The sequence below is a fragment of the Fringilla coelebs genome (assembly GCF_963513975.1).
Source record: "Fringilla coelebs genome assembly, chromosome: 5".
Lineage (NCBI taxonomy): Eukaryota > Metazoa > Chordata > Aves > Passeriformes > Fringillidae > Fringilla > Fringilla coelebs.
The window spans coordinates 23,846,256-23,990,434 of NC_140033.1; the positions used below are offsets into that span (position 1 = coordinate 23,846,256).

Consider the following 144,179-nt stretch of genomic DNA (forward strand, 5'->3'; position numbering starts at 1 on the left):
AGCAAGGGTTTTCATAAAAGAAGACCTGTGTTGATTGTTTTACGTGAACAAAGGTTTTGGATTATTTTTTTTCCTCTTCTTTCACTTAAGCTTCAAAGTAGCCAGTAGCTTTGCAATACATGTCTGTAATGTTTCAGATGTATGAACATTCTGTAATTACAGTATGAAAATCTGTGGAAGGATATTGTTGTCACTTCCTAGTCCCAAAGCTGTTACAAGTGACCAAAATTGCTTGTTTTGTAACTAAAAGTGTTTAATATTAAAACTAGTTTATTCTAAATCTGTTAACTTCAAAACAGTCCCATTTGTACATAACTTGTTGATCCAGTTTCATTCAGTTGCCTGTTTCGGTGTATTACTCTGTCTGATTCAGCTGTAGGAATCAGCAAAAGTAAAATCACTAGTGAATTGATCTGCTTCAAGCTCATGCAAGTCACCAACATCAAATTTCTCAGTGGCCTAATTTGTGAATCAGCAAGTTTTACTGAACATAGCAACTGCCACTGATGTCTGATAGCATATTAAAGTACTTGCTTTCCTAATTTTTATCACTTTTGAAAGATAATAGCTTTAAAATTTTCCCATCCCCACCACTATAGTTTCTTCATTAACAGCAGCCTACCACCTTAAATATACTGTATATAATTGTACAGTGTTTAATATTCCCTGACTACTTTCAATTTACAGTATCTCCTTTCCTCCCCCCTCTCACAGAAGAATTTTATATTTTGACCCCTTTCTCCCATTTATATCTCCTAAACCGCAGTAGTGTTGCCTTTTCCCTGATGTTTAAAATGTCTTCCAAGCCATCTATCAATTTATGTCAGAGTGGCGCAGTAAGGGAAATGCAGCGGGGCTCTGCACCTGCACCAAATCTAGAGTTATGCTGGGCTAGTGAATAAAAGCAGCAAACAAGCTGCAGAATAACAAAAAACAACCCAGCAGATTAATTACAGCAATGGATAATACTAATGTCTTAAATTAAATATGTCTGACAGTATCCTCATCTATTTCTCACACTTGATGCCAGGATGCACTTAACTTCAGCACAGGCCACGGCAGCCTGCAGCATTATCACAAAGAAAGAAAGGGTCCTGATCCAAACAGGGGGAGAGATAGGGGAGGGGGCAGCCATGCAGCTGTACAGCACAGACATCAATGGAAAAATATGTTTTGAGTCAGCTGATCCTAATGGAAAGAATAAAGCCTCATCCCTGCTGCTATACCTACATCTGGTTATTACTTGGATTTCCACAAAAATACCAACATTCCACAAATATCAACTGCAGGGCAATGAATTCATCTGCCCTGTAGTTCATGTACATCTCATGCAATTAACTTGTCATGACTAAGAGGTATGGGTTCTTGCAATATTTACCCATCTTCCAAAAGTTGGTACAATACAATGTATTTGAAGTCGTGACATAAGACAACTGAAATGAGAACTGCATTTCTGAAATGTACAGACTTTTTTACAATGCTTATTTGTATTTACTTAACCCCCAAGCTACTTTTGCTCTAATATGATCTCTACACAGCATTTCCATGACACTGCCCCAAGCAAAAGAGTGGTGGCAGCACAGAGCCAAACCACGCAGAGCATAAGCCCCAGTGGAGTGACACTAGTGCTGGAGGCAGCTGCTCAGAACAGTCTGAGGCTGCAGCGTGGCACAGTGCAGATGATCTAGTTTCTGAGGGGGTTTGTTTTGTTTGCCCTAGATCTCCATTGCTTTGTCAGACAGGGCAGTAGGAGCATTAAGCCATGGAAGCTCTCATTAGCCATATTGCTCCTGTCTTCCCAAATACCATGTGGCCCCAGTTGCCATATTGCCTTCATCTGGGAAACCACACAGGGCACTACCTTAGGGAAGTGCTCTTGTTTGCTTGGTGGTTAATATCCTTTTGTGGGTAAAACACTCTGTCTCTTTTGTAAACTTTTGGTTCCTAACATTGTTGTGGCTATTGCAATTGCTATTCCAATTCATAATGTGTCCTAGTGTTCCTCCATTATCAGAAGGCAAATGGGAAAGGAAGAAGCTTGAGTGTGTTTAATTTTCCAGCTAGGTTTTAAACCACTACATCATCCTTCTTTAATAAAGTGTATCAATCCTGCAACCCTCCCCAAGTACCCATCTCCTGCACTGCACATGGTCCCTTCCCCACTTTCACTGGAATGCAAGGATAGAAGCCGACCCAGCAAAAGAGGGCCATGCCATCCACTTGCATATTGACATAAGAGAAGCTAAAGAAAAGGCTCACCCTGAGGGGCAGCAAAGGTTGGATCAGCTGTCAGCACTGCAAAGGAAAACCAGAAAAAGAGGACCGAGGGCTAGTAAGAGAGCTAAAAATTCTTTCTGCACCACAGTGAAGCACATCTAGACCATATTTTCTTTAAGATTTCCTGGCTTCAGTGAGTTCCTTCATAATCCCATGAAATACAGAAGATGATGCAACAAAAGATTTTAATAGAGAAGCACTATCCCAATATAATACTAATCTCAACCATACAGCACACAAAATGCATACATTTGGAAGGAGTGATACCAGACTTCGTCTTGATTACTATTATTTCCAGGCTGCAACTGACTAACAATTAAATGTAAAAAATCTGCCTTTGTATATTGCTAGGGTTAATGGTTTACATACAGCACGAGTAAAGAAGGAATAGATTTATATTATTTGTCTGCCAAATCAGACAAAATTGATCTGTGCAGAAGATTTTACATGTAAAGAAAAACCCATTGCTCACTAGAAGGTAACAATAAGACATGTCATTAGAGTATTACAAATAATTTAATTTGTATCATAGATCACATCACTACAGAATTTTGAAGGGTGCATAATATAGTCTTGTTCTCCATCTTAGGAAGATGGGCACATGTGCCATGTTATGCTATTGTAGCTTGAAATAAAAGAGATAGCTAATACCGAGTAGGGATATTTAACAAGACATTTAACTGCATCAATGTAAGAAGCAGTCTGAATAGAAAAATTTATTGTAAAATTAACCACTCCTAATATTAGCAAATCCTAAAATGTGTCCATTCTCAAGTAAATTACTCTGTCACCTTAAAAAAATCACTTTCTGGAGGGAAACTTCCTAAAGTCTCAGATCCTGGTCTTGCCTACCCCAACTATCTTCCCATGTGCATTTTCCTGACCTCTTTTAAAGCCTTCCTTGAGTCCTCTATCCTTCAATTTTTGTGTAAGACATTACAATGCTCTCAGGAGTCATTTGCAAGTTATTGAACAGGTAATCTGAGAACTTCCACTCATATGCCTTCTAAAAAAAGTACTGAAAATCTGAAGAACTCAATTCTGATTAGAATCCTCCTACATTAGCAAAGAACTTGGCGTTGCCTTTATTATGCAACCAAATTGCTTACAGCATGAGAAATATCAACATCAAGGTCTTTGTTTTTATCTTACCTGCTTTTCATCACCTGAGATAATGAAAACGCAACTGAAAAAACTACAGTGGAGCAAACCAAGAGGAAGAGAAAGAAAGCATAAAATTTTGCTTATTATAGATTAGTAGCTGATATCCAACTGCCCAAAAGAGAGATGGAGAAAGATGTTATGCTTATCTTCTGTTTTCCTCTCTGTCCCAAAACCCACCTATCACCTGTGATCAAGTTATAAAACTTCTCTTCTTAATGACTTAAAAGCCAGAAAAAATTCCACTCCCATACACATCATCTATGGTAAAAAGTCTGCATGACTTGTGTCATTTTGTTTTGGCATAAAAAGAAATCATTATGATGAATCATTATGATGAATGCTGGCTTCTGGGTATTTTGATTATATGTTTCTATAAAAGAAGAGTTTCAGTATAGCTGAAAATATCCTGTACTAGTTCACCAATTATAAATATTTTAAATCTCTCACTGACATTCTGGAACAGCCCCACCTCATTAATTAACACAAATAATTAGGAGGATTAAATTACTGCACTAATGGATGAATACATAACAAAGCAAGGCAATGTAGCAACAAAAGTCTGTTAATATGTTTGTTCAGAACAGTTTCATTCATTTTAATGCAATGATTTATGATGAGAGAAATTAGAACTCTTTCTTTTTTATAATTATTTTTATTTATTTGAAAAAATACTTTCCCTGTGGCAAATGCCATCTTGTTCAATCTGAGATCTAGTAACATCTGAATGCAAGAAAAAAATTTACAGAGAAAAGGTGTAAACCTCCCTATCTCTCTGTCGTCCTACCAGAGGTTACACTGCTTTGTTCAAAGTAGTGTCAGGCAGAAACACTGAGTCTATCTCCAGATAAACTGGTGCTCCCACAGAGCAGAGGTCAGTGTTACCCAGATTTTTGCTTGGGTCCCATATGCAGTACACAGCCCGTATTTACATGAACCTCTGCTCATGCACATAAACCTGAACAATGCTGAGTGCCTTAGAGTGTCAGGTTTCCACCCTGGCTGGTTCAAAAAAGCCTTGTGCCATACATTCTCATGCCAAGAGACAATCAGCAGCCTGGCAGCTCTTAATCGAGTCACCAGTAGAGATTAGGGAAGGCCTGCAAGCATCTCCTGCATCCTCTTATGTAAGTATGTATGTATAGTGATGGCAGGATTTCCTCTAATCTATTTTGGCCCCATGTACTGTCCATAGGGCTGATCAGGACTCTCATCCACTCAAAAATTAATAGAATAGCTAATTATCATTTTTCTAAACTGAAAAATTCTAATCTAATTCTTTTTCCATAGAAATTGTTTAAAATCCACTCCTTTTTGGTTTAATTCATTAAATGATAGAATTTCAGGAATTCCAGTACATGATGTAATAATGGTACACTTAAGCCCTAAAATTCAAACTAAAAGTTCAAATTATAGAAAACCTGAATTTTCTTAATGCGGCTGTGTTCTACATTTCTCCCTTAGGAGTATCTCTAACATTACCAGCTGGATAGTGAAGGATATATTGGAGCAGGCAACAGCTCCCATCTGGCATCAGGTATCTGTATTACCTTTCAGATACTGTATTTACTGTAAATATACCTTCCAGAGGGACTTGAATGTGAAAGAAAATCTAGAAGAAAACTCATTTTTATATAAAAAATGCAAAATGTTAATAAAATGCAAGTTTGTAAAATTTTGCTTTTACACTTCTTCCCAAAAAATGATTGATAATCTGCCACGATAGCAAAAAGGCAGAAAAGAGACTATACATATAAAATAGGAAGCTAAAAACTGCTAATTAAATGAGAATGTTGAGCTCCAATGATCACTGCATAACTCCCTGTAAAGGAAATGCACCACTGAATTTGCCTGCTCTTCTAGCAGCTATATTTTATAGAAGCACTCCAAAGAAAAAGGGAAATTCAGTAGAAGTTGGGCCCATGGAAGTCAAGTGGGGGATGTCTACACAGACGGACTTGTCTTGAGCTTCTTTCCCCTATGCCCTATCAATCAGCCATGGACATGTTCATTCCAGGAACCGCACAACCGTATTTGTTAAATGTAGACCTGTGGGCAGTGGGAACAAACATGGCTGCGTCACTCTACACAGAAATGACGCCCCAGCCTGGTTGGCTGACACCTTCTGCCAGGGATTTCTCTGCTGGGTGACAGCACTGTGTTAGCAAACATTGTGGTGTTTTTCCCAGGCTCACAGGTTACCCATTGGTGCTCCCCAGCCTGAGAAAAGAGTCCTATGGACAGCAAGGCTTCACACTGCTCACGCTGAGACAAAGCAGTGCCCCTGAGCCTCACCCCTCTCTCTTCATTACAGAGTATATGCATGGAGTGTAAATAAACTAATTCACCAGGGAAATTATTTTCTGTGTCACTTAATTTTCTACAGCCTCTCTTTCCAGAGGCCTGAAAAGGCTGGTATTGAGCAAACAGGCAAAAATAATTAACCTCTCTCACCTTCCAACTGATCAGCTGTGGCCATCCTCCCTTTTATCTGGCTACCAGGAATAGGTTTGTGGAACAACTTTTTTATAGTTTACCACTGGTCGCTGCAAGAGACATTATGAGATCTACTGATGCAGAAAAACTTATAATTAACTATCTGAGATCTTCAAAAAACTGAGCTAAAGGGTCAGAGATGAGATCTCAGCCCTTATCACATTTTTGGGGAAAATTACCAGCTCAGTGACAGAGCCCAACCTCCTGCTAGCAACAGTCTACTTGAGAAGGATTTAACTTTTGGTCATTATTTTTCACATGGAAATTCTGTTTCCATGCTGCTCCAATGAAACACCTTGAATGAATGCTCAGGTTTGCCTTTCTAGTAACCCAGTTGCAGAGATTTCTAAATATTCACAGGTAATGGGTGACGCAGATCTCAGAATAGCTGTCTGCCTCCAAGCACCTTTTAACATTACTCAATAAAGCAGCTGTGAAAATGGTTCCAAACTTGTGTTACAAATAATCTTCTCAAGATAAGACAGTTCTCTCCATAAATGAAAAAAGGCATGGATCTTTATGTTCTGGACAAAATCTTCTCCAGATTTTGACCAATGACTTGTGGAAATGGTCAGAAAGTGTCTTACAATAACTGTTTTGTTAGAAAGTCAGTGCTCTTCCATGGACTGTTCTGTGTTATAAACAAGACCCCTTTTAGCAATGCTGATATAGGAGTTCTTGTAACTCCTCTGCCCCGTTTTTAGACAGAGAAAAGGCAGAAGAGATTGGAGAAGAGATTGGATTGAAACTGCTGTGTTTTGAGTGGTGTTTTGTTCTGTGATGTCATACATCTTACAGTCAGTGAAAGCCCTGAAGGGACTTTGAGGAAGAGAAGTGAAGGGGGAAGTGGAGCCTTGCAGGGCTTCACAGTGGCACTGCTTTCTGGAAGCAAAAAGCATGACCACAGCAAGTGAGAAGCTTAGTCATCACCAGGTGACCAAGGAGATTGTCTTCCTGTGGTTGTATCCAAGGTCTGCAGATCTTAGGCCATCTTGGAGAAAGAGAGGATGCTAGTGCTGATTTGGAGGATTTAATATTTAGGCCAACATAGGTCAACCAACACAGACCTGTTACCCCAATTATCCCAGTGAAACCTGGATGGGTAGCCTGTCTCTTAGATCTCGGGGACCAGAGCAGCAGCACTGGTTATCCCTGCTGTCTATGGACAATGACTTTTTACTCTGCTATGGACTGACCTAGACATTTATGGTCCTTGAGTCCACTGAGTCAAGAACTTTTGAAGCCTACATTCAGCCTGCATCCAATTGTTGTGCGTCTGAGGTGCCTGAGGTTTCACTTCAAACAGCAGTGAACCTTGAAGAAGAAGTTTGGCTGCTGTTCCCTTAAAATTCAGAACAGTTCTGCTCTGTATGGAAACACGATACACTGTTCCTCATCTTTACAGTTAAGAATGATCTAAATTACAAACATTTTACAGGCTGTACGTACTGGTCTCTTTTAAATATTTTTCTCTTGAGTGTCCCCATATGTAATTTCCTCTCTTACATTCTTTACCCCTGTTTTTGTCTGCTCTCTTCATATCAGTGCACCTGCTAATTCATTTGTGTTGCCACTAAACTGAACATACAAGGAACAAGAGAGGTATTGTTAATCTTAAATAATCCACTGTACAGCTTGCTATCTTTCATAAACCATTACTCCCAAAATGTTTGACAGACACAGCACAGCTAGTAGTTCAGCAGTAGATCACAGACCCTGGGGACCTGTGCAAAAAAATTAGTCAGGAAGAAATAATTAAATTTGTATACTCTACTGAGGCCTACATGTTGTACTTTTGTAAGAGAGAAGTGGCCAGCCGAGTAAAACCCCAGGGAACACAAAGATGCATTAAGATAATGCCAAATAATATGGAAATCTAGTGGTTCTTCAGTAAACATTCATGTTCATCCATACCTGGAGCTCACCAAGACTTCCAAAAACAATGGAATGCACAATATACAAATAAAAATCTCCAGTGGGGACTGAAGGAATTCAGCTACCTAGCTAGCATTCTGATTGCTAGGGTGGGACACAACTAAGCCAAAGCCTCTTGCAGACAAAGTACTAAACAGACAGGTAAAATGTCCCTAGAGGACAGTGACAGTAATAATGACACTCTTTTTTTTTTTTTTTCATTGTGGTCAAGCCTAGAGATATATTACTGACATTAAGTAGAATCAAAATCTCCATAACATCCTTCCCTGAAAACAAACAAAAGCAGCCTGGTAAAGAGGTTAGCAATAGCCATCAGGTATCTCTGGGAACAGCACAAGTATTCACTACTGACCCACTCACTCTATGTTGCACATAGTTACTAGGTGCAGAGAAGAGCCTTCTGACATGTGATATTACACATATGACAAATGAGGCGCTTCAAATATATCTCTCTGGCTTTTATATAAGAAAATGGACTTCTTTCTATCCTTCTTTATCCCCTCTTGGAACAAGGAGAAAAATATTCTTTTCTGAATTTGATCCCTGATGAATTGGAACTAATTATCACAACACTGAATTTCATTTTTTGGGTTTTTTTTGTTTGCTTGTATCCTGTATAAACAAAACAAAGGAGATTTTCCCCAAGCAGCCTAACACCACAATTCCTCTGAAAACAACAAGGTTTGTATTCCAAAGTCTCCCTGCTGTTTCCTTTACTCTAGGCTAAACAAACCCAGTTCCCTCAGTCATTCCTTGTAAGACTTGTTACTTCCGGGATACAGGCCTAAATCAGCAACCAGGCTTCCATATGATCATATAATGAGCATTTGGTTAATTAACTCACAACTCCATTAAGCTTCAGAAAAGCACCGATTTTGAGGACTCTTGTGATTTTACTTGATACTTCACCCAACCTGACCATTGCATCGAGTCTGCTGATCCTTCACCACAGCAGTACAGTAAGTAGCATGGATGGAGAGTTGCACCTTGCTGCTTGATGGAGGAGACGTTCAACAAACAAGTTTTGTATCGAACAAGAAAGTAAAATTGTGAAGCAAACAGTACACGACGACATACGGGCTGCCACTAGATGGCATAAAGTGCCCATGAATAGCAATAAGGCGTTTCTGAGAGCACAACTAACGGTCTCTTCACTTAGAGTCTACTCCGTCATAGGGAAACAGACGTAGGAAGGCAACAGGGCAGCACAAAAGCCCTGCCTGAGTATATACTGCTCCTTTCGAAAAGCTGTATTGTATCCCAACGCTGTCTAATTCTTCACCTCCCATTGCATCAAGCTGTGTTTTAAAGCTAGCTAACAACCACAACAACAAATACAACAACAAATACAATAACAAAGTTGCATCTGAAGCCCCAAAGGCTGTTCAGGGAAGCTTTAAAGACAGTGCGCAATAGAGTTCAGAATTCTGTGTGCAAGAGACTATGAAGCTGTGAGGATAGTGAAAGAGGAGGGAACAAGGAAATTCCTGAGCCATTGGAAAGGATTTACTCCAGAAGTCTTGTTGTTGACTTGTGGAGTGATTATGGGACATGCCACATTATATGAACAGAGACTTAAATAACACAAAATGACCTCATCTACACTAGGCCTGGGGAGAGGCAACACTGTGGCAGTCACTTGAGAAAACACTGGCAGCAAACACTTCCACAATGATGGTGGTGTAAGTTTTCTTTTCCAAACATACCAGGGAACAGATCTCCCAACATACTTCCCTCATCTATACAGCATCATCTCCTTTTAACACTAGACTGGGAAGTGACTCTTACTCTCATTGCATCTCTGTGAACACAAACTGAGATGTCCCTGAGGGCTGCATGACTGCAAGGGTCACAGGTTAATAAGGCAGCAAAGTTTTGTGCCATACATCCTGGCAGGTCTGCTACAAAGGACCATATTACTGGCAAGTTTCATTTATTCTGGCACAGTGCTACAGACAAGTCCATTCATCCCCTTTTTGCATCTACTAACCTTCTTCACATCAAAATCGCCTTTCCAGCACTTCTTCAGTTTAAAAGACTTCACAACACCTTGCCAAGCCAAATGACTCAAGAAAGAGCAAACTGAATGCACTCAGAAAGCAAGTGCAGAACCTCTGGGCCTTCACACTCTCTTGTGACTGAGACCAACGGGGATGTGCTTCCAAGCGTGTTTGCAGCGGGCCGCGTGCTTCACTTGGCTGGTGCAGCGGTGGAACAAAAATTCTGCGTTGGCAGCCGGCATGGCAGCAAGGGCCAGCAGTTACCATGTTGCAGAGGGATAAAGGAGGGTCTGTCTGGTCTTCAACAGGGACAAGACAGAGTAGTTGGGGAATTGTTCTGGAACTCCGGCATTGCAGCCTCGGAGCCATCACCTCCGAGATGACTGAGAGCTCTGCTGGCCCCCGCCCGCTCAGACTGGGATCCGACCCCACTGTGAGCTTCATTTCGGGGACGTGAGCCCAGCGGCACACCGGCAATGCGCTGAGGGAAGAGCCCAGAGCGGATGAGGCAAGAGTGACTCGAGTACCTGCCGCAGCCTCCGACCCGGCCAGAGCAGCCCGCGTCGAGCCCAAGGCGAGCCTCACAAGCCGCGGGCCGCCTCTTTCCCATCGAGGCCGCCCGCACGGCCTCGCCTCACCCGCCCGGCGCCTCCTCCGCCTGCGGCGCGGCCTCTGTGACGCGCCCGGTGAATGCCCGCGCGTGCCCCGGCCGTTGGGCCGCCGCAGGTTCTGTTGGTGCCCGGAGCCGGCGCTCAGAGCTGCCCAACCCGCTCCGGGAGCAGCAGCGCGTCCCTGCCGCCCTCTCAGAGGATCCAGACCGCCGGCACTGCGCGGGGCGACCTTGTCTGCCTTGTACTGAGCGCCTCTTCTGTTCCTTTTCGCTTCCCTGTCCTTCATCGTCGCCCTGTCCCTCATCCTCGTCCTGTCCTTCATCCCCCATCCACACCCGGGGCAAGCAGCCCACTGGGTGCTTCCTGCTGCTTATCGCCCCCAGCAGGGCCATGTCGTCGCACGCCCCGCCGAAGAGAGTCGGGTGGCTGTTCGGCAGTAGGCGACAGCAGCGCCCATCCAGCAGCCCGTCTGGGCAGCCCCGTGCCGCCGCCGCCGGTGCCTCCGAGTTCAGTGACCGGGTGCAGAGCAGGCTGCACCGCCCGGCAGCCCGCCGTGGCCTGGCATGGCTGAGGCTGCGGCTCTGGCCTTTCAGGAGAGTCGGCACCGACCCGCGAGACCAGCTGAGGCGGTCAGTTCTGTGGGCCACTGATGGGACACCTTGGCTGCCTCTGGCAGACGCGGCCGCGGCACTTTCTGAGCCAAGCTCCACTAGTCCTCAGCAGGCACCTCTTCAGGAAAAGGCAGAACGAGAGTATCAGCACGGTGCGATCAGCTCCCGGCCACCAGAAGCTTTAGATGCCACGTGGAAGCCCCCGCCCTTAAGGCCGTGTGTGGGATCGCGTTCAAGCTAATGGCTTGAAAAGCGAGATTTGTCCTGTCAGCTGGGAGAGTGAACTCTAGAGTTTTTCGTGTCTTGGAGCGGCCTGGTTGGCTCGAGCACTGTTGGAAGTGCATGCTGCCGGCCTGCCGCTTTGCCGTTGTCTCTCTGCAGGGCTGTTTCACAGCTGCTTAGACTTCACCCATTCTCTTCTGCCCTGTGTGACTGGTAAATGCAGGTCTGCTCTTGGCTGCTCTCAGACCTTAGGTACTCTTGTATTTTGTCTGCTGAGGACTGCCAGAATGTGTTGTCTGTGGTGCACTCTCCTCACACAGACCTAGACTCACTGGGAAACTTGCCATTAGATCAGTAGCAAGGTTGCCCTGCAGGAGAGGGGGTTTTAAGCAAAGGACCTAAGTGCTATGAATGGGAGCATTGGGAGAAAGAGAAGAAGAAAGTCCATGGGGACTTGATGGATTCCAACCACACATGAAGAGAAAACATCTTGCCATGTAGATGGTCAGGCAGTTGAACAGCTTGCCCCAGGAGTTCATGCAGCTACACCCAGGGGGATTTTGAAGAGTAGTTGAAGGAGCACTAAACAGCATGGCCTTACCCCATAGTCAAGGCTGCACTGCAGAGGCGGTGGGACTGGAGACATCCTGAGGTTCCTTCTAAGCTGCATTCTCCAAGCTTCCATGTACTTGGCTGTCATTCCACTGTTCTTGTAGGAAAGGGGGAAAGAGTAGACTTAGGAGCAAGCAGGGAAAAAATTATGCTGAATTGGACATGTTTCCTATCAAATTTTGGATGCTTTAGGACTGCTCTTGCGGTTACTACAAGCCACGTAGCTGATGTGGATGAAGAAAATCTGCGCTTGCAGGAGGAGTTGGAGAGGGTTGAAGCAGAGGTATGGAAAGCCTGTTCCTACAGGAATAAACCATGGGGTCCTTGATGCTTTCCTGTCCGTCATGAAAAAGGACAAAAGAGTATCCTGTGGGCCAGAAGAAGAGAGACCTAAGGAAGTGGAAATTACATTGGGTTTTGATCTTCTTCCTGCCCCTCCTGCCTTTGTGCCCCACCATGCTGAGGTAGAGCTGCCTCTTTTCAGGGTTTCTCCACTTCCTTGTCAGAGGCATTGGATTCCTCTCTCTGCTCTACATTCAAGGTCTTCCTGGTTTAAGAACACTCCCCAAGCACACGGCATGATTCCCAGCTCCAGAGCAGGTCTGATGGCATAGTTCACCTGGAGCCTTTGTGAAATGGTGCTCACCAGGATATAACTGCTGCCATCCCTCCTGGCCCCACCACGCTGAGGCAGAGCTGCCATTCATCAGGAATCCACTGCTTCCTGCTCAGCAGGAGCTGGGCATCTCTCTCAGTGCTGCAGATGAGGACTCTGTCACATCAGAAAACTATCCCTGGTGCCATGCTGTGCTCCAGAGCAGGTCCACTGGTGCAGTTTTCATCTGACACTTCCAAGACTCCTTCCTTCTTTAGGACTAAAAGCGTTTCAGTTCATGCTTTCCTGCAGTAGCAAATAAAGTGAATACAAAGAGCATCATCACAGGTCCCCAGAAGGGTCAGAGCAGCAGTGTCAGTGCTTAGAAGCATGCTCTAGGAAATCTGTGGAGGGATGAAGGAGGCCACTGTAGAAGATTAGGAAGTAACACAGCTTGTGTTCATTTGCTAGTAGAAGCAAAGCTTTGAAGGAACTTGAGATGATTACAGTTCTTTGGGCAGTGGGTATGGGCAGATATCTGCAGCATGTGAATTCCCTGGACAGAAGCTGAATCGTCTGTATAAGAGCTCACCTGAAGACTGTGGACTCTTTCTGTCATTTTACAGTTATGGGAGGTGAAAGAAAACTATCTTAAGTCTATGCATTTCACTCATGACTTGAAGATTGCATTGGATGATGAGGATAGAGAAGAGCTGGCTGCTGTCCAGGAACTGCAAGACCAGTTGTTGGCATATTTGGAGAACCTGGCTACTGTGAAAGGACTGGAAGAACACGTGCAATGGTAAGAGAACAATACAGTGGGATGAGGTGTGTGTTGTTTGCAGGGGCTGGGAGGAAACCACAGGACACATACTCTGATGTTGAAGGACACTCTTTCTTTTGATTCTGTTACTTCACACTGTTCATCTGGAATTTGAGCTCTTCTTGTAGAATTTTCCTCAATAAGACCTCTATTTCTCTTAAAGCCTTGAAATTCAAAATACCAAATTGGAAGCCACTGTCCAGCAACAAAGCAACAGGATTGAAGCCCTGCAGAGAGACCTGCAAGCCGCTGCTTCAGTAAGCTGCTCATAAATTTTTCTCTTGGAGACTCCTGAGCCTGGTTACCTATTTCTGTGGGGAAATTGTATTGTGGACTTCTCCTGAAGACCTGAGGGGAACTCAGTGCCTGCATTCCCCTGAATACAAGCTTCTCAGAAAGCAGCTGAGGACCTGACATTCATACCAAGTGGCCTTTGAGTGGCCTTTCTAGTCTTGAATAGAAGCAGTGAAGTTTTCCCTATTTCCCCCTGCAGCATTGGGCTGCTTGGCTGGAAAAGGAGGAGAGAGAGTTCATTGGTTTTTTGGCTACCTGCTGTGGCCAGCAGCATCTCTTAGTTTGAATTCACTCTGAAGACAGGTGTTAATTCTGCAACTGAAGAAGTAAAATCACCCATAATATGTTCAACGAAAACTTCATGCTTGTGGAAAATCATTTCCCTAGGACTCAATGCCACACCTGCAGCAGAAGGTTGCCAATGCAGTTCTAGAGCAATCTTCATCCAAAGCTTCACTGTCAGTTACAATGAGCCTTGAGGCTGACTTGGAGAAGGGCAGCCTGTACTTGCACAAGGAATTGGCTGTGATTTGAGCAGAGTTATGGAAAGTCTGTGCCTTTACAATCAAGCTGTGCATGCCTGTCTCTTCCAATACATCTTGAAAAAGAGCAAGACAGTATTCCAGTGGGAAGGAGAGAGACCCAGGAAGTGGTAGTTACACTGGGCTTTGATATGCCTCAATCCTTCCCACCTCCTCCTCTAACCATGCTGAGGTAGAGTCCTCTCCTCATGCTTTCTGCATTCCTCAGTCAGGCGTGTTGGATTCCTCTCTCTGCTCTAGATTCAAGGTCTTCTTGTTTAAGAACACTCCCCAAGCACACGGCATGATTCCCAGCTCCAGAGCAGGTCTGATGGCATAGTTCACCTGGAGCCTTTGTGAAATGGTGCTCACCAGGATATAACTGCTGCCATCCCTCCTGGCCCCACCACGCTGAGGCAGAGCTGCCATTCGTCAGGAATCCACTGCTTCCTGCTCAGCAGGAGCTGGGCATCTCTCTCAGTGCTGCAGATGAGGACTCTGTCACATCAGAAAACTATCCCTGGTGCCATGCTGTGCTCCAGAGCAGGTCCACTGGTGCAGTTTTCATCTGACACTTCCAAGACTCCTTCCTTCTTTAGGACTAAAAGCGTTTCAGTTCATGCTTTCCTGCAGTAGCAAATAAAGTGAATACAAAGAGCATCATCACAGGTCCCCAGAAGGGTCAGAGCAGCAGTGTCAGTGCTTAGAAGCATGCTCTTGGAAATCTGTGGAGGGATGGAAGAGGCCAGTGTAGAAGATTAGGAAGTAACACAGCTTGTGTTCATTTGCTAGTAGAAGCAAAGCTTTGAAGGAACTTGAGATGATTACAGTTCTTTGGGCAGTGGATATGGGCAGATATCTGCAGCATGTGAATCCTTGGGGAGCAAAAAGTTCACCTGACACCTGTGGACTCTTTCTGTGATTTTACAGTTGCGGGAGGTGGAAGAAAAGTACCAAAATTCCGAGTGTTGTGTTCAGAACCTGATGGCTACCTCAGATGACAAGGATGGAGAAGAGCTGGCTGCTGTCCAGGAACTGCAAGACCAGTTGTTGGCATATTTGGAGAACCTGGCTACTGTGAAAGGACTGGAAGAACACGTGCAAGGGTAAGAGAATACAGTGGGATGAGGTGTGTGTTGCTTGCAGGGGCTGGGAGGAAACCACAGGACACATACTCTGATGTTGAAGGGGACTTTTGTTTTCAGTTCTGTGACTTCATGCTGGGACTCGTGCTTGTACTGGTGCATTTTCAGGCAATAAGACCTATGTTTATTTTTAAGCCTTGAAATTCAAAATACCAAATTAGAAGCCACTGTCCAGCAACAAAGCAACAGGATTGAAGCCCTGCAGAGAGACCTGCAAGCCGCTGCCTCAGTAAGCTGCTCATAAATTTTTCTCTTGGAGACTCCTGAGCCTGGTTACCTATTTCTGTGGGGAAATTGTATTGTGGACTTCTCCTGAAGACCTGAGGGGAACTCAGTGCCTGCATTCCCCTGAATACAAGCTTCTCAGAAAGCAGCTGAGGACCTGACATTCATACCAAGTGGCCTTTGAGTGGCCTTTTTAGTCTTGAATAGAAGCAGTGAAGTTTTCCCTATTTCCCCCTGCAGCATTGGGCTGCTTGGCTGGAAAAGGAGGAGAGAGAGTTCATTGGTTTTTTGGCTACCTGCTGTGGCCAGCAGCATCTCTTAGTTTGAATTCACTCTGAAGACAGGTGTTAATTCTGCAACTGAAGAAGTAAAATCACCCATAATATGTTCAACGAAAACTTCATGCTTGTGGAAAATCATTTCCCTAGGACTCAATGCCACACCTGCAGCAGAAGGTTGCCAATGCAACCAAGAATCCTTCCTTCTTTAGGACTAAAAGCGTTTCAGTTCATGCTTTCCTGCAGTAGCAAATAAAGTGAATACAAAGAGCATCATCACAGGTCCCCAGAAGGGTCAGAGCAGCAGTGTCAGTGCTTAGAAGCATGCTCTTGGAAATCTGTGGAGGGATGGAAGAGGCCAGTGTAGAAGATTAGGAAGTAACACAGCTTGTGTTCATTAGCTAGTAGAAGATTTGAAGGAACTTGAGATGATTACAGTTCTTTGGGCAGTGGGTATGGGCAGATATCCCATGTGAATCCTTGAGGAGCAGCTGACTGCCCTGGATAAAAGCTCACCTGACAACTGTGGACTCTTTCTGTGATATACAGTTGCGGGAGGTGGAAGAAAAATACCGAAATTCCAAGTGTTGTGTTCAGAATCTGATGGCTACCTCAGATGAGAAGGAAAGAGAAACAACAGCTCCTGTCCAGGAACTGCAGGACCAGCTGTCGGCATATTGGGAGTCTGTAAAACAACTTGAAGAACATGTGCAACGGTAAGGGAACAGCAGGGGAACAAAGTGTCTGGTGCTTGCAGAAGCTGTGTGGAAACCACAGAATAGAGTTCTTGTTGCATCAGAGCAAATCAGTATGGTTTTGAATGATGCTCTTGATTTTCAATATTTTACTCTGTTCTTTTGGAATTGGTGCTCTGGCAGATTTTTATAGTAACACCTATATTTCTTTTTAAGCCTTGAATTTGAAAATACCAGATTGGAAGCCACTGTCCAGCAGCAAAGCAACAAAATTGACAACCTGCAGAGAAACCTGCAAGCCACTACCTCTGTAAGCTGCTTATACATTTCCCTACTGATGAATCCTGAGGCTAGTTACTTATTTCTATAGAAAAATTTTGTCGTGTGGTTTTCCCAGAGAGCCAAGAGGAGCTCAGTTCCTACATTCTGCTGAATAGAGGCTCCTCAGAAAGCAGCTGAGGACATACCTGGCTTTCATAGCAAGTGGCCTTTGAGTGTTCTCTATGCCCTGTCCTACATTATGCTCTTTCATTAGTAAATTTGAATAGCAGTACTAATTTGGGCTTTGTCCTGAGTGAAAAGACTTACGGTAGTAGCTCCAGGGTTCTGCCTTAACTGCTGATGGTAGTGAGAAGGCACAGCTGCCTCTATGACCCAGGCTGGGCCCATGAACTTGGATACATGCAACTGACAGGTGGGGAGGGTTCTCTTTTTCTTTGTGGTGGTTGAATGTGCACTGTCTCTTTCAGGCACAGGCAGCCATTCAGGAGTTCATAAAACAAAGCAGAGCCAGTCATCATGACTTACTGACCAACCAGCTAAAAGACAGAATTAGAGGTCTTGAATGTCAATTGGACAGGATAAAAGATACTGAACAAGAGAGTACTTTTCAAAAACAATGTGTACAGGCAGAAGTGGAAAAGTACAAGGAGCTGTATCTGAAGGAAGTGCATATTAGCAAATGGCAAGCAAAGGAACTGGAAAGGCAAGTGCATATTGTTTTGAGTGGTAATAAAAGTGACTCTTGTTTCCTCATGCATCTTCCTTCCAAATCACTCTTCTCCACCTGCTTAGCATGATGTGTGGAAGCATGAGATGGCATAATTCTGGTGAAAGACCTTCTCCTTCATCAGCCTTCTCTTCATTTCTCTTTAATGTTCCAACAGCAACACCAAAGCAGCAACATTATGGCATTAACAGGATACTTTTCAAGTTGATGATTTTTTAACTGGCAGCTTTGTTTGCCAGTCTCTATAATCTCTTCATCCTGCAGACCAGGATGAAGATGATTAAAAGATTAATTTCATGTCCATTACTCTTTGAGTATGAATAGGCTTCTTAGAGAACAGAATTGGATTCTGTGAAGGGAATATAGAAATTATCTTTTTTGGCTTCTGTTTAAGCAGTGGCTCTGAGCTTTGGGCTTTCCTTGGGAAAGGAGACCAGCCCAGAGTTGTTACAGAGTGATGTGCCTTCCAGAAGAAGCTCTGTAAACACATGGCTTTCACAGAAGGCTTCGAAGCCCTCATGCTGAGCACTCCTAAGCGTTGGTAACGCTGCTCCTTGCACCTTGTGTGACGTCCTAGAAACAGGCCCTCCAAACAAGCTCAGGTCAAATGATGTACTACTTTTGGAGGTTCTTCATCTCAGAAGTCAAATAATAATCAAGGACCTGGAGAGTAACTTTGGGACAGTGTTGCTACCGAAGGTAACTGTTTGTGTCCTTCCAAATGTTTCAGAGCTAATGAGAGACTTGAAGAAGCCAATGCTAAGCTCCTCCGGGAGCGCCATAAAAGCAAATCATTAATCACAAGCAGCATCGTCAGCGGAGGTCTGGCTGCAACTCCAGTTCTGTATTCAACTGCACTGGGACATCTTGACAACAGTTTAGGACTGGACAGAAATCTTAGTCTAAGGGGAAGCTTCCTAAGCCAATGTGAGATGATCTTATCATCAAGAAAGAGATTTGTGGCCTCTGTGGCCAAGGTAAGTATTTTGAAATACCATTCTCAACTCCTGTTGAAGAGTAGACATATGAAAGGTTCTCCCTTTTAGCCTGAAGTTAGAATTCATTTATTGTTCCATGCCGTATGTCTAATAGCCCAAAGCAACTGCTAATCCTCAGAACAGCGCACAGCTGTACATTGTAAGGCTGAAGAACTTTGGTCATCAGGGTTGTAAAAATTTTAAACTCTTAAAACCTCTCTGAGTCATAAATAGGAAGTACTGTTAGTGGTCTGTGTACCAGAATTTGGAAGATGGGGCCTTAGGCAGAGAATGTCTCTGCTGCAAGTATTGCAAGAAGATTTTGGCACTCAAAGCCACTTGTTATACTTACAAACTGTCAAGCTTCCATCTCAACAGCTGTGCCAAAGGCTGCTGCAAATGAATGTGGGCATGCTGATGTAGAAAAGAACAGTGAACTCTGTTAGCTGCAACCAGTGTGAATTGGTGGATTTATGAAACCAGTTTCCCTAATGTGAGAAAGGGAATATCAGCTCCCTACGCTCTCTCTCTCAACTTCTGTTCCTTTTCTGGCTTCATTTTCCAACTGCCTTCTAGTGGTCTTTCTACTGTGAGCTTTTTTCTTTGTCTCATTACATGTAGGCCATGTTCTTATCTCACTGAAGACCTTTGAACTTAAGGCTGTTTTTCTTTCTTCAGATCCTTAATCAAAAATCTTCTCTCTCTTCTCTGCAGCCAGATATATGACAAGGTTTGTAGCCCATACTGTTCAACCTTGGGTGCTATTGCAAATGTTTTGTCTATTTATGCTGCTAGGTTTGATCCAGACTTACTGATGCATTCATGTTGGCCTAAAGCTGGAGACACTTTGAAGTTGCTGGTTTCTCTTAAGTAAAAGAGTGACTTGCTGCTGAGTAGTTCTGTGCTTTATGTCTCTGTCAAGTTATGGCTTCTGTGGTAGTTCAGCTTCTGTAAGATGGCACTGTATGTATGGATTTCACCTCTTCTGATGGTTAAACTAGAGGAGAAGGCTCTTTACTGCCCTTGCCTGTTCTGACAGTCAAGAAGTTCTGGGTAGCAACAGCAGTTGTGTGTGCAGTAGCAGTACTGCTCTGGAGTTGAGTTCCTAGACCCTGAGTATCATCTCATGGAGTCTTGGAGGATCCAACTTACTCTGTGCTCAAGAAGCCCCGTGGGTAAGTAGTAAGTCAACATCAGCTCCTGAAACAGAATTACTGAGATGGTGACTGCTGCAAGTGACCCAGTATGGTACTGCCTGAGAGCTAAGCAGTGAGAGGTACCTGCTCAGGTACCTGCTCAGACCTCTGATGCCTTCTCCAGAGGGCTTGGGGACCAGGAGAACAGTGGAGACACTGTCAGAATCCTCAAAGATGTATTTTCATTCAAAGGCCTTCTCATTCCTTTTCAGAGAAATCCGTGTGTTAGCTTTATTTCCATCTATTTCTATTTCCTTGGGAAGGGATGAGAATCACAAAAAGGTTACTAAAATAAATAAGAGGCAAACAGGACCTTTTTCTTCTCTTGATTCATCTGCACATGTAGCAGAGGGTCCTGTGGACCTTCTGGTCCTTGTGAAGGCTTCATAAACTGGGGAGAGTGCTTTCTTCCAACAGCTCAACTACTATGGCTTTGCTTAGGATTAGTCCTGCTTTAGGTCTTGTTTTGGTCTAGGCCTGAGATTTTCTGCTTCCTTCCGCTACCCATGTCTTATTTCGTGTTCTGGAGGGATCCCTCTTCCCCAGGATTTTACTGTCCACGCTTGAAAAAAACTTGCAGCTTGGGGGCAGTTGTTTTTTTGGCACCACTGAGAAGAGTTTGGCTCCATCTCTGTTACTCCACCCCCTGGTAGTTAATACACACAGGCAAGGTCGCCTGAGCTTTGTCTACTCCAGGAAAGAAACAGTCACAGCTCTCTCAGCCTTTCCACATAGCTCATGTGGTGCAGGGCCTTCGACATCTTCTTGGTCATCACAGCCCATCATCTCCATTTGGTATGATATGTTTAGGTTTTGTCACATTGTCCATAGGGTGTAAGAATGTTTTAGGAGTTTTAGCAGTTGTATTTGGGTCATATTATGTATATTATGTCTTAACTGTATATTTGATGCATAATTGTAGGCACAACAGGAACTGGATGAAAAAATCACTAAGGAACTGAAAGAAGGTAATGTGTCATTACATTTGTGCTATTAAGGAAAAAGGTGTCTCTTTCTAAGTCTTGACATCTTTCAAGCCATTATTTTAAACTTCCTCTGCTAAGCTCAGAGATTTTTTTCTGCAAGCTCTCCAGTTTAGACTTGAATGTGAAAAATTCCTGCTTCCCAAAATACTGCATAGAATGTTATGCACTTGCCTAGAAAAAAACAAGCAAAAAGAAAATTCATCCACTGCTCCACTCAGAAACACTCAGTTTAGGATGAAGCTGCTATTTACTAGAGTTAATCTCCAGCAAAAGCATCAAAGAAGCCCCCAGATTTTTTAGAGATCTTTATAGACTTCAGCCATCCCTTTCTTCCCTGTACATGGATTGCATTCAAAACTAAACCATACCGTACATATTCTCTGCTCTTAGATCTTGATTTTTCTTGCTATGATTCATGGCTTGTCTTTGTAGCTTAGGTGTTGCAGTCAGTCTTGTTTTGAATAATTAACAAGAGCATGATCAGGGATAAAAGATACATTTCTTTAGGAAGAGATGGTTCAGTGGTATTTAGGCAAACATGAGTTCAATGCTTGCAACATGGAGCATAAAACACTCTCTGTAATTTGAGGCCAGGTGTCCAAAGAGGAAATCCACTTGCTTCATGTAGCAGGTCCTCCAGAGTCACTGCTTTGCAGGGACTGCAGCTGTGTAGTTGTAGTGCTGCAATAAAGCACAGCTTTGAATGTTTGAGGAAAGAAAAGACTTGAGGTTGAAGATCTCTTCAGGGGCTACATTAAGAAGCCCCGTTAAGGGCCACTGGAGTCATGTGGAGTCCCACAAGATGTTCAGTGTGTAACTGTAGGCACAGTTTGTGGTGATTGGGAATGAGGATGCGGCCGAGCCTCATCCCTAATGGAAACAACTGTGTAGGACAGGTGAGCAGTATTGAAGGCAAAGAAACATGGAATGCTGAGGTGTAGTGACCGATCACAAAAGGGGAGAGAGCACACAAGTGTAATGCATGAAAGATGAAGGGTATAAAAGATTTTACTGAAATAAAGTGCTGGTGCTTAGAACCTTCTTCAGAGTCAGTTGTACCTCTACCGTCATGTAGCCTGTCACCAGCTTTAGAAATGCTGTTGACTGATAAGTACATATGCACAAAATGTGGCTCTTCCTATTTGCCCAGCTTGTCTCTTGTTAGGTGTCTTTGGAAATTTTAAAGTCTTGTTCAGATTTGCAGACTCTCAAGTTGTGTAAAATCTTCTTACAGTGCCTTATTTCTCCATGTCTGCTGTAGAAGTAACATAAGGAATCTTGTGTCATTTCCCCCCAGCCACTGCTGAATTTGAAACTGGATGTACTGGATCTTCCAAAAACCTTCATGTGGACCAGAAACCCCTTTGCAGAGCTATAGAGGAGTACCATGATGTTTTAACCAAAAATTACCTAATTCAATGAAATGCTGTGGAAGGGCTCTGGAAACTTTTTGCTTTTATAGAGCATCTATGGTTTCCCTTCTCCCCAGTTCAGATGTGAAAACTTGTTCATTGCAGACTGAATATAAACTCTATTAAATGGATGTCAAGCACAGTGCACCCATCTGTTGGGTTTTTTTCTGCATAGCTGGTTTCTTTTGCACTCACAATAAGAACCACATCTGTTTTTTCTGACCAGCAGATTGACTGATCTGGATTCTTGAGCTTGACAAAACTGTCAGAAATATTTCCTCTTACAGTAGCTTCATTATGTTGCATTTTTCATGTTCTATTTTTTTAAAAGTTAAACGAAAGTTTCCCTTTGTTCTTTCTCATCCTTTCCCTTAATGTGTTTGGAATGTTTCCAGTGTTATTTTCATGCTTAGAGACATGTTCAAGACCTGGAAGTCAAGAAGAAAAACCATTCCCAGGTCTTGCTGGGAAGTAGACATCTATGGAAGTTCACCTCACCAGTCCTCATTTCCTCAAATTCATGAAGGCAGGCATTAGAACTCTGAGACATCACTCTCCACACATACACCAAAGTACAGTTGGCAAAAAATGCATTAAAATAATGTTCCACCTCCTCTCCAGGTGATCCCCATGAAAGTTACATTTATTAGTGAATGTATGGGTTGTAAATCCCAAATGCCCTTTGGAGGCTAACAATTTTAATTAAACAGTGCATTGCATAAGTTCTTCACATAATTGAGAACGAGACTTCTGTTTGGAGGAGGAAAGGAGCAACAGTACTGTAAACTCTAAGTAAAGGCAAATGATGTAAGAAGCAGCAGTAACTCTGTGATGCCATGTGAGCTGATGAAATCTGGCTGCTTAGCAGTTTGATCAAGGACTATGCGGTATAAGCAAATCACTGCATCTGTGTTTTGATTTAACACTATTTTCTTTTTGTCTGATGCTGGTTTGATTTTAAACACCAAGTATGCATAATTATTTCAGAAAGTCTTGGTCTTGCAAGAAATTGAAACTAACTTAAACTTGAAAAAAAGGCTAATGATCAGTATGTGAGGGTCACAGAAAAACCATTTACCAACTGAAACATTCAGGGGACTTTTCTGGTAACAATCATGGTTCTCTCCCTCAGTGTCTGTTGAAAACCATGTCTGAGCCTATTCTAAACTCAAATTTATCAGTATCTGAAACACAGCTGGCACAAACTGTAAGCACAAGAAAACATTTCATCGGACAAGAAAGTGAATAATGTCATCATTAACTTTCTGCCTACTCTCATATTTGTATAGCTGTTCACTGCTGGAAGGATGAAGGCTCCCATATGTCTCCATCAGAATGTTTCTCACATGTTCTCTGTACTCAAGCACAACTCTGGGCAGGGCTGATATCTGCACTGCAGACTCAGAATAATTGATGGGTTAAGTTCACTGTTCAGATGCACCAAACCCAAACATAGGTCTAACCCTACAAAGCATTTTAGCTCAAATTATTTCATTGTCATTACTGGAATCACTGATAGACTCTACATTGGAGAGGAATGTACAGCCTTAATGCAGTTGGATTCTGAACATTCAGCACTTTTCAGAATGAGTAAGATTGGAAATTAAGATGGGTTCTGCCATCATTGCTGCCATGAATAAAACTTTCTACTTGATTGTTTGGCACTGTTCTGCCTAATTTAGCCCAGGGGTATCCCAAATATCATCTGCCTGGGTAGGCAGTCCAGGACTATGTTCTCAGGACCTGACATTTTGTGGGCTATCCCAGAGCAGGTGGCCCAGGACTGCACTCTTGGGACCCAACAGCACTGCTCAACAATAGCAAAAACACCTCTACACTATCATCACTGTGTTCAGAACAAATCCAAACACAGCCCCATACCAGTCACCATGAAAAAAATTAACTCTACCACAGCCCAGACCAGCACAATAACACACTGATGTTTTGGCTGTTGCTGAGCACTGCTTATCAGAAGTCAGGGAGTTTCCAATGTCTCATGTGTCAACCAGTGGGGAGATGCACAAAAAGCTCGGAGGAGTAAGCTAGGACAGCTTACCCAAACTGGCCAAAAGCATATTCCACACCATAGAAACTGGGTCAAGTTAGACAGGATGGGCATCAATCAGTGGGTGGTGAGCAACTCTACTGTGGATCATTTGTTTCTTACGGGTTTAATTTTTCCTTGTTTAGAAATTACAATGTTTACCTTTTTGTTTGTATCAGTTATTAAACTGTTCTTATCTGAACCCACAAGTCAGGGGGTTTTTCTAATTCTCTTCCTTATCCCACTGGGCTGGGGAGGAGTGGTGGTGTGTATGCAGGGGGGAGTGATCATGCAGCTGTGTGGTACCTCAGTTTGGGTCTGGGATTAAGCCACAGCATTTAGGAATTGAAGTTCTCACTGCATTGCAGTCCTACTGTCAGCAGACATTTCTCCCTTTCTTATGGTTTATCATTTCCAGGTAGTTTAATAAAAAGAAGGAAGACAAAGGTCTTATTTTGCATTTTTCTCAACTAAAATGAACCAAACCTAACAAATCCAATTGCGACCTACCTGACAATAACACAGAATTCATTTCCATAACTGTATATTGGTAGCCCAGAAAGTGTGAGCCAGTGAATTTGTGTGGTTCTAGTGAATATGCTAGTAAGCCTCTTCTGAATCATAGTATCACAGAAGATTCTGAGTTGGAAGGGACCCACAAGGATGGATCATCAAGTACAACTTTTAAGTGAATGGCCCATAAAAGGACTGAACCCATAACCTTAGTGGTGTTAGCACCATTCTCTGACCAACTGAGCCAATCTCATACAGTAACTGTTTTACTGTATGGAAAAGAAAATAAAATTTCTTGTTCATCACTTAGAGGAAGCCAAAAGAAATCCCTTCTACATTCTAAATGGAAAGCTAGCTGTTAATCCTACCACGTGCATGGGATATGGTGTATGGGGCTGGACTCTGGGAACAAGTAAACTGCCCCCACTGGACTCAGCAACTATCCAATGACTCTGGAAGTCTCCAGAGTTGGCACACCAGAAGCACCCCCACAGCTGCAGCTCTGCCCTTGGAGTGCTGAAGCCACTGTCTGCAGGATGTGTTCTAACTATCCTGTCCCCTTCAAAGCCTCAGAGTCAGTATTACTGAGACATGCAATCCTCCCAGGCAGCTTGTCTAAGCTGTACCACTTCTATAAATACAGCAGTTGCAAAGCAGGTGTGCTAAACCAGATTCTTAGCAGCACATTGTTATCAGCCCAAGTCTTTACTGACACTTGTCCTTCCTGGTAGACAAAATACACCAGGTGGTCTGATAGGGGAATTAGCCATATTGGCAAAGGGGAATTTCAGACTGTCATTTTGTTCCTCAGTACAAAGACTGCGAGCTAAATTATCCAGCTACAGTGAATCATGTTGAAGAAAAGGTGTACCTATAGCAGACTAATCCAAATACCAGTGCTTATGCAACACTTAAGTCCCACTTAAGCCCTATTTGGAAATCTCCCTGTGGTACACAAGTCTTGTAATGAAACAAGAATTCAGGAACAGGAATGAAACAGTTCATGCAGACAGGAAAAGAAACAGCTGCTATTAGATGATACTGAGAAAACTACAGATAAGCATAGAGAACACTGAACAGAATAGGAATTACCAAAACTTAAAAAAAAAACCCCAAACCTAAATGCAAAAAGGAACTATAAAAAAGATATTTAAAATAGAAATGGATCAAAACTAAAAACATACACTTTGGTATCTTCAACTGCACCCTGAGCCAACACCATTAAAGAAGTAGTATCGATAAAACAGCTGACAGTTGCTTTAGTGACAGAGACTAGCTATTTCTTTTGCATCTTTTTTTGCTAGTAAGGAATTAACAGTTTCTGTTGTACTCATATCACTCTATGACCCCATCAGCATCTCCTTATCTTCAAAAGCATGAAACTAGATTTTAGCCCATTCAGCTATCAAAGTCACCAACTGAAACTGACATTGTAATCACAGGGTTTTTTTATTGATACCATTCTGAAATATTTGACATACAATTAGGATTTCCTGGTCTTAGCTGGGGAGTAACCTGTAAAAATAAAACTATTTATGGCTGAGCATGTGTCCACTTGAAAAGTTGAGTTTAAATACTTCCTCCTGAAGAGCATAGAGATGACTCATGTTTATCCCATGTTGCCATCTTGTAAATAAAAACTTGCTTTTCTTCTAAGATGGCTGGAAGAAAACAAATATATCCAGTTAAAAAATGCATTTTGCTCTCCATTTTTCCATTAAATGGTCAGACTGACTATAGAGACATTCAAAATGGTTACTGGTAGTTATTTCCGAATACTCACAGAAATTTAGGTTTTGCAACCTGAATCTACTTAGCTGCAGTTTCAGCAAAAGGGTATTTTTGCATCTTTTTAAAATTATTGTTATTATTATTTTGGCTCTTCTTTCTAGAGTCAGGTCTGAAAAAACAGAACGCTGCTAATGCACAGAGAATCAGCTAATGAAAGTGTCTGTACATCAGTCACCGCAGTACAAGAGAATATTGCCAGAAGCCAACATTTGATAAAGCAGTGAAGATTCATTCTGGAAAGGAAAATTAAGATTTTAATATATATACCATTCTTAGAGATGAAGGAAAAAAAAATATTTCAAAAGGCTGAATTACCTCCCTACAAAGTGGTACTATATTCCTCTCCAGTTACAAGAAATATTTTTACTACTTATCATAGTGAAATGCATTCCTCTGTTTGAATTAGGTTTTGTTTGCCATCTGTTTTTCAGAAATTCATATGCAAAAAGTAGTTTCTAAAGATAGGAAGAATTGTTTTGGCAAGGTGTTCCATTAGACAAATACCCTAGGGTATACTGTGCCATGGCATTGCCCCCAAATTATATGGTATCTGAACTACCCAGTGGCATCACTGTAGCAGTACAATATTAATAATTATTTCAAACTTACCAAATATTTTGCTTTCTCTGCTACAATTTCATACAGGCCGTCTGCATGCATGTTTGTATTCCTCTGTGTCGGTGCCAACTTAGTTCCACTTACCAGAAAGTAACTTTCTGAGTCTGTCATGGACGTTAGGGAAACGTCCCAGTCTGACCATTCACAAAACTCTGGCAGTCACACAGCCCAAAGGTGTCACAGGGCCAAAGGCTTCCCCTGCTGGAAGCGCAGCCCCGCACAGCGGGCAGCTCCAGCGAGGTGAGGGCGCCTCGCCTGACCCATCTCCCCACACCCCGACTCCCACACGGTCACACCAGGTTTCCTTACCGCTTCGACCCCGGTTTCCCATAGCAGAGTCTCAGATATCTCGTTCCATAAAGCAGTTTATTTCTGTGCAGTAACACAGGAACAGCTCGAGCTGGTGCCTCTGAGGAGAGCACCTACATAAAGAATCTCTGGGCTTCTACAGCCTCACAGTCTCCCCCTGAGCCAGTCTCGCTCTTCCGCCCGAGTCTTCGGCTCTTGTCCCACTCTCCAGGTTCAACGACTTCTCTGGCGTCACCGGTCTACGTGCCTTTTGCTACCCAAAAAGTCGGCAATTCCAGGCTCCTGCTGTCTCCCAGAGTCTGTTCACCTGAGTAGTGTCACCCATCTTCACGCTCTTGGACATCCCGAAGGTTGGCAGCTCCCGGCCTCTTGTCTCGGGCTCCCACCCAAAGCTTAACCGGCATCTCAGCGGGCAGCTTGCGATCCCAGCTACCTCGACCAGACGTCTTCCTCAGCATCTGGCCAGGCACGTAAATAGATGATGTCTGCAGCTCTGCTCCATCCCCTTTCCTCTTGTATTAATCCTTGCTGTCTGTTGTTGTCATCCATTCACCCAAGCCTGATAGCGGCACCCACGCAGCACTGAGTGCCCCGGGACATTAATTCCATCCTAGAACTATACCCTCCCTAACTCCCCGCCTCCCGCGACCGCGCCTGCGCGGGCCTGCCCGCGCCTGCGCGCAGCTCGCGGTGCGCGGGGCGGTGGGACGGGGTTGCCGGGGGCAGTGGGCTCGGGCTCTGCCCTGGGGCGCCCGCCGCGCCCGAGGTTCGCTCCGCAGGAGCCGCATCGAGACGAGCTCGCTGCCGGGAGCTCCCCTCCCCTGCCCCTGCTTGAGGCACGATACAGCCCGCCTTGCTTCCCGCCGTCGCTCTGCTTAGACGGGACTGTGCCTCCTCCGTTCCTGCTGCAGGATGAAGAGGATCTTCGGGTTCGGGAGGAAGAGGAAGGGGCAGCCGCCGGCCGGCAGCGTCCCCCTTCCCTGCTCCGCCGGTGCCTACGAGCTTCGTCCGAAGGACCTGGGCAAGCTACACCGCGCGGCCGCCAGCGGCGACCTGGCCCAGGTGCGGCAGGGACTGAGGAAATACGGCATCGACGGGCGGGACAAGGCGGAGCGGTAAGGGCGGGAGCCGCGGGGCGGTCTCGGGAGCCCCAGGTGCAGCTGTAGGAGCCCCCGGGAGCTCCCCGGCGCAGGAGCGGACCGGCAGCGGCGCTGTGAGGAGTGGGAGTGCGTGCGCCGCAGCCCGGCACAGCCCTTGGCTGGCCGTGGGAATCAGGCTTGGGCTGCCAAAAACCCCCTGAAGTCGGCCAACTGTCGCCTTACCATTTTTGACCCGGGACAGTGCTCTCACTCCCGGACTCCTGTGTCCTTGCCCGGGGGCGCGGGGGTGAAAGCGAGCTCTTAGCCTGGCAAAGAGGAGTTGCAAGGGGAGCCTTGTGGCCGTTCTCTAGCCGGGGTTTGAAGTCTGAGCGTAATCACACCCATCTCTATGCCCCTCTGAGGTCTCAGCCTGCAGGTTCAGTAGTTGAGCCCGAAGGATGTGCTACCTCATCTGGTAGCAACTTCAAGAAAGGTGGACGCTGCAGTCAGGAAGGATTTATAACGCAAAATAAACATGTTTATTGATGCTGCACGCATAGTTGCCTTTTTTGAGTGTGATGTGGCAGCCTAAGCAGCAGTGTGGTTTTAGGTGGCAGTTAGTTTTTTACTCTGAGGCTTTGGTACAGCTGATCAGTACCTTGGACTGGAATACCTGGTCAGGCACTTATAGGAGAAGCTGTTGCTTTCTGGCAGGTGTTGTGTGGGGGTTTGAGTCAAGCACAGAAAACACTTACAGTTATTCCTTAAGGAGAAGCCCTGGGCTGCAGCATAGTTCCTAGTGATCTATCATAAACAAAAGGGAATCACCTTTTCTGAAAAGGCTCAGAGTCAAATTCTTTGTGATATTCTGAAGAGGGGCTGGTTTTAGCAGAGTAGCTCAGCTTCCTAGGCTGGACTTCTGGCAGCAATAAAGCTCATCTAGATTTATTGCCCTAAAAATACCTACTAGATTCGTAGGAGGAAACACATGCAAGGATTTCCTCAGTGATTGTGTCTTTGTGTACAAGTAGACTGGTTAATTGACATCAGACCTAAGATGTTGTGATTTGAAGGACTGCTTTTACTTCTGGCAAGGCTTTAAATTGAAGAAGAAAGTTCAGTTTTCCTGTGCTGGTTATATATTGTGGAAACACAGTATTGCCTCCTTGGAGAGGCCTTAATCTGTAGTAGGCTTGACTACGATAGTTAAACATTACAGGAAAGTCAAAAACAACTTTCCTGTAGTCAGGATCAGAGTGTTTTGCTCTCTGGTTTGCTACATATTGTTAGAGGCACTTTAGTGCAAATGTGTTCTTAGTTTTGCTTCCGTAGTGAAAAAGCTAGAGAAAAAGGAAAAATTCTCAAAGTGAGGGGAAGCTCTAATCTTGCAATTCAGCCTATCTCTAACATCTCCCAATACACTTCTGGCCCATGAATGATCAAAGCAAAACTTAGAAGTTGACTTGCCATAGTCCTCAGATTTCCAGGCTTTGGTCTCTGTTGCTGTGCCACGTGTGTAGTCCCACACTACAGAGAACAATACCCAAATCTTGGGCACAAGAATCTCTGCAGATTCTGTTCTACAGTGAAGGAAATGTCCCCTTACTAAGCAGATACTATGGAGGGTTTTTGCTAGCAAGTCCCAAGCATTTGGTGGGCAGCTACTGTGCAGCTAATGGAGTGGGTTCTTAAGCTTGAGATTTGCTAAGTGAAACTTGTCATATCTGTTTATCAAAAAAGCCTGAAATTATCCCTGTCTGTGCTCATTCAATTTATTTCATTTTTAGGACACCTCTGCATCTTGCTTGTGCAAATGGCCATGTGGATGTAGTTACATTTCTAGTAGAAAACAAGTGTAAGCTAAATCTTTTTGACAATGATAACAGATCACCACTGATGAAGGTACGTGGATTATGGTATGTTCTTGCAAGTGAGACTTACTGATTTTGAACTAAATGATGTATTTTTCACTATTCTTTATGTAGACCTTTGTAAAATCATGCATATTGTGATTGTTGTGGAATGAGTATATGTTAGCTATCTTTGAAGGTGCTCTTAATTCCCAGTATGGGGAAAATAGAGGAATTGCAACAAAGTGAAACTGTAAATGCTGGAAGTTTTTTGTGTTTTGTTTCCAGGCAGTACAGTGCCAGCAAGAAAAATGTGTGGCTATTCTGCTAGAACATGGTGCTGACCCAAATCTGGCAGATGCTGATGGCAACACTGCCCTTCACCTGGCTGTCCTGTCTGGTAATACTAATGTAGCAGGGCTGTTACTTCAGCATAGTGCCAATATTGATGCCCAAAATAAGGTAAATTTTATGTTTGTTAATGAAGTGCTTTCCAAAAGTTACGTTTTTCCTCAAGTTTTGTTTAGTTGGTTTTTTCTGGGGTTTTTTTTTAGCTTTGATTTTTAACTTTATTTTTTATTTTTTACCTTCAGGAGGGATGTACCCCTCTTATTCTTGCTGTCTCCGAACACCACGAAGAAATAATGGAGTTTCTTCTTAAAAAAGGAGCTGATGTGCATGCTCGAGATCAGTGTGAAAGGTGAGTGGCTGTCAGAACTTTACATGGGCCTCTTTAATATTCTTCAGCTTGGATTGAGAGAGACGTGGGAGTGAGGTTTGTAAAAACACAAAACAAGGAGCCACTCAGAAGTGGTTGCTTCTGTGTGACTTGTGAAAGATGGTTGTACCTCAGTGCTTGCTGTCATATCTCATTCAATGCTTTCCACATTGAGGATTGCAAAATGTTATTCTCTGTGATGGCCTTTCCGGCAGGAAGCCTGCCACTCGCTCAGTGGCATTCCCTCAAATTGAAAAGCCATCAAAGCTTTGTGAAAGCTTTGTTTGAAGATTAAACATTTAATTGTTTTGAGACCCTATCCCATTTTATTGTTTATATTAATGAAAAATGCTTTTTCTTTTGTTCATTTTAAAGTAATGGAGAGTATGCTTTATTGAGGGTGAACAGAAAGAAAAAAATATGTATGGCAACTGTAAGGCAATCTTTTTCATATCATATTTCCTGGATCCTTCAGAACCCCACTTATGACTGCTGCTTCTGGTGGAGAGCTTAATGTGATAAAGATTCTTCTTCAGTATGGTGCTGATGTTTCCCAGAAAGACACTAATGGATGGACAGCTGAGGATTATGCTGTTATTCATGGATATTCTAGGTAAATTTTAAACTGTATCACTAAAGTAAGTTGCCAGTTATCAATGTGGTTTTTGATAATTTTTGATAACAGCACTAAAGTTTAATAGTGTGAGACTTGTGTTGAAGGTGTTCTCAGTGATGTCTTCATAGAATCATTTAAAATTGGAAAAGGCCTCTGAGAATCAACCTAACACTGCCAAGCCCACCACTAAACCACATCTCTAAGTGCCAATATACAACATCTTTCAAATACCTGCAGGGCTGGTGACTCAACAGCTTCACTGGTCAGTCTGTTCTAATGTATGACAACCCTTTCCCTGACGTAATTTTTCCTAATATCCAGTTTAATCTTCTCTGGCACAATTCATTGTCATGTCCTCCTGTCTTCTGATATGTATCATTCCAGTGTCTAGTGTTTACTAGGAAGTTGAGGAAAATTTTACCCAGAGTTCTCTGTTAGATTTCAAGTTTTATTGCTAAGCTCACGTTTGCTCAATATAAACTCTAAAATATATCTGTATCCTACAGTTATCCAGAGGTGAAACTTGACAGGTACCAAGCAGGAGTTAATACCTTCATAGGTTTGAATATGACTGTAGAGTGAATGTGACTGTAGTGAATATTGAAGTGTGTAATGGTCATGCAGTAAGTGCATATGAGTATATAAGTCTAAATGGCTATGGATGGGATACTAATAGGTTGGATAAGAAGTGGCTGTTAACTCTTCTATTAAGTGGTGTATGCAGGTATGGGATTCTCTTTTACCTAATGCATTTCCTCTCTTTTTCTGTACAGTCTTAGCAAACAACTGGCAGAATATGCAGACTGGGAAAACACAGGAGAAGCTTCTACAGGTGGTGGTGCACGAGGCATCACAGCACTTGGCACTCCACACAGGGCAGCAGCTGCTGGCTTTACATTGGGTGCACCTGCTGTGGACAGAGGAGGTAAGACCCTTCACCATGGAGTAGCTCATGAGGAGAATCAGTGTGGCTTTTTCTTAGTGGGCTTGTGTTGTTAGTGCTTACTGTGTTCACCATTGGCTTTAGTAGAGGCATCAGATGGAGTAGCAGAAGCTTTGTGAATGTGTTGATTATGGTTGGAAGTGCTGCTTGTCAGTGAAAACATTTGATTTGCATTCTTGTATTCACTTCTTAGGGTTGTTACTTTCTGTCTGTCAGACTGTCCACCTATTTGTGTTTTCCTTGAGAGAGAGAGGAGGACAGGGAAGGAACTAGGCAAAAGTGTTTACTTTTCAAGTGTGTACTTTTACCTAGAGATGGCAGCTCAGATTGTCAAAATCCAATTACAAAAGCAGTGGGTTCCACCTGAGTAGTTGTTCCTCTTTCTGTACTTGGGAAGCAGCAGAGAAATGAGCAGAAAGGTATGTGTATTGTTGATTTTCATGAAGTTCGTGTCTTCCTTTAATGTTAATAGTTCCATCTGCACTAAGGTCCTTTTTGCATGTCCTATTTCTCAAAATCAGTTATAGCTGTTTCCGTGTAGGTGCTGTAGAGACATACTTACCAAATATTATATTGGAAAAGTAACTTTGGCAATAACATTGCAGTGTCTGTGAATGCTGTACTGGCTAGAGCATACTTCGATTTACAATAAAAATAATGCTTTTCTTCTATTTTCAGTAATTTTTATTAATTTTTTAGAAAATAATTGTTACCTTGTGATTCAGAAAAAATAAATTGCCTTGTGATCAAAAAATTAACTCCTTCAGTGAGTTTTAAATCTCAGTCTATGGTTATGAGCTCAGAGTGCTAGAGGAATCTTAGAAAATTAATACCTTAGTATAAATGAAATAGTGTGTCTTGTTCTTTACATTTCTAGCCCTACAAGTGGGAGATTTTATTCTCTCCAAATTTTTAATGGCATTACTTTGGTACTCTGTTCCAAATGGGCAGCAGACACTGCTCAAAAACAATTCCTTATTCCTTTAAATACAGTTCCTTACTCCATTTTTAAATATGTCTAGAAAAATGTGTGAAATATGGGATATTTTTCCTCATTGACCTTTCCTAGATACAGGAATTTAATTTAGAGTCAGGCTTTGTTGCTTTGACTTAGGAACACTTCATTTGACCTAGTCAGAGATTTGGAAAGATTGGTAGATTGCAGGATTTTTGTCTTTTTTTAAAGATTTTGACACAGTTGGTTTAATCAGGAAAATGTTGCTTTTGCCCAAACAGTGCACACTGTTACTGTCTCTTAGAGATTAGTGGCATAAAGAGAATATTTACCTGCATTAATTCTTCAGTTTTTAACTTGCACACAAAAAATACAGGTCCTGTAGCATGAGAATCCTTCTAATATGCTGCAGTAACAGACTTTGAAGCCTCTGTTAGAGGAGAAGTTGGAATGATCTCAGGAAAACAGAGAAACCTATTTTGGAATTATTTTCATTATTATTGCTCTTCTGTAAAATTTTTCTGGGATCTTCAGTGTTGTCTGTGTTCCTTTTCCTGATTTTGCACTTGTTGAATATTTTTCAAAATATTCTTCTGTAATAAGCAATTCAGCCTACTTCAAAAGTTGGTTTTTGTTTATATGAATACTTACTGTGTGATGTGTTGTTCCTTTCGTGTTCCTGGGTCCCTTTGGAAACTGTTGGGTTTCCATCATAGAGCTCTTTGAAAAGAATTCAGTGATTTGTATCTCTCAAAATCAGTGAAAGGTGTCCTGTATTATCCCTTCAGAATGCTGAGAAATGTAGGAGATGAGAAACCATCAGGCAGTCCTTCCTTAACTCTTTAAATGTATCTTGTTTTGATACAAGTAATTTTGCCACATTCCTTCCCTGTGGTTAAAAATCAATAGAAGCCGGACTCCCTTCTGTTCTGAGGCAAATGTTGCATCATGAAGGAATTTGGTGTCAGCTGCAATAACAGGATGAATTCTTGCATTTTACAAAGTGGGATGGGTAGAGCAGAAGCTTAGTGATTTATATTCTGGACTTGTGCTCCACAGCACACAGACGTACACACACAAGCACATATGTGTGACATACCAGTCAGTGCACTCATTTTGGTCCAATTGTGGCCTGCTCTAGCCCTGGGGGAGCATGCTGCCCTTTTGTCACGTCTAAGTGGTTCAGCATGGTCAAATTAATATAAGCAGGACTCTTCAAACTGAGGTAGAAGTGGCCTATATTTGCATCAGGCACCAACTGACACAACTTTTAAGATGAGCTGGTTTAAGGCAACAAGTTACTGGGTTCCTTTTTTGGCCAGGGATAACAAACATGCCAAAACTGTAACTTAAGACGAGTGTGTGTAAATAACATAATGTCTCAAAGCTGCATGCTGGTCTGAGTATAGGGAGCCAAGATTTCCTTGAAACTTCTGGTTAGTCTCCAAAGTTTGGTTCTTGATACATATGGATTTTTGAGGTTCTTAGAATAAGGACTTTTGTGTGCTGTATGTGTAAAGCACTCTACAACCATGAAGGAATTTAATTAGCATCTCTGCTAGACAAGTAGTAGTCAAGTTGGGGGAAATAAAAAATTGTCAGGAGAGTATATTTCTGATAATATGTTTCAGTGTTTCAAAATACTGAAATATGGATGTTTTACATGGAGCAGGTACATTAGGTTACTGTTTGACACTGTCCTTTGAGAGCAGAGTTCTTTAGACTCTGGTTGGGTTGTTTCCAGCACTTCTAACTGTAGAATAGGCTGATAGTACGTTCTCCCATTGCTGTAGCTGTTTCGATGTACTGCTTATGTTTCCAAGTTTCTGGAAATTCAGTTTATTCTGATGTCATTGTTCCATCTGTCCTTTCCATGCCTTTTCCTAAATGGATATAGAAATGCAACAATCTCCTAACCAGACATCAAGAACAGGAAAATCAAGGAAAGGTATTTGACACAGTAGCATTTAAAATATGAAACATGTCGTACAGTATACAGATATCAACACATCTATAATGTTTATTATCCTGGAGGCTCCTATTTTGATGGTGCTGGTTTTATGAACTACATTTGAGAGCAGGCTTTGTGTGATTTTGGTTTGTTTGCATGTTTTGCCTTGGTTCTTTACTGTTGAATTTAGTGTTTGCTTTGTGTCATTGGTGATAGTAAATAATTTTTTAAATAAGCCCCTCTTTTACTCTGAAATGGAAATGGGCTTGAATTAAAGTGGAAACAAGCAATCCCCAGAGACTGCTTTTCTAGATCCCATTTCTACTGTAATCAGAGTTTTGTCTGAGGTAGCTCATGAACTTTCTCTCTTGCCTTCTAAAGGACAACATGACTTGTTCTTGATCACTGCTTAAAATCACTATTTACAGAATAACAGAATATTTGGAGTTAGAAGGGACCGACAAAGATCATCAAGTCCAGCTCTTAAGTGACTGGCCTATATAGGGATTCAACTCACAAACTTGGTATTATTGCACCATGCCCCAACTGACCTAATCTGTTCATTGGAAGCAAAATTTCAGAAAACTTATTCAGTTCTTTTGATTACTTGTAACTGTACTAATTGAAAATATAACTGAAGTCACCCTTCAGACGTGATAACTGACTGCTCCACACTGGTGGAGACATTTTTACTCAGCTTCGGAAATCAGCAGGTAGGTTAGCCTGCTGGTACTGGTTGAGTAACAGGAACTATGGTATGTACAAGTAATTAATATTAATTAAATATTGTGTCTTTGCAAAAGGAAACAGTAAAAATTAGAGATTGTGTTGTTATTTTTAACTGTTAGTTTGTCCTTGTTTCAGCTTCTAGGCTTTCTCCACATGACATGCACACTGTATTTCATTGTCCAAACGCCCAGTGCAGGTCAGGAGATGTACTCATAAACATTTCTACATGTATGCTGTCTCTAGAACAGGCAAAATTTCCATGCTATTTTTGTGTTTAATGCTAGTGGAGGAGATGTCTTCAGGCATATTATATGCCTTTGTTATCTTTTCCCTTTAATGGTTCTGCCAAAGACCTTGGATTGGTTGTTATGATAGTTGACAAGAATTAGTTATCAAGAACTTGAGGGATCCTGAAATAAACACAACTTCTAATAGTACCTATTTTCCCCTTCTCTTCTGGGAATTAAAGAGCCCTTTTATATGATCTTGGCGGTTGATAGTTGAGAAGGTTCTAGCACTCTTGAAGCTGGATTCCTAGAGGTCAGGTTTCTTTAGTGGATCAGTGATGTGCTGGAGTGCACTCTCAACAAGTTTGCAAATAGCCCTACGTTGGGAGGATCAGTGGATGCACTTCAGGGCAGTGCTGTCATTCAGAGGGATTTACTCTGACAGACTGTGTAAATGAAGTCTCAGGCCTGTCTAGCAAAATTCAACTTGGGCAAATGCAAAATCTGCACATGGAAAAGAACAACCCCTTGCTACAAAGCATGCTGGCACTGCCTGGCAGGAGAGATGCCTTGCTGAGAAAGCCTGATGGGTCTTGGCAGAGTGAGCTGAGAATGAACCAGCAGCAAGGTGCCCTGGCAGCATGTCCTGAGTTCTATTAAGAGCAGCCTAGCCAAGAGATTGAGGAAAGTGATTATCCACCTCTACTTGGCACTCTGGATTATGTCCAGTGCTCTGGGTGTAATTTGAGCCTCCAGTTCAAGAGAGATTTGTCTTTCAAAAGTGAGCAAGCTCAGTGGAAAGCCATCAGATTCATCAGGGACAGGGATATTTGCCCTTTGAGACAGGTTGAAGAAACTGGAATTTTTCAGCCTAGAGAAGTGAATTTGCAGGGGACCTAGCAGCAGCTTCTAGTGTACTTGAGAAGACAAAGCCAGGTGCTTCCCAGTGGTACTTTGACAGGAGGCAGAGATATACGAGGCATAAGTGGCAACAAAATAGTTTCAAATTGGATATGGGAACAGTAAAACAGAGAGGTTGTACAGTCTCCCTCCTTGGAAGTGTTTAAGACCAGACTGGATAAAGCCCTGAACAGCCTTATCTGACCCCATAACTGAGCCCACTTTGAGAAGGCTGGCTAAGAGACTTCCTGAGGTTCCTTCTGACCCGATTTATCCTGTTATCCTACGTGCGATAGGATAATAGGAGTTTGTAACACTGATGAAAGCTTGGAGTGAGCTATAGAGTGCCCTGGGTTTGCTACTTGTGTCTGCTGCATTCCCTTTTTGATGCAGTGTACAGAAGTGTTGGTAATCCTTCTACTTGAGCTTTAGAGCTTGATTATGCTTTTTGATTTTCATTACCTTTGCAAAACAATCTGTAACTGGGTAGAGCAGCAGATAGTGTAATATCTAGCATAATGTTATACATAATGCTGCATAAAATAATCTCTGCATCTGATATGTACTTGTGTGTAAGATGAGTGTTTTGGAAGTTCTTAATGTCTTGCTAAACCACCACCATTTTGTTAATTGTTTACTAATGTAGGATATTAATGTTATGCTTTTTTTTTTAAATTTATTTTTAGTTTAGATGTGTTTCTATGTTTTTTAAACTTCTAGGTATAAGACTCCAGAAGAGATATAGCTCTGGTCTTTTTATTTCCTTTTTTATTTTTTTTATTCAGTATTGTTTGAAGATTCAATTTTGTTTTGGAAACGCAGTCATTTATGCATTTACCTTGTACTGAATTTACTACCCAAAGCATTGTTCTGTTATGATGTGTGGAGTTGTCCATGTAAAATGTTTAATTTTTAAAGGGTTAATTTTTAGCATGCTAAATTTAATTTCAACATTTTGATTAATGTTTGAACAGCAATAGATGACTTCTCTCAAGGAGACTCAATAAGGTGAGACTTTAAAAATAATAACACTTACCTGAGGAATGACTTGAGAGACACAGTACTCATTTTGCTTTGCTTTTAAAGAAGCTCTGAGAAAGAGGGGAGCGATGACAGTTGGCATACCTCTGAGGAAGAGGAACTTGATTTTACCCCCAAGGTATGGTGCATTTACAGGAAAAATATCCTGTAAAAATAAGGGGTTTGAAGGCAAATTTTATTTGAAACTTAAAGAAACTGCAGCTCCAGCCAATACTGTTTTCTCTTTAAAGTAATCTCTGGCCTGGCAGCCTTCCTTCTGCTGTGAGTTTTTCCTAAAGGACCTGTAACTGTGACAGAGTATGAGGTAGATTTGTAATTTGAAGCCAAAAAGCAGTAGCTGACAGGATAACCACATAGTTTTATATTTTTCTTGTTCATATGAGTCAGATTTTCAGACTTCAAAAATTTGTAAGTTATTATTATAACCTATCCTGTTCTTGTCCAGTCATTGTTATTGTTTTCTGTAAATTTGGGGATAGATTCCTAAGTGATAAAGGACATTTATTTATGAAGATCTATAAAAATCCTCATCACCTAGTTCTCCTTTCCTCAGCAGGTTCCTCAAGAGTGCTCAATGAGCAGATGAGTTACTCAAATGGGTCATCTATTTTCTTCATAAGATGACATTCAGTACTTGCATGTGATCTCACACTGCATGTTTTTCCTCTTTTTTTTGTTTTAATGCTTGGGTAGTACTCTTTTTGTTAGTTACAAGCTCTTATGCCTACTGTTTTTACTAATAATCTGTCAAATTATGAACTTCTGAGTGATGTCTGGAGCATCATCTATTGCATTGGCATTGTGCTGTGATGTAGAACGTGAGTGTGGTAGTTCAACCCACTCTGTAATGCTGGAGATGCAAGCATGTTTAGTTTTAACTTGATTTTATTTTCTTGCACTGATTTAAATAGAAATGATACGTTTTTCTGCCATGATTTTGAAATTTAGGGGTATTTTTAAAGTGTACTTGCAGGGACTAAATTTATGCATTAAGTATGGGATATTAATAGTTACCTTGTGCACATTTGCAAGTAAGCATCCTGAAAATTCACTTTTAAATATAATTGAGTTTTACTTAAGTATTACACACATTAGAAACAGATTTTTAGAACAGTTATGCACATAAACATTTTTGGAAACAATTTGCAGAAGGGTGCCTGCACATGCTTACTGAATTGGATATGAGAGGAGTGTTTGTGTAGTTAGAAGTATAGGATGGAGCCAGCACTATCATAAGGATAGTCTCATTATATTTACTGGTCAAGATTTGATGTGAACAAAGGATTTGTTGTTGTTACCGTTAAAAAAAATCTTAAATAAATCTTTATTTACAGAAACTCCAGAAGCCAAACCTGACACTGCTAATGAATGCTTCACAGCAGTTCAAGAAAAACAGTAAGTTAATTTGCAAAAGGTTGGATGATATATTGATATATAAAGTAGACTTGCTAATTAGGTTTTTTTGTTAGTTTGGGTTTTCTTTTTAATAGTAAATGAGAAAAGTAGCATTTTGTAAACATGGCACTGAATAATTCAGAATACATTAAGTCATTAAAATGAAGATATTAATCACCTCTTAAGCCCCTTTCCTTCATCAAGTTCATCCTCCATCCTGCCCAACCTCTCAATTTCTAGACATTCCTAAGTGGCTCCTCTCTTGTACATTAATCTGAGAACATCCCTATTACTGTTTACCTAATTCTTTCTGTTCACATGCATTTTTCTTTTTTTTTTTTTTTGTGCTGTAAGATGATGGTGGTGGTTCTAGAATTGAAAGTCCTAAGTCACCAAAGAAAAGTCTCAAACAACAAGTTCCATCAGGTGGAAGTGTGAACAAAGGGGACAGTGAAGAATTGTTTAATCAGGATGTCTCAGCTGTAAGCAACCTGGATGAAGAAGAATTGGAGGATGAGGAGGAGGAAGAGGAAGAGGATGAAAATGACAATGAAGATGGTGATGAAGATTATGAGGAGGAAGAGGAGGAGGAGGATGATGAAGATTTTACTGAAGATGAAGAGGAGGAGGAAGAGCTGAAGGATGAAGAAACTCAGTCTAATGAAATACTGGAAGAGGAGAAAACAGAACCTAAAGGGGAAATTAATCAGAAATTAGAGTATTTCAGTAAAGCAACGTATGAAGGGGATGCTCATTGTGGAACGGGAAATGTCTCTGATGATGATGAAATAAATAAAGAACGTGACAAAAAGGTGGAGGAATCTGTTGATACTCCTGTGTCTTTCATAGCTGGGTCTTGTGAAAGGTTTCAAGAAAATAAAACAGCAGTCTCTCCAAAGATCATGAATAATGAAGTATCTTGCAGGTCAGTACCAAAACAAGCTGTCTTTCAAAATCTAAATAATCTGCAAGATATGCAAGAAAGCTGGAACAGAAAAAGCATGATTGAGGAGAAATTTCATAGAAACTCTGACTCTTGTTTTCCAAACTCTGAAGTGACAAACTGGAAAAAAGAGATACCGCAGCCTCTCTTAGATAGTTGTGGTGTTAAGGAGAAAAGGTCAAACTTCAGTGATGGCTTTGAAAGTGGCAATAATTCTTGGTTAGCAGAAAAAACCCCCGGACCTGAAAGTGAAAGACCAACCTCTGTGGATGGTGAAGATACTGAAGAAGAGGAGTATGAAGGAGTAGATGATAAAGTCTGTAAACCACTGAAAAAAGAAAGTGAAAACTTGCACTTAAATAAACAAGAAGAAAATTTGAGAGCAGCATTTCATTCAAGCAGCGAAGTAAGTATATAAGGATGATTCAGTCACAAGGGTATTTTCTAGGGATCAGATAGGTAAGAAAAACATACTAAACCAGATTTCTCTTAATACTTATTTTTCATATATATCCATCTTTTAATCATCCATTTTTGATGTCAGTGTCTCACTTGGAGTCAAAACAGTTTCTTTGCTATGGTATGGTAATACATTGTAGTATGGAAAAAGAATCAGCAGTAGGCTCTGAAATTGGTTAGATTTTTTTAAATTCTGTGTTACAGCTTTTATCCATGAAGTTTTACTACCATTTAGGAAAATTCATGGCATGATAGCTGAAAGTGAGGAAACGAAAAGAATTTTGTATAAGATTGAGAGCAGGAAACTAATGATTTTCCATGAAGCAAAATAGAGGAAAAAAAAGAAATATGCTCTGGAATATTGGAACTTTTATGAAGGTGGAGTTAGACTGACATGAGGAATTGCTTATGGAGGAAGAGCAAAAATGATGTTTGTTAGTGTTCTTTTCAGCTGTTTTGGTTGATCTCTTTCAGGAAGAATTATCTGAACATGAAGAGAAGGAGGGTGCTGGCAAAAAGCTACAAATTACAGTTGCTGAGGATGTGAAAAATTCTGTTTGTAATGATAAGCATGAAGTCCACAAAGCTTCACAGGACAACTCTGGTGAGAGAAATGACTTTATAAATCCTGACCCAAGTTCTTCCTCTACAAATATTAATGCATAGAAAATGAACTAAAATGGTGATTGACTCCTACAATAGCAAAATTTTCTCTTTACTGTGAGTCCCAGTGGGCATTGGCAGAGAAGGAAAGCAGATGGTTTATTCATTCTTAAAGAACTGAAATTGTAGCATTGGGTATGAAGCAATGTGATACAAAGCAAGTGCCATTCTTGATTTGTTGCTATGTTCTTCCTGAAGTGATCCGAACATAATGCGCAGATAACAAAGAGAGGGAGGACTAGAATGTCTTGAGTGACAACAGTATTCCCTTTTATCACTAGTACTATCACATTGAATGCCTGTAATTGCTCTTGGCTGAAGCCAGGGAAGGATTTGAGTCATGCTGAGAGAAAGCTGTTCAGTGCCTCACCTTGTCCAGGTTTAAAATGTAGAAGGTCTCTCCAGCACCACGTGTGTATGCTTGAAAGCATTGCCAGCCTAGTAAGGGTAGAGCACTTTGGTACTTACCTGAGGTCTCACAGTAGGAAGACAAAGCGCTATTTCCATTGTCTGTCTCCAGAGAGTAGCTTGTTGTAGTAGATGCTACTAGAGCATGTGTAGCTGTTGCTCAGATGCTGCGCAGGGGGCGCTGGCAGAACCTGCTGTATTCTAGTGTTGTGCCTATACCTGCTCATCTGCCTATGTGTGTTTTACCCTAAGTATGTATTTGGCATAGTGTAAATAGCCAGATTTCAGATTGGAACCAGCAGTTGCCTCTTCTGGGGTGGGTGCCTTCACAGGCATTCCCCCTTCTTTATTTGAATGTGTCCACACAATTGGATTCCCCCCTTCTTTATATGAATGTGTCCACACAATTGGATTCTGAATCAGTTTCTCCTAATGGAATAGCTTAAAATAGAAATACAATAGTTAAATCTGGCTAGTAACCCCCTGAGACTGAACCTTAAAATTGTCTTAAAATTGTAGGGAAGAGATTTGAATTTTAACTTCCCCAAGACAGAAATGACTTGTGTGTTTGGGTTAAGTGTTTGAGGTGTGAGCCTCTGTTTTTAAATGGCAATGCTTAGGTGTCTAGCTTCTGGGGAGGGGCCAGGTAACAACTTTGTCAGGGAAGATCTTTCCTAGGAGCACAACGAAGGGAGGTTTGTTTCTTGCTGACTTTGTGCATGTTAGTATGATGAGGTTTTGTATAGTGTTTCTGTGGTATCCCCTGTACAGTGGAAAGTGATAGCAAATGCCAAATTTTGGAGCTGTAGGCTGGAGAGACCTTAACTCTGTATACAGCAGAACTGTAGGATACTGAAGTATCTTCCTGAATGTTACCCCATGTTGGATATTGCCTGTAGCTTTGTTAGCTGTTGTGCATAGCCATCTTTGGATAGAAAGAAAGCAAAAGGAGCTGGAAGTGTAGAGGAGATAACATGGTGTGTCTGGGTGGGAAGAAACACTTGAATAAAACTTGCTTCTTAGTTTATCATCATCAATGGAACCTGCATCTTTGGATGTACAAACACTCAAGCTTCTCTCTTCTTACCTTATTTGTAGGTGCCCTTCCAACAATGGGAGCAGAGGAGGAGGAAGATGCTGAATCTCCCTGGGATTCCGAGGTACTTTTTGTGAAGGACACAAGGGTTTCCACTGCAGGAAGTAGAAGTATGATCCAGAATTACTTGAGAGCTTCCTTTTCATTTGGACACTACTGTTTATAAGGCTTATTTCCTCTTTTCTTCCTTTTGCTGTATGTTTGTAACTGGGGGCCCTTGAAATAATTCTTCTCTAGGCTGGCTGCTCAGTTTGGATTGGGATGAAGTTAGGTTGAGCTAATGGCTTGGGTCACAGCAGCTGGCTGAGTTTGGTTTCTAGTATATTCCTGAAACAGTGAAGTTCCTTGCTGCTTAAAATATTCCCACCTTTTCACAGAGGCTGGCAGGATTGTTGCTTTTTCACCATGCAGCCCTAGTCTGCTGACCTGGGTAGCTGTTGCCCTTGGGCTCTAGAAGCTAGATGGCTAGCTGCTTCTGAACAGATCCTCTCTACCTTTTGTAGGTGTACTCTGGCTCTCTTTAAAATCATGTTCAACAGGGGCACTGCACATGCTGGCCTTCTTTGCCTTTTTATTCTTTCTGTCCATGGCCATCAGCAAGGTCTGTAGCTAAGTCCCTCTGGTTCTTCTTTTGAGAAAAAAGAACTTTTCCCATCCCCTTCTTAAAAATACAAGGCTCGAACATTGTTAGTTTCAAGGTAATTTTAAGCTCTGCCTTGCTAATCTTTGTTCAACCCAAATGGCTCTTGCAATTGGGACCAACACTATCTTCATTCACTACCACAGGATATATGCCTAGGAAATGTCAGTATCAACTTGAATGTCATATACAAATTCAGTACAAATGTTGGACCACTGCAGACATGTAGCTGTTGGTTCACAACCCGTATCTTGAGTTACCATGTTAATTCTTGTTTGTGGTTGTCCAGTCTGTCAAGGTTTGTCAGCGTGGCAGAATAGTGGCGTGACGTTTTTGCTTACGATCTGAAAGCAAACACAATTGCTGTGATTTTCCAATATACTGTGCTTTGATGGATTCTTGCCAAGGGCCTTAGAAAACATTTTTGTATCTAGAATATACTTGATACCATGCTACATGAATTGGTTTAGCAGGAACTTTTGGTATAGAAAGGAGTTGAAAATGCATTTGTACCAATTCTCATTCACGTGTTTTAGGTTACGCAGGCGGATTCTGAAATGCCAAATAAGATACCATGTGGTGTGCTGCTCCCAGCTGCAGAGAGACATGGAACATGCTCCCAGTTTGTTTCAGGGGAAAGTGACAATGGTAACTTCCTGGTGGGCTAATGTTAGTCTGTAAGCGTTTATAAGCTAACGTAAACTTTTATCATGTCTGACTTAGAAATGCTGTCAACAGTGTGAGTGCAAACCATACCTATGAAGTGCTTATTGTTTATTAACTAATGCCAGTAATCACAGCACTTGCTGTTCAGTTTGTAAAGGAAGTTCTTTGCATTATTTGTGTTCTTGAAGTGAGTATCTAGTTTTTTTGATTCAGGTTCTTGTTTCATAGTGATGACTGTATGTCTATTAGGACTGACCTTTCTCAACATTTAACATTCTTAGATGATAATGCAGCAGAAGACAGCTGTGATCTGGCTTAGCATTTTTGCTGCCCCTAGCTTAACCTTTCATAGCATTTTCTTAGCTTTATGTTGTGCTTTGCCTAGGAGCTAAAGTAGGACTACAAGTACAGGGATTTGTGCTGAGGATTTCTGCCTGTAGTTTGTGACACTGTCTCTTGAGTGTCTTGAGCAAAACTTTACAAGCTTCCAGGAGTTTCAAATGTAGTTGTTAACTATTCATCACAGAATTCTGCTTAGACAAGAATTCTGCTAAGACAAGTTTAGGATCATTGTGAAAAGATGGTGAAAGGTGGTTATGGTAATCTTTCTAAGGTCTTTCCACACTGCTGGACCACCAGGTTTACTGAAATTTAATACTGTTTGTTTTTTAATGCTGGTTTGGTTTTTTTTTAATATAAAATATAAACAATTTTATTTAAATATAAAATTCTTGCAATGGAGCCATTCTTAATTATTCTAAATATTCTTTCATATACTTCTTTAGTGAGAGGACCCAAACCATAACATGACTTAAGCGGAGGATTTGAGAAGAATAGGCGGATTTTGTGGATTTGGAAATGATTTAATGTTGGACCAAATTTAAAAAAAATTTGGAACTATGTTATGAATGTAGATTAAAACCTGACAATATTTGTTTCTCTTGTTCCCCTGCAAGCTAAACTACAACAATCTGATGAACACTGCCTTGATTTTACCTTGTTAGACATATATGAGGTTACTCTGTCTGCCCCCATGCTTTCTTAGTCCCATCAATGGAAAAGAAAATCCTCCTCGATATTAAGCACTTGTAGAATAATCACAGTCATGGTGCTGTTTTATGATCATTCATTGTAGCAGACCAGCTTTGGCTTTTGAAATAATCCTTTTAGAAAGTAAGATGCAGCTCCTCAAAAGGACAAAATATTTTAATCTTGTTCTGTTAACAAGCATGACCTTACTGCTTCACATATATTGTCCTAGTTCTGTGATAATCATTTTTTAAATCCAAGGTGTATGATGGGAAGTATACATCGTTCTTTTCTTGTATACTAAGACACATGCTGCATGATGAGGTAAATGGAATGTTAAGTATTGTACTCTTGATGAAGTAATGCTTGTGACTAATACTTAGTTGTAGAAACTACTGATGTTGAATGGGGTGAAATGTACCCACAGTTTAAAAAAATAACATTTTCCAAAATATTTTTCACTTCCAGGCTTTTTGGAGAAACTCAGCAATTTGCAGGTAAGCATTTGTTCATGTTAGACTGACTACTTATTCTGCTAATTAAATAGTTTGTAGTTACTTTGAATTTGGTATTTTATCATTGAATTGTCTTTCATAGCTGAAGACTCCCATATCTGCTTTGGAAATGAATGAAACTTCTGAAAACAGGCAGCAGAAGTCAGGTAATATTTGCCTTAAGTGGTTCTGGATTTAGCTTCATAATCTTTTAGGAGTATTTAATAAGGCATCTGTTTTATGTTTTGCAGATCTACTGCAGGAATTTGATTTAGAAGATGTTGAGGATATTGAAGGTATTCATGACTGTCTCTGTCAAATTCTTTCATGGACAGACACATTGTAATTGCAAATCCTTTCTTAATTTTAAACTAATGATTCTAACAAAGTGTTCTGGGAGCAGAAGGACTACTGAAATATGCACCTGTACATGTTTACTCCCTCCTACAGTCTACCCTTCCATGATGTTGGCTTTCTCCAGCATACATGCTGTCCTCTCCCCTTTTCAGGCAGTCTTGAAGATGGAGGAACATTGATGCCTTGTGTCTTTCCTGCCTTTTCCCTTGTTCTCTGCCACTTACACAGAAATTTCAAGATTGATTAAACACTATGTGAGATAGATATTATGAGCACCAAAGATCCTAAAATCTTACTTGAAGACTGAGACTTCAAACTCAACTTTCAACTCAAGTTGAAAACTTCTCTGATGGGCAAAACTAAATGGGAGTTTGGATTGCTTTTGATTACAGCAGTCTTGATAGTGATAACTTAGGATATCCTCTGCAGTAATTTTTGTGGTGCTACCTACAAATGTTCCTCAACCACCAGCACATCTGTCTGTTTTTACTGCTGGCTAGAGCCTTCTATCTTATACGCATGAGTAAAGTCTAAAGCTCCTCTTGCTGAAAAACAAGGAAAAGGGAAAAATGCCTGTGTTCCTTGTAGAACATTATCCTTAGATAATCCCTAATTATTTCTGTTATTATTGTCTTTAGTATTTATAAGACTATCTGAAATGCATCAGAGTTATCAAGAGATCATCATAACAACCCCATGAAACAAGTGCTGTCAGTCCATTAATAACTGTCGTATAGTGCCTTGCACTGAAGTACCTGACAAATCTACAGAAAATCTCAGAAATTTTACCCAGCAGTGAGGTGGGAGGAAATGTTGTTAATTCATACTGTGTAACTTGGGGTCAGAATTGACCTCTAGAGACCTTTGACTGACTGAGGAGCTCAGATTCCAGTTCAGACATAAAGTTGTAGCTCTGAGCTTGTATCAAATGTTAAGAACCCTTCAAGGAATGAAGGCTTGAAAAAGTACTCACCTAAAGCAGAAAATGCCAAGAAGTGAGATTTTTTTGTATTTTTGTTATGATACCAATGTATTTTTCTCAGTCTTGCTCATTTTTTTGTAGGAAGGATGTTATGTCCCTCTTTAGCAGAAACTTTGTATATAGAAAGGCTATTGTGTAGCATCCGTGGCATTATGGAGCTGGACCAGAGGTTCGGAGTGATGAGGGTGAAAAGCCTCCATCTCTTGTTTTTAGATTCCCCCGTTGAGTTGCTAAGACTTGTTTCTGTCTGAAAACTTGTCACTTGAAAGTGTGCAATATGCCTTCCACAAGAACACTGACAGTGAGGTGCTGCTTCTAGATTGTGTCTGGTATTATCTGCAATGCAGTTCTCTGGTGTAACAGAGATTCAGTGTAGACTGCCAGACTGAGTGAATACATCTGAGAAGTTTGTAACCTGCTCATATTAAATAGAAATTTGGAGCGAGGGAAGAGTGGAATCCAGTTTTCAATGGTGTAAGCAAAATTCAGATCATGGATTGTTTCTCTGCATTACACAAGTCTGCCTTTCAGTGTCCATCTGTGTCTTCTGCAACAGATAAGGTAGAAGTTTGAGATACTCGGTCCAGATCCATGTCTAGAGACAGATTTGTTTCATGGATAGAGTAAAGCTGTGACCTTAAAATATTTCAAAGCTGTGATTTTTTTTGCACGATTTTTTGTGTACTGCACATATGCACATAGGGGAATTACAGCTGCTGGAGCCATGTAACTATTTACTGTATGGCTCACAGAGTTTCACAGAGAAAGATCAAGATAATGCATCTTTAAGAAACAGGATTGGTTGTTTTGTGACCACTTGCAGCAATTTTCAGCAAATTTCCTTTAAATGCCCTGTAAGAAAGCAATGTACACGGATACATCTTCAATCTGTTTTATGGTAATTTTTGTCTCTAAGAGCTCACAAATTAGAGGCAATGCATTATTTTGTGTTAAGATTTTTCTCACAAATATGATTCAAGATGCACTCTAAATGTAAATAAGTAGTATTAGGTCATGCTGGTTATCAAAATATAATTTTCTCACTGTAGGTGAGTACTCAGGATCTGCTTTTCATATGTCATCAGCAGCTGAAAAAGAAGATAAGGATGCCATTGAAAACTGTGGAGTGTGGGTATGTAACACCAAAGGTTTTGAATTAGGAGTCTGAAACAGTAAATTGTATTATACAGTGTAAAGCAAAGAATTATATACATGTAAAGTGAGGGAAACCTACCAGTCAATGAATAATTCTGGAGAATCCTGTAGATCAAGGTTGTATATCAGCCTGAAGTAAAATGGGATGCAGTGTTCCTATGGTGGGGAAAAGTCCTTATTGTTATATTGGATACTTGCTGTTGCACTAATTTATTTCCAGCTGGTTTGCTTAAACTTTGTTCAGTGTTTTTCCTTTTGCGCAGAGCTGAGAAAAAGTGCAGTCAAATTCCTTTTTTTCCCTATGCAAATTGCACACTCAAGTAAAGAAGGAAATTTGCCTGTAGTGTGCTGATCTATTTGATTAAGTATGCCTGGTCTTCCACTTTGTAACAGAAGAAGAAACAAAAAAAAAAGTTAAATTTTGTGACCTCAGTGCTTTCCCTGTCTCTGCAAAATATGTGCTTGTTTGGCCATGTTAGTAAGTGTTTGAAAAGGTTTTTTTCAGAGGGCATTTTAGAAGGGAATAAGGCAGATGTCCTGTTTGTGTTGGGCCTACAACAGGGGAGGGAGAGGGCTGGATAGAGGGCTCTGGAGTCTTCTCTAGCACCTCAAGGGACAGTGGAGCAAATCACTTCTACCTCACACCCAGGTATGATGAAAAAGGAACATGCTTGATATTGACAGGCAGAGCATGGAACTTAGGCCTACTGGAAGTGGTAGTGGTTGGGCAGTGAGGGAACCTGGGGAATGGTGAGGCTGACACACATGGGAGCTGGCTGAGGTGCTCCTTCCCTGTCCTGACAGCAGGAATTTTGGCAGAGAGAGCAGGGCTTGGCTGATGAGAGAGAGGAATGTTCTTAGCCCCTTGGGACTGAGGCTGCAGGCCCGTATGGAGGGCACTGGGAGCGTGTGGGGAAGGAGCACGTGAGGAGCAGGGTGTGGGCTCAGGGACAGGGCGGCACTGGGGGGCACTCAGTGAGGCAGGGTATGGCTTTCACAGAAGTTTGGGTTCCTGACTTTGGGGGTGAGGGAAGGCATGGACAGGTTTCCCTCAGAAATGCTCTTCTTTGGATCTTGGAATGAAATTGAACATTTCTGTGCCTTGGGTGAAGAAATAGGCCCAGTTTTCCATGCTGTGGACAATAAAAAGGTTGTCATGTTCATTAACACTGTATTAGCTTAGCTGGCAGGGGATTGTGAAATGCCAGGCAGTATGGAGGAAGGAAGGTGAGGAAACATGGGCAGTTCCAAAGAAAAATGGTACTAAAGCAGCAAACATGAAAAAATAAATTGCTTTTAACAAAGGCCGTTGGTTACAGAAAGCAGGCAGGCCTAAAGGTGAAAGTAACCTTCATCTAGACAGCTCCAGTCCTAGAAAAGCTGTTGTCTCTAATAAGTCCTAGTAGCTAGTCCTTTATTTTTAAGAAAAAGGTGAGTCAGTGAACCTTTTATTTAGTATCCCTTGATTTATATTATAAAAATTGTTTTTAGAATATCTTTATGCTGTTCTATCTGTTACATTATAGGATGAGTTTGCAATGGAAATTACCTAGATTAACTTCCTTTTTCTTGGTAATCTTTTTGTCTGTACGTGTTTACTTAAGGATAAATATATTTTAGAAACTACCAACTTGATTAAAAAAACAGCACATGAAAATCAGACTGACAAAGCAGGAGTTTCACATCAGGAAGCCCTAACAAAAAATGAGGAATCGCACAGTGCTCACAAGAAGTTAAATCTAAAACCTTGGGAAGAAAGATATGAAAAAATGTGGGTTGAAAATGAGAAAAGGGAATTGAAAACAAATTTCAAAAACATTACAGCAGAGCTGAAGCTGTTGTTTGGTGAAAATGAAGCTGGGGAAACTGCTTCCCGTGTGGAAGAAATACCAGAAGATGGCTTTGGTGAAGAGTTGAAGTGTTCTCGCAGTTTTTCATCTCCTGTGACAGAAGCAAGTAATAATTTAGAAAGCCAAGGTGACTTTGGAGATATTAAACTTACACTATGTGGAAAAATACCCAAAATGGAAATTGTATTTCCGAGTAGTGGTGTTCTTCCTGATCAAAATACCTTAAAGACAAATGTAGAAGATACCTGGTATACAGATGAAGAAGCTGGCATTAACAATGTAGATAACAGAAAGGTGTCTCTAGCTAAAGGAGAGAAAAAGAAAATGCCTACTATGGAAACAGAAGAGAATAATAATGGAAATAGTAAAAATGCAGAGGAAGGTCCTGTTTACTCCCTGAGACATAGTTTAAAATCAAGTATTTTGGGTGACATTTCTAATATTCTTCCTCAAACAAGACCTGTTTGTACAAGCGATGAGAGTGTACATTCTGTAACAGAAATAAAACTTAAAAAGAACTCTGGATTTAATGATGATGTTCCCAAGGGCTGCTGTATCAACAGTAATATAGGGGAAACTGAAAGTCTTTTTATTAGCGCTCAGGAATCTTGTGACGTGCTGGAAAGGAGTCTTGATGAAGAGCTAAAACGAGATATGGAAAGATTTAAGAGTAAGGTAGGAATGCTGCAAACAGTATTCCTGGCTTTGGAGAAAGAGAAGGTACAGCTGCAAAAAGAGGTAGTTCACCTGCTACTCCTTATTCTTTGGTCCTTCTCCATATCAATGGTCCTGTTCACTTCAGCTATTCATCATTAAATGAAGATGCTTTGTGCAAATTACTTGTTGTTTGAATAAAAATATTATAGTTATGAATAAAGATAGCAGTGGAGAGTTGCCTTTTCCCCTTTTTCAGAAACACAGAATGCACTATTGTTCCAGTTTAATAATATGTGGCACTCAGTTCCAGTGTAAGAAGTTATCACTTCATTGACATAAAAAGAAGTACAAGCAATTAAATCAGTTTTGATTCTGGAACAAAGAATGAAAATAGCTTCTGAACAGGGTCTTGACTGACCTTCTCATTTGCTGTGATTTCTGCATGGTGTGTCTTCATTGTCCTTCACTTAAATTCCTGTTTGCTGTGAGTAGAGTTGTTTCTACTTGTGGGTTTGGCATCTTTTTCCCTGCTACCCTGCCTACCCTCCATGGAGGAAGCAGTTACCAAGCACACTTCAGTTTGATTTTTTTTTATTTCTGTTTTTATAACAAACATTGTGCAGTCCTTCTAACTCTTTAATCCGTCAGTAACGCTTTTGCATTTTCGTTGTTTGTGGTTTAAGATACACTGTTGTTTTCTTTCTAAGGACCATGTTTCTGTTACATCATAAGATCATGAGTGAATTTGTAATGTAATCTTTGTGAAAATACTTGTCTATATTTTTTTTTCATTTTACACTTCTTCAGAGGTAAACCCTGAATTATTCAGTCTCTTGGATATTGTGTTTCTCTTTTATGAAAAGACTGATTAATACTTGAAACTTAATTTTCTTTTTGTAGGTTGAGAAGGAAAAAAACAAAGAAAGATGTTTCAATATGCAGACTGTGGCAAAAGAGGAAAATGTTGATAAATTAAATACACCAGCAGGCAACATTACTAATCAGCAAATGAAAGAAAAGCTTACACTAAGGAAGAATGACTCTTTGAAAATGGAGGATGAAAACACTACAGAAGAAAAAGTCAACAAGAATTTTTCACCTGAGGAGAGGTCAGAAATTATTAAAATGCCAATGAAAGTAGAAACTAAAGACGTGAAATCTAATTCATATTTGTAGGATTACTTAAGTATCTTTTAAGTTTTCTAATATTGTTCTAGTTGAAGCAGTTTCTTTGATGCTGAAAGCAATATTGACTAGGCTGCTGCTTCATAAACATTTAAGAGAAACACTTTTAGGAAGAGGGAAAAGATACTGCCAAATGAATATTAAAAGTTTGAAGGAGGCATTGATATTTTTATGAAATCCTAAGCAGGAGGGTATTTCTGTCTATCCCTCAAAGGAATCTCTGCTCTTAATACGTCCTTTAATATGGATATAAGTTACTGCCTGAATCTCATTCAGGTTCCACATTCCCCCCTCATTCCTAGGGCAAGGTTTTTTAAAAACTTTTAAATACTCCACAGTCCTTCGAGTTAAGTCTGTGTTTTATCAGAGATATTTTTCATCTCAGTTGTTTCTGGACATCATATTATGTTTGTTTCAAAGAAATATTTTCTGTAAAGTTACTCAATTGGTAATTTTTTTTTTCTGTTTAATGTAGTGAACTTGCCCTGAAGCATGACATTGCAAAGAACAATAAAGGACAGACTTCAAAGCAGAAGGTTAATCAGCAGATGGGCTCTTCCAGTGGGAATAATTTTCAAGTACTAGATGATAGCACTTCCAGTGAAACATCTCAAGAGGAAGGAAGGTAGTGAATATAAGAAATGTTATAAATAAAACTTATTTAATCATAAAAATTGACCTAAGGCTCAAGGTAAGTTTATTGTAAACCTGATGTGCACAGTGGTTTTTTGTTCCTTCATCTAACAATCCTTTGTGTTCCAAAACACAACCTTTTTGCTTTATGTGCTTTGAACATCTTACCAAGTTCATTATAAAGACAATGTGCACAAGTGCTGAAAGATTACCTGAAGGTCAGTGCATATGTAAACATATATTTTCAAAAAGGGAGAAGAGAGACTTACACAAGAACAAAGTTGCTATTTCATCACATCCATCTTAGGGCTTGAGTTTTTTTCATTTTATTTTTTGTTCTTCATCAGTATATCCTCTTGACTTCTTGCCTACTCAGACATAAGTGTGAGGGGCAAAATGAGAAACAGAAATTGTCAACCGGGTACAAGCTCTGTCCAGCAATAGCTAACCACTGATGTGTTGTCGACACTATTTTGGTCAGAAATGTAACACATAGCATTGTGTGGGCTGCTCTGAAGAAAATTAACTTCACTCCAGTCAGCCTAAGTACACTAAAGAATCTAAAATTACAGTTGTTTGACCTTAAGGGAAAGAGTCTAAATACTGAAGAGAACTAAACCTCTAGTATTAAACAGGGAATGCACATAACTATGTATATCTCAATGTCTGTAGCTGTATGATTCCTGTCACTTTGAGTAAACAGTTATTTCAATTTTTTGCTTAATAGCTTGTGAAAAATATAATCTCCCAATAAGGCTGATAATTTTTTTCCAGTATTCACCTACATCTGAAAAAACTCCAGTATTAAATTTCAATTCCCTACTGAAATTACATTTTCAAAACAACTTTAGATATTGTTCTTAATACAAGATAAACATTCCAGAACTGAAATATATTTCTGTTTTCCAGACCTGCAGCAAAAGCAGCGAGTGAAAAGAACAAGGTACTGTAAAATTGGTTTCTTGATAAAGTTTTATCAGCTTTTAATCACTCAGATGGAACCAGTCAGATATGAACTGTGAATGAAAGAATGAGTCATTCATGTATCTGTAATATTACATAGTTGTATACAGAAAATACTGTACTGTTTGTAGGTCAGCATACAAATGGATGTAACTGATGACCTCGATTTAACTCACTCATCTGACACAACATCAGAGGACATCAAATTACCAACATCCACCTACAAAGAGGCTGTGTTGCTCTTAGAACAGCTTACCGTGGATCATACAGGTATGTTCTAAAGTCACTTTTTGCTCAGATCTTACAAGTTTCTCTTTTGAAACATGGTTTCTTCATGTGCACACCTAGGTATCTTGGTTCATTTATATTTAGGATAACGCCTCCTCACCGCCTTCTTCGTCGCTGACCCATGTGGGTACAGACCAGCAGTTTTCCTATTTCTTTCCTTTGCCTTTGCCTGAGTGGTGGTTTTTTCCTCTAAATATATTTTTATGAGGTGCCACCAGCATGGCTGAAAGGCTCAGTTGTGCCCTGCAGTTGGTCCATTGTCTGTCTGGCATGCAGCAACCCCTGGCCTCTTCTCACAGAGAACTCCCACTGCCTTTCTTCAATCTTCCCACTACCAAAACTTTATCACCTACACCAAATCAAATAATTTACACATTAGAAAGTATTTAGTATATGTGCAACTTTGTCTTCTCTATCTCAAAATAGGTTCTGCTATTTTACTGAAAATTCAAAACATACTTCTTAAATATGAACAAATAATAGAGCATGAAAAAAATCGGTATGCAGCGGTCTGGAGAGAAGTAAGAAGACTGAAAAGTGAAAAGGAGGAATCAAAATTAATAGCAGAAGAGACTCAAGATTTGAAATCCATATTGGCTCATCAAGAAGTGGAATGGAAAAGTGATATCCAAAGCCTCAAGTGTGTAATCTTGTGTTCTGATAAAGTGTTACCTTGTAACAGTATATTTACCTAGATAAACTTAAAAGTGATAAAATAGTTAATAGTTTATTTCTATGTACTATTAATGTGATACCATGGATAATGGAATGATGATAGCATTCTTTAAAAAGTTAAAAATTAGAGTAAAAATATAAAATCTGAAAATATTTAACATTTTTATGATTTGAGATGTTTCTGGAAGTTCGTAGTGTAGAATATTTAATTTTTATATCAGTGCTTTAGTTTCTCAACTATACTGTTAATTCCCAGGTTTACTTTGAAACAAGAAGAGGAAAAAAGGCTCAGAGTAGAAACACTATATGAGAAAACAAAAGAAAACCTCAGAAGGAAAGAAGAGCAATATTGTAAAGAGATGGAGGAGAAACAGCGACTTGAGTTACAATCAAGGAATTTAGAAATGGAGTTAGTAACACTGAGAAAGCTCTTCAAACAGGTATATTAGATAATGACTTAAACACTTGTCATCTTATTTTTTTGCTTCTTTTTAATTAGTGTTGTATTCCAGTATGCCTAAAGAAAAGGCACTTTTTTCATGGAAGAGGTATTGGGTAACTATTGCCAGATTTTGTGAACAGCTGGTTTCCAAGTAGTGTGTTCCCTTTTTTTTTTGTTTGTATTTCAAAGCCTAACTTTGAGTTATTTTTCAAAATTATTACAAAATAATAATTAAAATAACTAAATTATTTTGTATTTCTTCTTAATTTTCAGAAGAAAATTAAAATTTATAAATGGATTATTGTAACTGGGGAAAGCAAAAATTTAAAAGAATAAAAGGGAGAGTGGGACAATATTGTTAGCTTTGATTTTTCTGAAGGTGCCAAGTAATTTAATTGTATTATTGTAGGTTGAAGATGAGCGTGATGAAACACAGAGACAGCTCTCTCAGGAAAAGAGTGCCAGAGCCCTGCAAGAAGGCATTTTGAACAACCACCTTTGGAGACAAAAGGAACTAGAGGAAGAGACAAGAAGAACTATAGGAAAAAGTTCAGATGTAAGGAGATTTTTTTTCTAATTAATTCAGTTTCACCATGTTTGCTCTAAAGTTATAATAAAATTTATAATTTTTTTCTGCTTCTTGATGGATTATTTACAGTGTAATTTTACTGTGCAAATACCTCTTCTGTTTTCCCTTATGTTTTTAAAATGCTGGAAAGCAGTATCCGTGCTGTATGTACAAGTAGAAAGCTAAAAGAAAACTCTAATTATGCCATTTTTTAAACTGTCTTGTTTTCATTTCCTTGACATTTTATCATCACTTTTTAAGGTTTCTAGCAGTGAAACATCTAGCTACCTACATCCAGATTGACCAGGAAGGAAGTTTACACTCTGTGTTCCCATTACTTAGGGTTTTAAAAATTATTTATTCCCTTATCAAATGTGAAGTATGAAGTTCTGTTCCACCTCTACATATTAAAGTTTTCTGAAGGAAGATCAGCAATAAATTAAACTCTCAATACTAGTTAAAATGATTGAAGGAGAATAAGCAATCATGGACACTATTTAAAAAAAAAAGTCTTGAAGTTTAATGAATTTATTAAGAATGTGAAATTCTTGGAAGAATTATTTGTTCTTGGCTGTACTGCCCAATAAATATAGGGTGAATATGTTTACATGGAAAATAATTTGTATGATAAACAGGCACTATACAAGACTCTTGCATTCCAGCGATGATTCAGCTGTATAGCAAACTATCAGTAATGCCAAAAAAAGTGTCAAGAAGACATTTTAAAAGAAAAATACCCTTTTTAGCCTGGTAAACAGAGATTTTACCAGATCGGTAACTCAGCTAAATTAATTTAAAAAGGGAATATTTTAAAGGCATGCACACACAAGAAAGCACTGTTATTTTATAAGCTTTATACCTGAAATATTTTTAATAATTTTATTATTTAGTTGCTGGTTTACAGAAAAAAAGGCATTTGACATATGTATTTGACTTGTTTATTTATGGATGTGTTACGCCTTCATTCTATGCCTGCTTTGGACACATGCACTGGTTCATAGAGTAGCTTATGTCTTATCTAAAATTTCATTCTCATCTTTGCAGTCATGTTGCAGTGTTAGAAACATTAAAATGCAGTTTAATGCTGAAGTGGTTTTGTAGATTTATTTCCCACCTGGATATTTATTTATGTTCCCTGTCATTCAGGAATCCGACACTGAGAGAGAAAAGGATCTGTTGTACAAAAATCAGTTACTGCAAGATGAGATTGCCATGCTAAGACTAGAACTTGATCAAATAAGACTTAGGCACCAGGAGGAAGAAGGAAAATATTTAGAGGAAAATGAGACCTTGAAAGAAAAAAATGAAGATCTCCAAAAAGAACTTAAGCTGAATGAGGAAACCTTAACGCAAACAGTTTTTCAGTACAATGGACAACTGAACTTACTAAAGACAGAATCTGCAATGCTAACTTCCAAACTTGAGCAGACAAAAGAAAGCAAAGACAGGCTAGAGACAGAAATTGAATCATTTCGTTCCCGCTTGAACTCTACTGTTCAAGAACTTGAACGTCACCAGTCATCAAGAAGCGATGTTGAACGAACCTTTCAGAGAGAACGTGATGAATGGCTTCGCTTGCAAGACAAGCTCCATCATGACCTCTCAGATGTGCGAGAAGCCAACAAGAGCTTGTCTCAGCAGCTGAGTAAAGCTGAAAGCAAAGCTAATAGTCTAGAAAATGAGCTTCACCAGTTAAGACAAACACTCAGAGAGAAAACATTGCTTTTAGAAATGACACAAAAAGAATTAAGTCAAACCCAGTGTCAGGCAAAGGAATATGATCATGCTCGACAGCTTGAGAAAGACCAAGTAAACAAACTTATAATAAAGCAGGAATCCATGCAGGAGCGATTGGCCCAGCTCCAGAGTGAAAACCATTTGCTCCGTCAGCAGCTGGAAGATCTGCAGAACAAGGGGATCATCAAAGAAAAAGTAGTTAACGATGTGCAAGATCGGTTTAATGATATTGTCAACAAACTCAGAGCTGACACTGAGAAGCAAATTTACCTAGTGGAAGAGAGAAACAAGGAATTAAATGCCAGGTGTATTGATTTAAAAGAACAAGTCTTCAAATATGAGACTGACAAAGTAGAGAGAGAGGTAAAATACAGACTTACAGCAATTTAAAGTTTTTCAGTTCTTGAAATTATTTTGTTTCTAAAGTGTATCAGATATAAGCCATATGCATGGGACCAGATAATGCTCATCTGTTCTGGTTTGTTATGTTTCTCTTGGAATTGGAAGGGTTTGGTAAATGGGCTGTTATATCTGAGCTCATATCTGAGCAGAGAGCAGGAAAAAGATATCCAAGTCTGCTTTGATCAAGAAAGGTGATTCTTCTGTAGAACTTCTTTCATCTCTTTTTCTTAGACTATTTTTTGCCCTATAGAATTGGTTTAGGTATTTGATTATTTTTTTTAGTATTGCACTGATGACACAAATAAGAGTGACGTAAAAGGAAGGCTGATCCAATGTGACAGTTGAGAAATGAAGACGCAGATGAGTGAATGGTGTGAGATGCACTTATATTAAGTTTCTGTAGAGGAAAAACACTGCTTTTCCCTAAGTTGCTATCAAAATTGAAGAATATTTTAGTGTCCAGGTATTAATTTATTAATATTTTGGGGGCTCTAAGAGGTCTGTCTAGAGAATGCATCATTATCTGTGTTCCTAGGAGTAGGTAGGGTATTCTGTAATGACAGTGTTCTGGCCAATTTCATGTAGAGTAATGACTTAAAAATTGCCTTACCCATTTTGTTTAATCTCCCTTACCTTCTAGAAAATAGGAGCTAATAAAAGTCAGTATTTAGACACATTGGTGTTCAGTTTGTCACCTTTAATGATTTGGACAGTGATTTAAAATTACACTTCCTTCTTCCTAACAAGTCCAGAATCTTTGAGTGAGATAAATATAGGCATATGTGAGATAAATGAAGAATGAAGCAGTTATCAGTTACTGTGTGGGGAGAGAACTCCAGCAATACTGTCAGTCATTTTAACCTGAGAATTGCTGTGTATTCTTCATACCAAAACAACAGGTTCCCTCTGAAAATACTACATCTATGTAACAGCATGAACTATCCAGGTTTTAGCAAACCTAATATGTCAGTATAAAGGCAGTTGTTATTCTAAAACATACTTATTAAGACGGCTGGATGAGGATGATTCAACATATTCTTAGAGTATATCTAAAAAGAGCTTTTAGATGTAGATATTCATTTAATTATATTTGTAAAATGTAGGAATAGAACAAAGAATGATGTGATATCAAATCCTGCCTTTGGTCAACAAAATAGTATTTGCAGTCAGATTATGGCTCTTGCATCCCAACAGATTTCTTTAGATTATGTTAGTAAAATTCACATGATTGCAGTGTGTGCTTATGCATGGTTTCAAGAAGATCTTTTTTATGTTTTAGGAAACAAAAATCCTCATGAATAGCTGCTGACAGTTTGGGGGTGCTCAGCTGAGAAAGATGGAGAGGTGATTGTCTGTGCACATGCCTGCTGGTGACAGACAATTTCACTTGAGTTCAATCCAAAGACAAGTCTAACTCTATAAGCAAATAAGTCAAAGTAAAGACATTTTTCATGTTCTTAACAGCTTTATTCATGCTCATTTAATTGTTTCATTAGGGTATGATCAGACAGCTGCAGCAGGAGCTTGCTGATGCTCTTAAAAAGCAATCTATGTCAGAAGCTTCACTCGAAGTTACTACGCGCTACCGCAGTGACCTGGAGGAGGACAAGCTGCGCTTGCAAAAAGACTTGGAAAAGGCTAAAACCAAGGTTCATAATGTCTATAATTATATGAATAAATCTTAGGGTGGCTGTTAAAAGTAGGATTGGATGTTGTCCTAAAACCCCAGGAAAAAAATTAAACAGGATAAATTTAATGATGTGGGAATCAATTGCATTATTTTATAAACTTGGTGTCCACATCTTTGACATGTGGACATTATGCCCTAACTTAGACAAAATTTTTTATTTGCGAAGGTGCTTTCCACAATAAATTTCTGTCTATATTTATGCCCTGTTACCTTTGGTTTAGCCAAGCAGATTGTCTGATTTCTGAAGAACAGTAGAAATATTGGACTGCTGTGTTTGGATATTTTTATGCTCTTGCTTTCCCCCTGCCCCCACTCCCCCCACACTGCCCTGTCACCAGGTAACACATCAAATTCTGAATGCTTTTATAACTTATTCTGCATCTTTCCCCTTTGGCCCTTGCCATCCTTAAGTGGCTTTCCTGCAAGGGAAATATAAGCTATTTCTGAATTAGGGACTACCTTTCACAGTGTTTTTCCAAGGTATGGATATATAGAGGCCTTGGAGTTCTAAAAGGAAAATAATTTAAAATCTGATCCTTATGAGGGATTTGTGAATTCACTACAGACAGATAAACTTCTTAATTTATGTTTTCACAGAGGAGCAAGCAAGTGAATACAAAGAGCATCCTAAGTCACCAAAAGAGTCAGAGAAGCAGTGTCAGTGCTTAGAACTGTGCTCTTGGAAATCCATGGAGGGATGGGAGAGGCTGCTGTAGAAGACTAGGAAGTAACAAAGCTTCTGTTCATTTGCTAGTAGAAGATTTAAAAGTTGAGATGATTACAGTTCTTTGGGCAGAGGGCATGGGCAGATATCTGCAACATGTGAATCCTTGGGCAGCAGCTGACTGCCCTGTATAAAAGCTCACCTGACAACTGCGAACTCTTTCTGTGATTTTACAGTTGCGGGAGGTAGAAGAAAAGTATCTTCAGTCTGAGCATTGTGTTCGTGACTTGAAGACTGCCTTGGATGGTAAGGAAAGAGAAGCAACAGCTTCTGCCCAGAAACTGCAGGACCAGCTGTTGGCATCTTCTGAGACTAACACTACTATAAAACAACTGGAAGAACATGTGCAACAGTAAGAGAACACAGTGGGGCGAGGTATCTGTCACTTGCAGGGATTGGCTGGAAACCACAGCATAGATAGGTAGCCTTGTTGTGTCACATCAAATTATTAAGATTATGAAGAATGTTCTTGTTTCTTATTATTTTGCACTGTTCTTTTGGAATTGGTGCTCTGGCAGATTTTTATAACAAGACCTGTATTTCTTTTTAAGCCTTGAAATTGAAAACACCAAATTGGAAGCCACTGTCCAGCAACAAAGCAACAGAATTGAAGTCCTGCAGAGAGACCTGCAAGCCTCTGCCTCAGTAAGCTGCTCATAAATTTCTCTCTTGGAGACTCCTGAGCCTAGTTACCTATTTCTCTGGGGAAATTTTATGGTGAGGTTTTCCTGGAGAGCCAAGGGGAGCTCAGTGCATGCATTTTTCTGAAGAGGCTGCTAGGAAAGCAGCCTGCTCTAGTTTCCAGCCATCCAGCTTTGAAAATTTAACCATGCTATAGCAAGTCAAACATAACACTCTAAAAGGTAAGGATTTGACAGCAATACACTGGTGTAACTGTTGTCTGCTTTAGACCCTTCATAACATCAGATGCTGCTTTGGGGACTGCAGTGTGTTCCGTTTAAGGTATTCATCAAGTTTATTGGTGGAAATTCCACAGGGTATATTGATGCCAAGCCCTTTGTGCCAGAGATCTGGCTGACATCATCAGACTGAAACAAAAATTACATGTCCCAGTGCTTTTGCTGTGCACAATTACTTTTTCTTTGGTTACTTGCCGTGTGTCTGTTCTTGTGAAACAGTGAAGAGGACTGCTTGTGGTATCTGCAAAACTCAGTGTGAGCCTTGGAATTTACCACACTACTACACAGTGGTTGATTTTAGCTCGGATAAGGTGCTAACATCTGTGGCCTGAATTAAGTGATTTTTGTTGTTGTTGTTGTTGGTTTTTTGTATTGTAGCCACTGAACTAGGGTTCTTGTTACAACTGTAGTTATCAATTATAGCTGAAGGTATTTTGAAAATCACTACATGTGATACTCAAACTTTGCGATGTTCTGATACTGTGACTGCCAGTGGGAAGGCAGTGACAAATCCTTCCACTTTGATTAATCGGGCATAAGTTTTAAGTGTACTGGGGATGAGAAAAGCTACTCCTGTCTGTTTTCACTGAAGATTCTTTATATCCTACATGGTCTTTTCTCTCTCTCTCTCTCTCTCTCTCTCTCTGTACATCAAATGGCAGAGGTGATGATTGCTAAGTTTTACAGTGGCGTCAAACTAAGTCTGTTCTGATCGTTGTTGCTGGGTGTAAATAGTGTAGGAATAAAGAGGTGAGGAGGTTTTGTGTAATACTTCTGTCAGTGAGGTGTAACTTCAATGTAGAAAGTGATAGTGTGCCTTCTTGCTTCTTGTAATGCTTCTGTAGGTTCATAACCGCCTGGAAGACTTGCTAATGAGCATACAGACAGCACAGGCAGCTGCAGAGGACCACCACAAGCAGGTACATGACAGGCTTCTGTGAATGACTGTTTTAGTCTTTGAATTTTTTGTGTATGGGTAATTGATGAAAAGATCATGTGGGCTGTGTAAGCACACAACTATTAAATACCCATCTGGTTTTAGGACAAGGCACCCTCAAGGGAAAAGGCTGTAAATTTCCTCATTTTTCTACTGCTGTGTTTTGTATGTGTTGTGTTGTGCAAGATAGTTGTGTTCATCAATGTGATTCATCTAATGAATTCTCTTCCCCATGCCACCTGCAGGGAGTGAGCTAGTGGCTGTGAAATGCTTAGCTGCCTACCAGGGTTAAGCCATAGCAGATGACTGATAGAGTGCATGTTGTGGACAGCATGGGCATCTGTGGTTGAAAGCTGAGAGAGGAGAGCAGAATTTACAGATCCATATTTTCTTTGTAATTTTGTCAGAGCTGGGCTTGAGGCCATGTCAGTTTTTGTTGTGAGACCCAGTGTTTTACCTCCTCTGTAAGGACTTGAGAAAGTAATACACCCTAAGGATTTTTTTTTACCTGAGAGTTTGTGTTAAGTGTTTTGTCACTTTCTGTAACCAGTAAGCATCTCTTGTTTTTTCATTTTTTTGTTTTTGTAATTTCCTTTTTTTCCTTTAAAAATACCACTAAAAGCATCTAGTCAACTTTCAATCTTTTTACTTGATCTGAATCAGCAAGTTGTATTCAACTCAAATGCATCTGTTAGGCAAATCTTTGTCCCTTTAGACAGAACCATCAATACCATTGTCAATTTCAAAACATTTTCTTGCTCTGAGTAGATTTACAGCTGTCACAGAAGCCATGAGGGTAAGGTGTATTCTGTGGTGGGCGCTAGAAAAGACTGCATTAGAAAGTATGTAATGAACTCTAGAGAACCTTTGGAAGAAAGCTGCAGGGTGATTTTGTGTGTGTGTGTTTGTTATTCCCCAAAGTTCAACCTCATCTAACCACCCCTATAGCATTAATTCTTTTTACCATTTTCTGTTCTTGGTTATGTTTCCCAAGCTGTGTTTTACATCCCACATTAACATTAACCATAGACATGGGATGGGGTGAGGAGAGAGTTTCCATTTACAGCTTTCTGTACCAGTGTTTTCTTTATGGTCACCTTAGTTTCTTCTTCTGTCATTGTTGCTTTTACAGGTGCAAAAGCAGAATGTGCTGGCTCTGACATCAAAGGACTTGCAGAGCATGTGGGAAGAGCAGTTTAAGTCAAGATCTAACCTCGAAGAGCGTGTTGCTCAACTTGACAGGGAAAAGGCAGACCTCTTTGAACAGGTAAATCCAGAAAATTCTCCAGAGACCTAAGCCAGTACCTGAGAGAACCACATTAACCTTTTGGTGGAGTTCTTAGATAAAGAGCATTTTTTTATTACCCCTGCCATTCAGGCTCTGGATATGTTGTGATTTGTGGATCATCCAGGAAGCAAATGAAAGCTATCTGGGTGTCTTCTGTAAGTTCTGGAGTGATTCTCTTTGGAAGAGTTCCTGGTATGGTTTGCATCAGTTGAACTTATCAAGCAGGGCTTCAGTTCCCCAGGTCTTTCTTGGATTCCTTCTGGCCATTTTCTGACCCCTTGTTTTCTGTGCAGGGTTGAAGTATTTCATTTTTCCAGTGCAGTGCAGGGAGTAGCACGAGCATGTTTTCAGGGTAGTGGATGCTTAAAAGCCTTCCAGAAAAACATAGTGAATGAGTTCTGGGGAAATGAACTAGTCCTTGAGAAAACAGAAATGGCTGACGGTTGCAATGGGGCAGTCTTTCCCTCTTTGTCTATGGAGGAATAAAGGAAGTAAAAAGCAACTAGCACATAAATAGCCAGAAAGAAGGGGTGGAAGGGAACAGTATATTGAAAAAATTCCCAAAGATCAAATTCCTCTGCCTGTTTATCAATAAAGATCCTGTAAAAGCTTTAGATTAGTTTGTATTCTTCCATGATAAGCATACCTAAATAATCCTTACTATGACTTGAGAACTCTTGAAAGTAGTCCAGCATCTTCTCCGCCTTTGTTTCAGTGGAGGCATCTATTTTTGTTCTTCAATATTGGCCCAGTTTGCTGTGAAACCTAACATGTAACTTGGCTAACGGAGATGGGCTGCAGCTTCTCCATGGAGAAAGCTAGAGACACATATTGCATGTAGCTTTTGTTCTTACGTGTTGTGTGTGTCACGTGTCTTTTCTGTTTTGAAAGTGTGAGAGTGAAAGAAAGAAAGTGAAGAAACTGATAGAGTTAAAACGCCCAGTTGAACTCCGTCTGGACCAAGAAATGAGACGAAACTTGGAATTGCAGAAAGATTTTAAGAGGTATGGCTTTTCAATATGGTGAAGAGATACCCCTGAAAGAAGTGCAGTTTTATTGAACTGTAATGTAAGAGTAGGTGCACATACTCTGTGAGCAAACTGAAGTCTTGTGTTAGTTCCTGCAAGGTACCTCTGTGCATGAGCCTATACTTACTTATAGCTGCAAGAGGAATTGCCAGTCCAGATTGCCCTGCAGTTCTCTGGAGGTGGGGAAGGTAGTCTTCATTTAATCTTTCCAGCTGAAATTTGGATGTGCCAGGTGATTTGTGGCACAGGAAGAGCAGGTTTTTTTATCATAAATTCCTGGTACTTTCAGGTATGTTAAAGATGAAGAAAGCTATTTCTACATGCCTTACTGGAGAGCATATGGAAAAGGTTGCTTATTCCTGTGTTTCATTGTTTTCTGAACTGATTTGCTATTTAGGTTGAAGAGACTTCTCAGTAGAGCTACAAAGAAAATAAAAGTATATGAGGAGAGAGAAATGGAGTCACAGCTTAATTTGAAGGGAGAAATGAAGAGCAGATATTCTGAAATGGTCAGTGAAGTTGATAGATTGAGAACCAAGGTGAGCTCTGCTTAATTTGGGGTTTGTTTGATTGTGGTGTTGCTTCTTTTTCAAACCTGTGTGAAGCTTTGCCTGTATTTCTTGTCATGTTGATGATTTGCTTTCCTTGGCTGTGTTTTTGATTTGATTGCTCTCTCTCTAGATGTTCTTGCTCTAGATGGTTTTTCTACTGTTAGAGAAGTAGGTGACTATAACTAATACTGATGTAGTTGTCCTTATGGGTAAAAATGCAATCCTTAAGTACAAAGCAGCATCTGCAGTGGCACCAGAAGGGCAGACTGTTATGCAGAGGAAGGACAAGCCAAGAATGGCAACAGGGCTGGCAAGGCCCATGACCTCATGGGCCAAGGAGCCATCATACAGGTGCTCACCAAGAAGAACAGAATAGGTCCTGTGACAGCAGGCGGGGTCAGCCAAGAGTGCACGGTCTCAGGGTGGGCCTTAGAGATGGGCAGTTCTGCTGTCCTACCAGGACGTCATGTTCATGGGTGAGAGGCAGGGGCTGAGTGTGCAGATGATAAATGCAGTCTCCATGGACAGCCCCTTTAGCAATGTTAATAGAATTCACTGCCTTTAGATGCCTCTGAGTTTCTTTTTTTTTTTTTTCCCACATACAGGTTGCTGAACTTTCCCAGCAGCTGGACATGGAGTCTAAAAAAAGCATGCAGCTAGAAGCCCAAAACCGGGATTTGCGAGAAGAGTTATCTACCCTGCATGGGAACTGTGAAAAACTGGAGAAGAGCAAATGCCAGCTGAAAGAAGAAGTGGCAAAACTCCAACATCACTTGGAGACTAACATGGTGGATCACAGCCAAATAGAACAGTATAAAAGAGAGGTTGATGAACGAGCAGGCCAAGAAATAAGACAAAAATTACAAGAAGTCAATCTGTTTTTGCAAGTGAGTGACTTTCTGATGTGCATCTGTAGGCACTCTGTAGACTTTGGTTGTGGTCACTGTTTTTTAGTGTTTTGCTTTGGGTGCCTGATTCTGTGTGTTAGCGCTGTACTTGTGTCTGTGCCAAAGGGCAGTGGGAAAAGGGCATATGGTTGGGCAGGAGTGCTCTTATGGTGTGTTATGTCCCTGAAGGCAGGTCCCTGAATCAAAAGCTATCCCAAGGTAGGTTTCCATTTTGCAGTGCTTGGGGCTGTCTCTGTCCATTGGTCTGCTTCTTCTCACTGTTCATGTTTGAAGAGGTGTTGCACCTTCCAGCTGTCACAGCCAGACCTACAGGTCCAGTTTTGTCCTTGTACAGGGGACAGTGCTCAGAAAACAAGTGACTGAAGTTGCAGGTGTGGAGATGAGGAGGAGGTGAGGCATCCTGCTAAGGTCTTTGAAGAATCCTGTTCTCCATGCCCTGTCCTACAGAGATAATGCCCTTTCATTAGAAGCTTTGAATAGCAGTACTGATTTGGGCTTTGTCCTGAGTCAAAAGAATTATTTACCCTTCAGGGTAAATAACTTGAGGGTTCTGCCTTGATTGCTGATGGTAGTGAAGAGGCACAGCTGCCTCTAAGCCAAGCTGGGCCCATGACCTTGGGTACATGCAGTTGACAGGTGGGGAGAGTTCTCTTTTACTTCATGGTGGTTGAAGGTGCACTGTCTCCTTCAGGCACAGGCAGCCTCCCAGGACAGACTAGAACACATCAGAGCAAGTCATCATGCTTCTCTGAGAAACCAGCTAAAAGACAGAATTAGAGATCTTGAATGTGAATTGGACAAGATAAAAAATACTCAACAAGACAGTACTTTTCCAAAAGAATGTGTACAGGCAGAAGTGGAAAAGTACAAGGAGCTGTATCTGGAAGAAGTGAAAACTAGACGATGCCTAGCAAAGAAACTGGAAAGGTAAGTCTCTGCTTTTTTTGGAGTGCTAATAAGAGACTCCTTTTTCCTCATGCGTATTTCTTGTTAATTCCTCTTCTGCACCTGGCCAATATTGAAAGCCTATGATGACATGTCTGTGGGAAAAGTACCTTAAGACCTTCCCATTTAGCAGGCCTTCATTTCTTTTTAGTGTTTCAACAGGAGCACAAGTGATCATGGCATTAACAGGATATTTTTCAAGTTGATGATTTTTTTAATTGGCTTTTTTTGCAAGTCTCTATAATTTCATCCTCTGTTACAACAGAAAAAATGAATTTCATGTCTTTATTGTTTGAATAAGGGTAAGCTTCTCAGAGAACAGATTTCTGTTCTGTGAAGGAAATATAGAAATTATCTTTTTTGGCTTCTGTTTAAGCAGTGGCTCTGAGCTTTGGGCTTTCCTTGGGAAGCCCAGAGTTGTTACAGAGGTGATGTGCCTTCCAGAAGAAGCTCTGTAAACACATGGCTTTCACAGAAGGCTTCGAAGCCCTCATGCTGAGCACTCCTAAGCGTTGGTAACGCTGCTCTTTGCACCTTGTGTGACGTCCTAGAAACAGGCCCTCCAAACAAGCTCAGGTCAAATGATGTACTACTTTTGGAGGTTCTTCATCTCAGAAGTCAAATAATAATCAAGGACCTGGAGAGTAACTTTGGGACAGTGTTGCTACTGAAGGTAACTGTTTGTGTCCTTCTAAATGTTTCAGAGCTAATGAGAGACTTGAAGAAGCCAATGCTAAGCTCCTCCGGGAGCGCCATAAAAGCAAATCATTAATCACAAGCAGCATCGTCAGCGGAGGTCTGGCTGCAACTCCAGTTCTGTATTCAACTGCACTGGGACATCTTGGCAACAATTTGGGATTGAGCAGAAGTCTCAGTCTAGGAGGAAGCTTCCTAACTCCAGCTGAGAACACATTATCCTCAAGAAACAGGGTTGCAGCCTTTGTGGCCAAGGTAAGCATTTTGAAATACTGTTCTCAACTCCTGTTGAAGAGTAGACGTATGAAAGGTTCTCCCTTTTAGCCTGAAGTTAGAATCCATTTATTGTTCCATGCCATATGTCTAATAGCCCAAAGCAACTGCTAATCCTCAGAACAGCGCACAGCTGTACATTGTAAGGCTGCAGATTTTTGGTCATCAGAGTTGTAAAAATTTTCATGAGGGTAAAATATTTAAGTCAAAGCAGTGAACTATGCCATGACATTCTTTCACAAGAGAAACTGTGTCAAGGAATACTGTGGCATAGGGAGCTCCCAGCTAAGCTCATAATGAAATTCCAGTGTTTGGTTTGGCTAACCCGTTTAAAGTGGCTAACATCACGTTGAGTGATAAATCCAATCAAGACATCTCTGAGACACTTTTTTCTTCTTCCTTGATCTTCACTCCAGCAGTTTCTTCACAGAACATGTGTTACTATGTTAATACCAACAAAAGGATGCTTCAAAAATAGGATTATATTAATGGGATAGCATAACTTTGCTCTTACACTTCATTGCAGAATACATACTATGCATAGGAGACATTTGTTCTTGTAGTTCCTGCCATATGTTATTTCATGAAGTGGTAAAATTACCTACTCTTTGGCAAGTCTTCACAGCTTTCTGATTTTACAGCAATGCTGCAACCTCTGCAATGCCGCTGGTCCAAGTATGCCCTGTAATTAGCAATCACTGTGATAGCACATCCCTCACAGAAGGCTGAACATTATGCCATGAAAACTCCTCACCAATAGTTGTAATCAGTGAGAGACCCACTTAACTGGCTGAGCTTCTCTGTTGAGTCATTGTATTCTGCTGTCAAGGGAATGTGACAAGTGTTTCTTCACTTTAAAGTCCATCTCAGTTTGATGGTCCCCCCTCATTGGAAAGAGCCATGTGTTTACACAGAGCACCTGTTCTACAAAAACAAGCCAAGAGAACAGATGGGACCAAAGCAGCATTGGAAATTCATAGCTGTGGCAGTTACAGAGATGAACCTCTCTGTGTAGCCATGAGCACTCTTTTGAGGGCAGAGGTGGGCAGACATGACTGGAAGAACTCATGAAGTTGGTAGTACTGTGTCATCTGCAGGGGCTATTCTGCATACAAGCACTAGAAAGGAAGGAAAATTCAGGGACCCTCTGCGAAAGGGAAATAAAGAGACCAGGAGGGGTAGGGAGCACAGAACAAGAGAGGAAAAGAAAGGACAGAGAGACGGGAGCAACACATTAAAAAAAAGGCAAAAGAGGAAACCATTCCTCTTCTAGGCGAAAAAAGCTGCCTTAGATTACAATGAAAAGCTTAACAGTTGGAGAAGAATTAGGAAAACAGACAGTGAAGGGAAAGAAAGTGGAAGTACTCAGTGCTTCCTAAAACTCAATTACAGCAACAATTTTCAGATAGTGCTTTCCATTTTCATTTTCCAGAAGACATTAAAACTCTCTGAGAATCTCAAAGTTTTGTCAGTATCAAGATAGACACCTTCACAGGTTTGCTGCCTTCCCCTAAGTAGGGAAGTTTAATTACGGAAATTAAATATTTCTCCAGGCTATTTTGTGGCTCATTGTTTTATACAGCTGCTAATAAATAAAGATGTATAGTTCAAACTGCTGTGTAGGCCTCTTCAATGTTTTTTGAAAAATGCTTCCAAATCCACTTGTGAAAAACATTTGAGCTGATTCCAAGACAAGTCTGCATTAGATCTGAGAATGGTGATACTGTTCCCTCTCAGTGTCCTGAATTCAAGAGCACCCATAGAGTTTTTTTCCAGAGCATGTGTCTCTCACAGCTTTGAGCATACTCTCAAGGAAGTTGTTGAACAGTTATGTATGACGTTTTCCTGGTCTTCAATTACTGATGTCCAGTATTTTCTTCTTAATTTGGAGGCTTTCTTCTATACTAACATTTTTCTTTCCTAGTGCTGTTTTGTTGGTAGGACCTAGTTCCCTGAAATTCTCTCTGCTCTTGATCACAACCTATGGTTGTTGTCACCAGAGGAGCTGAGGATAATTCACTCTCACTATACACAGTTTGTCTTCTCAGGATTCCCTTTGAGCTCTAATACTGTATCAAATTTTGAAGTTTTCTTCCTTGAGTAAGGGTGAGACAAACAACTGCTATACCCACAGAAAACGTACATATTTCTTACCATTTCAACCAGGTTCCTTTAAGAGAAAGATGGAAACTCAGCATGCCAGATGCTCTCTCAATGAAAGCAGAAGGATGGTGTCTGGGACTCAGATTTCCTGCTGTGAATTTATCTGCCTTCATACTAAATTGAGCTGCACATTCTGTTGTGATAAGTCTTCCTGAAATCACCAATTAGGGAACAACTGAGCCTGTCATGGCATCACCTGTAGCCTCAAGTACCCCAGTGTTCAGTGTGTTCAGGGAAGTCTTAATACCAGGTCTTCCCTCTCTGAGTCATAAATAGGCAGTAGTGTTAGTGGTCTTTGTACCAGAATTTGAAAATGTAGTGCATAGCCCAAGGCAGAGAATGTCTGTCTACTTTCTGCAAATATTGCAAGATTTTGGGACTCAAGACCACTTTTTATACTTAGAAACTGTCAAGCTTCCATCCCAATAGCTGTGCCAAAGGCTGCTGCAAATGAATGTGGGAGTTTTGATGTGGAAAACAACAGTGAACTCTGCTAGCTGCAACCAGTGAATTTATGAAACCAGTTTCCCTGCATAATGTGAGAAAGGGAATGTCAGCTCCCTACACACTCTCTCTCAACTTCTGTTCCTTTTCTGGCTTCATTTTCCAAGTGTGTTCTTGTATTTTAGTGGTCTTTCTATTGTGAGCTTTTTTCTTTGCCTCATGTACACGTAGGCCATGTTCTTGTCTCACTGAAGACCTTTGAACTTAAGGCTGTTCTTCTTTCTTCAGATCCTTAATCAAAAATCTTCTCTCTCTTCTCTGCAGCCAGATATATGACAAGGTTTGTAGCCCATACTGTTCAACCTTGGGTGCTGTTGCAAATGTTTTGTCTATTTATGCTGCTAGGTTTGATCCAGACTTACTGATGCATTCACGTTGGCCTAAAGCTGGAGACACTTTGAAGTTGCTGGTTTCTCTTGAGTAAAAGAGTGACTTGCTGCTGAGTAGTTCTGTGCTTTTTGTCTCTGTCAAGTTATGGCTTCTGTGGTAGTTCAGCTTCTGTAAGATGGCACTGTATGTATGGATTTCACCTCTTCTGATGGAACTTGGTTAAACTAGAGGAGAAAGCTCTTTACTGCCCTTGCCTGTTCTGACAGTCAAGAAGTTCTGGGTAGCAACAGCAGTTGTGTATGCAGTAGCAGTACTGCTCTGGAGTTGAGTTCCTAGACCCTGAGTATCATCTCATGGAGTCTTGGAGGATCCAACTTACTCTGTGCTCAAGAAGCCCTGTGGGTAAGTAGTAAGTCAACATCAGCTCCTGAAACAGAATTACTGAGATGGTGACTGCTGCAAGTGACCCAGTATGGTACTGCCTGAGAGCTAAGCAGTGAGAGGTACCTGCTCGGGACGCAGATACCGACTTGAGGAATAGTGGAATTTACTATAATGTAAAACTGCAGTGAATTCTGCAAGGATGTGCTAAGCTAAGCTAAGCATATAATCATTAGCAAAGAATTATAAAGGATAAGCTCTGCATTGCACCTAATGATTACTACAAAAGAATGCCTGTAGTGATAAAGAAAGATACATCACCAGTTACTCCAGTACTTTGCCATAATCCAAGTCTGAGACACCTCAGCTGTCAGGGGAAGGTGTCACAGTGAAGGACTGGAGAACCAAAGTAACTGGGAACTCCTGTGGTGCATCCACCTTGCAGGCCACTAGGCTCCCCCAACTTTGCTATGAAAATAGCCCAGCTTTTATACTGTTAAACAAACAAGCTGACATAATGTGTAATTTTCACATGTTGGCTTTCTCCCAAAGCCTGGCCAGGGCTCAAGGAGGAATCAGGTCTTTGATCCTATACCCTCCTGGTTAGGCCAGATCTAGTTTCTAGATGTGGAAAGGTAAATACATGTTCTGCCAATAAATGCACACATATAACAATAATTTAATTAAAATGGGTAATGAGCAGGTATATAGAGATAACATTTGGAAGGTTCATCTAAGGTCAGCTTTGCCTCCGGGCCGATTGTTGAGGCCTCCTTAGGGCCTGTTGTTCAGTCCTTGGTACTTCATGCCTTCTCCAGAGGGGGCAGGAGGACAGTGGAGACATTGTCAGTACTCAAGATGTATTTTCATTCAAAGGCCTTTTCCTTCCTTTTCAGAGAAATCCATGTGTTTGCTTTATTTCCATGCTTGAAAAAAACTTGAGGCTCAGGGGGAGTTGTTCTTTTGGCACCACTGAGAAGAGTTTGGCTCCATCTCTGTTACTCCACCCCCTGGTAGTTAATACACACAGGCAAGGTCGCCTGAGCTTTGTCTGCTCCAGGAAAGAAACAGTCACAGCTCTCTCAGCCTTTCCACATAGCTCATGTGGTGCAGGGCCTTCGACATCGTCTTGGCCATCACAGCCCATCATCTCCATTTGGGATGATATTTTTAGGATTTATCACATTGTCCATGAGGTGTAAAAATGTTTTAGGAATTTTAGCAGTTATATTTGAGTCATATTATGTCTAAACTGTATATTTGATGTATAATTCTAGGTACGACAGGAATTGGACGAAAAAATCACTAAGGAACTGAAAGAAGGTAATGTGTCATTATATTTGGAGTGTTATTAAGGGAACAGGTGTCTATTTCTAACAGCATTCAAACCATTATTTTCAACTTCTTCTGTTAAGCTCAGATTTTTTTCTGCAAGCTCTCCAGTTTAGACTTGAATGTGAAAAATTCCTGCTTCCCAAAATACTGCATAGAATGTTATGCACTTGCCTAGAAAAAAACAAGCAAAAAGAAAACTCATCCACTGCTCCACTCATAAACACTCAGTTTAGGATGAAGCTGCTATTCATTAATCTCCAGCAAAAGCATCAAAGAAGCCCCCAGATTTTTAGAGATCTTTATAGACTTCAGCCATCCCTTTCTTCCCTGTACATGGATTGCATTCAGTACTAAACCATACTGTACATATTCTCTGCTCTTAGATCTTGATTTTTCTTGCTATGATTCATGGCTTATCTTTGTAGCTTAGGTGTTGCAGTCAATCTTGTTTTGAATAATTAACAAGAGCATGATCAGGGATAAAAGATACATTTCTTTAGGAAGAGATGGTTCAGTGGTATTTAGGCAAACATGAGTTCAATGCTTGCAACATGGAGCTTAAAACACTCTCTGTAACTTGAGGCCAGGTGTCCAAAGAGGAAATCCACTTGCTTCATGTAGCAGGTCCTCCAGAGTCACTGCTTTGCAGGGACTGCAGCTGTGTAGTTGTAGTGCTGCAATAAAGCACAGCTTTGAACATTTAAGGAAAGAAAAGACTTGAGGTTGAAGATCTCTTCAGGGGCTACATTAAGAAGCCCTGTTAAGGGCCACTGGAGTCATGTGGAGTCCCACAAGATGTTCAGCGTGTAGCCTCTGGAATGTCTGTCACTAGCTTTAGAAATGCTATTGACTGATACGCAAATGTTCACAAAATGTGTTTATTCCTTTGTGTCCAGCTCTTCCCTTATTAGGTGTCCTTGGAAATTTTAGTCTAGTTCAGTATTGCAGACTCTCGACTCTTACACTGCTTTATTTCTCCCTGTCTGCTGTAGAAGTAACATAAGGAATCTCGTCTCTTTTCTCCTCAGCCACTGCTGAAATTGAAACTGGAGGTGCTGGATCTTCCAAAAACCTTCATGTGGACCAGGATCCCCTTTGCAGAGCAATAGAGGAGTACCGTGATGTTTTAACCAAAAATTACATGATTTGAATGAAATGCTGTAGAAAGGCTCTGAACACTTTTTGCTTTTATAGAAAGCACATCTATGGTTTCCCTTCTCCCCATTTAAGATGTGAAAACTTGTTCATTGCAGTCTGAATATAAACTCTTTTAAATGGATGTCAAGCACGGTGCACTCATCTGTTGGGTTTTTTCTGCATAGCTGGTTTCTCTTGCACTCACAATAAGAACCACATCTGTTTTTTCTGACCAGCAGATTGACTGATCTGGATTCTTGAGCTTGACAAAGCTGTCAGAAATGTTTCCTCTTACAGTAGCTTCATTATGTTGCATTTTTAGTGGTCTGTGTTTTAACAAAAGCATTCACTTTGTTCTGTTTATTCCTTTCTCTCAATGTGTTTGTAAGTTCTCCAGTGTTATTTCAATGCTTAGGACATCATTTGATGTCCTTTGAGCCCAGATGCAGAACAAAGTTCTGCTAATTAACTTACAGTGATGTTCAAGCTAGAGAAAAGGGCACTTTACATTGTTGTCACTTTATGCACTATAAGTTTAAAATGACTGTGAGTGTGTAGTAGTGCCAAGATTTGTTTTATCATCTTTTTGGTGTTTTTATTTTGTATCACAGAATGAGTGAGGTTGGAAGGGACCTCTGGAGGCTATTTGTTCTAGCACTTCTGCTCCAGGAGGACCACGTTTAGGTAGTTTCCCAGATCTGTGTTGGTTTTTTAATTACTTAAAAAATGGAGACTCCAAAGCCTCCATAGGCAACCTGGCCTCATGATCAGTCACTGTCACAATACACTTGAATATCATGAGGGGTATTCAAACTCAGTACCTCTCATGGTATTGGTGTTGATTTCTGTATTAAAAATTGCTGCAGCTTCAGACTTTTGCAGCTCTTGCTTAAACACTTACGGTACTCCCCTTTCAGTGGGAGGCATAGAAAAGGAACATTAATATTATTAACACTCCTCAGTACTCTCCTGAACTTGTGTGATAGGATACCCAATCTTTTTGTTGCTGCTAGCAGTTGATGATATGGTGTCTGTAGCACAGATGTGGTGGAGAATTGATAGCAACCATATAAGCAGTTTTACTTATTTCAGGGAGTTTAATTAAGATGTGTGTTGTCATTTCCCATCTGCAAATGTCACCAGCAGAGTATAGAACCAAGTCCCAGTTCTGGAAAAGTAAGAATAATTGTACTGAGATGAATCAAGACTGAAAGAATTTTAGTTTTACTCATTATTTTAGGGACTTGAGTTAACAGATAGTGAGAAAAGCATTAAATGCTGCTATAACAATTTTCCTTTTTATATGAATCCATTTTTGTGAAGCTATTACACTGTATTTAATTGAACTCGATATTTAATAAATTTTGCAGTCTAGAACATGGCTTTGTTTTATTGTTCCTCTTCTTGACACTGCTTTCCACCCCTTCCATGCTCATAGAACTCTCCAGTGCTCACAGATGCACCTTGCCTGTCCCCCTGTAAGAGACTGGCCTGCTACAGATGAATGACTCAACACTTGACCATTTGCAGTAACTGCCCAGGTGCTGCGAGAGACTGGACTGGCTCAAACAATCAGCTGGGTGCTTGGCCACTGATGCACAGAGTGGCCTCCCCAGTGCAGGTGGGTGTGCACACCTGGGGCTACAAACTGGGTTTCCAGATAAGGGAAGAGGCTGATAGGAGGCAAATCCTGCCAAGTGGGGTAGTCCTCCTTACCATGCCAATATCTTCCCTTACATAATGGCTCAGCTGTGACAGCTCTCTTCTGAAGTACAATAGAATGAAGGTATTTATCTCCACTGATGGGCCATGATTAATTGAGCTATAGTGGGTAAAAAACAGCTGCAACACCTTAGAAGATGTCAATGACTCATGGAATGTCCCATGATCCAGTACTGCATCGTCCAGGGGAACTACAGGGGCCTTTCCACCTAGCCTCAGCTACTATAAACCCCACAGACCTGGTGTTATGGAGGTTGTTTCCTCCCCATTTGATGGGTACAGTCTGCAACCACATCAACACAACTGCAACCAACAAGACAAGAGAACCAAAAGGCTGTCATTGGAACCTATGGGGTAGTGATACGTCTGATATTTATTCTGTTTCTCGGTCTCTCCCTTCTCTCCCTCTCCTCCTCCTCCACTTGTCTTTTTCCTAACTCTCTCTACCTCAGATTTACTGATAAATAAAAATCTGTACTAAAGCCTTTGGCATATGGTCTCGCTTGCACCTTTAGTCAGACAGAGGCTTGTCTTTAATAATTTTAATAACTGGTCAGATTTGAACAGCCAGAGGCCAGGCAAGTGTGTCCTGTAGTAGAAGATTTGTCATCTTAGAAGTTTCTTGCTTCATTAAATTACTAAGGCTCAGGTGGCCCATGGCAGACAGCATGGGAACTTCAGTACTTTCATAACTAATGCTCTACTGCTTAATGACCCAAGATGATGGAGGGCATTGCTCAGGCATTCCTGTGTGTTGAAGAATGGCATTAACAGTAGGGTAGTCTGATAATTCCCTTTTAGCTAAGGGCCATTTTGCTGCCATCTGCACTTTGCTGTTGAAACTCAGAAAAAGCATAATTAGAACCAAACTCCAAACTATTGACACATACAATGTTGTTATAAAACACTGTACATGTCTTATCCATAAATGAAATGATATGTGCAAACATATTAATGTTTGCCTTTCTTACTCCTTTTTGCATTGGCTGGACTTCTGTAAAATGGTGAAATCAGAAGTTACAGCCTAAAACTCAAAATTACTTCATGGATGTTATAAATGATGCAAGAAGTATAACTAGTCTCTAGACAAATCAGGAAGCTGTCCCCTTCAGCCCCATAATGATTATCACTTAAATTAAACAATCGCTCTGTTCCATTTCTTATCAGAGACTGTTTCCACTTGGATCCTTACAATTTTAACTGAATGTCAGCTGATGACTTTTCACAGAAGCTGTCTTGAAAATCAGAAACGCAATTCCAGAGTGATCCTACATTATTACAGTTACACAAAATAATCTTAAACCTTTCTTTTCAAAGTCCTTGACCATTTGCACTTCCTAGATTTAAACTGCACTTACACCTGACTCTTGTATCCAGGATGAGTTAGAACAACCTGTAGAAGAAACACAGCAAAAGGCAAGAAGGCTGCTTCCGTTCAGCATTGATGAGCACACGCGTTTGTGGATTTTGCACTTTAATCATGGAAATCATTCTGCACGCTCCTACTGCTAATGATCTGATTGTTTGGAGAAAGGCTGGCCCCAGTCCTATTGACTGTTTACATCCTAATGTGCTGGTTTTTAAATCTGTTTCCAAACTGACTGAGGTTCTATTGTCTGATGTTTCCTCCACAGCATCACACATTTTCAATCAGCATCAGCTCCTTAGCCATAATCACTTCCTGCCTTGGCTTCTGTTCAGTCTTGTAACTCAGTGCAAAACAGAACGGTACATTAGGTCTGTATGCATGAAATAGTACAGATGAGGTGGAATTTACGTGGCAGTTGGCAAGAAATGGTTTTATTAATTGGAAATGCTGCAAACCAAATTTGAAACTATTAGAGCTAGCTAGGGGGGGTTAATGCTGCATGTTTTTTCTTGGTCTTTTGCATGCATTCTGCTTTGAATACCAGCTTGACAACCTGTTCCCTGTATCCAAGGTCTCTACATCGCACACATGTTCATCAGTGTGAATGTTGCAGATCCCAGCCATACTCCAGCAGCTCTGGTCAATTTGCAGAAACCTGGCAGCATTTATGTGCATACAGTTTCCATCTGCATCATAAACAGAGTTGAAGACTGAAAATTACACAAGTAAGAATTACCAAAAATTTAAGCACACAAGGCAATAACCATAATTAAAAAGTAAGTTTTTAGGATAGGAAGCTTGCATATAAAATTCCAGTGTCTTAAAATACTTCTGAGTAGAAAATGTTTTCTCACAATTTTTCAGTATTTCTTATAAGATTAATTATTTATACAGATACAATACCTGTATCTATGTTTAAGAGAGTTTCACTACAATGATCACTGCTGTAAAGCCTTTGTTCACATTCAGTAGGTTTCCATCCTAGTTATTTTTATTTTTTATGCATTAGAGTACTTCAGGTCCAACTTCTTCAATTTCTCCACAGAATAATTTCCACTCCCATTTCTACGCACTGTAATCATCACTGCTGGATTCAACGCTAAAGATAAAATAAACTTAGAGTATAAAACAAGATGACAGGAAAGCCATTAAAGAGGTTTTAGCAGACAAAAGCAGTACATGCACATGTGCTTGTCCTCTCTAAAGCAATGAAAGCCTTTCATCTAAAAGTGCAAGGAGCCGGAAAGAAGTTGAGCACTGAGTGAAATTTTTTGGCATCCGGTAGCACTGTTACTGATGTAAGGCTGAACGGCAGCAGCACATTGTTCCAAGCAAGTTCCAGAGCTCCTGGAACGTGCTGCAATGCTCCAGGAAGGAACATTAACAAGCAGATAAATCCTGCTTTCATGGCTAGTAAGCAGGTTTTGGAAAAAGTCTGAATGCTATTGGGTTTTCAGCTTTGGTTTTCACCTGCGTCAGTGGAGCTTTTATTTCCTTCAGGGAAAATGCTACTGGTGTAAGAAATATCAGCATTTCTGCCATTACTGTAAAAATTACAGTAAAAAAAATTACAGTAAAAATTACAGGAAAAAAAAGCCCCTGAAAAGGACCCTAAGGCAAAATACAGCACTCTGAGAGAGGCCATCAGGAACAGGATTCCAGAACAAATACCTGGCTCTTTACAATCTTCTGTCATGTATTTTTAACCTAGGTGTGCTACAAGCTTTCCCTCCCTCACTTCAACAGTCTTGAACTTCTGGCATATCTGGGTTTCATAGTTATTTGTCCACAAATACCTGATACTTAAAGTCATAATGCCTTTTTAGTTAAGCAACAGAGAAGTTAAAACTAATTGATATGACACAGTTTTTCTGGCTACTTCAAGTTCCACTTAATCCACTGAATTATCTTAATTATTTTGATCAATAAACTGCAATTCTCTCAATTGGAAAGCAGAAATAAGAATCCATTAGTAAAAATTAATAGAGTAGCATACACAGGTGCTACAAATGTATCATAGACCAAATATAACCAGCAAACACACCTTGGTGTTCTAACTAACTGGCCTTCAATTTCCAGGTCTCTTCAACTGAGGCTTCTCCTTCTTGAGAAGTGCTGTTGTGGTCACGGTAATTTAATTCCTAAAGGAGAAACAGCACATGACTTAGTATTTGTCATATTAACAATTGAATAAATGAAATCCTTTCATACCAATGCATGGAGAACACAACCCTGGTATTTAAGGATAATTTCTATATTAATCTGCAGAGTAAAATTCTTAGCAGAGTGCAGCAGCATGCAGCAGAGGCTAACTGGTGGAATTATGTTGCCATGGGTACAAAACACCTACCCAGGCACACAGATCTGGTACATCTGCTACAAAAGTAGTAGTGGCCATAAGATAAATATCATTGACCTGCACTTTATCTTCAGTTCTGGCACTGAGTGTGTTATGTGTATCTCAGTGTTTGCTTATAAAATGAATTGAAGAATAAACACTACCTCCAGGGCTAAGGACAACAGGTTATAGTTGATAGGAAAGGTCAAGTTGTACAGAAATTGTCCACTGTGGGATTACATCCTCAAAACAGTTCTTTCAATCCAGTACGGCCAGTAACCCACCTGTAGGCCACGCAATATTTGAAGCACTTTGATGTGGATTGCAGTTAGAGAAATTGCCCTTGGACCACAGAAGGTGGTTTCTGTGTTTCTTCATGCTTCATGTGTTTCTTCATTTCTTCTTTCTTCTTAATTTACTTAATCTCTTCATAAACCAGCTCATTCATTTCACTGGAGCATTTTTCCACTACTAGTCAAGAGTTGTCCTTTCACTCCAAGATCTCGATTAATCAAACAAAAGGAGGAAGTGACCAGCCTACGACAATGCAGGAAATTTAATGGCATATGACAATTACCTCCAATTCAGCATTACTTCCTTTTGGCCTTACTATCACCCTTCTCTGCCCTTCTCATTTTTGTATAGTATGCTTATTACTCTGCAAGGACTCACTGGATTTTCCTGAATATCACCTGTTATTTACTGAATATTTAATCTAGGCTCATTGCAGGAAGACAGTTTCAGGAAAAAAGGATTCATGCTTTCAGCAGGGCTCTTATGTACCCCATGGAACCAGCTGACAGTCATAAAGCACCAGCCCTTAGGGAGCACCTTCAGTTCCAGAAAGAGAGTTACTCTTTTTTTGTTGAGAGTACTTTTCTCTCCAGGAGGAACAAAGCAAAGGCTTTTTGTAGACAATACTACTTATCTCCCAGGAGAAATTTGCTTTGCTGCATCTCTGCAGTGTTAAACAGAACCTTCAACCCAGCCAGCTGGCACACAGTGATCAACATACCCTTTCTCAACACAGAATTATTATCTATGGTGCTCTTTTCTCATTCCATCCAGTCTTCTTTCATACCTCTTCAGCATCTGAGGAGTTCAGTTTTCCTCTCAAAAATTCAGCTCTACTTTATTTGCTCTGTTGTACCTTTTTACTACCTTCAATGTGCTTGCAACACTGACTGCAGTCCCCCTAGTGTGAAGACACATACACAGGCTTTAACATGTGCTAAGCTTCCACCCCACTCTTCCTCTGGGGACTAACACTCTCTAGCTTTCTTCAGAATCACTAGTTCTAGGCCATCAGTCTAGGTCCATTTTGTGGTTTCAATTCCATTGGTTTTTCCCATCTCTCTTCATTTATGAAAACACTGACATAAATTATTCTCATTGGTAATGTTTTTTAGCCTAGACTGCGCTACAGCTTTAATTCAATGAAAATAAATCTTTCAGAGTGGTTATAATTCAACTTCATGCATTAAATACTGTTTTACTGAGTGATTTCTCTGCACTATATACTTAGAGGTACCTAGTTAGCCACTATAGCTTAGAGTCCCTGAAAGTTCACAAAGCTTTAATTGCATCTTAAAATTGTTTAAAGAATTATCAAGTCCTACATTTGATTTTAAGAAATCCCTTCTGACTAGGTCCCCTGGCTTTGATCCCTTCACCATTGTAAATGATGTGCTTGAGGTAGATGGTCTCCAAAACGCATTAGTATTCCATGATTAATCTTCAAACATAATTTCTCAGCTGTAAGACAACATATTTCCAGTTTTTCCAATGCTACTAGAAGTATTCAATACATGTGTTTCAACTATAACTCTCCTAATACATCCAACAATAAGTAGTGCATTAAAAATCTGCTCATCCTGACTCCACTCTTTGCACTTTTTGCTAAGCTCTAGAATACCTAATTTAATAATCTGCTTTTTCCTTATCAATACAATTCAGTTCCTATTCTTTCTTTTCTTTTGTGAAGGTATCAGCATTTCAGTAGCAAAAATGCTTTTTTCTTGACTGTTTAATAAAACTGATTCTCTTGACATAATCAATTATAGACAGAATTAGTACTGACTTCTGGTATTTACAGGAAAACCCTAATTTGACTTATTCCATGTTTGCTCAGCAGTTCCTGGAAGAAATGTGGACAGAACACAACACAGTACTAGATCACAAGATGGATAAAGGCAAAAAAAGGTTTGCTGGGCTTCACATGCTCCACCAAGAACAATCTTAGAAAACAAGGTGAAAGCTACAAGAATTGAGAGATGTTTTATGGAAAACATATATCTTCAATGTATTTGGTTTCCAAAGAGTGAACTTGCAATGAAAAAATCCCACTTAATAGTAAAATTAGTATAAAACCCACCAATACGCACATTAAAATTCCTTTTTGTTTGTTTTGACAGCACATTTATATACAGGGGAAAAATACTGGGCCTCTGGGACGCTAGAGAATAACAAAACCAGCTTTGTTCAAGAGTACAGACTTCATGCTGATATGGCATCAAACACACTATGCAGCACAGAGCTTGTCCCACTTAGCTTGGTAAAAGAGGTCCGTATGTGATCACTGTTACTTGGGATCCTTATATTCAGTATTAAGGCAAATTTCATTCAAAATAAATAATTTACCTACCAAAAGTATTTCTGTGTCTTCTAAACTACATTCTAAGATAATGGTTACACATAGCAAACAAACAATTCTCTTCCTATAGGTCTTATCCAAATTTTGAGTAACACAACAGTTGCTGAAAGGTAAAGAGAGAATGAGTTGGTCTGGAATTTAATGGGCTTCAAATAAATGCATGCATTTGGATTTTTTGTTCCTGCTCAAAAGTCTGTTTCTCAATTTGTCTCTAAGGATTAAGGCAATAAAAATTCCTGCACCTCCAGTAGAGTCTTGGGGAACAACAAGGTCTGACACCACAAAAAAAAAGTATTATGTGCATAAGTCATTAATTTGACTGTGAAAGCTTTTAACATTCTTCCTTTCTGCACTACACACATACACAAAAAAATTACAAAGAACAGTTTTCCACATACAGCCACAACTACATTTAGAGATGGTTAAACTGACTGTTACACATCTGCCTTCAAATAATCCTGGGTTAACTTGAAAAAACCTTGGTTTACCTTTAGGAATGAGATCTTATTTTAAGAACAAGGTATCAGGACCATCACTGATACTGATTGCATTTCCCAGTGAAATTATGCAGCATGAAATCCCAAAAGAAATTCAAGGAGAGTATCTTTAGCAAAATGTAGAAACTTTAATTTACATGCAAAACTACAACATGTTCATAATAAAAAACTGGTGACTAAACAAATTAAACACAATTTGTAGAAACTGTCCACATTGCTAAATAGGTCTGTACAACCAAAGATTTACAAAGTCCCAGTGCATTTTTATCTTTTCAGTGCACAACTGAGTTTAAAGGTTCTGCTCGAATATTCCCCAAGTCAAGAGCAGAATCTGTCTCTTCATCAATTTCACCAATCACAGCACTGCAATTAAAAAAAAAAAAGGTTATTATTTGTTAAAATCAAATTACACAGTTCTAAAACAGAAGCTGTATTTTATCTTCTAACAAGCCTCACTTCCTGTTGAACTATACCAACTTCTGATTGATGCTGATTATTCCATGAAAGCTTCTAGTGATGCACACTGGCATGCTCACAGGACTTTGTATCATGTACTCTTTCTTTCCTTTTATTATTCAATAGCTTCCCTATTTCAGAGAGTCCCCTATTTTGAAGTTACTGTTACTTAGCTGTTGATTCTTTTTACTGCTTCCTATAAGGACACTGAATTTCAGCATGTTGAAGAGTTGTATGAATAATTATGAATGCATAATTATTACTTGTAATAAATATGTTTGAATTTGTTAAGACTGCAAAAATAATTCTAAATCACAGAAGCATATTCTGAATATATTTCAGTAATGTGGCTGTATGATGATGTTTTTCATCATACATTTCAACTGTATGATGAAACAGTGAAGTAGAAAACCATTATTTGCTGTTTTATACACATTTTTACTATCTGAATGAAAAGCTACTGGGAGAGTGGCATACACAGTCCCACCTTTGTACATGTGTCAAATTAGTTTTTCTTAAAAGTGTAAGTCAAATTGATGAAAGTATTTGGAATAATCCACTTTCTCAGTGATGTTAGATAAATGCACTTAGATATCAATTTAAGCCTTGGCATTTTGTTGTACAGAAGTATCCATTAGAATTAGAAGATGAAAATTCCTATCCAGGCTCATGTGTTGGTCACTGCAACATACTCTTTCTCCAGCTGTGATAAAAAAATAATCTTACTTTTGCTATTGGTTTCACAGTGCTGCTGCAAAAGTAATCTTCCAAGCTAGCCCACTTACCAGGTTTTCTTCCACTTCTCTTTTAACCCTCCCATGGTTTTGGGACACCAGCTACTTCCCTCTGCACTCAATGAGCTTTCACCCTCATTTTGTAAAGGAATTTTATATCAAATACCTACTCATACATTTGACACATCACTACACTGGCTTCAACACTTGCTACACTGTCAAGTCAGAACCTTCAAGGATTTTCCAGATTATAAAGTGCTCTCTGTGAACATCTGCTCTAAGGTAAAAAAAAAAAAAAAAAAAACAAACCAAACTGTTGCAAGTCAACTTTGTATACCAGGTTGCTGACTTTTTGCATACAAGTTCTATCTCATTTTTTAGTGATTGTTCTGTCTTTTTCTTCATCATCTCCCAGCCTGTCCTTGTGCGAGACATGCTCCAGCCCTGAGATCATCTTCAATCTCAACATTACAAGGCAATCACTTCTGTAAAAGAAGTGTAGATGTTTGCTATTTGATACAGAATCACAGTCATGTTAGGAAAGATCAGGTCCAACCATTAATCTAACACTGCTGAGTCCACCACTAAGCCATGTCCCCAAGTGTCACTTCTACACATCTCTTTAATACCTTCAGCTTTGACAATACTTTCAGTGCCACCCACAAAGATGCAAGGTGTGTGGGGCTATCACAATTTATACAGATTATGGCTATAAAAATATACACATATACACAAACACATGTGCATCCACACACAGAGTCTGTATGGAAGGATTTAAACAAGAACATGCTGTACTTACACGTTATCACCTCTCACAATGTATAGGCCCAGCACCACTTGCTCAACCCCTTGTGAAGAACTGAACACTCGTTCATGGCTTTCATCCAAAATCAAGTTTATGGTCTGATCAAAACCTTTGAGTGTTCCCTGAAAAAAACCCACAAAAAAGCACACTGCCATTGCCCTTAAAAATTTCCTCTTTGCTGTCAAGGATATCTTAAACAGAGTGGCAAAATAAAGGTACTGGAGAACAGATATTCTATTCAGGTGGTACTCTTTGGCTTAAACACAAAAGCTAAAGAATGAAATTTTAAAAGCAATAACCAATTTAAGAAAAGCACCCATGTGCTACTGTGTGTTCATGCTAAAAGACACAATAAGCTCAAGCTTTATTATTAAAACCATAAAGTTTTCATTTTATCAATGATGTTCCTCTAGACAACCAATTCTACTATTTCTACACTGGTTTTTTTTGTATGGACGTTTCCAGAAATTAAAAAAATTATTAAATAAGCAAAGAACAGAAAAGTTGGATTTTTGTGGTCAACAGTATTGAAACCATTCCTAACAAGCAATTTTAAGTGGTATCTCTTTGAAGGAGATTGCCTTGTGTTTACCAAATAATAAAAAAAAAAAATACAGGATTTTGTGGCACTTAAGTACATGTTTGGAAAATTATTAACACAAATATACCATCCCTAATTGATTAAGAAATTCAAACTCACATAAAACAGCCCTTCAAACAGCCATATTATGCATTTACATCATTTAACAAGTCATATATACCAACTCCATTCAAATATTTATTGATAGGAAGTATCTTGTAGCACACACACAAAGTTTACCAGACTAACTTCAGCCAAGCAGATTTGGTGAAGCAACAGATTTCTGCTTTCTCTTTCCAGAGGCTGCACAAAGCTAAGTGCAGACAGAAAGACACAATCCTCCTACAACAATCATACTACTAAGTTACACTCAAAACACAAAAGAATAAAAGCTGGGGGAAAGCAATGCAAGAAAAAAAAGCCTCAGAACACAGAAGCAATAAACCAAAAAATATTACACAGTCTAATATATTAAGTTGGCCTATCCTCAGGTTTTCAGGTATAAATAGAAGCCCACATCACTTCTCCAGCAATTCTCCAGCTGATATTTTTCTACAGCCATAGGGAAGAAATGGTTTTAGCAGGAAAGTTGAAGAGCGTACAGAACAAAAGGGACATTTTAGATAGAAACTAAATTACTGAACAGAAGAAGAATGCATTTTTTGTGTATCCCCACAGAAAAAGCCATTTGACAAAAAGGCCAAAGCATCTGCACACACAAATTTATCAATGGAAAAAAGCTGACATGACATGGAAGAAACAGTAAGTGTTCATAAAATTATTTTTTAAGCTTAATGGCAATTATTCTGTACTATATAATTTAGAAGCATGAATATGTGAGATTATCCTAACAGAGCTTCTTTTTTGCCACCATGGGAAGTCTTTATGGGGAAAATAAAATGTTAAAAAAAAATAAGTCTTACCACAATCATTCTTCCATCAGAAGTAATTACTGCAACAGTACCTGATATTTCATTAAGGAAACATTTAGTCATATCTGGAATAGAACCATTAGCATTTTTTGAAGTGTTCATATGTAATACAGGTTTTATCAGCCATTTCTTGCCTAAAAAGCCTATCAGCACTGTTTTTACAGCAGCATGGCTGATAGTAACATGAGAGAATATAATATTTTTCATTAATATCTCCTTGAAAGTCTCTCTTCACCCATCCATGGACAGTCATACACAAACATTAAGAGCCTTAAGAACAGAATACAGATTTGAGCTCACCTCTCTTCCCATTACTAACTGCATTGCCTCAAAATGGAAACAACAGTTTCATTAACACTTTAAGGCCTTAAAAAACTTAAAAAGTCCTGCAGTGATGATCTCGAGGCTAGTATTCTGCACCCCTCCTTCCTGAAGATCTGATTATCCCAATTCGATGATCATATTCATCATCTTGACTAATTCCGGGTTACTAGCTTACTGTTTGTGAATAAAACTGAAGATGTCCATGGGTACAAGAAGCACAAAAAACTAATACCAAAAGCATTGCAAGAACCCCAGCTCGCAGGTTTTGAGCAAGCGATGCGAAGCTGTTATCTAAACGCACGTTAACGGCCTTGAAGGGCGCAGGCCCACCGCGACTCCCGCTCATCACGGGCACAGCTCAGCCCGGCAGCACCGGCTGCTGTAGGGCCCCCTATTCTCCGCGGGAGCCTGCCAGGCCAGCCTCCCGCGATCAGACAGCGGCACGGCCGAGCGGGCCGTGTCCCCGCACGGAGGATACGGTTGATGTAGTTCTCCAGCGCGGAGGTCATGGCGGCCGCTCTCCCGCGGGGCGCCGCCACGCCCGGCGCGCGCCGCTGACGCTGGGCCGCCGCGCAGGCGCACAGCCCGGGGGAGGGGCCGGCCGCGAGCGCGGGGCGCGCGCACGCGCTGGGGGCGGGAGGCGGCGGCCGGGAGGCGGGAGAGGGCCGTACCAAGGAGCGATCGCCAGAGCCGCGCGGGGGGGCTGTGGCGCCCCCTCCGCGGCACATGGCACCGCCCGCAGGGACGCCGGGAGGCGCGGCCGGGGCGGGGAGGTTCGTCCCTGCGGCCGAGCCCGGCTTCAGCGCCTGCCTATCTGGGACCGCAGGCAAAGAGCTGAGGTCAGGGGGGCATTCTCCACGTGGAGACCAGTGACTAGTGGTGTCCCTCCAGGGGCCGGTGCTGGTGGCAACGGCGTTCATCTTTATAGGCGACATGGATAGTGGGATTGAGTTCACTCTCATCAAAATTGCTGATGATACTAAGCTGTGTGGTTTCATCGAAAGGATGCCATCCAGAGAGATCTGGATAGGCTTGAGAGATGGTCCCATGTGAATCTCACGAAGTTCAACGAGCCCAAGTGCGAGGTCCTGCACCTGTTCGGGACAATCCCTGACACACCTGCGGGCTGAGTGGAGAGGTGATTGAGAACAGCCTGCAGAGAAAGACTTGGGGGTGATGGCTGATGAAAAACATGAGCCAGCAGAGTGCACTCACAGCCCAGAAAGCCGGCTGCACCCTGGGCTGCATCAAAAGCTGCATGGGCAGCAGGTCAAGGGAATTGATCGTTCCCCCCCACCGCTTGTAAGACCCTACCTGTGTCACCAGGCCACCAGCAAAAGGAGGACATGGCACTGTTGAAACAAGGCCAGAGGAGGGCCAGGAAGTTGACAAGAGGACTGGAGCACCTTCCTCATGAAGACAGGGTAACAGTTGGGAATGTTCAGCCTGGAGAAGAGAAGGTTGCATGGAGACCTCATGGCAACCGTCCAGTATCCAAAGGGGTTCTACAGGGAAGCCAGGAGGGACCCTTTTCCAGGAACTGTAGTGACAGGACAGTGAGTAATGGGTACAAACTGAAAGAGGGAAATTTAAGTTAGATATTAGGAAGAAATTCTTTACTGTGAGGGTGGTGAGATACTGGAACAGGTTGCCCAGGGAGGCTGTGGATACCCCAGCCCTGGCAGTGTTCAGGGTCAGGCTGGGTGAGGCCTCAAGCGGCCTGGTCTAGTGGAAGGTGTCCCTGCCCATTGCAGGAGAGGTTGGGATTAGATGATCTTTAAGATCCCTTCCAACTTGTACATTCATGAGTCTTGCTAGTATGGGAGCCATGTAATCCTCCCTTGGTTTCCTGTGGGCTGCTGGTGTGAGGAGGGCAGGAAGGAGGCCTGACTGCTGCCCTTCCACACAGCCACCAAGTCCCACACAGCTGCTTGCTCATTTCCCAGTCAGTGGGATGGGGGAAGGAATTGGAAGGACAAAAGCTGGAAAACTCTTGGGTTAAGATAAAGACAGTTTAATAGGGAAAGCAAAAGCCGTGCACACAAGCAAGGCAAAACAAGGAATTAAGTCACTGCTTCCCATGGGCAGGCAGGTGTTGCAGCATCTCCAGGAGAACAGAGCCCCATCACATGTAATAGTGACTTGGGATGTCAAATGCCATCACTCCAAACTTCCCCCCTTTCTCCTCCTCCCCAGTTTATGTACAGAGCTTGATGTCATGTGGCACAGAATATACCTTTGGTCAGTTTGGATCACCTGTCCCAGCTGTGTCTCCTCCCAACCTCCCAGTTTAGATTGTCCCTGTCAGTAGTCCAACTTCCTTTTATTTCAGTAAAAGAGACAAATTGGCAAGAGGTCCAAACTAGGACTTGGTGTCCAGCCCATGGTTTAATTCCTGCAGGGAATACAATTTCTGGAAAGGAGAATGCTATTGTTTATTCTCCTAGCATGACAATTGTTTTCTTGCATACTATAGCCATCTGAACCACAGGGAAAGCAAAATTAATTTTTTTTAAAGGCAAATTAGGCAGGAAAAAAAAAGGTGTTCTTTGGCACCTATGAAGGTACCTACACCAAAGTAGTCTCTGAAGAATTTGTCCAATGGCTAAGCCTTTATCAGAAACATGACAAGAGATGTCAGAGAACAAAATACTTTTGGAATTGGGCATTACATAATTCTCATCCTCTTAAGCTTTTATTATAAGAAGCTTAACAATTTCCACTAATGGTTAGACCAGAACTGCAATAATTATTCTGTATTTCATGTAAGAGGCTAAAGGGTTTTTGTGGGGAGGATTGACATTTTCCTTTTCATACTCTTCTTTCTCTTTCTAAAGAGACATTCTCAAAGGCCAAGAGCATGAGATCATTGGGATACAAGGATGTAGGATGAAATCTTAAAATACTTGCAGAACATTGCCACAATACCTGATGTCAAGGGTTTCTGATCCACCTGTTTATATTACAAGTGTCCCTCAAAACCAGAGAAGGGCTTTTTTAAAAACTGTTTTTATTTTACGAAGGAAGATTGAAACCCAAAGGGTAAGGCCAGACTCCTGAAGTCTGGTGCCCAGGCTTTGCCAAAGCAGGCGCTTAAAAGCAGTTAGCATCCTCAGTATAAAGGAACTCTGAAAAGAGAATTCCTGGCTTCATCTACTCCTCGGCTCTTCCTGAAGGCAAGCGGCTCAGCCCTTCTTCTCACAGCCCTGAGGTTCTGTCCTCTGTTTGAAGCCACCACTGCTCTTATTCTCTTCTAACAAAACAACAACACACACACAGAGGAAATGGAGAACTCTAATTTAAACCCGTATTTTTTTTTTTTTTGGGGGGGGGGGCGGAATATACAGCCTCTCCCTTTCAGGAGCAAGGGTTGGCAGGCTAAATGACAAACTGGGGGCACAGGTTGCGTTATTCTGTGGCCGTTGCGGCCGGCGCGGAGAGCCCGCAGAGCCAGGAGAGAAGGCCCGAAGCTGCGGTTCGGCCGCGTGGCCAGCAGGGGGCGGCCCGCGCTGCTGCCCGCCGGCCTGGCGCGGAGCGGAGCGGAGCGGAGCGGGGGGCAGCGAGCGACCCTGCGCCACGGAACCGCCGCGTTCAGCCTCCAAGGCACCTCCGCCTCCTTCGCACAGGAAAATAGTGCTCTGCCCGAGAATGAAACGCGTTTCCCACTAAAGATGACTGTGTTTCCTCAGTGCTTACAAAGCGAGCCTTCTGTGACTAACTCAGATACGGACATTTCACAGGTTCATGCTTGCATTAGACCAGACACATTTTATTTTTGGTGACTATGTAACATTGGCAACGTTTGGGATCAGAAAACTGCAGCTAGCAACGCTTTGCCCGTTCCTTCTCTTCAGCTGCTGCAGAGCTGCCCTTGGGGACATACTAAGTAATAATAATGCCCATTAAGCTCTCAGATGAAGAAACAAAAGACCCTTTTTAAAAAGCTTCCTTTTCCCTTACAATGTTTAGATATAGCTTACTTGCTAATTACATTTGCTCCAGTAATTAAAATCAGTTTATTTCTGCAGTTGATTCTCCAAACGTTAAGGTTGCTATGGCAAGTGATTGCTCCATGTTATGCTTTCTGCAGAATATGTGATCAACTAATCATGCCCTGTAGTGTCTGCACACTTTCCAGCTTCCTTGAAGTCTGCCAGGGCAGGGAGGAAACCCTGCAATGGCACTTGTAAAGTGTGTGTGCAAGCAGCTGTGTGCAGGATTGTTATTTAGCCTAAGGCTGGTAAAATGCCTCAGTAAATGCTTTGTTGCTATTCACTGTATGATGCTTATCAGTTATACATCTCTTAAACCATGCTAGCTGCTGCTGGCTGTGCTTTCCTTAGTTACTCAGAAGTAGCTAGGTTTTGTAGAGCCTGCCATGCTGAAGGGTGAAATAGCTTTGTGATGCTCTCGTGAGAAGAGGGGCCCTGACTGTTACTGCTGTGCCATGGCATGTCAAACCATGTCCCTGTCAGATCAGATTGAGAAAGATGCAAGACTTATTCCTCCAGCTTCCTTGGAAGCTGAAAATCTAGTATAATCAATCACCTGATGACTGCTGGAATAGGAGCTTTAAAGAATTTAATAAACAAAATTCCCCAAATTAGCAACATCTGTCAGCCTGCTCAACAAGAATTGCATCCCTTGGATGCTGCTCAAGAAAAAAATAGCACCTGAGGTAGGAAATGGAGTGGTACATACTGAAGAAGAAGAATCAGGCAGTATGTACTGCACAAGAAAACTAAGCATCCCCAAATCCCACATATTTAATTTACTTAATCCGATAACCTTTCTAATACTTTCTGAGACTCAAAGTTTTAAATCTCTCTGATTTTCACCTATATGCCCAGAATATCACTTCATAGAAAGAGCTTAGCCCTTTAGCTTTCCTTGAGTTTATACACACCCAAGCTGGCTAAACATGATTGGTTATGTGTTCAGGAAAAACAGAAACATCTCCACTTTATTCCTCTGAATCTGTAGAAACTTTAGGGCCCATTATCAGCAATGCAAGGACATAGGTTTTTTTTTTCTGGTAGCTAGAGAAAAGTAGCAATCTCGCTCATCTCATGCATGACTAGCTGCAATCTAAGCTATGTTTAATATGTAATATTCTATCAAATGACAGGGGTTTGCAATTAAACAACTGGAAAATATCATAGAAAGTTAACAGTCTGAAAAGGGTTGGTAGACTGTGAATGTGTTACAATGCATTCGAAACAAATCTGTAGCATGAGTTCTCAAAGTACTTTTTATTTATCTTGCAAAATTCACTAACAAACACCTGATCTAAATTTGGTTATGATAGCAACTGCTGCTATGGGAAACATTGAAAAAAAATTTACTCCAAGTGCTCCTTTAGATGAGAAAGTGCATATTTTCCCCAGCAATTTTTGCTAAAATATGCAAAATAGCATAGCAATCTTAATGAGAATATCCCTGCTTTATGTGTTACCATAAAAAATAACTGTGCATGTTTCTGTTGGCAGAAAACATCTTTTCCATTTTCCTCTCTTTTTTACTGAAGAAATGGATAACAGCTGTAGAAGTTCAGTACCATTATCCTCTTAGCTAATAATTTTAGGGGATGTTACGAACTATTGGTAGGATAAATGTCATTGGTAATGGGTTGTGTACCTACTGCAAAATAACAGAGCAAATGGATTCTTGTTTTCAGTTGCTCTAAGCAGAACATAAAGACAATCCTGTTGAACCTAGAATAAATAATAAGCTTCAAGTAACTGACATTTACTAGTTTGTCATGGAATCATTTTACAGTCATAGCTGAAATTACATTTGCTAAATTGCTTTCATGAAGGAAGCTTTTCCTTCTGATAGATTCCCTACTTCTCAAAGTATAATTTATCTTCCTGTAAAAGCACTGATCCTAATCTTTAGTCTGCGTTAAGATGACTAGATCTTCCAGTTTTAATTATAAAGTCCTTTATCTTAATACTCTGCAGAGATGCCCATTTGACCCCATTCCATGTCTTGTTTCATATGCTCTGTGGCACATAATCACCATGTAAAAGGAACAGCACATTGTCAAAGGGCTCTGTTCAAAGGTGACTTACATTTTGCCTGCTGCCAGATATAATGTGGATTACACTAAAAAAATCAATATATTTCTGCTTTGTAATTTATATAGCATCATTATTTTTTGAAGTAGGTTATCCATTGTACCACAGAACAGTCTTTTGGCACCACGGCCTTTGAACCAATTATGAAAGTGGAGAAAGATTATACAGGGCAGATTTTGTCCTGCCCAGAAGTGGTGTTGGAATTCTTGTTAGAAACCCCAATAAAAAATGATCTACAGGAGCAGAAGATAAATAGGACTACCTGCTTTCCTTTAATAGGCACTGTGTTTTTTCTGATAAAAGGCATCAGACCAGAGGGCAACAGGAGGCTATTTTTCTTACCGGTAGGCTATGCTGTGAAGAGCAAATCTTGAAGAACAAGAAACAGAATTGCACCAACAGAATGAAGAGAGGTGGCACACGAGGATGGCAGATGCTATTCTTTCTTCAGAGCCTTGAGGCAGGCTGTCTGTTTAGTCATTATTTCTAGCCTAGGATTTTACAAGCTGCTACTTCAACTGGGTATTTTCTCTTATTATTTCCATTATCTCCTTGGTAATCACAGCTGGCATCCTTGTTCATTGCCAGAGTACATGCTTGTACTTTTAGGCACTCTCTTCATGTCCTCTGGTTCATGTTTCAGCTGGCACTTGAGACACCTTCTGGTGATGAGTCTTTTTAGCTGCTATTGTTGAGATACTGAAGTTGGTTAATGTATGGGGAGAAAAAACAGTTTCAGTGAGATATTTGAGCTTTACTTAGGACCTTGCTTGTCCCAGCTGTGGTAGCTCAGCCTGTGTAGCAGGCTCAGCACTGAGGCCTTTGGCGTGAAAAAGAGAACTCTAAATGCTGCACCTTGGACACTGTGCTGCAGCCAGCACAGGGGGATCTGGAGGGGAAGGAGGAACTATGAGTGCAGAGATTAATAGATGTAAAAGCAAGTGACAGCAGGAAAAGTCCTTTTGGTTGGCTTTCTGTTTGTACAGTTGGTCTAAATTGGGGAACACCTTTGTAAGTAAACAAAAAAAAAAAAACCAAACCAGGGCTTTGGATCATGACGAGATGTACTTTTGTTGTAACTTCTTGTTTGAAGAAATATTGTCATGGGTAAAGCTTTTTGTTTGAGGCAGATCAGCTTCATAGCAAGTTGCACAGTGCTTAGGGTTTTTCTCCCTTTTAAGTGCAGGAAAAAAAAAAGATTAGGCCATGATCACATGTCCAAGGCCTAATTCTGACTCTGGAGTGATGAGTGGCACAGATAAACTCAGTGAAATTTCTGGGCTATTTGAATTGGTGCATCTAACGCCTGATCTGAAAGTACTGCTTAGGTTTAGCAGCTCTATAGTGCTGTAATAGCTGAGGGGGACAATGATAAAAGGCCTTGAGAAGTGTCCTTCTGTTGGAGTCTTACCTGCTTACCTGTCTCTGGTGTAGAAGGGTTACCATCACTGCACAGTATCTCATATGAAAGAAGAGCAGTGTCTCAGAGAGCACAGTGCTAACCACTGGTAACTTCTGCCTTTTCATTATCATCCGCTGTGCTATTGCATTATTGATTAATGCTGTTGAAAGCCATCCATGCCTGGGTCTTATGTTCTTACTGAAAAACACTTAATATACCAGCCACATCTAATTGAATAGCAAGAGGAATGAGTGAAGACAATTCATAAGCACTCCCTTTATAGTCATTGGCAAAAATATATATGTCACTGAATGTTGAACCCATCCTGACAGCACAAAATTTCCAAATATAGTGGTTTTTAAAAATATTTTACTCAATTTCTGCTGGGTATGGTGCTGTGTTAATGTTCTGAAGAGTCACATGCTTCATTTATTGTAGAGGCTAAAAGTATTCTAGTATTCTTTCCATTTAGTAGAATATTACTGGGTCTCAAAATGATTGGTAAGCATTATTCTAATTGTGTACTAAGTCTGCAAGTTGAACTACATTGATCTTCACTGAAATAGCAGAATTTCTTTTGAATTCAGTGGTGGAACTATAAATAGAAATTAGCTAATTTTTAAATATTGGTATTAAAATTACTCCAGGAGGCATCAGTCAATATTAGGGCTTCTTTATGGTAAACCCTCTACATAGGTCTTTGAGGAGAGAGAAAAAGTTTTGGCTACAAGTACTTTGCATAGTGAATAGTCAAGAGAAAGTGCAGAGGCAAGAAGGTGTTAATGTCTCCATTTTGATGCCCTTAATAAAATGCCTTAACTTTTGTTCAGCCCAGAAGTGGTTAGACAGACTACATGATCATTAAAGCTCCCTTCCACCTGAAAATAATCTATCCTGTTTTATTTTACAGTATTTTACAGAGAGAATGCAAAGAAAAGTAATTTGCCTAGGGCTGCTCTGTTCCACCCACAGAAGAAAAATCAGATTTCTGAACTATGTTCTAGGCAATTTCTAATAGTTTATTTTACAATGCCCTTTTAAAGAAGGCTCTTCTGCTTCCCTCTCAGCATGTAATTCGATACAGAATATGTAAGATTATTCCCCATCTTGCCCCTTCTCATGTCCTTTCCAAAGACTTCAGGACTTTGCTAATCACTTTCATTCTCTTTCAGCCTCAGAAAGACAAATTTCAGAGTGGAATATGGATGCTACATGTGATGTAAGTAACTATTATAATCTGCCTCACCTACTGGTCTGACTTTAAATAATTAAACAAACAAACAAACAAACAAAAAGATAATTACAGGCATCTGAAAGAAATAATTAGAATGGAAATAATATTCATTGCCATTCCTGGTGATACTGGCCTGACATATTAGGGTCTTTATACATCTTTCAAAAATGGTTTGCAATTTTTTAATGTCAAATAAGTGATGGGGCAGGTACCACTCTTAGGAAAAAAAGGCCACTACAAATTAAATCACAGTATCAAGATAAGGCTGTCACTGTGCAAGTCCCTGCTGCCCTGAGGCTGATGTGCACAATCTGTTTTTGCAAGTGCTTTCGTCTTTTTGCTCTTTATTATGAACATATACAGCGTGTAAGTGTTTTTAGTATTGGCTGACTCTGGTATTCTGTAGTCACGATTGTGGTATTTAAACAGGAGGTGATCTGTTCTGCACATGGAAAAGAGGCTGTGTTAAGAGGAAATAATTTTAAAAAGCATTGCTATTTTTTGGCAAGAGGATGTTATGTTTATTTCTCAAAGAACATACTCAGTGTTCATTATGTTCATGTACATACCCATGAAGATCTGAATCTGATTTCTATTCTGTACCTCGGAAGCATTATCACTGTGTTAGAAATGCAAGTATGCTATTAAATTGCAAAGTTCTTACATGTATATAGTCTCATCTAGTTCAGATGTTGTATAACATGACTTCCCAGTTCCACTCTAGGAGCTGTGATTACTTAGACTAAATGGGCAATGTCACTTGAATAGCACCTCCATAAATAATGGGGATCTTTATATAAAACTTCATCATATTGTTAATATCCAAAATGCATTTGGTATGGAAAAACATTGGTTAAGAAAATTTTGTTCAAAGAATCTGCCTGGCAGTGATTCTTAAAACATATTTCAAGACTTTCTGAAAGTCTTGAAATTCAAACGTGACATGATTGTGTTATGAAGATGTGTTTGATGAGGTGAAAGCAATGAAGATTTGAGAGGAGTGAGTACTGATGTTATCTCCTGAATAAATTAAGAATCGATAAGTTTCTTGATGGAGAGCAAGAGTCAAAGTGAAGGTGAGAAGGACAAAACAAAAGAGTAGAGGTGGAAATTAATCCAAACAGGTCCTAAGGCAAGGAGGAAGTACTTTCTCTCTGGCTGAGATCTTTAGATTTTCTTCCATAGGATATGATGGAATTGCATAAGGATGTAATTCTGAGCTCCATGGTCAAGGCACTGGTTTGACATAATAAAGGAAACTCTCTGCATGTGATCTAAGGATAGGTAAGTAAAAACAGTCATCTTTTGTTTCTGTTCAGCCATTTTAGTAACTTCTGTTTCTATTCAGCAACTTTAAGTGAGAAGTATAGTGCCCTAGGCATAATTTCCTACCAGCAGATGGGTCCTCTGGCAGGGGGTGGTATGGATATCAGGAGATGTGAAAAGTTAGGTAGGATGATTGGACCCTGAAGGAATCTTAACACTCCCTTTCACTTCTTCCTAGCCATCAACTTCAATAAACCAGTGCACAAAAGCTGTTCAAAACAAAACTTTGTGTGTCATTGTACTTATGTGAATGCTAAGCAACACCTACAATGAAGCAAACTGTGGAGAAGCTATTGAGCCCTTTCAGAAACATTTCATAGAGTTCGATTAAAAAAAAAATGTAAAATGTCTTTGGTAACAAGTTCAGCCTAGAAACTTTCCACAGCAGCTTTCCATGATGATTTCAGAGTCATTTATGTTGAAAAATTCAAATATCAGCAGAAACTGTGACTTCTATAGGTATAAAGTGACTCAGTGTGATATCATGGTGATAGAACTGTGATACCATGGTGAAAAAATACACAGGAACTTCTGTTATACTTGTGCGAATAGGTGTGCAGAACAAAAAAACCTCATTGAATGTCAAAGATGTGATTCTGTCAAAGGTATTACCCCATCTAGCCTGAGATGATGACATAAAATTGTGAGACATCTCTTGACTTAGTAGGTCTTTCACAGTTGATGCTTTCTGAAGCTGTTTGCCGAAGAGTATCACTGTCTTTCAGTTCATTCAAAGTGACAGATGGGGAAGACCTATCACCCTTCCCTGTGTGCTGTGGCCCAAGCTTGTCCTGGAGAAGACAGTGAAATGAGTGCACATTGGCTGTCATGTCACCCCAGGAGGTACAACTCCAAGGCTGGACTGTAATCCTTATCACATGTATATCAGTAATTCCTTTCTCTTCACTGGAGTTTCACTGTTGTTGTGATGAACATCAGTTACAATTCCTGACTGTTGGAAAGCAACCAGAAATTTGATTTCTATAGATGAAAGTATTTTAAAACAGGAGAATCACTAAGTCTTTGAATATCAACAGGAAGCTTTATATGACCCTAAGTCTTACGGCTTTAGACTTTATAATTTTAATGTAGCCTTATTTTTAAAATGGAATAATTCATGTTACCACTGTGTAGTAATGTTTTACAGGCACTATTAATTTTTATCCAGGATTACAAATATGCCTAAGAATGAAATGGAAGTAGATGTTATGGTATTAATTTATGTATTTTTGGAAAACATCAAAGTCACATAACTTTATGACTAATGATTTCATTTCATTATACAGTTTTGCATTTTCATCTCCAAAGAAATCTGCAAACAATGACTAATTAATCCTTGCAGCAGTGCTTTGAAATAGGTAGATGTAATTAATTCCATCTAACCAATTCCTTGCCAAAGGCAATACATTGAATCAATATTTAAACTAAGATTAGAGGTCATTCTTACTTTTCGGTCATTTCACTCAAGTAGCAGTTCCCAAGTTTCCTTGCTGTAATAGTTTAGATGGACATATGCTTTGGCCTGTGCCAGATCTTCAGTCTCTATCTTCCACCTCTCTGCCAAAGGGCTTTCTGTCTCTCTTCCCTTCAGAAATTACTTCCACTCCAGTCAAGCCACATGTGCAATGTCCTGCTTTTCACCTCCAGAATCCCATACCTGGCTTTTCCTTGCTTATTCATATCCCTCCTTAACCAAGTCCTTGCAACCACAGTCCTCCTCCCACAAGTTTCCTGTCTTCCAGGTGCCATTTCCCCTCTCTGGTGGATCCTTGCTTCTGTGCTTGGCATGCACGTAGCATCCCCTAGTGAAATACCATCTCTCTTCCCCTGCCCCTGGCTCCCCCCAGCAGCCATGAAGAAGTTCTGCCGGTGTAGCTGCTTTTCCTTCTAGCTGGCTCACTCCTGTGTGGTGAGCAGAAAGAAGATTGAAGGTAAGCCTTGCGCCATTAAATAGCACACACTGTTCTCATAGGCCATGGCCCATGCCAAGATGCAGCCTGCAGTTCACATCTGTTGTTCTAGGTGGAGGTTCCTGAAAGGCTTTGCAGAACATTGTGAGTCACAAAAGCAGTTTATAGGGTCAAGGGCAGGCATTGTCATTCAGTTAATATTGACGTCTAAGGAAGTTCATGAGTGTGGAACCAAAGAGAATCTTATGTAGTAAAAAAGAATACTACTTGCCTTGAAAATAGACTAGTGATGATATTGACTGGAGTGAGGCAGGTCTAAACACCATGGTGACCAGCAGGGATTGCAAAATTACAATAGCTGTCTGTGGCAGACTGTGATAATCTCCTGATTTGACAGGAGAAACTAATTCTGCATTGCATTCAGTGATGGATGTGGTACAAGAAAAAAGAGGAAGAAACAATAGAAAAGGAGATTCCCATTTAATCTCATCAAAGATTTGCACAAAACCCTGAGAAAAAGTGCCAGAACCTGGACTTCCTACTGTGGTGATGTTTAAGATCTGGTCAGTCTTATTTGGCTATAGCTTTTCTTATCTGGTCGGAAATAAGAGTTAATGTGGTGTATCCTGTAACTTTAGATAATAAAGCCACATTTGTATTTGTGCTTTGATGTAATATGTCAGGCTAGAAAAAGTATTCACAGTGACTGTAGGGAGTCTGCTCCCCAACAAATTAGTGAAAGAACCAGTATTCCTGCAGGCAGCTGATCTGACTGCCCTCAGTTGACATGCCAAACAGTTTTGGACCTGTCATTACTTTATAGAAAATGTTATGTCTTCATGTAAGTGCAGGAGACAAAAGAAGATGATACACAGAGAACCTAAAATTCTTCAGCAGCATTGCACAGTAGCTAAGGATATATTCTAAACCTGATGCAATATCGCAAAAACTCTGATTTCTCTCAGCATTCCTAAAAGTGTGATTTTCTATGGATGAGACTGCATAGCTATGTCTTCTGCTTGTTCCAGTTCCTTTAGAAAAATGTTTAATGCTCTGCCCCTTACTTTCAGGCTCTCTGCAGCTGACTAAAAGGGCAGATAGCTTCCTAAAATAGCCTGACTCAAACACAAATTGACTGAGCTACGACTACATAGAATTTTATGTGGTGCAGAAGGTCAGATAGATGATCGTAATTGTCCCGCTTGGCTTTAGATCACTGGAGTACTAAGTACTTGAGTACTAAGTGTCTCCATTCAGCATGATTCAAGAGTAAAATCGAGATCTCTATAAAATAGGAATTGTCCATTCAACCAAATGGAGAATGGCTGAGTATAGACATATGGCAAATTCATTTTTTGCAGGCTGTTGATAATCTCAAAGAACATGTAGTAACAGAACAAATCAGCATGATGGTGGAGGTTCCCCCGCCACCCACAATGGGTGATATTTTGGGGCATATAAACAGGATTGAGTTACAATAACGCATCCCTTTCAATCTGAGTAATTTTCACTGAAATCCAAGATGACTGGATGCATCTGGTTCTTTCTGGTTTAAAATAATTATATGCTGCAAATACATTATATACTGCAAATACATGCAGGAGAAGGCAAATCACTTAAGGACTTGTCTTGGAGGAAGTAACTTAGTGAAAATATGAATGACTGTCAGTTTCATGACAGAGTTCAAATGCTGAATGGCAGGTAGCCTGAGATCACCCAAACTGGATGGCAAAGCTTTATTATATGATGCTGTTAATGAAATCCTGCTTCTTGACAATTGAGGTTTTTTTTCACATCGATTTTGAAGGTTCCTGTTCTGATATTTTCTCTTGCACTTACATGACTCTGCAAGTGCTTAAGTTATATAAAACAAATGTAGTGGTGAAGATTTGTTGCATAAAATCTTGAAGGAAGTTTTCTTCTAGTTTAGGAGCATATTTTTTTGATTTCTGGAATTAAGGACCTGAGAGCAGCTGATAAGCACAAGGCTAAAGCCTCACCCCACTGAAGTGTTACCAGGTACTGTAATGAACAGAATCCTTTAATATGATGACTGCTGAGATGTATTTGGTGTTCTCTGTCTGTCTTAAATGGAGAGGAGAAAATGAAATTGTGACTTTTCATTGTGCAAATTTTGCAGGCAGTTTACTGTGTTTAATGAACTCTTACAGCATATGCAGATGAGCACTTCCCACCCTCTCGCCACAGATCTGACACACAGTAATCACATGTTCTGTGTTTCTGTGCTACATAATGGGTACCTCTACCCATAGAAATGCAGCCCTCAAAATTGAAACAAAGGTCTCTAATGACTTCACTTTGCCAAAGGTTAGATCTGTCTCCACCTCTCAGGCCAGGACATGAGAGACTGCCTGGTGGTGTCTTCTCAGCTTTAAATCATATCAAAGGCTAGGTGGTAAGTAATAAAGTCTACTGCCCTTTCTGTGCTACAGCAAAGACCAAGCAAGACCATTATTCCATTTTGTGTAGGCTTTCTCCTTCAGAGTCACTGAACTCATGGAGCTTTGAGCTCCATCTGACCAAAGTGACTTTTCCAGTGTCCTCCAGGAACTGAGGTGGCCCTACAGTACCAGTTCAGGCAAAAGGTAGCATATTAAGCATTTCGGTGAAATTCGTCTCATTACAGAGAAGACACATCCATCTGTAGGGTGCCTCTTAAGGTCAGCTATGCATAACCACAGACTTTCACAGATCTCCTTTTTGCTTCTCATATGTTAGGCATAGGCTTCTATTCCTTCCTTTTTTTCTCTTTGTTAATATATAATTGTGTCTACATTTGTATGTTCAAGAATATTTGTTATTCAGGGCCTGTAGATAACTGCATGATAGCTTCCTGTCTCTTCGTAGTAGTACTGGTGTTGCTCAGGTTAGGTCAGAGTATGAGCAAGAAACTTTGTGGTCAAGTCAGTGGCTAGACTGCCAGGTGGTAAATGCTTATGCTGGGGACTGTTTTTCTCCATTTGTACTACTAATCTCATCTTCATTGTGGGACTGGTATTAGGGCAGGTCTTTGAAAATGTTTTACCTATCCTACCATTACTTGGAAACAAAAGTGAACTTTCTAACTGAAATGTCTTTCACCATGACAAATTGTTCATCTATCTATCTATCTATCTATCTATCTATCTATCTATCTATCTATCTATCTATTTATCTATCTATCTCTATATATAGATATATACTTCACATATACTATCTGCATGTATACCTTATGCATAAAATAGGTATGCATGTACATCCACATAAATATAAAGTGCATACACTGGCATTGCCTCCAACAGTAACATACTTCAACTGTGGTCCAGACAAAACTGTAAAAGTACTTTAAGGAATCGTTCAACGGATTTCAGTTGCCAGTCTTGAGAATTGCTAAGTCTGTATGCTTGGTACACTGTCAATATCACACTCTTTAATTATCTTAAATTCAATCTGTAAAAGTGAGAATACCTTATGCCGGTAGACACTTGCAAGTTTAGTTTTAGTTCTCACAGACCTGCTAGATTTTGCAGTCAGCAGCTTTGCTGATGAAGCTGTTCAAAGTCCAGATTTCAGGGAAGCTCTTCCCTCTCTTATATCAATTCTGTGACTTACCTGATGAATTGAAGGCTTGATTTAGTTATAAAGAAATCACCTACTCTTGTGCTGGGTTGAGCTGCAGTTAGATCAGCTCTCCAGACCTTGGCCTGATCATGCTACTCCACTGTAAAACCAGGTAGAAACATGTGACGAGGCTTAAGAAAGATATTTAACTCCTAGGTGGCTATAGGCTAGTGTCTTCTGTGCCTAAGAACAACTTGTCTTTCTCTTGACTTTTCCCTCAGCTTGTTTTGTTTTTACCTGCAGAACAGTGCAAGTAGAGACCATAGAAGAAAAAGCATGTAACATACTGCAGAAGTGATATAAGAAATAATTTAGATCAGTGCTGCATCCCTTTAGTTTGCTGTGAATCAGTTTCAGCTCAGCCTGACTAAAAGGTCTTTATTAGTACCTGGCCACCTCTTCCCCCATGAGCCTGGGAAGACCTTTGTCTTTTCCACTCTATTAGAGATTTTGAATCTAAACATTGCCTCTATGCATACTGTAAGCAGAGAGTTACCAGCACAAAATCAAAGATTTTTTTTAACTTTTGCTGTTAAGATGGTTTTTTTTAACTTTTGCTCTCAGTCCGTGCTAAACTACGTGATATTTAGTGATCCAAGAAGTCCATAGCCCCTGCCCAGGAAATAAAATGGTAGTGTATTCTTTGCAGGGATGAAGAACATTGAAATACTGGAGAAGTTGAAAAAAATGGGGGTATTGTGTAACAATTAAATAAATCAAGTTACCTGAGTTGCCTAACCTACAATTTCAAACTTCCATGTGAAGTTTTCAGAGTTTGTGTAGCAGCTTTATTTTTCCTGCTGTGCTAGGGGAAATTAGACTAGTTAGGCATTTTTATAGCTATTTTCTTCTCCAGCAGCCACATAAATAAATTTATAAATAAATTTTCATAAATTTAATATACTGTTGTCTATCTGTTTTCTTCATCAGTGGTGGCTTTAAAGACATACCACTAGAGGGCAAGCTGACAGCTGTAAGCCATTTGAATTTTGGGACTTCAGTCCTCTAGATGCTGAGGTTGATGAGAAATTATTAGCTCCAGTAGTGCTAAAATAAACCTTAAAAATCCATTCACTTCCTCAAATTCTTAAAAACTTCCCAAAAGCCCTAAAATATGGAAAAGAAGCTATTTCATTTAAACTAAGATGCTATGAATGACTGGTAAATGTAATTTTCATATATATATATACACATATATATATCTTTTTGATCAGTTTTATAAAACAAGAATATACAAGCATCACATCACATTAAATTGTCTGGAGTTCTCTGATGTAAATAAATGACAGATCTTAGCAATTCTGTTATAGGTAAATAAGGTATTTCAACATGCATACAACATATACATATACATACATATATATATAGATATACACACACATCTATCCATGCCTACAAATACATTTACCTCTACATTAACAGTATAGATGGAGTGCTGACAAACATGAAAAAGCTGAATTTGTTTCATTGTTCTCTAGAGCTCCAGAAAGCACTTTAAAAAGTACCTAATGCAGTCCTACAGCCAGAGGCTTAGAGCTTGTTAGATGCTATAAACAAAGCCACAGTGGTCCTGGTCAGTACTTGCCTCTGAGAGTCCTGAGAGGCAAGAAGGGAGTCTGTGGGATGCATGTATTTTTTGGTTTTAATCCTGTTTCTCCTTCAGTTTCCCGCAGAAGTTCTTGTATTTCAGTTTGTTCTCATCAGGAAACCTTTGTTTCTTTTTCTTGTATTTCAAAAAGAAAATTGTATACAAACAGTTGGAAAAATCCTACATTACCAGCTGGTATTTTATTCTAAACACTGCTTCAAAGGAAATAATAAGCAGTGTTTATAATAAAGTCTTTAGCATTTGGCTCATTATTTAAAGGATGCTGTGGATAACATGTCAATTACCAAGTTACTGTGCCCTCAACCCGGAGCCTTTTCCCTCTAATTTTGTCCCACAAGTGTGTGTAGCTGCGATAACACTTTTTTATTACACTTATACAGTATTCTTTGCTTTACAAGTCCCTAAACAGACTTCATGAGGCATACAGAATGTGGATATAGTAAAGGGGTTTCCTCCAGCAAGAATTGTGCATTAAGCCTAGGAAAAAATTGTGCATTAAACAAAATTGTGCACTAAGCCTAGGAAAAAACAAAAACGTTTGGAGGCTTCCTCCTAGTGGAACACCCAAAAACTTTGAGCTCTTCTTGCATGACAGAGTGGGCCTGTAACTTCTGCCTGTCCCTATATCAACATCCTTTATCTAAACCTGGTGTGTCAGGTCCAAAAGAAGTAGACTTTGTGTCTGATACGTCCTCATGGGCCAACCCTGTTGGACACAAATCCAGCTGAGAGGTCTGCCCTTCTGGACAGCTGGTCTCAGAGGAGCTCCAGAACTGAGCCTTGAGGTCCAGCCAGTTCCTGCACAGCACAGACATAGCAACAACACCTCCTAGGAGGGTTGCATGAGGCCCCTTTCCAATGGAGGTGATACCCCCTGGGGCTTGGGAAAACGAAATGATGGACTGTTGAAGTGGGGGTGAAAAGTCAGACACTTCCTTTTAGGACAAAGTGTGCTGTGCAGATGTTATTTGTTCTTTGTCTTTTCTCTTGCTGTTGGTCGCTCAGCTAATCTGACTGTTGGTAACAGTGGAGCCATCAGAGGTGAAGGCAAGGGATGCAAACAGAAGCATCATCCTTATGATCCAGGAGGGGGAAGGGGATCCCATTCAAGGGACTCTTCTTTATGAAATCCTGAGAGATCCTCAGTTGCTGATGGAATCCTGCAAGTAGTGATTGCAGTGCCTCATGTGGCATTGGGGACCAGACAGCTCTTAGAAACTAGCACAAACCCCAGAGGAGCCCATTGATTTTGTAAGGCTTCTGTAGGACTGAGTAATTTATTTGATGGATAGACATACAGCTAATATTTTTCCAAGGAGCTAGATCTGTAATAGGCAGGGTACGGTGCCATTATCTGGCTTGACTGCAGTGGATGACATTTCCCAAATTATTGGGGGAAGACTGTTTCTTTAGTTTCTGTGATTTAAGTATTCTTTATAAAAGTTTTCATCACCACTGTTAATCATGCATACTTGAATAACTGTGTGCCCAGTACATTAGGTGGCTACATAGGACAGTTTTATCTAATGGTGATCTTTATAGCTAGTTGGGTATGAGTACAGCTAGCCATATTTTCAAAAGAAGCATACACAGACACATGCACACAAATAATCTGTGAGAGTTTTTCAGTGGCTTATTATTTAATTTTGCAGGTAATAATTCATTTTCTTTTTTCTCCAGTTTCTCCATATATCCTTTATCTGGTGATCTACCTACTGGTAAATAATGCCAATCACTGGAGTTCCTGACAACATTGCACCAGTGGAGATGTTTTCAGGACAGCATTCCAAGAAAAGAGTAGGGATAATGAAACTCACAAGGCACCTGATTTTATTTCCAAACATAGAATTTTGAGGTTCAGAGAAAATGTTTTGTCTTTCAGGTTTTCATATTTCATAGAAAAATCAATGGAGCATGAAAAACAGACCTCGGAAAATTAACCAAAGGCATTATTTTCTGTGAAAAGACTGCTCCAGTGGAAATATTTTCATCAAGCTGTTAAAAGCATGAGCCCCCCTGCTGATATAGTGCTTTGCTCTGAATTTGAAAAATTAGTGTGGATTCTTAGACATTTGCATACATCCTAAAGACACAAGTCAGGCTCCAGCAGAAGTTTGTTTTCATGCAAGATGTCAGTCCCTTGAACTCCACTGAAAGCTTTTACTCTTAGGCAACACCTGGGAGATCTGCTTCCAGCTCTTAACTCTCTTCTTGCCTGATCTCTCTCAGAGCGTCAATAAGAAGCTATTTGCGCTTCATGACTGAGATGCTCCTGTCAATATTAAGCTATAATTGATCCTCAACTTCACCATTTATATCAGCAACCAAGTAAAGCATACGTTATCTTTTTGTAACACTTGCTTGAATTGAGCAGTGGTTTGCATCAGACATTTTTTTATGTTAATGATATCCTTGCAATTCCTTTCAAAGTATAAAATAGTTTATTATCAATGCCAATCCTTCTGTGGGTTTGGATAAAGTATTTCATGCTTCTCTTTATTACCGCTGTTGTCAAACAGCAAACAAAAACTATGAGTGGTCTCTCCTAGTTCCTGTTGCTTTGGAAGCTAGTTACATGTCTTCATTTGAAAATTGCTAGTCTTTTTTAAAAAAAGACATTTCAAAGAATATTGGCTGGTTCTTTTAATCTTTCTTTCTTCCTTTCTTTCTGTATTGTCATTAGTATGCTCTGTTTAAGAGCTCTATTCCAAATTGGTAGGCTGCAGCTTTTGTGTCTTCTCAGGCAGCCTTCTGAAAGCTAATTAACTCATAATTCAATTTAGAGTGGGACTTTATCAGCAGAAAGTCGTAATCAGAGAGGAGGGATGGGGTAATGACTAATGAAGTCTTTTTCCAAGGTCTTTACCAGTCTTCCTTGGTGACCTTAGAAAATCTGTGTGAGTACTCTTATTTTCTTTTCCTGTGTTAGTTTTATCTAGAGAAGAATTATTTTGATCAAGGACTGTTGCTGTACATGAGAATGACTTCAAAGTGCTGCTGTTCTGATAGTATTCTTCAAATATGTGTCATGTTGCCTTTGAGACAGTAATGGGTCTCAGGAACTTTTCCTAACACAACCAGGTTAGAAAGGTCCTCTGTTACTTAAGGTCTTGCAAGTAAGAAAGTAGAAAACATGGAGAAGTCTTTCAAAGTCCATGGTAAAAAGGTGTCCACTATAAAATTTTAATGCAATATAATTGTGATTATTTAATTGTAGCTTTTAAGTGGCATTTTCATTTGTTTTAAGATGTATCTGTCTAGTTAGTGAGACTGAGAAGGAACTTACATGAATTTCAGTCAAGTCCGTGTAATTTTTAAAAATAGTTGTTTTGGGAGATAAAATATAGAACAGGTACATATCCATCCCATGACATTTCCTCTAAGTACACTATTAAAAACACATCTTTATCTAACATCTAGTAATTGCCTCGTTAATACAAAAAAACTGTTAGGGTGCTTTGTCTTCTGTAGTATACTCAGGCATACAGAGTTATTTTTACATTGCAAGGCAGCAAGGAGTCTTATTTTAGTACTACCTATTCACCACAGTGCAAGATTTCTGGCATTAATCTGAAAAAGGCTGTTTTATTTTTGCCAGGAGTTGAAATGCCTTTGAAAGTTACCAAGCTGACAACTCTGAAGACTGGCACCCTGTTTTTATCTGTTGGACGGGTACAATGCTGGCAGTGACTGCTCAACCTGTCCTGCATTGTTCTGTTGCCATCTACTCCAGGCAGATGTAGAAGGCCCACCCATAAAAAGGAGAGAGACAACCTTCATGACTTCATATGGAAAAACAGTAACAATTCTGCAGGGCTTCTAAATACTATAATCTTTTGTTGGAATGACACTCTCACCACACACACCATGTTTATTTACATCTGTCTTGACTGATACAAGTTGAAGATAATTAAGCCCATTGAAATAAGATATTTTCTCCTTAAGTTTTGTATAATCAATACAGAGGCGAATTCTGCCAAAGTAAAATTCAGAGCCTAAATTTAGGAGCAGCAAACCTCTAGTGTCACTCCACACTCCCCATCAAATTGAAAAAGGTTGTGTGTCCCTACAACAGACTTAGAGCTCAACCCACCAGTCTCCCTACAAGCTCTGAAAGTGATTACCTTTAGGCATTCTCCTAAACTACCTGAAAGGAGGTTGTACCGAGATGGGAGTTGATCTCTTTTCCCAAGAAACAATTGATAGATAAGAAGAAATGGCCTCAGACTGGAGGAGTTTAGATTAATATTGGGAAAAAAAATTTCACTAGAAGCAGTGAAAAGATTTCACAGTTAGCCCTGGAACAGGCTGCCCAAGGAAGTGGTTGAGTCATCATTCCTGGGGGTATTTCAAACCATGTAATAGAATGATTTGGAAGGAATCTTTAAAGGTCATCTAGTCCAACCCCCCTGGCATGAGCAGGACTTCTTCAACAAGATCAGGCTTCCCAGAGCCCCATCCAATTTGACTTTGAATGCTTCCAGGGGTAGGGCATCTCCCACCTCACTGGGCAACCAGTGTTTTACCACCTCATTGTGAAAAAGTCATCCTTATATCAAATTGAATTAACCTTCTTTTAGTTGAAAACCTAAAAAGTTTGTTCCCATCTTTGTTGTAGTCCCACTTCAAGCACCAGAAGGCAGCAATAAGGTTTCCCCAGAGCCTTCTCTTCTCCAGGCTGAACCATCCCAACTTTTTCAGCCTCCCCTCATAAGAGGACTGCTCTATCCCTCTAACATCTTGGTGGCCTTTCTCAGGACTCACCCCAACAGATCTGTGTCCTTCCTGTAAAATAGATGTGGTAATTAGGAACATGGTTTAGTGGGACTTGGAAGTATTACAGTAATGGTTGGATTCTTAAAACTCTTTTCCAAGTGACTCCATGAATCTAGGATTCTAACCCACAAGGTTCCAGTTCTCTACCCAGGAAACATTGTACAAGATAAAAGTTATGTGGATAATATATGATCTTGAAAATGCACTTTTTCATATCCAGTTCCCAAAGTACTTCAACAGAGGAATGCCTCAGTACTTTTTTAATATTCTGGAGCAATGTATTTGTATTTCCCTGAGTAATGCCCAGGACATTGATACTAATGAGTCACACATTCTTATAGGATTGGTATATTTTAATTTTACCTAAATATTCTGAGTTTGTAATACAAGAGAGATAAAATTTCAAACAAACAAAAGTACTCAATATAAAAATGCCCAAATAAATACTATTTACATTGTAAATATTTAATAACAGCCTAGCTACAACTGTTAAAGAAAGCCATCACTTGATCCTAAGCTTGCATCTGGAATTCATCTAACTCACAAGCCATAAACACTAATAGTTGCCCAGTTCATGTGATCCATATTAACTAGAATTTGTACACAGTATCTGCAAATACTGCATTCCTGGGAGATGGTATATTAATGTTGGACTGTAAAAGAGTGGGTGCATTTATTTTTATTCTTTTTGATGATGCCTACAAAGGGGCAACAAGGTACTGGGACTGGGTTTCCACTTCCCAGATTTCTACTTCCTTTGTGACTAGTGATCCTAAACTTTTTCAAGATGGAGGCTGAACCTCATAGCCTGCTTTTCCTTGTGTGGAAATGTTAATGTCCCTTTTACAGTCATCTCCTCTCTTATGGTAAACATGGCTTGTTTGTCATGGCTTGTCTAATCTCTTAGCAAATCTTTATTGTAGTGAGAGGTAAAATGCTCTTCCTACCCTGGCATTCTGTAGACTTTGTCCTGAAGCCATTCTGTACAGAGCACCATAAATTTACTGTGCACATATATCAACATGGGATTTGAGTGCTGTCTCATTACTATGACTCTAGAGACTAGAGTGTTTGATGATCAGTTTGGGGTGGCTAATTTCCAAACCTTGTCCTTAATTGGTACAGTGATACTACTGCATCTGCATACATGTGATCATTCCCTGCCCAGCAAAGAGCCCATTCACTGCCTGACCTTCTTCTTAGTTAACTAGCCTCAACTTTTTTAAGCATCCCTTTAAATTTGCTACTACAAGGTACATGCAAGCAAGGTTATGAAGATTTCAGAAGTCTGAGTGTTAGATTGAAGCACATGACACAAGCATCAGACACTCAAGACAGCAGCTGAAATTTGTAGCTATCATAATTACGTTTCCTTTCTCAAGTAAGAAATATTTATTCCTGTTTAGGATCTGTGTACTCACGGTTTTCATAGAAAATGTTTTGCTGGTCTTTGAACTGCAAATTCCTCAGGTCTCCATAGGAACGTACATTAAAGGATGAAACTAGATGTTCTTGTGAAAGCTGAAATCTGCAATATTTGAAGGATTTAGTTCCAAAAATGTGCCTCTTGATCTATTGTGAAGCAGCTATCTCAGTCTATCCACTCCCTACTTAATGCATGAATAAAAATCCCCAAAATATTTCAAATGTATTAGACTTCTTCAACAACACAACAGAGTGGACAGTATGAAGTTATTCACTTATAACCATTAACTACAGAAATTTTGAAGTTATGAAAAATCTTACCTTCAGCTTAGTATTCCCAGCAAGAGTAATGAACAATATTCTCAGTATAAGCATATATTGACCTCATCAGCATTTAAAGCAACTTGTCACCTCAATGAGCTTGGCAGAATAGTCAAGGGATTTTTCTATAGATTATCTCATTTTGCTCCTCTTCCAAGGATTAGCACTTACTGTTCTGGGCCTAAGTTCTGGCTTCCTCAGAAGAAAGTTAATTATGAAGTATTTGAAAAACATCTAGAACATTTTATTTGTTGTTACAAATGAAAAAATGCCTGGATACATCTAATCAGGTGAAATATAGTTGTACACAAAATGGTTTTGCATGCTGATGGTGACACTTCAACATGCTGAATGTCAGGAAAAAAGGAAAAAAAAAGTGTTGCCTCAGGATAATTTTTGTCAAATGATAAGGAATGAAATATGTATCTCAGATTTTCTCTCTTGGTGTGCATTTAAGTCAGAAGTCACTGGATAGCAAAAGATGCTGAGTGACACAGAATCTTAAGGGAATAGCCCAAATGCTGAAAAGAGGCAGAAGAGAAACCTTCCCTTGCAGCATGTTCTGGAGCTTGTAAAAATGCAATCAGAGCCTTCCTTCACTGCGGATAAAAAGATGTTTGAGTAGCATCTCTACTCTGATTATATTTTGCTTCTTAAAAATGCACTAGAACTACTTAATTGCTCCATCTGCCTATATGCAAATTCTGAAACAAAAAGCCTAATGGTTTTTGAATATATTAACTTTTCACACATATTTGATGGTTTCTAGTAGAGATGAAAAAACCCCAAACCACCTCAGTGAAAAGAGCTGTGATCTCTGTTAAGATCCTATCCAGAAGTTGTATACTTATTTAATGCCTAAAGAAGGTTGCTGTCTCTCACAATATCATTATTAGAGCCATAGACAAGGAATATATTGCTTTCTTGGAAAGCTTTTTGCAAGAGCATCATACTGTTTAAATTGTAAATAAAGACATAAACAAGGTGCAAATGAAAAATATTATTATTTAATGTATCTGGTGGAACATACTATTTTTATTTATGCCTACAAATAGTAGGCAATGAGGTTCAACTCCCTGTGGATGGAGACCAAGACAACACAGAGGACTAAGACCAGAACCTTAGAAATATTTCGTTTCTCCTGCTGTTGTTTTTGGATGACAATAGTATACTTTCCTGACATTTGACATCTTGCTTTTCTGACTGTAACTCCTTCTTCCATCTTTACCTCCTGGAACATATTTTGAGTCTAATAGGTTGAAACACTATTGGTTCAAATTAAAAGGTGATGCTTTAATCAAAAATCTCTCTTAACAGAGTTATATTTAAGATGATGCATTTTTCTCAGGTTTAATTACACCACGTTTAGTTTGATGTTTTGAAATATGATTCACATCACCTTTGTACCATTAATGTCAGACAGTGTGATAGTTCATCCATCAGCAATGAGAAAATAGAAGGCCAAAGGCCTATATTAACAAGTAAGTAGTACAAGTATAAAGCAATGTCACCATAGCAACTTGGCTTGCACACAGGATGCTGTATTTAACCTTGGGGAGCTCTTTAAAACTCTTGATTCCTGAAATAAGTGAAGTCTGTGTGAGAGTGGGGCTCTGCCTTCAATGCTATAGCAGTAGATTTATCTTAGAAATGCGCAATTGCTTTGGCCCAATATAACTTGCAAGAAACCAATGGGGTATGAGCACTTAAGGACATGCCTCATGGAAATCTTGACTTGCAGTTAGTAATGTGCAAGATTGCTTGCTTTTTTTGGAACTGGGAAGGGGTTAGCTGTAGAGTTTATTGCAGTAAGACAGAAGCATCTTAACAAAAAAAATATTCATAGGAATTACTCTTAGAGTTTTATTAATTTTTTTTTTTTTGCTAGTCCACACACACCCTTCTATCTACACAGTTACTGAGAGCTTTGTAAGGTAAAGGGGGAGAAATACACATGCTTTTGTGTTTGTCTTGTGGGTTTGAATTTTCAAGTTCCTAAACTAGCTATGTGAATGTTATTAATTAATAATGTGAATCTATATGTCCTCAAGTCAGGTAAAAATCATGTGAGTTAGCTTCACTAGAGGGTCATGCTGCTAGTAAAACAAGCTCTAGGCAGCCAGTTTTTGAAAAACTGGCATTTCAATAACCTTTGTTAGGGAACACAGGAGTTTTAAAAGTGTGAGATCATAGGATCAAAATTAATTCTTAGAAGGCACAAACAGTGGCAGGTTTGAATACTGTGTGGATACTGCTTCCCCTCAGCAGTCAGGTTGTAATGCTTTACCATTTCCCCATCTAGCTCAAGACTGGCTATGATAGAATACCTGGGTCAAGAGGCCAGATTTGCTGGAGGGCTTTTTACCCAACTGCCTTTCAGGGTGTCTAAATCCCATATTATTGAGTTTCACAAACCCCTCTTGAGCTATCTTGTATCTACAACCCCTTGGCACCTCAGTTTCCAGTGGTAAGTTGGCCCAAGTTCTTACATTTCTGCAGAAACAATGAATGCTCGACTACTCAGTGTCCACCTCCTACCTCTTGCTCTGGCAAGACTTGGCCTTTCCTGTCTGTATCTCACCTATAGATAAAAGTGCTCATGTCTTTATATATAATTCTTTTCTGGGGAGAATCATCAATTTGGAGCAAGGAAATGTAAAGGTCTCTCAGTAAAAAAAAACACTTTTATGACACCTAAATTCCAAGGGAAGATTTAACAGAATAGTTCCCTTTAGCCTTTTAAAGAAATTATCAGCAGGTTTACCAATAATTGAAAAAAACCCCTGGTGTTCAAAACATATTAAAAAAAAAAAGCTACTATTATAGAATTATATCATACTTGAAATAGTGTGGATTTCAACAATATAACTAAGAAATATGCATAGAAACAGTTGTGTTAAATGTTTGGGGTTTTTCTCATAGTATGCTATTGCACTCTTGTTCAGGACATGTGCTTGTACTCTGTTTTAGTACACTGCCTGAGCAGATAGTTTAAAACCCTGTATTATATTTAAGTATATTTTACATTATTTCACAACCAGAAACCATCATGAAAGTAGAAAAGTGCTGAAAAACAATCTGTTAAGTAAGAGAACAAAAAGGAGTGTAAATACTTTAAAAATTTGTGCCAAGTATCAAAATCAGGTTACGAGACTCACTGAGAGTATTTTGTCTACCCCATCAGTTTCCAAGTCAGTAATTTGTAAAAGCTGTAGGTTCTTTTAAGAGTCAGGTCCCATGTCTGTTGAATTCAGATGCCAGAGATTCCCCACTGCAGCAGAAAAGAAAGCTAAACTCTTTTAGGAAGGATAAATGTTGAAAATTTCCTGCTTCAAGACAAATACATTTTGGCTCAGCTTTTCAGTAAGGTACAATCCTATTATTTGCTGTGCTGCTCCAGTGACAAACTTCTCAGTGGATGACTGTGATTAGAGACTCTCTGTCTTAGGGCCAGAGACATCCATCTGCCTGTCTGACCATCCTGCTGGGACATGGGCTTCTTGATTAATTCAAAAACCTTAGGCACAGTGGAAAGACTGTTGAGCCATATCCAGTCCCTGACTGTGACTCATGCTATTCATGTTAGTCATCCATGTGGGCACTAATGAAGTGACTGTGAGGTTCTGGGAACACAGGGAATGGAGTCCAGGTCAAAAGTGATGCTTGCCAATACTCCCATTCAACTGCAGAGGCCTACCCTGGGTCATATGAGTCATGAATTTGGATGCAGATCTTTACTAATAATGTCAGCGCTGGGCTTCAACTTCCTTAAAAATAACTTACTGCTTTTTAAAGGTGGAATGGTGGGAAGAGGGATGCTGTGACAGGGAAACTGTTACCAGTGCTCAAGCTGGGAGAAGGACTTTGATCTAAGGTTAAAAAGATGCAGTCTCAGTATCCAGAGGAGCCAACTACAGAATTTCAAATACTGTTTACTGTTTGAAATGTTCCTTCATATTGCAGAGACTAGCAAAATGTCTAACCTGGTTCCCAGACTGACCTTCAGCTGCAGATCAGACCATGACTTCAGGTTATTTTACATTATTGTCATGAAAAGTTAAAACTGCTTGCAAAACACTCTCTGAATTTAAGGAAGGACATGTAAAACAAATAGTAGTATCTTATAAATTCATAGAATTGCAGAATGTTTGAGGCTGGAAGAGACCTTGGGAGGTCTGTAATCTATGCCCCAGCTCAAGCAGAGTCAGCTACACAAGTTGCTTAAGTCTATTGTCCATTCAGGTTTTGAGTCTCATCAAGCTAAAGACTCCACAAACTTTCTGGGAAACTTGTTAAAGTGTTTGGCCACACTCACAGGAAAAAAAGAGTAAAATTCTTGTGTGTTTGAGTATAATTTCCTACATCTCGGCTTGTTATTGCCTGTCAGGAGATGACTGAGAAGGGTCTGGGTCCATCTTCATTACTTCCTCCCAGTGCATAGCTTTTCTGGAAAGGTGGATGTTGGGAAAAGGTGTCGTAACAGACTATAATGCTCGGCACTTCCACAGCCGCAGTTGTGGTTAACCCATATCCAGGTAAAGCGAGTGCTGAGCCCCCTCTCTGCGGTTATGGAGTGACTGCCAAAAATAATTTTCAGTAATTCACATTAAGAACATGAAACTTCATGAGGAGTCCCATTTTGTAGGCACACAGTTTGTGGTAGTTGGGAGTGGGGCTGTGGCCCAGCCTCATCCCCAGTGGGCACAGCTGTGAGAAGCAGGTGAGCAGCAGTGACAGCAATGAGCCATGGAGTGCCCAGGGGCACTGACCAACCACCAAAGGGAACAGAGGGCACACAGGGGCAATGCATCAACATGAGGGGGATAAAAGGCTGGGCTGAAGAGCAAGAAGTGTAGCTGCTTGAAGTCTTCTAAGTGATGTGGTGTTATTCTATGTTGGCAGACACCTGAAGCCTTCTGCTGGGGCTTGGTGTTACTCTGTATGGGTTGAAGCTTTACCCTGAGTATTGTGACCCATCTCAGCTGCAGCATGTGCTGTGACCTGTGTTGCCACACCATTTCTTCTAATTTTAGTTATGATTGAATGATGAAGTTGAAGTAATGTGTTTAGAAAATCTACAGTCAATATGAATGGAGAATTTGCTCTGACTTTGACAGCATCAAAACTGGAAAATAATGAGTCTAAAAAATCAGACATCCTCTGAAATTAAAAGCAGATTAACTTCAACAAAGACATGAAAATAGACATGTTACAGAAGTGACTTTACACAGAGAAGGATCTGAGGACTGTGGTGAATCACAAATTGAATGTGAGTAACAGCACAGTATTTTTTCCAAGAAAAAGTCTTGGTCAAAAATACATTCCTAGGAATATTGTATTCAACCCTTGGGAAGTAACTGTTTTGCTCCGCTTGGGAGCCAACTGGATCTCGGACCAAGTGTCCACTTATTTTAAAAAAAATTACTTGGGGAAAAAAATCCACAGTATGATGCAAGGAATGCTAAAGGATTAGCAGATATAATCCATAAAGAAAGGTAATCTTTAGGCTACAAAAGGGAACATTAAAAGCAGATGTTTAAATCTTCTAGTATCTGAAAAAGATAATTATAGATAGAATAATGGTCACTTGTTACTTAAGACCAGAAAAGAGGGACAAAAAAAGCCTATTGGAACTAAATCTTGTCATTTCTAAATTGCATAATTAGTGCAGTCCTTTAAGAACGAGTATTTTGACTGTTGAAGTATTTAATACTGAAGTATTTAAGAATATGTGTGAATGTGTTTTACTGGATGTGTTTAAGGACAGTTCATACCAGCACCTGTTGGGGACAGTGCACAGGATGGACACAGGACAGCATCCTGTTGTCCTTCCCAGATCTGCATCTCTGTGGTTTTAGGACAATGAGTCTCAAAGTGAGTTAACAGGCAAATGTAAATTCTAACTCCAACAAAGAACACACCTTTGAGGGAAAAGATTCACATTTATCACAGTCTATAGATAGGATAAGGATAAGCAGGAACAAATGCCCCAGATAGTTTTTCTCAAGTGTCCTGAAAAAATAAAACCTAAATTTTTCGTACACAGACCCCAGACCTAGTGTAAATCAGTGTGTCTCCATTTGCTAGAATGTGCACTTTGTGGAAGATGAATGGCATCAAATTTTTGTAGGTAATTAAATTAGAGGTATCAAAGCCATGTTCTGAATCTGGCAACAATTCTTAGAGAGACAGAAATCCAACTCTAATTTACCAGTCTGCAGTGTAAAGACAAGGTTATTAATCTGGTACATTCAGTCTTTATTAGTAAAACTTAATTACACAGCAAAGCTCTTGTGAAGGCAATGGCTGCTACTGCTCTCCCCCAGAAAATGCAGTTGCAGTGCCAAACCAGCTGCATACGTGCATACAGAAGCAAACCTGCTGCTTTTTGTCAGCCAGAAGATCTGAAATGAACTTTGACTAAACTGAAAGGCATAGGCACCCCTGGGTGTTCCTTAGCTAAAACCGTGCTCTCTCTCCAGTTGGATGGGCTGCACTCAGAGCAGGAAGATCCTTTTACTTAGTGGAGCAGTCACTGATGTCAGTCAGTGTGAACTGGCATTCATTCTTGTGGATGCTGTGTCATTCCTCACTAGAACTAAAACAATTAAGGAATAAATTATTTTCTTGAATTTTTTAAAGTATAATTCCAAATGGCCTAACATATAGTGCATACCAATCCCATAAAGCATTTTTATTGCTGAATCTTAAAACAGTGTTGCTCTCTTTTGTTAAATTCTATAGATTTTGTCCCTAAAAGAAGCCATCCCTAAGTGCCTTTCTCTATAGCAAAGTCATTTCAGGGCAATATGCAGAAATTTCTTTACCCATACAGTGTAACTTCATCAGCATCTCTCTAAATAATTTAATTATAAGCTTTATGGGGCAGATTCATTCCTGAGGAAAGACAGCAAGTCAGTGTAAACAGATTTATATGAGTGCCTTTTTTACCACAGATGAATTTATCACCAACTCCGCAGTTGAAAAGTTTGATCTAATAGTAAAAGTAAGGCATCTGAGAATGAAAGTGCAAACTTATAATAAGACAAAAATACTGTCACTACGTGATAAAACCTATGTTAAAAATACTAGTGTTCTTTGAAACCCAATTAATTCCAATAATTACACAGTCATTAAAGCAACAGTCTAAAGGGGAAAATACCTTCATAGAAGAGTTCATATGAACAGTCATTTAATCTGCTTTTTATACTATCTAGATGAATGACTTTTTGCCTAATATAGGACATTCTATTATCAGGCCTTTGCAGTCATTCTACTTAATTACTTCTCTGCCAGCATCATTTGTACTCTTAGATATCTATATAAGGCTGGTTTAGAGGGAGGAATTTTATTCCTGCAGCTCTAGGAGAGGCCTTTTCGTCATTCCGTGAGTAGTTTCACACTATATGTTCCTCACATTATCCAACATTAAATAGACAACTATTAATTTCCAGGTAGCTTTTTCAGTAGGGTGTCTGAGGGCTGCTGCCGCAATCAGATTTGAGCATTCAAATTCCATTTTGTCTCCAGTATCAATATTTCAGTCCCAAACACAGATCATTAACACCATGTCCCTGCTGCTGCTTAGCCAGAAATGCTCACATATTTAAAAGGATGTGCTCCTCTCATCCACCTTCCCCACTAGGCTGCCTAACAGCCCAGTTATAGACACATTTCTTCACTTCCATTCTCTCAGGAACCCAATGAATATTCATTCCATGCAAAGTGGAACAGTTTGAACAGAAATAATGGGATGCCTCACCCTTGTGCCTTAAAATAGCTGACCTTTTGTGATCAGCATATTCACCTCCAAGTGGGAGATACCAGGTCAGATTCCCTCAGGCAACAAAAGAAATTTAACCCAAGCGTCCCAAAGTCTTGCTAGGACAGGTGGATATTATGATCCAAGCTTTTCTTTGCTATATCTTTTGGGTTATCTTGGCTTAGCTTGTGTCTACATGTAACTCTTGATCCCTTAAATAATACTGGTCATTTATGAAACAAATACATCTCTGTGATGCATGACTGGGCTTCCTCTCTATGGAAACAGTGTGCACAGAGCTGAGACTCCAGCCCTACCTAAATAGGATAGGCATGTACTCAGACTGAGAAATGTGAAAGTGGTCACTCTTTACATGGTCTGGATGCTGTCATTAAATAACCTGACAAACTGGAATCTCTGGGAGATGCCTCTCTTTCCTCATGCTGTGTGGAAGGAAGAGCTTCACAAGCTTTTTAAACTGGACAAACAGCTAACCCTTTGGAAAGAGTCTTAAAGTGTTGCCACAACTGTTTTAATTTAAAAATACCTAGAGATGGTTTATCCTGGAAAGTTTGTTTATTCCTTTTGCTTTCTTCAACTCTCCTTTTGCATGTAACATTATATATACATGCAGGGGAAGATGTGGTTCGGTTTTGGCACTGGTTTTATGCAAAACCTTCTGTTTTTTGCAGACAACTAAACCAGAGTTGTGGGTCCTTTATATACTATGATGGCAATCTGTTCCACTGCCAGAATCTCTGCAAACTTGCAGTGATTCATAACTGTTAGTGAACTTCTTTTCACTGCATTCCTGAAGAAATGGTTTGTGCTAAAATCCCATTGTCAGAGATGTCTGCTGCTTTTAGAAAGCCACCTAGGAAATCATGTTTCAGAGCACTTTTTAGTGAAGAAACCATTTTATGAAGTTTTATGCAGTGGGAACCACCCCCACCTGGAGCTGTGAGTGTTCACTATGCCTGAAAATTCATCCACAGCTGTTTCATATTAGATATCCAGAAAATGAAGAAATCATAACTTGTGGCCACTTTTTGAAAACTGTGGTTTGGATGACCTTCTCAGCACCGTGCAGAGCTTGAGGAGAGATGGAGGGACACAATCCCAGCTCTGGATACTAATGCTCAGATTTGGAATGAAAGAGGCAGGTGTTGGGGGGGCAGTATTTTTCTCGGGTTCATACCCTTCATTTGGCATAAGACAACACAGACTGCAAGCACTGAATGTGTCAGAATGCCTCTGAAAATACATAGAGTATGATCAGTGAAATAAAGACTTCATTGTAACATTTTTTATCAAATCAAAATACTCTTTAAAAGCAGTAGTAGTCCAGGAACAGCCCGTCTTGTTCCTTCTGAGTGCTGGAATTTCCGGTCAGTATGGGCATCAGGAGCTGTGGCTGCAGAACCAAATGTTGGCTTATCAACTGATCTGGTAATGTAGCTTGGTTTATAAAGGTTATGGGCAACTGAGAGATGAGCATGTCCATGGACTAGTTTATGTAGCCTAAGCCTTAGGAAGTGAAGCAATTATAAAATGAATTAATTTGAAGGTTTTTTTCTTTTCTGGGAGGTGTGAGAGTTTAACTTACAAGAGATTTTACTAGAAAAATAGTACCAAGAGTGACTCTAAAGCTTACTTTAGGCTCAATGAGGAGAGCAAGTAGATCTTGATAGACAGTGGGAACAGACAAAAACTGTGACTATTTTCTGCAGTAGTGGTCTCATGGTAACCTGGGGTTAAACTTGATGATAAACTTAATGGAACTAGGATGGCTTTTCCAGAGGAGCCTGTGTGTGTATACACAGCATCTGTATGCACATTGAGTTGAAGAAAGTACCTATAAATAAGACCCAGAGAAGCAAAGCCTGGGACCCTCTGAGCCACTGAGGCAGGAAAACTTCTATATTTGTTTATTCTGTGGCTGACAAAGCCAAATTACATTGGGTATTTTTCTCTTCTTTTTCTTTTGTTAAATAATATTGCAAAACAAATGTCCCTTTTTTCTCCTTCTTCCCCCCTGTCCCTCCTCTTTTATTGAGTAAGATTGACTTTTATTTGAATGCTTCATAATTATTTTACCAAAGAAACAGCAATGGAAAAGCAGACTTCAGACCTGAAACAGTCTTGCAAATGCCTTGGAAAGATATCACCTGAAAGCAGTAGGGGAAGCAGAGATAGCAACAGATAAACCTCTGAATTAAATTCATATGGTTTTTAATTCTGATTATTTCTGGTGATTTTTGTTTCTATTTATGCCCTTTTCCCTCCCTTCTTTTAGGAAGTGCACAACAATATTAATGGAAATTTATTATCAAAATAATAAAATTTGGTTTGAATTTATATACTTCATGACTTTTAAGAAACTATCCGGTCTAGTGTAAAGTATGTAAATTCAAATTAAATAGCATAGTTTCTAGAAGATTTAGAAGACAATAATTTTATTAGACCTGTTGAGATTATTAGATATGCCTAGACTTAAGAAAAGCTAATTTAAAATCTTTGTGAGTCAGTTTGGTTTCACTAGCAACTTGACTACATCAAACCTTGACCAAGGAAAATTTAATGCTGGAAAAAACCTCATCTTTACAGGTACTACTCGATAAATAGGGGAATCATGTGGTGATTTTATATATCACAGGCTGGTCCTGAGCCTACCAAAATAGAAGTAGCAGAAAATAGTTTCAGTAGAGGTGCTGAAAATAGCTTTAGAGACTTGGTTCTGCTGGTTCTACTTTAATGTCATTCCTTGAAAGTAGTGATTCCTGCAATACAAACTGAAGTGCAGCTAAGCCTCTTGTCCTTGTTTCTAGTGCAATTTACCCAGCAATGCAGAGTAAGAGGATGCTGCTGGTACGGCAGCTAAATGGAAATGCACAAATATTGTTCCAAAAGTAATGACTTCTGATGCTACATTAGATTATGCAGAGAGAAGCCATGAAAAGTCAAGACCAGGTTGGATGGGGCTATGAGGTACCTTGTCTAGTGTTTAGGAATAGTGCTATTTTTCATTTGTGGCCCACAAATAATGCTGTAGTAATTTTTTGCGAATGTTTGTATAACTTCTCTTGAAGTTATTTGTATTGCTTCTCTTGACATATAGCTGAATGGGACTATGTAGTTGATGCCTTTCACAGTACGACTTTATAAAAGGGAGGCTCCACTTCTGCTGCAGCAATTTTAGCTACCAGTGAGCCCCACAAGAATAGGGGTCAAATCTCTTTAGGAGAGGGAGTTTGCTCTTCATACCTGATTCAACTCATCTCAGACAAATGAAATAAGAAATGTAGTTAAACCTATAACAATAAAACAGTAGCAAACATCAGATATGCAATACTTAGTGTTACTACAGATTGGCTAAAACACAGATAGTATGCTACACTACAGCTGTTTTCTGAGAATTCTTACTCAAAGCTTGATCTATATTGCTATCAAGATGAAGGTTTAAGAAATCAAGAAGTCAGAATTGCAACTGGAAAATTTGGGGGGAAAGGACAAATACATCATTTACTCAAATAACAAAAAGTCACTCTTGTAAATGATTATAACAATTAGTCTTTGAAACATGACAAAGGGGTGTGATGCTCACCATCACATCATGGGCGTTGCCTTGTTTTGCCATAGGTCATTGCATACAGACTAAAAGGAGATGGGGCAGAACTTTCAGGAGCAAAATGCATCCTTTAGATCCTGTACATGGTACAGAGAACATCCTTTCATTGGCACCACTATTAAAAGGTTCATAAGATGATCTGTGATCCTTTTTGAAGAGTAGCTTTTGTTTACCCAAACAGAAGAGATGACTTCTATGTTTTTTCAATGTTTCCATTGGTGAAGAAACACCAGGTAATGACTCCACTAACAAAAACTGATGTGCAGAGGAAGGTCCAGGACAGATTTTCTTTGGTTTGCTTTGTGTAGAAACAGATTTGTATGCCACTCTGTAAAGATAGAGAATGAGTATTTGCTTAAAAGAAAGATGTCTAATTCTGAGTTTGCAGAAATTTTAATTGGGTAGAAGATAAACCTTATTTTTATTTTGCCTTTTATGTAGCAAATAAATTCTTTTTGTAGATTATTTTCCATAGATAATCCCCAGCAGACAATGGTGAAATTATTTGCAGGAAAACAGAGAAAGACTGAGCTTTCATCTTTCCTCTGAGGATATGCAAGCAGTACTCATGAGAGATATGGACAAACTGGCAGGGCAAGAGATACTGGGAAACCTAAGCATAAAGGAATACGAAAGATACGGCAGGAGAGAGAATTTTTAAGTGGAATGCAAAATTATGCAGAAAACATGTGAGTTACGTTCTCTCAAAGCTGAAAATTACTCACTCCTTTCAAATGCAAATGTTGTAAAGATGTCTTCTATCTGAAAAGGTAAGAGCACTCACTTACTAATGACACATAATATCAAGCATATTTTAATTCAATCTATTAGGAGTCTGCTAGTCAGGAAATTGATCTAGGCAGCAACAAAAGTCATTGGAGATATTTACAGAGGTTTCAAAAATAGGCTATACATTTTTACCAGAAGTCTGTATCTGAGAAGGTGGAAGCTAGAATTAACTTCAATTTCCTTGGTGACAGTAATGGCTGAATGAAAGTTTTCCTATAGCGTGGTAAAGCTGGTGCTATGGTCCAGCCTTGCAAAAAATTTTTCCTTTAAATCAATGCTCAAGATTTTAAGTGAAGTACCAGTGCAATTTCTTATGCTGAAGTCTCAAGTGAGGTGTTTGGGGGTTTGGTTGCATATAAAAGAATTGACTTACACTTGAGGGTGAGTGGATAAATTGGAGTAACCATCTAATTAAAAGATCATTTACAAAAAGTAAAAGTTTAAAGATTCAGTGTCTGACTTTATTTGTAATATTTTTCAATGAATCACAAGTTTAATTCTCTCTGGATAGAAAATTATTAAACCCCTCAAGTTTCTGTTGGGATACATTCAGCAGGGTGTCTAAATAGCTAGTCTACAGAATTGTTTGCAATTGTTAAAATGTTCAAGTGAGCTATAAATAGGCAGAAATAAAGTTAAACAGCTTGCTGCCTCCACAAAGTTGTATTATTTTTCCCTATGGTACTTAATGCATATCAGGAGAATCTTTTGTTATAGTAGGGTCTCTGCTCCTCATCAGTCAAAAATAATGTGGAAGAACTGAGTTTAGAGACTGCGCTGTGCAAACGTGTCCTTGCCATGTCACAGCTACACTGCTCCCACTGAGCCAGCCCTCCACCTGCCCCCTCTGCTGTCACCTCCAGCAAGGATGTCCTCAGCTTGTCAGAACTCTTGCTGGCAAACAGATACATTCATGGCAGTCTCTTCTGTGATCTTTCTTCTAAAAGGCTTCATCATGTGTGCCAAAATTGCTCTGCGTTGACAAAATCTCAATGTCTTAAAAAAACTGTCATCGGTTGTAAGAGATCAATGCTAAGAATGTGTGGATCTTGTCCTCTGTAATACATCTCCTTAGAATAAGGATAATTGTAACACATTTTGGTAATGCCACATGGGTAGCTGCTGCTACATCTATTTTCCAAGGAACCACAGGCCAGAGGGAGCAGTGGAGGAACATGACGCTTTCTCAGGAGCAGTGACATGCTGCCCAGCATTATTCCTCTCAGTCTGCCTGGCTCCCATTGGCCACAAATCCACCAGCTCAGAAATTCTAAAGTCTTATTGAAAGCCTGCTGCTTATTGAAAGTCTTATTGAAAGCCTGCAGCATTATTGAATGCTGCTAGCCCATTTCCTCTGAGGCGCAGAATGATAGCTTTTAGGACATCAGTAATATTTTTGTGCATTTAAAATTATCACATATTTTACTAAGTATATTTCAGAGGCAGATCATCAACTTGTAGATCTATAACCAAGAGCAGTTAATTGATAACAACACTATGACAAATTTCTTTTCTTTTATGCTTTTGGGGGGCTCCTAATATATGTCTACTGTGCAGTAAGTCAATGTCACAGTGCATGTGTGTAGGATATACAGACAACTCAGACTGTTTGCATCCCTCAGTGAAACTGAGTCATGAAAGGAAAGGTTCCTTTCAGATCTTGCAGTATATTTGCTATTTAACACAATTCTGTATTTTGTTTTGTAACAAAAATTGTCTTTAATAGCTTTAAGTGAAGGTGATCTCTGTTTGTGCATGGAAAGGTATGGAAAACCATTTGGCACACTGTGACTAATGCTAAGGGAAGCTGTTTTTGTTATTGTGTTTAAAGAGGATTATGCAATAAAATTTTTTGATTTTAGCAATCGGGAAATTTTAAAAGAAGCCATCTGATCATGGCAGCTCTGCATCTCTCTGGAGTTATGATATTCAATGGTAAAACAGGCGTTGCTATGGCAATCAAGCATTTTTGAACATTTTTGGGTTTTTTCAGATTCCTTCGGTTGTTAATAATTTTCCTGAAACAGTTTGGAAAAATCCTGGTATGTTAAAATATCACTTGTTCCTCATAAATAGACTGTTTAGAGTGTAATCCTTGTTTTTTTTAAAGTCTGTGTCAAATATCCCACTGACTCTTACAGAAACATGGTTTCACCTTAAATATTTCAATTTCTGTATCATTTCCTTTGAGTATATGCTTTCTAATCAGAAATATTGAAAATGCCATGCTTTCTGACGCACGAATTCCACCAGGGCTTTTGCAGGCAGCTTGTTTGTGGAAGCACAGTTCAGCTAACCTGGGAAGCCCCAGGCCTGTCTCACACCTCCTGCCAATGCTGTGTTGCCTTTTGAGGCAGCGCAGCACCCAAGTATGGTCATTCTCAGCACACAGTGCCCAAAAGGCTGTGAAACCAGAGCTTCTTGTATGAACAAGACAACTTTGTAGGAAGGAAAAAATGAGAGATTATCATAGAATCGTAGAATCATGGAAGAGCATGTTTGAAGAGACCTCAAGAATCATCTGGTCCAACCTTTCTTGTCAAAGGCACAGTCTAGACAAGATGGCTCAGAACTGTGTCTGCTGAACCTTAAAAGTGTCCAATGTTGGGGCGTCCACCACTTCCTGGGGAGTGGTGAAAATCACCCCCAAGCCTCAGGGTGCCTTTCTCCCATAACTGACTGGAAGGATACAGTGGAGAAATTCCTTTACATTGAGATCCTGGAGGCAACTCCCAGACAGGAACTGAAGGCTATGTCACCCTTCTCTGCAGCACCCAAAGCGAATGTCTCTGCTCCTAGGGGAGAGCAGAGACCCCAGAGACTGCCTGGGCATCCCCAGGCAGCTCAAAACAAAAGTCACAGTAGCCAGGCACTGGATGAGGAGATTCCTGCCTGTGCTTAGCTCAGACTGTCCTTCTGGATGTCCACCTTTTCAGACACACCAAGTGGCTCAGTCCTGTGAAAAGACAAACTGGGCTGTCTTCCATCTCGTTGAGAATGTTTGAGTGATTAAAAGTATCTTCAGTCTCCTCTTTACTTGGCAGCTGCCCTGATAGCTAAGGTACTGTATAAACAGTGATCAGTCACTGCTGCCACTGCCATGAACAGCTGTTGCTGTTGCCATTTCATTAAATTCAGTGTGTGTACAGATCAGGCCTCCAGATGGGTGTCCTAAGAGGCATGCCTATTTTGTGAATCTTGGGATGGAGATGGAATCTTAGGTGGGAGATGGGATTATATCATATGTTCAGGTCAAGTAAGAAAATAATACCTCTGGCCATTTGTGCAAACACAGGATTTGGCACCCCAGTAAATTTTCTTTGGATAAGGCTTAGGTACAGACAGACTTTCAGGCATCAGAGGAGGAGTCAGAATTTTTTCTTTTTGAATCACTGTCTTGAACCTTCATATCTTCTGCTTCAGCAGTGCTTTAGATGCCCAAATGTGGGGTTTTTAACTTGTCCTAAAGGAATTATGAGGCTAATTGTCATGTCTGTCTTGCCAAATACCTGGTGTCTATGTCCTGTATACAGTACTGAAATATTTATGAGACTGCTGCAGTAAGATGAGACCAGTATAGACAAAGCTTTTCATCTTATTTTTACTAATTGGAACTTCTACCTCTTTAATAAGAGCTCAGGGAAAAAAGTAAATTGTTTGGTGCAAGATCATTCCTCAAGTTGAAAGAAACTTCTCCTTTTCTCTGCTGCAAGATCTGGAGCACATCAACCTTGAAGAGGCTTCAACCCAACATGATCTTTCCAGGCTGTTTTAGTTACCCAAAGACAAAAATTATTCCTTGGCACACTGTTCATTCTAGTCTTGCATTTTCAGTGCCCTGATTTTTAATACAGGGTTCCTGTAGTATTCTGAAATTACTTTTTTCTGAAATAATGTGTACAGGTATCTTGGGCATGTACCAGCATAGGTCTTCTCAGCTTCTCCTCTCTTCTCCCTTCTTCAGAATGGTAGTTTGCATTACTTTGATGCAGTGTGCCTTACAGTACATATCCTTGTTTGCTTACTCAACAGTCAAGGATCTATATCTTTAATTACCTACAACTTGAAGGTAATTACTTATAGCCTTCAAGATTCTGTCTCCCAAATGATCACACTTAGGTCAGCTTGTAACAGGAAGAGACTAAACAAGCATTTTTCACTGAAATGCTGCAAGAAAAGCTGGCCTCAGAGCTCAAACAAGGAGCTGGCCTCAATATATTGCTGGGTCCGTCCCCAGGGCTTTGGATTATCTCCTCAGGTGATTGATGAAAAGTGTGGTAACCCAAAGTTTCTATGGCAAACATAGCTAAGTCAGCAGATGACAACTTCAGAGAAAAGAACATCTCATTGTCTGGTCCATGACTATATGTTAGTGATACAGACTGACTGGCTCAGAGTTCAGGAAGTTCTTGCATTTTTCTGTTTTGGTCTCAATGATTTCTTTCCTTTTCTAGGAAAGTGTGTCTGTCAAAAATGTAGTCTGTAATGGTATTGATTACAGCTGTTGTTCACAGACATCACTACTTTAGGTGGGATGAAACCAGTATGAGAAATGTAGCCAAAGAATTTGCCAACAATACCAGGTCAACAGTCATTGTTGTCTTGTTTGTCTTCTGCATTTTCAGTGAAGTCATTTATCTCTGGTTAGATAGAGCTCCACCAGATATACTTAATACAAACCAAAAACCAGCAAACCCCACAAAGATTAGTATGCATTTTCATGGGTTATCTGAAACTGAATTTCAGATGAAATCTGATACAGATTTCATATGCTTGAATAATGTTCATTGGGGGTCTTTTGAGCTGGCCAGGCTTGCAAAGTGGTCAGATGCTAGTGATAACACAGAACACTTCAGTTAACAGAAGTCAGTTCCTGCCAAGGCCTTTCACTGGAAGTCTTCACTGCAAGCAGTTAAGGTTTGCAAGAATGAAGCAATGCATATAGCGTGTAACAGGGAACAAAAGATCTAGAACAGATTACTTGCCTGCTAGACTTGACAGTAGCTTCTGGAGATTTTTACCAAAGTAAATTGTAATTCTCAAGATAGCTTCCTGAGCTGCACAAAGGATGTCATAAGATGGTTTCTGAATGAGAAAGATTTGCCCAAGCTAGCAGTAAAATTTTGTCAATATTTCAGTTTCTTGAGCAAGTGTGGATCAGAGTTTAGACAAATATTTCTCCTTCAGGAAGAATGCAAAGGATGCGCACTCAAATTCTGAGTTCCAGAATCTCAAAGGGACTCCGGTAGTTAGATGTGTCTCTGCAGGATGGCTTTGCTCCAATGACCATGGCTTAGCACCACTTGGCAGGTTGTAACAAGGTCATTTTTTGATAGTATTCCTTTCAAAAACAGCTATCAGTAAGCAGAAGGAGGCCATTGCCCTCAAGCATGTATGCCCAGTTTTCCCAGCCCAATAAAGACCTTGGGAATTCTAGAACTCTTTTGAACACTATAGTTTGAGATTTGACCTTCGTCAGCTTTTGATCAAGGACTAAATTTTTCTTTCCACAGTAGTTCAGCAACTTTAACTCAAGGTCTTTGATCTTTACAGATAAGGTCCTGTTTTTGTACCACAGCTGTTCACTTACCATTCATGTGATTTAGGCAACCCTTACTCAGATCAGTAATGTTTGATTGATGGGCAAAGATTGAGATGAGCCAGAACAGGCTTGCAGGAATTTTCTGAGGAAGAATGACAATAGCCCTAATGTGGCTGTTAAACATAGCACTGAGTTAGACACTGAGTGTCTAACAACTCACTTGAGCATCCTTTGCAAGTACAAGTACTGCAAGAGATGTGTCATTGGGGCAAAATGAAACCACTCACAACATAGGTTTTCACAGAAATATTTTTAAACAAAAACTGCTACATGTAAGATTCATCAAAGTAGATACTTCCATGTTAGATGCAGGGATCAGATTGCTGAGGACAAATTGGACAGTTTTAGGAGCTTCACTGTGATCTGGTGACAATGTCTATTATTTAATGATGACACCAAATAATAACATAATCATTGTCACTTGGTTTAGCGAGACTGTGACAAATCTCTTGCTGCTCTGGGTGCTGCTCTGTTTCTAAACTGCTGTAACTGTCTTCATAGGCATCACACTAACAATTTAGGAGGAGTATTTAAGGAGGAGATAAAATATTTATCAAACTTCCTAACAAAGTATTAGGTATTCTCTTTGCTTCTTCAGATTATTTTTTAAGGACTGTATAATAATATTTTGGGCTTCTGGGTCAATGGCAGAGAGCTAGTCAGATCCTTTTCTGGCTTATTTTTTCAGCTTTCATGCTCACCCAAACCCCTTAGATTTGATTTTTCACTTGCTTTAATTAGAAGCAACATGAAAAATAAATGGTTCTGGGGTTGTAATTCTATAAGCAGAAACAATGGAGGCTAAGACCCTACTTTTTACTCAACTCTTTCATTGCTAATGTAAAACGTACTGTTAGCAGAGCTTCCACTATTGCCCCATGCTAATACCATCCAACAGGTTTATTGTATTAAAGGCACCTTCTGTAGAGCTGCTGGATGTAGTGTATCTTTCAGGGGCTGCTTCTTGGAAGAGGAAAGGATTGTTGCAAACAGGGGAGGGGTTGGTCTGTAATTTATTTATCTATTTCAAAAGAAAACAAAATCTTTCTACATAACCTCAATAGAGAAGGAAGACTCCACTTAATAAATTAACTAACTCTATTTATATTTCATTCAAAAAAAGGTATACTGAACATGCTGGTGGTGTTACACAATAAGTTTAGCTTGTGTAGTCTGAACTTTGTGTAGACCTTGTGTGAGGCTCTGGCATTTCTTTCCTAGATTTTTAATATCTTCCAGATCATGCTGCTGTAGCATTTAAAAACTCTCATATTTATTATTCTCTATTTCACTCTAGGGTCAATCACTTTCTAAAGGGGCCTTCAGCATCATCCAAAGGACAAGTTGCTTAATGCCTCTTTTTGGTATATGAGTGTATCTCTAACAGTGAAATTTGGTGATGCTCAGAGATTACTCTTCCCTGGAATAAGGAGTTCCAGGGTGCAGCTGGGTGTTAGTCAGGATGAAAACTAGGAAAGGCTCTTAGGACAGCGGCCCCACTACCATAGGACTAACTGAGAAGGAGCAAGCAGAATCACAGAATGGCTGGGGTGGGAAGGAACCTCTGGAGCTCAGGATCACCTAGAGCAGGTAAGTGGATGTCTGTGGCTGCTCAGACCTCAGGGCCTGTGGAAATGCAACTAAACATGCAAACTTTGGGCTTTTAAATGTCCCAGGCACTTTCCTGACCAGAAATATTCAGACAAGTGAATATTATTAATAATATAAATAATAATGTGTGAGTTACAGAACCTGCTCTTTTCTTCACTTGAAGGCCTGACATGTGCTAGAGCAACAGCCACTCAGCACTCATCAATTTAGGCTGTTTAAAGCTCAGTCTTTCTGAATAATTATTATAGTCAATTCACCAGATATAATTTTTGCTGCTGCTACCTTACCTGGCCAGCTACATTATTTTGGGTAAAGTTTGCTGCATAATGCATTGCCTCTGAAGTGTAAGAACATCAGGCAGTGGGAAAAAATGAGGAGAATAGTTTCTGATTAGCAAAAAACTCAGGTTTAAATCATGTCACATCATGTAATGACAGGTAAAAGAGTTGGTGTTTCAGAATTACTGATTTTCATGACTGGCGGTATTTCATATCACTGCTTGACTTCTGGAAGGAATAATTGCAAGTAAGAGTAGATAGATTCCCACTAAATTGTATTCCCAACCCAAGTTTGAGATCTGAACTGAAAATTATAGGCAGTCCTGTGTTTTCTCTTTAAAAGTATCAAAATATTTTTATTTAGATATACACTCTGTATCTCTAAATGGGTCTTACAGAAACACCGAATTTCATCTTGAAAACTGAGCGTAGTGATCTGGAGTTGTACCTGTATCTGTATCTTGAGCTGATTATGACTTACTGTAAATCCTGAAAGGCTAAGGCCTACAGACATTATGTATTTTTAATGGTGACACTATATGTCACATCAATACTTATGAACAGACTCAAAGAATTAGTAAATTGTAGACCAAAAAATCATTTAACAGTTCTGTATTATGAAAGAAAGAGCTCTTTGGATTGTGACAGGCAAGGAAGGGTCAGAAAACCCCAGCTGTGTTTCATGCAGCAGGGCTGCTTGTGAGTAGGTTTAAGAAGTAAAAATATTGAGCTGTTGACATTGATTCAGCCTTCAGCTAAATTAGAGAAACAGAGATAAATAGAAGACAGTAAAAATAAAACATGTCAATTGAAATACACATGAGGGAAGATAGTCCACTCTGCAGGATAGGAGCAGGAGTAAGGGAAACAGGTATCAGTGTTGGAAGGGAAGGTCTTATGATGGGAGAGAAGGACAAATGAACCAAAGCTGAAGACTGAAACTTAATTAATCACTGATTATCAGTATCAGCACATTAGTCAGAGAGAGGATCAGAAGGTGAGAGAGGAGAACAGGTGAGAAATCATTAAAAATAATACTGTGAAATTATAGGGAGATTAAATGGTGAAGCACAGAAGGAGGAAGAGGAAATATGAAGTTGAACTAGAGAAAGGAATAAGACAATGGCCAGTGCAGGCCAAGTTTGTGAACAAGAACGCTGAACTGGGACTACCTTTTCCAGGATAGCTTCTCTTAGCTATATAAAAGTTGTGCTGTGAAGATTTTCTGCTTTTGTGAAAGGGGACATCCAGTGCTCAGCTTGTCACACTCTCTTTTTTCTCCTTCTATCACTTCCAGAGGTATTGTGTTTGTCCTCTGGAAATCATCCTTCTCCTGTAAGATATTAGGCAGCACACTTTTCTTAGTGTCTGATAAAGAGCTGAAACAAGCTATTTCAGACTAAGGTATTTTTAGTGCCTCACCAGTCACTCCTTTAATAGGCTTTTATGGCTCAGCATGAATTCCCTGCAGGTAGATACTGAAAGCCTAATCCAAAATTGCATGAAGACAACTAAAAGAAGTAACATAATATTTGCAAGCAGATCTACAATTCCTTTGTCCTGAAAGAATGTGATCAGAGGCCTAAGCTAAAAATACATTTGTTCAATACGCTTATCTTAGCCCTTTGAGAGAAAAAAGAAAGTAACAAAAAATATTAAAATAGATATAAAACAGTGGAAATAAGAAATATGGGGTATTACAGCTCTCAGAAGGATGTCAGGCTCTGCTAAATGTTTCTCTATTGCTAGATAGTTTATGAATGACCATTTCTTCTCAGGCAGCAAATCTAATGATTCTAAAGCTTTAGTCTTAATTTTTCTCTTGGGCTACATTTGGGCAGTTAATAGCATCAGGAAAAAATTCACCTTAAATTTTGAAATGTCCAGGTTCAGCTGATCTAATTTAGACAGGAACTACATGACCAGGCATATAGTCATCTCCTTTTTCTTCAGCAAACAACTGTTCCATTGAAAATTTCAGAGACTGCTACCAGCTGTGTGATAGCTCTTCCAGAACATATCAGGTTCCTAATGAACAAAACTGTTCACCCCAGCTTTGTAACTCAGCAAACCATGGCCCCTTCACTAGTAAGAGAGCACAGGCGGTTGCAGATCCCTGCTGCAAGAGACCTTACACACCCCACCGCCCACGTCTGCTTTCCGCGGTAGGTTCTTGGCCACTGAACAGCTGGTGGGTTCTGGCACAGTGATGCTCCCTGAAACTAATCAAAGCTCATTTTCCCCTTAAAAGTACATCTGTTAAGCCTATCACTCAGGCTCAGTGTATTTAACCCCTCAGGTTATGGGGGTGATCAAGAGCTTCCTTAAGAAATTAATTTCTGTTGAGAAATGACAATTTGCTGGAAAATAATTCCTCAGGCCAACTCTTCTGCCAGTTCAACCTTCTCTTTGATTTTATTCAAAGTCTCTGCTTGTTTCTGGTGACCTGGAGGTAGGCTGGGGTTACCAAGTCCCCCAGCTGGTGGTTGCAAGGAAAGGAAACTTGTGTCTGAACAATACATAACTAAAGTTGTCACTGGAGCTGGGGTTCCTGGGCTCTCTTGGCTAGCTGTCCTTGCAAATCTCACCCCAAATGCTGGCCTTCCTGGTGGCAGCAGCCTCCTGGTCACCAGGAGAATAGATTGCTGGTTAACTGGGTACCTGCTGCCTAGGGTCTCCATATCAGCCCAGTGAAGGAGAGAGCAGCAGTCCCTTGGTAGGTCTCTCTTGGTAGTCAGCAAGTTTCAGGGTTTCTCCCTCATGCTCTCTGCCCATCCCTCTCTGCAGAGGAGGCTTTCAGTTCTTTGGGAGCCTGCCTACATAGCAGGCAGCCAGAGGAGCTGGGCAGCCCAGGAAACAAGCTGAAAAAATGCCTACATCCTTCCAAGGCTTTTCCCTCCCACGAAAATATTCTGATTGTTAGCTTTTGTGTCCCAGCTCAGCACAGCTTTGCTTTTCTCCAAATAAAGCAATTTGGAACAAAAGACAGTCTTCTGACCAGCTCTGGTTATTTTATTTCCCTTTTTGGGCCATACCTGGATGCTCACCAGGATACCCTGCCTGGGGAGCCAGAAGCAATAGGCTCTCATGGAAACTAAGGTCCAGATTTCCATCTCTGGATGGAAAGCCAACCCAATGATCATTAAAATAACCTCTGGATCACAGTGAAAGCTTGGACTAGTGGCTCTATGGCTCTACATAAAAGGAGACTAAGTTGATCAATACTTGAGGTGTAGCATAAAACTGGTTTTGGCCACACTCTTTTTTAGCCAATCTGATGATGTTTGGACTAGATAATTACTTCAGTTATTTTTATGAGAATAGATACTTCATGCTCTTAAACTCAGAGAGGGAGAGAATGAGAAACAATGAGACACTTAAATAGCAGAGCCTTAGCTGATTATTGTCACTATGCAGGCAGAACATGTGTAAGTGGAGCTCACTCAGCAACAGTAGCAATTCAGAAAGCATCTAACAAGCTTTAGACCCATACAAAAGTCATCCTGACACTGTAGAGTTTTGGGATTTGGGTTCTTTCTTTTTTTTTTTTTGTTTTATTTTATTTGTTTTCTTATTTGTTTTTGGCTTGGTTTTGTGGTTTGTTTGGAGGTTTTTTTTTGTCATTGCTTTTGGGTTTGTATGTATTATATATCTGTGGGGATCGTTACGTGATGTGTATCGTAAGGAGATGCTTATGTGTTAAATGTTTAAGATTGCTCTTTTTAGATTTATCATGGCAGGAAGAATTAAGTACACATTGTTACATCTTAGCAAGATTGACTAGAATATTACTTGGCACACATGTATCACATGTATTGCTTTTTTCTGAGGTTGGTACTTCTATCATGATTTTTTAAACTTGATCACCTTAAAATTGTGATGAAGACATTCCTTATATTTTATTTTTCATAGTAAGTATTGTTCATAAATACAGCATTAAAATGTTGTAATGTCTCTTCAAAGATCAGACCTCAAAAATTGAAGGAAGTATTTTGATAAATCCATTGACTGAAAAATGCCTTATTTGATTAAGTAGGGAGGAAAATTGTAAAAAAGAAATGCAAAGAACAATATATTTAAATTCTTACTATAGAAATTTTAAAAAGATACCAAGCAAACAATTTTTAGTGAGCTTTGTCAAATATTTAACATCTTGCTGCATTAAATATATGTGCCAGTATTAAAAAAAATATAGAAGAAGCAGTAACTAGTTTGATGAAAAAAGTAGTTGTCAAGCACCTTCCATTCCCTTTCCAGACAATTCATAACATCAGCAATCTGTCCCTCATTTCAGTAAAGAATCACACTGAATGTCTTTTATGGGCCACCTATTGAGGTGTCATTTCTTATAAAATATACTGTAATTGTATTTTGGTGGCTGATTAGCAACTCCAAAGTATTTGAAATGACATTAAAGTTATCAAATGAAAATAAGTATGGTTTGCAAAGTATTAATTTCTGCTCTTCATTGATTTCATGCTCATGAGTTCAAAAACTTAGCAGGTTCCAGTGAGTCATCCAGTTTTTAGTATAAAATAGGCAAGGTTCAACTGTGCTTGAAGAATTAATTACTTTTTTACTTGAGTAAACTTGAAAGAAGAGAACAAAATACCAGTCTGCATGTAATTCTTTTAGTATTAAATCAGACTTTGCAGTTGTCTAAAAAGCTTTGACTTTTCACAGTCAAGTCTTTCCACTCAACCCTAAAATGAATAGTGCAATCTTGTGTTTCTCACAGAACCTAGCAGTGTAGCAATGAATGCCACTAATTCATCCCAAGATTATGTAGGAGGAGAAGTGGGCTTACTCCTCAGCCATCTTATTTATATAAATAATAATGCTGCCTCATTTTTCTCACAGTGCTTCTTTTGTTTTCTTCTCAATCTGAAATATTTGTCAAGAAGCTGAGCAATCTACACCTTGCAGTCAAGAAGAGTTATGATGAGGAAAAAGAGCGTCCTGTGCATCTCCCTGTCTGTGCTGTGAAGGCCCTGGCCACATGCTGAGCTCTCTTTTGTTGCTCCTTGGAGGGCACCCACCACTCACCTTTGGGCTCCTGGCAGCAGTGCCTCACATCACTTATATTCATCACATGAATGGTTTGTAAAATGTCTGTGCAGAAGCACTACATGTACAGATAAGAGGAAAAACAGCTGCCTTCTCCAAGCCCACAAGTCTGATAGAATCAGACCTCTTTTTCTCATCTTAGAATCTTGCTCCCATCTCTAATTAGACAAAATAATTCAGTGCCATCACTGGCATAATTGGCCATCTGTGTACTTTCCTACGTGTGAAACAAATACTGGGAAAGGTTACACAGGCTGCTGCCACTAATGCTCAGGAAGGATCGATGGAGACTAATCTGAGGAGCTGGATTTGAGCTGAAATTCTCTTTGGAAATGAAATGTGATTTTTCTTGCTGGCTTTGAGAGTTTTTAAAGGACCAGAAAGTACAACAGCAGAGCTTGATGGCTGGTAGAAAAGCAAGGGTGGGACCAGAAGGCTTGCAATTTGTTTCAGGGAAAAAGACACTTGTGTTTTTCATACTCATTGCTCAAGTTTTGATTTTCTTCTGGACAGCTTCCATTATTAATGAGAAAAAGGACAGTATTTCAAAAACAGTTCTTCAAAGCAACCTCTCTGAGAAACTTCAATAACAGGCCTTACTACCTATAATACCTTTTGTCCAAGCTTTTCAAAAATTTAAAACTAGTATGGAGAGAGTGAACATTGAGGGGAGAATCCTTATCCTGACTTCAAAAGAGTTCACTGTAATAAGAAATCACTGCACAAGGCTGCCAGCCTTGAAAAGGTTATAATGGAGAAGTGAAACTTTTCTTGTGAGGTAATACCTGGTGAATATAAAGTGTTGACAATCACATCAGAGGTCCATCTCCATCCACAAAACCTGTTCAAAAATAAGTTCCTGGTCAAAAAAAGAAGCCTTCTCTCAGCAAAAGAAAAAGTCTTGTAAAAGAGTCCACTTTCTCTTTTAACACATAGGGGAATATTGCTCAGGTATAGAGGTAATAGAGCATGAGCAGTTGAAGTGGTTTTCATAGTTCTGCAGCAGGATGAAGATAAATTTTTGAAGATCTGCTTCTTGGCATCCTCTGCTTGTAGTTTGCTTGTCTGCACTCCCAGGAGCCCAGCTCAACTCTATCAAAAATGGCTCTATAAAATGGCTCTGCTAATACCAAGAGGCATTTCCTGAAACAAAAATTTTGAACAAGCCTGCATCAGGCAAGCCTTATTTTGATTTTTCCAATTAAACAAAGAACAATTAGCACCCATATAGAAAAGTGGACGAGCTCTGTTCAAGTATCAGTTCTGGTGCATCATACATTAACTGAACTTGTCACTTTTGAGGTCAGCTGTCATTCTTCCCAAATTGGTCCCTGAGCAATTGGGGAGGTTGAGGGTTTTCCGAGGATTTTCCTTCCAGTGATGAAGTTCTCCAAATGACACAGAAAATGGTGGCCAGGAGAAAAATGCTGCTATAAAGCAGCATGTACACTGGTATTATGCACCAAGCAGGGGTGTCTGTATTGTGGTCCCACTTTTATCATGATCTTTCAAAGCTTATGTATGCATTACATGTATTCAGATATCTATAAACATTTACTGTATTTCTCTTGTCTTTGAACTGTGAAGTCAGAAATGCCTTGTGCTATTGAAGTCCAGCCAGTGAAAACATGCTCACACACACATATGAGCCAGCTTCACACATAGAAACATTGCCTTGCCAGCACCCACATAAACACTCACAAAAAGCACAGGCTGTTCAGTGCTGTTTCTCCTCTCCAACTAATTAGGACTGAAGTCCACAAGTGGAAAATACACATGTGTATTTTATGTATTGTGTGTATAAAAAAACACATTCTGGATCATTCTGATAGCAGGTCAGAGCTTTCCTGGTCTCTCCATGTGCTGGTACCCAGATATACTAGGTGTGGAGTTTCACCTTCCTGTTCTTGTTGCTGATATACCCATCTCTCTTCCTACTTTTCTGCAAGTCCATCTTGAAGCTCACTGGCATTCACACATTTCTACTAGGAACAGAAGATTATTGTAAACAGAATTAAACCAGAGTATCAATTAGATTGTGGTGAGGAAGCACAGAGCTCAGTTGGGCAACCCATTTATACAGAACCAGTTATTTTCATACCCATTTCTCTCCATTTTCACTTGCTTGTTCCTTCCAATCTACCTCATCTACCTTTAGCCTTTCCTTTGTTTCATCGCCTAAATATCCCATAAGTGTCATACATTCCTATGGTCTCCTTGAGCCCTGACAGAGTAAGGTGCATACAACTCCTAAATGCCTTTCCCAGTGTCCTGTAGTGAGTCCTGTGTTCTTGGAGGCAATAAGCCCTGGGAGTCTGCAGGTTCTGGGGTGATAGCTTCTTCAGTGAAATCATCCTGGTGGGTTTCACACTGGAAGTGATGGGTGAATGCTTCTCCTTGGATAGTTTTTGGAGCAGCTATTTCAGCACATGCCATTATTGGCTTTCTAGGGTTTCTCTGCTCCATTGTTCATCTGCTCTTTGCCAGGCCTTTGTGATTCTGGTGATTAGCCTTTAATCACATGACTAACAATCATCTTCTCTCTGCATTAGAAAGGCCTGGAGTGTCTGATTATGAACTGAATGTGAAGATGATAGCAATCCCTTAGTGCTGTAGGAAAATGTGCAGAACCTGAGAATGCTGGTCTTCTTGTAAAATTCTTTTTAGTATTACGCCCAAGTATGGTGCTGGGGAATATTATACTCCTGTGGGATTATCATCTGGAACTGAAGCATGGGGTGAAAAAGACTATGTGCTTGCAATGTGAGAACAGTGTCATTGTCCTAGCAGGTCCTGGGACAAACTTGTGTTAGAGGACATGTCCTACCCCAATTCCAAATTGGTTTAAAATATTGTGCCAATTAAATATCTTCTGTCTCATTGGTAAAAACAATTAGCTCTCCTTTTCTAAATGCTAGCAAAGGAAATTATTAGCCATCTCTCATATTTTATACATGCTGATGGGAGACCCTAGGGGTGGAGCCAGGGTCTCCATCACCTTCCTGAGAGGCAGGTCAGGAGACCAAGTAGACAAGGCTCAGGATGGACAAATAGGACTGTGCTACCTGGATGCCACCTCCTGTATCTGAAAGCTGTCCCATGGAAGGTCATAGTGGCAATGCCACTGTGATGTGCTTAGCAAGATGTCAAGTCCCAAGCTACCCACAGAGAACTGCAGGGATGGCAAAAGAAAAGAATGGAAAAGCACCACTACCTTTCTTGAGGCAGGAGGAGCTAAATGCATTCTTAGACAAATCTCTTCTGTTTGGATACAACTATATTTGTCTCTATATCAAGGTGCAGTAAAAACTTCTGTGAATGTGAAAATATCATACTGGCAGAATGTATTTTTCCATGCTAATGTGGAATACTGGGATATGAAAGCAAATTATTAGTTAGAAATTTGTGAGACAGAAGTGACAGTGGTCCTCCCAGGTAATAAGCAATAGATGGAGCTTGTAAACCAGAACAGATTTTCAAAAGATCTTTCGGCAATAATTTCAGGACTGAGTGCTTTAGTGACTCAATACAAGTCAAGTTAGAGACACTGACAAAAATGGTTCTTAAAACACTAAACAGCTTGGCTGGAAGAGAGCTTTCTTCTTAAGAAGCACTACAGAATTTAATATTTTGAGATTATTGCTTTACTCTAAACTGTTTATCTTGGACAGGTGTCTCTGCCCACAATACAGGAGTTTGGACTAAATAATCTTTGATGTCCCTTCCAACTCAAACCATGCTCAGATTCTATGATTCTATGACCTGTATTTGTATTTTAAATATAATTATTACAGTACTTATCTAATGTATTATAACTTAATTTTATACAATTTAGGCTCTAACTCTTTAATATGTGTGAGCCATTTCAAGTATTTTTTCATAAATCCCCCCCTCCCCCCGTTTGACCAAGGGACATTATAAAAGTATATGGCCAATGTTTGTGGATCTCTGAGTGTCCTTTGACTATGGAGGAAATGGCTTTTGACTGCCTGCACAACAGTCTGTGCTAAGGCTGTGCTTGGCCTAGCTCCTGGCAATCCTGGGGCACTGTAGGTACATCTATCACCATGGACTGCAAGCGTGTGCTCACACACACTAATGTGGGAAATGTCAATCCAGGGCCCTCACTGGAGGGGTAAACCAAAATCTGATCTACTCTTTTGCCAGTACTTAGCACAGGTCACTCTGTGAGAGGGCTTCAGCAGCTTGCACTGAAGCATCCTGTCTTGGATGGTAATCACTCCTGCACGTGTCTTTCCCAGATTCAAGAACACAGTGTCTGAGGCTCTTTTTCCTGCATTATGCCAAGTTTTCTGTGCAATCAGCTCCACTCCAGACCACTCATTACTTTTTCCGTTAGAATCATACAATAATTGCATTTGGAAGGGAGCTCTAAATGTCCTCCAGTCCAAATCTTCTGCACTGAACAGGGATAACTTCAACTAGACTAGTCCAGCCTGACCTTGAATGTTTCCAGGCATGGGACATCCACCACCTATATGGACAACATATTCCCTGTTTTACCACCCTCATTGGGAAAAAATTCTTCCTTATATGTAGTATAAATCAAACCTCTTTTAGTCAAAATAGTTACTTCTTGTCTTCTCACAACAGGCCTTGCTAAAATATTTGCCTCCATCTTTCTTATAGCCCCCTTTAAGTTTGTCCCCATCTTTCTTATGGGCCCCCTTTAGGTACTGAAAGGTTGCAAATACCACCTTCTTATTTTAGAATGTTACTTAACATCACGCCAGCTGGAGTTTTAAATATTTCTCCAGAAACTAGATCAAGAAACCAGTGCACTTTGTGATGAATAAATTAAGACTGCAGAGCTGCCACATTGCCACATGCATTGTCACCTAACTAAACGAGTGCACAGATGCACCACCAGAGCTGTGTGAACAGTCTAAAGACATCTCTATAAATAATTATCTGAAAACCAAGTTATGAGTTCATGACACCCTCACATTCACATCTAAATGAAGACAGGCTATTAAATTGCACATTTGGTCTTGAGGGATGTTTGACATTAAATCTCCAATGGTGTATTTGATGATGGCAATGAGTGCTTGCCATTTCCCTTCTACTGTGCTCTTTAATCCTCAGGCAAGCCCAGCAATGCATGAATTACTCAGCCAAAAATGTCCGGATAACTACTGCTCTGTTACAAAACCCTCACAGACTCTGCACTTGGGAAATGTTCTGCAAACCAATTTGAAAATTATTTTAAATAATGAGCGTATCTGCAGATGTTGAGATCTGCCTGCACACATTTCTCAAACAAAGAAAGAACTGAAAGGCAGCTGTTTATCCATGACTGATTAACAAGGAAAGTGTCAGGATTTAACTTGCCTGGTGATGTGTATGTCTGTAAACTCTTAGGCAGGTCTCCACTGCTGACTTTTTGCCCTGCTATACTTGTGATAGGATTTGAGCTATTTTTCCTTGTCCTTAAGGCAGGCATGTGTAATCTGCTTTCTGAATCACCTCTGATAAAGCTTCCAGAGCCATGCATGAAGATAAAGTAAAACAAGAACATGTTTACCTTTGTTGCTCAAAATTGCAACAGATGAGAAGCTCCTGCCTTGGGAGCAGCAATGGCCATGAAAGAGGGATAGATGAAGGTAGAACACTTTGATGTCCACTTTAATATCGTGACCCTGCTGCCTCAAGTACAACTGAGGCCCTTTTCTTTCTCAGCTTTTGCCCCAGCACTTGCACTCACCCACCAAGGAGGGGTTTTCACTAGGTGGCACAATGTACATATCACCTTGAGGCCAAAAGTTGCTTTTCCTTGGACTGATTATTTTCCTCCCATTTTGCAGCTGCAGGCTAAGTCAGAGAGGTAACCCCCTGCCTGCCTTCCTCCATAATCTCTTTGTAGCCAGAAAGGCAAGTTCATTGGAAAAGTGGTATGGAGCAAAAGCTCTCGTGTATGGCTGTAGAAAGAAGAGCAGATGAGTCCAAGTGCTACCAAGAACTCCAAGTGCTCCTTCTTGGGGAGGGCACAGGGTCTGAGATGTGGAAATGATCCCAATGACACTGTTGTAACCCAAGAGCTCAGAACTGGATGTCCTCTTGACCATGCAGTGGAGATGCCCCTGAACTTGGGCATTATCTGCTTGAAGGCTCTCCCTCCCTGTGCAGAAGGGCCTATGGCAGGTGCCTTTGGGGATTGCCCTTTCTAAGCAGGGGGGTGCACCTCACCTGACTGCTGACTCCTAGCCAAGCTACCTTGGTGAGAAGTGTCCTGCCCTTCTTCCTTGGTCTGCAGAGGGCAGTGGCTGGTGTGCAGATATTTCCAGTTTGTGACTCAGGTCCCAGGGGTACCAAATTGTCTCCTGGTGACATCTTCATCTCACTGACACAGGGACGCTGAGCAGGTATCTTAGGCGCCACAGTTGATGTCTTAGCTTAGGTGACATTGATCTCCCACTGCTCTTTCCCTTCTAATTCCCAGTTGCCATTAGTCATGTCTTTACACATATATAGGGATTTTTTGAAGAAAACTGACATGCAGACTCTGAGAAAAAAGAAATCAGGCTGAAAACCCTTTTGAAACTAACACTCCCACAGAGAGGTAAGAACAAAAGAAGAAAGGCCAAGACAAAATATCTTCAGGTGGTGCCAGGGAGATGGAGGAGGGAGTCATATGTCTATTTTTTATTGCCAAGCAACCAGGAAAAAACCCATATGATATATCACTGGTATAAGGGATTTAGGTTTTTAGGTATAAAGGATTTCAGGTTTTTCTGCTTTACTTTGGATATAAAGCTTACAAAGAGCAGCACCTTTGCAGGAAACTTGACAGCTGTGGCATAGACCTACAGAAGAAATATGTAATTTAGGAAGATATTTTTTAAAAGCCTCGGTGAAAAAGTTAAGAAAATTATCTATTGGGCAAGAGAAAAGAGATGAATATACAAAGAGTAGAAATCATCACAAACAGGCAGACATTCCTTTGAGTTATTAATTTACAAAATCATTTATTAATATAATCCAGATTTCTCACCCATCAAACAGTGTTGGTGACATTCCACCCTGAAGAGCTCAGAAAAATCCCAGATTGCAATCACTGTTAGAGGAAGAGCTGCCTTGTACCAAGATTGTTTGACCTCCTCTATTTCTTTCCCTCTGCTTTTCATTGATAGATAGTGTCTGACAAGAGACTAAATTATCTGCATGTACTCAATAGTAGATGTAGGGGTTTTCTTTTCCTAGTGCGTCATGTCAGTGCATAATTTGTACAGCACAATATACTTTATTTATTACTCCTGAAACCCGGGCCAGGAGTATATCTATATATCATTGGGTTTCTTTTGTGTATCTGTGCAACATAAGATTAAATGTATTTATATAGGACATATCTCGTGTCTGAACTATTCTTCAGCCTTTCCATTGAGAGAGACTGCTCAGACAGTATTTACTAGACAGTATTTTTCCAGGCTCTACAACCCCTCAGATATCTTTTTTGCCCCAAAGTATAATGTGAATCATCAATTGCAACTTGATAATTTCTACGACATAGGACAGTTTATATCTCCACCTTTGCAATTGCTATTATGTGCTATATGCATCTGAACTTAATTTTCTTCCTTTTATCTCACACATCAAACTTTCTATCCACTTTAATATTATTGCTTGCCTTGAGTGAGACTACTGGAAGAGTGGGACCTGTTGTGAGAGAGTTGAACTGCCCAATTAAGGATTTTTCAAAGCAGAAGAGAATATCATTCCCTGCCTTTTGCAGCTTCTGTGCCAGTTTCACATTCTCAATGTGGTGTTTGCCCACTTCTCAACAATGACTTTTTTCTGATATACATCTGCTGTCCAAGATGAGCTATTAAATGGTATCTTTAAACTGCAGGATAAAACAGAAGGGCTGACTACCACCAAAAGTAATCCTCACAACTAACTTGGACAACTTGGCATAGTAGTCACAAAGACTTGCAAAATACATTGTGACCCTGAATGTCATATATGTGTCAGGAGAGAACGTCAACCAAACAGACTGATATTCAGCTTTTTTCTGGCTTGGATTATAGTACTTTGAGCTACTAAGGCTTTTGATGTTGATTTTAACATCAAAAATATTGAAATAGGGTGAGGTAGGTTAAAAAATTAATCCATGTTTTTTATTTCAATAGGTATTTAACAGGATATAAAGGTGGACAAAATCAGTGACAATAGAGGTGGCTTTTCCAGAACTCTTTGAATATGAATCCACCAAATCAGCTGATTTTTGTAAAACCAGAGAAGTGCTTACTATTTTTGTCTCACAGTTTTCCTTATGCTTTCTTTTTCTTTTTCCTTCTGCTGTCTTCCAAAGCAGTTCTCTGATTAGTCTTGCCTTTACTGTGCTTTCTCTGACCTTCCTGCTGTGAAGATCACTTTCCACTAAACATCTCAGTTGCTTTTATGCTCTCTCTCTCCTGACACTACATTCCTTCTTCAGTTAAACTTTTTCCTCTTCTCCAAGCCATCCATACTACTGACATACTGTTCAAGATCTCCCCCAGCTTTCTCTCATACAGCTGCAATCCCTCTGCCCAACTTGCACTGCCTTTGAGGCCATGGTACTGTCTGCCACGCTACCTGCCAGATCTTACATGTGGATTTCCTGTCTCTGCTCCTGGGCTGGAAGAGAGATTCTGGTGAAATAACTGTGTCCATGCACTTTCCATTGCCACATTCATCCTTCTTCAAAGCAGCAACGATGAGTAGCAAAAAGCTAAATGAGATGCAAATTTGGTGAAAAAGTCTTTTTCTATAATATACATGTAACTCTAAGATCTTAGGGTGGAAGATAATAGAGGGATGCTTAACTCTATCTCTGGCATCGTTCTTAGAAGCCTGAACACTAGGGTAAGGAAACCAGTCCTATGGCTGCACTTTCTTGGCTCAGTGTCTCTGAAAATCAAACCAAACAGTAGTGTTTTCCTCCAAGCTATACCCCTGCAAGCCAACAGAATACTGCTTAGTGTCAATAACCTCATATGTGAGGGCCTGAAACTAAGAACAGAATCGGCCAGCATATGTTATAAATAATATCTCTGTAAATAAGAAAAAGGCTCAAGAACAAACGAGTCATAAAATTGATTTTTAAACTTTCCTGGAAAGCCCAAAGATGAAAAAGTAAATAGTAAGAAGTATTCAATACTTTGGACATATCATTAAAAGGGTAAAGCTAAGAGACACAACTGCATTTGCAGTACATGCAGTTATTCCCACCCCAGGGGCTGTTTGCACATATACATTCACCAAGATATTGCAGAGGCAGCTTGCCACAGAGTTAGCTGTTGCTCAACAGCTGTGCCTTTGCTGACACAGATTAAGTGATTTGGAGCAGGAGAGGGTCTGATTCACAAAAAGTCTGATGAATTTGAGTTTTGTAAAGCAGGATCATTAAAAACTCATTCATGACAAAAGATTATTATCGGTCTCTGTTACGGTGATGGGGACAGGG

The 144,179-nt window shown here is 40.0% G+C and overlaps 2 protein-coding genes across 3 annotated transcripts; one reads left to right on the forward strand and one right to left on the reverse strand.

Moving 5' to 3' along the window:
* Positions 1–28,268: 28,268 nt before the first annotated feature.
* On the forward strand, positions 28,269–74,814 carry ANKRD26 (ankyrin repeat domain containing 26; the record flags this gene model as incomplete). The annotated part of the gene is made up of 39 exons (XM_084205432.1): positions 28,269–28,471; positions 30,223–30,337; positions 30,574–30,747; positions 30,879–30,985; positions 31,479–31,616; positions 32,393–32,544; positions 35,415–35,465; positions 38,299–38,332; positions 38,411–38,483; positions 39,700–39,760; positions 40,115–41,109; positions 41,637–41,766; positions 43,332–43,393; positions 44,506–44,617; positions 46,133–46,161; positions 46,262–46,325; positions 46,410–46,454; positions 48,547–48,629; positions 50,257–51,240; positions 52,060–52,268; positions 52,820–52,969; positions 53,887–53,920; positions 54,072–54,210; positions 54,655–54,868; positions 55,160–55,343; positions 55,755–55,901; positions 57,060–58,013; positions 59,549–59,701; positions 60,643–60,818; positions 61,018–61,111; positions 62,232–62,306; positions 63,456–63,590; positions 64,503–64,615; positions 65,037–65,178; positions 65,796–66,077; positions 66,790–67,025; positions 67,748–67,994; positions 72,668–72,713; positions 73,754–74,814. The coding sequence occupies 39 exons, from the start codon at positions 28,269–28,271 to the stop codon at positions 73,873–73,875; spliced, it is 7,464 nt and encodes a 2,487-aa protein (XP_084061558.1). The 3' UTR covers positions 73,876–74,814.
* A 7,737-nt stretch (positions 74,815–82,551) lies between these two features.
* LSM8 (LSM8 homolog, U6 small nuclear RNA associated) lies at positions 82,552–86,829 on the reverse strand (the record flags this gene model as incomplete). 2 transcript variants are annotated; one of them, XM_084206671.1, is made up of 4 exons in its annotated part: positions 82,552–82,804; positions 84,431–84,558; positions 85,940–85,980; positions 86,751–86,829. In XM_084206671.1, 4 exons carry the CDS (start codon positions 86,779–86,781, stop codon positions 82,714–82,716), a joined length of 291 nt encoding a protein of 96 aa, XP_084062797.1. In that variant the 3' UTR covers positions 82,552–82,713. The 2 variants fall into 2 exon arrangements, with proteins under 2 accessions (XP_084062797.1, XP_084062796.1); XM_084206670.1 differs by lacking the exon at positions 86,751–86,829 and having other exon boundaries at positions 85,940–86,050.
* Between the last annotated feature and the right edge of the window lie 57,350 nt (positions 86,830–144,179).